Source organism: Neolamprologus multifasciatus, chromosome 15 (assembly GCF_963576455.1).
Source record: "Neolamprologus multifasciatus chromosome 15, fNeoMul1.2, whole genome shotgun sequence".
Classification (NCBI taxonomy): domain Eukaryota; kingdom Metazoa; phylum Chordata; class Actinopteri; order Cichliformes; family Cichlidae; genus Neolamprologus; species Neolamprologus multifasciatus.
The window spans coordinates 15,050,766-15,194,944 of NC_140453.1; the positions used below are offsets into that span (position 1 = coordinate 15,050,766).

The 144,179-nt window shown below is 41.1% G+C and overlaps 1 protein-coding gene across 12 annotated transcripts; it reads right to left on the reverse strand.

The window, feature by feature from the left end:
• Window positions 1-211: 211 nt before the first annotated feature.
• On the reverse strand, window positions 212-110,005 carry gphnb (gephyrin b). Of its 12 annotated transcripts, none has more exons than XM_085132075.1 (25): window positions 109,866-110,005; window positions 76,107-76,185; window positions 63,098-63,155; window positions 62,861-62,953; window positions 55,719-55,813; window positions 54,991-55,057; window positions 43,416-43,688; window positions 42,017-42,151; window positions 24,772-24,813; window positions 22,919-22,993; window positions 18,589-18,645; window positions 15,487-15,529; window positions 14,416-14,553; window positions 11,712-11,804; window positions 8,794-8,849; window positions 8,138-8,257; window positions 6,666-6,724; window positions 6,197-6,350; window positions 4,478-4,599; window positions 4,213-4,300; window positions 3,944-4,017; window positions 3,741-3,808; window positions 3,510-3,613; window positions 2,019-2,115; window positions 212-1,524 (listed from the first exon to the last, which is right to left on the reverse strand). In XM_085132075.1, exons 1-25 carry the CDS (start codon window positions 109,927-109,929, stop codon window positions 1,391-1,393), a joined length of 2,388 nt encoding a protein of 795 aa, XP_084988201.1. In that variant the 5' UTR covers window positions 109,930-110,005; the 3' UTR covers window positions 212-1,390. The 12 variants fall into 12 exon arrangements, with proteins under 12 accessions (XP_084988201.1, XP_084988199.1, XP_084988190.1 ...); XM_085132073.1 differs by having other exon boundaries at window positions 3,744-3,808; window positions 109,866-110,002; XM_085132064.1 differs by lacking the exon at window positions 109,866-110,005 and adding an exon at window positions 83,092-90,964.
• Window positions 110,006-144,179: the final 34,174 nt, after the last annotated feature.

A 144,179-nucleotide genomic window follows, 5' to 3' on the forward strand; every position in this document is an offset into this window, starting at 1 on the left:
ACGAACCACCACTTTTTAATCTTTAAACAGAAATTGTGATTTAGTCAAATCCACATTTAATAACTGTATTCACTGAGTCCCTCTTGTTATGATCAGTGATTGTTAAGGCGGGTAAACTCTTGATTCATTCATACACTCCTCTAACCTTCACGCTACTTTTAGCCCCAATGAAGAACTTCACTGCTTTTTCATTAGATATATTTTATTTAAAAAAAAAAAAAAGGAAACCCAACAAGAACTTGTTTTTTTTTTTTTTACATAATGATCAAGGATTTTTATTATCGTAGTCTCTTTCATCAGTTTCATTTCATTACAGAAAATGTTATAGTACAGCGTTGTTCAATGTCTCCTCATTGCTTAATAATTTCCTTAGGAGTGCTGGTCACATATATCTGTACAATATGATTCTTATTTTTTTCTGTACATTTTTTGTGAAGTTGGTTAAAAAGGCTGTCAGCACTTAAAGAAGCTGTTTCTTTTCTTTCATTTTTTTTTCTTAAATAGTTGATCAAATAAAAGATTATTTTTCCCAGGTTCAGCTCGCCCGTGGTGGGGTTTGGGACGGAGTTTACACCCGGTCACCATGAATATAAGGAAGCTTTAGGGTCCTGGGCCGACTGGGGTGTGCCCCCCCCCTCCCCACCCTCCCCGACACCGCCTCTTCCTTGCCCAGGCATTTGGCACTGCGCACATAAACAAGACTCACAAGATAAACAACAAGCAAAGCTCTTTGTGAAGCCATTATGATGCATACTAATGAGAGAAAAACAGAAGTGTCACCTTGATGGGCACTCCAAAGAGGAAGTGGCCTTTATGTGCCCCCCCTCTTCCTCTTAGCTGAGCACCGTGGGGAATCTGGAGCCTTCCTCGGTGTTTTCTTTATTTTCATAAAACAGAGTATTTTTTTTCCCACTAAAGATGAGAAAATAATAATTTTCTTTTTTAAATTTTTTTTGTCCTGGCAGGCACCTACAGCTGTCTATTAAAATGCTACTGCTATAGATAAGGTCTAGCATTGAACACACAAAGCAATTGCAATGAAAGGAACAAAGTTGCCTTAATATAATAATGATAATAATAAGAATAATGATAATAATAATAAGAATAATCATAATAATATATTACAGAATAAATCTCTTTTTATAATTAGATTTTTTTCATTAAAAGTTATATTTTCTTTGTTTGAAATACTATAATCTTTTTAAATTAGTTTTTTCATATGTATCTAGGTTGTGATCAAGATGGTGACTATACCTCAACGTTATCCAAATCAATAAAAACTAGCTGTGCCGTTGCATATTACAGAATAGTCAATGATATGTGGACATGCACCGTGAACCACCCATTCCCTCGCTATGTGACGCCGTTTCTCCATCCCTCCATTATGACATCATAGCCGGCCGATGACCATGACGTCGACCACCTCGCCCTTGTGCAGCTCCACGTATTGCTCTGTTTTCGGAGGTAGCATCAGGAGCCCGTTAGCACTGCGCATGCTCATCAGTCTGCTGTTCACCTGGTTCCCTGCATCAGAAAAGATGACGGGGGAAAAAAAATTGTTGTTAAAAAGAGCAGTTTTTATTTTTTCCACTGTCAAACTGGCTAGTATTCAAAAACTACAGGAACCATGTATTTGAAGTAGTTTCACCTGCATTAAATCAAAGAAACCCTGAGGCAAGCCTAGTATGGAATCATGTCTACTTCTGCTCCGTGTTCCATATACAGATTTTGAACACTGATAAGTCTCTTTATTATTTCCACTTTGACGAATACCAAATGGCCAAAATGATCACATGTTTACATGACTGGGAATCGAAATGCTGATCTTCAAACTCGTCTAAGAAACTGCTGCCAGTCTTGTCAGTCCTGATAATTTAAGGTGCTCTTAAATGATTGCACTTATGTTTAAAAAAACAACACAATTTTTGTAAATCATGATAAAACTAACCACACCTATGAGTGTTATTTTATCATTGTGCTCAAATGTTATTTTTCCCCCACAGATGCCGGTTTTGTACCTGTGCTCTGTGCCCACGGCAGAGGCTCCTGGTGATGCCATGTCAAAATGCAGCGGTGGTATTCAGGGCGAGGGTCCAGCTTCACATCACAAGACAACTAGAGTGAAGAAACACACAACATAAATTCTAATGCTGCATCACCCTTTTTTAATCACCACTGTGCTTGAAGTATGAAATTGAAGAGGATACACCCAATGTAGTGGAGAAAAAAATGCAACATTTGCTTTCAGACAATTTCTTGGAATCCATCTGTCTCTCATGTTACTGTTACCTGGAACCACAAAGACAAAAGTCACAACAGGAGTCTTGCTTGAGTTCAGATGTTCACGTACACTGATTACGAAATGCTAAAGATGCTGATGAAAGCCACAATTTAAAACATGCATGACTTTATTTCCGACTTTCCTGTGCCCTCTGGTCTGGACAAGCTTTTGGACTGAGTCACACTTCATGTTTATTTAGCATGTCTTTGAATTTCCAACCAAGTCCCAGAAGTTGAATAATAAACAATCTTCCTCGCTCTTAAATGCCACACAATAGATGGCCTAGCTATACCAAGTGAATTCCAACAGGGCTATAATTTAAAGCCTAGCAGAAGTGAAAAAACCAGGCTCGTCCAAATATGGCCTCTTCTAAAAAACAGAGTGCAGTCATCTTCAGAGCCACAGCCATCTTTTAAATACAGTCTATAGGCTAAACACACACATGTACACACACAAATCTTCTAATGGCAAAAATCGAGATCTGAACTGTCACAAAACTTAAGCAAGTTGGGTAAAATTCTGCCAAACACATTTAAAACAGGGCAAATACATTAGTTCAAAGATTATCTAAGTTTGCTGGCAAAAGGAAACCTTTTCTCAGAGTATTATCTGACCTGTGTCTGATGCCATCTGCTCTGGGAAATTGTCTGGATACATCTGGCGAAGGCCATCATTTGCACCCCTAAGTGGCAGTAATGTGTTCAAGTTGATTTCTAACTGCTTTATAACAGCAAATGATGTAACACTGCACCCTGAATAGCACCCATAATGGCAGGGGACCAGATTGCTCACTCCATGATGGTAGTTGGGGACATAGGCTGTGTGTGCTCACTGAGTATTATCGTGATATGATTTTCTCACTCTACAGTTATGAATATTCATGACCGGGGAGCAGGCCTTCAGGTCAGTGTGGGCCGTGATTGGTTCCTCTGCCAAATCAGAGCAAAACACTGTGGTCATAAATATGTATCAAGCAGATGATGAAAATTATATCAAATCATGGCTGCAACGGGCTGCAATAATACACCCTGTTTTTTTACGTATAAACATAACTGTAAATGTCCCCATATATTATATATTCTCTCTGTTGCAGCTGATTGCATCGACACTCTTAAAGCCTATTTGTTACAACAGCGACTTTGAATCATCCCTCACAGGAGCAAAGGACACTTTTTGCACTTGGGAACGCGATGAAGTCAGGATGTCCCAGTTGCCCTGTGTGTCCTACCCTCGCTTTGATGATGGTGGGCCTGGGGTCCAAAATACCCTGCATCTTTCTCAAGGCAGGGATGACAAAAAGATTACAGGTGACAACAGCAGACACGGGATTTCCTAGGACAGACGGGGGGACAGAGAGAGGAGGGCGAGGAGAGAAAGCAAGGGGGGGGGGGGGAAATATGTGAGTAACATCTCTGCGCAAACAGCGGAGTGAATCACTCTTTCTCTCAACTTCACACACTACCTGGGAGGGCAAAGATTAGTTTGCGAGCACCGTCTATGTCCAACGTGGCAAATGTTGTTGGGAGACTGGAAAAAAAGACAAAAACAAACATAATTTCTAAATTCTTCCCCCGGCTGTCATTTTACACCACATGACTCCTTCTGCATGTCATTTGTATGTATTGTTTGTGAAGCACTTTTGAAGCGGATTCTTTTTCTTACCCTGGTTTCATGAACACACGACCAAAATGGATCTGAGCATGAAGATCGATATCCAGCACCTGCTTAAGGTAGTCCTAAAAATGATGTTAGAAAGAAAGAAAATTAAAATCCTTAAGAATACTCAACAGACATGAAGAATAAGTACTCCAAAAAATGTGTTTCATAAAATAATGAACTCAAACGAACTGTGAAGCTCAGCTGTCTGGCTATCAGCTACCACATGGTGTCAGTACAACACAACTCTACCACTGGACTTTCTGCCACTGTACCTTCTCTCCCATAGACACTCCTCCTGAGGTGATGATGACATCAGCACGGCTGATGCCTTCATTCAGAGCGTTGAGAAGGTCATCGGGGCTGCAGGGCACAGACAAACATATACATACAAATGTCAACCCCCCCGCGACACCCAGGACAGAGAAATCACAGAAAATGAGAAAACTGGCCTATCTTTGGATAAGTACACAGGGCTTATTAAAAGGAAAAAAGCATAGCTAAAGGGAACTGTGGCAGAGGCAAGATCTGACGGCATACTTGTCTCCCACGATGCCCAGATTGATAGTGGGGTAGCCATGTTCCTGAATTGTGGCCAACAGGGTGGAGCGATTGCTGTCCCTGATCTTTCCAGGATGGAGGTCATCTTCTGGGTTCAGAAGCTATCGCCCAAACAAATCACATGTTAGAAACTCCTATTTGATGGCAGTCTTTTATTATTAGTTGTGAAAATCATTAAATAAATCGTTCTGCAACTTTTTGATTTGCAGTGAGGTCTGGTAAGTAAAGAAATAATTATTCTGCTGGAAGATGAGACAATATTATAATCTTTATGCAAACTTTTTCTTTTTGTACCCAGTCATGTAGTTACTATATTTAACATGCTCTCTGTACTGAATAAATCTGCTTTGGTTCTATTACCCTTGAGTTAAAAATGCTGCATAAAATAATACTTTAAAACTGAGAAAAAAAAACACTTTCTGAAGTTTCAAATTAGCAACACCCATCTGTTGTTCGTACGAAAGTTAGTGTCATCTAAACCAATGCGCTTTAAAGATGTCAGCTTGGCCTCTGGGAACTTGTGAGGTGCTCTTGTCACCATTTTGTCACATTTTAAGACTAAACAGTAGAACATGACTGACACATTTAAAAGTCTGAAATACACAATGTTGCAACAGACAGATTTCCTTAACATTTACTGTGTGTAATTATATAAGAGTCTTTACAAAAATAATATGAAAATGCTTTTTAAAAATAAACATTTTAATTGCACAATTATTTTTACGATCCGCCTGACTCTTCTTCTTGTATTACAAACTCACCTGTCACCATGTTGTCAACCTGGTCTTTCATCATATTCATTACTTTTTAAATGCTCATTTATCGGCTGTTATCAATGCAGACACTAATATATCAGAAAAAGCTAATATCAGCCAATATCTTAGAGTCATTGCTTTTCCATTGCCCCTCTTCTTTTCTTAGTCCTTCCCATGAGATGAGCACAGGCATATGCATGTGGTTCATGCAGTCTTTCAGCTTCATGTTCTAAAAGCGCTACGCTTAACTGACGGTCCCACCACATCTTACTTCCATGTGGGACCATGACACTCTTTATAGCACATCACCTGATCAGGTTGGAAAAGAGCTACAATTAGCCAAAGTCTGCCGTCATGGATTCGGTTTTGTAATATCTGAAACTGGAACGCTGAAGAGGTACAGAAGTCTAGTTGTATTTTAAAATCTTTGAATCACAACATGCTAAAAGGATATCATGGATTATTTGTTTTGTCCACTGCCACCAAAATAAGTGCTCATGAATAAAATGTAGCTGCATCTAATCCTCTACTTCATAAGATGGCAGATGAGTGAAATATGCTAACAAACAGGTGATAAAGTTTAAATATGGGTCTGCACGGCCCTGAAAATGGAGAGCTATGCATATTTATGCACCCCATGAAATTTAAACTGCGCATTAGTCACACAGAAAATGCACAAATCGGACTCTACTGTTTAAACGAAACCACCTGGTCACAGATAAACACGTTCTTCACAACTGAAAGCACATGTGAAACAGCTGACTGCACATTCACTTCTAAATGATGTTCTGTTGTCGCCAGCCAAAGCAAACAATGGTGATTGTGCATAAATATGAACGAGGTGTGTTGTTAGGAAAAAAAGGCATACTGTTGTACCTTTCGCAGCCAAGTCGAGAGGCATAATTCAGATTTTCAGAGTAAATAAGATTTACTTAACCTTTACCTCATTTCCTGTGGACATGACGGCCACCACAGGGAATTTCTGGACCTCCACCTCTGTAACTCCAACAGTGGCCAGGAGGCCTATTTCAGATGGGCCCATATGGGTGCCCTTCGCCAGCACGCACTCGCCACGCTTGATGTCATGACCGATAGGCCTGTGAAGAGATGAGCACTAAACATTTGAAGCCTGCAAGAAAAAGGGTACTGCTACATTCACCATAGATGTTCTGGTAAAGACATGAAATGTGTTCTAAGCATCTGTTTTCTTCAGTCTTCATCATTATTATAATGTTAAATAAAGAACAATAATAATCAAAAACATGCAGACAGACAGAATTATAATAAAGGCAGTAGTAGTGGTGCACTATACCTTGCATTAATTTTTTTCAAGTTAACTCCCAACAGTGTCTTCCAGCCTTACAGTATTTATTAAGTATAATACATAACAAACATCTCAGTCATGGACTAACCTGATGTCCTGCCCTGGGCGAGCTTGTACTAGGATTCGTACCTCCAGCTCCTCCGTCCCCTACCGGAAAAACATTTATCACATCAGGCTGGGTCAGTGACAGATAAGAAAATGATGCTTTCAGTATTCTGTCCATTTCTAGGATAAAAGACACTATATTGCCAAAAGTAGTCACTTGTTTCCCTTCACACACATATGAACTTCAGTGGCATCCCATTCCTAATCCATAAGGTTATAATATAATATTACGCTGATCCACTGTTTGCAGCTATGAGAAGTTTGAATTCTTCTGGGAGGGCTTTTCATAGGTTTGTTTATGGGAATTTTTGACCATTCCTCCTGGATGCACATTTGTGAGGTCAGACAATGTTAGATGAGAAGGCCTGGCTCACAGTCTCCGCTCTAATTGATCCCAAAGGTGGTCTGTTGGGTTGAGGTCATGACTCTGTGCTGGCCAGTAAAGTTCTTCCACACCAAATTTGTTTACTGTCTTTATGAACTGCTTTGCAGTCATGTTGAAACAGGAAGGGGCTATCCCCAAACTGCTATCCCCCAAATTTGAGAGCTTGAAATTGTCCATGACTGGAGCCCATCCCAGATGTCACAGGGTGACGGGCACATAGTGGACATGTCACCAGTCTCTTGCAGCTCCAACACATAGACAATTAACCTAGCATTCATGTATTTGGAATTTGGGAAGCAGTTGCAGTACACAGAGAGAATCCCAACCGATCACTGCCTGAACCAGACTGCCTGAGCACGGTTCTCCTGGAGCTTTCTTCCTGTTAAAATTGAGTTTTTCCTTCCGACTGTCGCCAAGTGCTTGGTCATGGGGGTCAGCTGATCGTTAGGGTTTTCTTGTCTCTACCTTACAACATAAAGCGATTTGAGGTTACTGCTGTTGTAATTTGGCACTATATGAATAAAACTGAACTGAATTAAATGAAACCTTTCACAGGTTTGGGTTAAAGACAACCTTATAGGATGGTTATAATAAACATAGCTGAAGTTTTTAATAAAGATACTGGCATGTTAAAAAGGAAGTGAGACAAAAGCTTGGGCTTGAGAGCGCCATGGATGTTTGGCTTCTAATGTTTTTCTTCTCTTTACCAAGCTTGGGATGGATTTCCTTTTATGGCCAGGTGTGCCCTTAGCTGTGTCTGTGGTGTGGAATTGGTGCTTACATGTAGTGGGCATTGCTTGCAATAGCCAGGTGAGGGGCAACCAATTAAAAGAAAGCAGGCCTCAGGCCTTAAAGAGACATGCGCTTAACAATCTTGTTCAGACAGTAGATGAACCCAGACACTGCATCAAAGGCCAGTATATAATAATAATAATTACTTTTTAAAACTATGAATCATGGAAAACTGAGTAGTTTTAGATTCAAAATATGAAGCTGGAAATGAGCATACTAAGGCCTTTTAGCGTTCGGATTCTGACTGTCCTTCATTTAGCATGAAACTTCACACTCACGTCTTCTGATTCGCGGAGGAGCTCGGTATCTTCCACCTGGACTACAGCGTCTGCCCCACAGGGTATAGGGGCACCCGTCGTCACCCTCATCACTTGGCCAGGCATCACTGTCTGGGTGGGCTGTGCAAACACAGAAAGGTAAACATAAGTCAAAGATACTGGAAAGGACAAACAATATCATGTCAAATTTCAAACACTGGGTTAACATTTAACCCATAGGTGTTATGGAATAAATGATGGACTGTTTGTGACTGAAGTAATTTATACAATAAAACAGAAAACTGACTTTATGTACATCATAATTGCAATTTTAAGAGCGTATAAAGGCAAACAGGAAACAGATGCTCGAATGTGTGGTGATGCTGTTTGAGAGGAGATGTGAGGGGTTGTCGAAAATCTGTCAGGCTTACTTTTGTCTCAGTGATCTCATGTGTTTACACTTTGACTTTCTGGCCATGCTTTGGTGCGAAGGGCTTTTCATCACCTGCTAAGGGAACACACTGATGTGCAATTACAGGCTGGTCAAGGCATAAGGTGAAGGGCAAAAGTGAAGTACTTTATTTTCATATTCAGCTTGTGTGGGTGTTTGTGTGAGACCGACTGTGTGAGTGAGGGTGTCTTTGTGTGCTTGCACAGGTGTCAGCGTGGACACAAACCTGCTCTCCAGCTTGGGACTCTCCAATGATGAAGCGGTCGCCTGGGCCGTCAGCCGCTAGAATAAAAGAAAGATTGAAATGTATTACGCACGAGTGCAGGTGAAAACCTGTGGGTGTGTGGGAGTGTGTATTGAGCTGAGTCATTTCTTTTGGTGAAATACAGTGGGAAATGATAAAAACAAGATCTGGGGGAAAAAGTTTATTAAACATCTCCAAAATAGACACAAACAGTACTACCAGGGCAAGCAGATTTTTACAGATTTAATCAAAAATCAGTCTGATAGCCTTTGCACAGCCCAACCCTTATTGTTACTGCAGCCAAGTACTGTAACCGACCAGAGCAAACGCAAAAATTGAGAAATCAAGAATCATTTTTAGCATCCCTCTTTATCAATTAACAAACACACAGAAAGAGGAACGAAAGTCATCACAAGATGCTCTTTGAACACGGATATAGTGCATCCTTTGACATTAAAAATGTCCTTGCCGGGTGAATCTGCCATTCTCTTTAGTGCAGAAAGTTTAAAAAATCCCATTGATGTCAAAAATCTGTTTTGACATGAAGAGGTTTTTCACATTTTTGGGAAAAACCTGAGAGCCATGATGGAAATATAAGTTTCTATGGGTTTTTATGGAGCATCTCTCCTCATCTAACTCTGCTTCATACCAATGCAGTTCTTAGTATTAACATCTACTGCATTTTTACCTGTTCTACCTGTTTTACCTGTACACTACACACGTAGCATAACCCAGGACTTCCTTTTTGGATGTTAACCAAGGCTAATTTGTCAGCTTCTTGGTGCTTTTTATTACTTCCAGTGACAATAAAAGAAAGAAGCTACACTTTGGTAAAAGGAAAAATTCAAGCTCTAGACAACAGACTCCTTTCAGACCCATATTTTAAGCACTATAATTTCTAAAAAAACACACGTATCCTTTAGCAGGCAACAGGCCCTTAGGACAGATGCAGAAAATCCTGAGAGATCTGTGGTATTCTTCTCCTCCTACTCATTCAGTAGGAACCAACAGCAGATGTTATGTACAGAAGGTTTTGAGCTGCCTGAAGTCAGCGAGTTGTCACCCTGTTCTTCAGGTTAACAGAGCCCTCAGTGCTTTACAGGACTCCCTTCATTTAAAATACTGACAGAAAATCTCAACCAACGTCTTCTGAATCTCACCTAGAAAAACACTAGAAAGGAGTTCTAACAGCTATAAGGATGAAACTCTGAGAGTCGGATGTCTGAACAAAGGTAAATCCTCCACCATTTGAGAATTATCTCTTGCCACCTGGCAGCTGTGGAGGACAGCCTCGTTTATGTACAATGATTGAAAGGATCACCGTTCTATCACATCGACAGAAAAACCCTTTACATTGTTCCACAAGCAGTTTTTATCTGCTCTGGTGTCCTGCAGTGATCTCACTGGGACAGAAACAGTTAGTCCTTCTGCGGCATCACTGCTCTGTTACATAGCAGTGACTTTACGAATAAGATGACATGACAGGCACGTACAGCTGCGTCAATGTGAGGTAGAATTCAAAAAGTAACCTTGATTAGTTTTCTTATTTCATAATTGTCTTTTCAACTGTCAGATTTCACTATTAAAACTTTGTCTCCGTTATACCTTATAAATATGCTGGGAACAGTTGAAAAAATTCTGCAGCAGTGCCTAACGGGAATCAATCACAATCTGCCATGTGAGGAAGGACGTGTGACTGCACAGTATTTCCTCAAAAATAATGTGCAATCTATTTACACTATTTAATTGTATCAAAAGGTTGCACACCTTTTCAGGTTTGTACTTGCTTCAGTTTCAGTCCATCAACTTTTTAATAGTGCTGTCAGCGTTAATCTCGTTAAAATGACCTTTTAAATCTCCGTTAGCAAGTTAGCACGGATCACCCTGTGCGTGGGGCTGCACGGTGTCAATGCATTAGCGCGGTTAGCTCGTTAACACGTTAGCTTCAGTCTCAGTCCATCAACTTTTTAATAGTGCTGTCAACGTTAATCTCGTTAAAAGCGCGTTAACGCCATAACCGCATTAACGAGCTAACCGCGCTAACACGTTGACGCTGTGCAGCTCCACGCATGGGGTGATCCGCGCTAACGGAGATTTGCCACATGCAGTTATGGCGTTAACGTCATTTTAACGAGATTAACGCTGACAGCACTACTTTTAAGTATATGCACTGCTTTTGAAGTGATCCACTTCTTTATGTTACTTTTGTTTAACTAGATCGGCAAAGCATAATCAGTACAGTTTTGAATTTTTCTTTAGTTTTAATTTTTAAATGAATATTTTATTTCCATGTAGTTTCAGTTAGTCAGTAATTAGTAGTAATTTTCAATAATTTTTGATATTTTTTATATATAATAAAAATTATAATGAGGCACGAACGTGTATATAAATTTAATAATAAAAAAAAAACTACAGACATTTCCTGAATATTTAGGATTTTCTTTTAGGTAAGGTTTGTAACGGTATTGTTTCAGTTAGTGTTTATGTTTTCTTGTGACTTTATAAAATGTAATTTTATAAATGGTTTCCATTTAATAATTACATATAACCATGCAAAGTTTGCACTTACGAACATCTGGTTAAGCAGGCCTACTGTCTCATTGCCCTCATGGTAATAACAAGAGGTAAAAAAGGACCCGTAAACAACTAAAAATAAACATAAATGTGTTTGATTTTTAGGTAAGATGTGTCATTTGAACACAACAAGGGCTATATATCATAAATAACAGTATAATCTTTGCAGCATTTACACTTATGTACATTTTTGATAAACTGAGGCTAAGATCCAAAGTACTAAATACTGAAAGGATGTCAGATGGATGGGCAACAAAATGTGGCAAAGACAAGAATGAGAGGATATTATTCAATTTGCATCACCTGCCGTAATTGATGTTACCTACCTCTCACAGCATAACCGTCCTTGACAGAAGCAGGGAAGGGTGGCAGGTTGTCTTTGGCGTAAACGTCCTGAGCCAGGACTCGACCCATCCCATCTGTAGAAGAAGAGGAAGAACATGAGTGTGGAGTGGAAAGGCTGGTTGAAGATCGGTGGAAGGAGAGAGCAAAGGTTAGAGAGAGAAAGAGAGATAGAGGCATAGAGGGTGAAACAGTGCATCTGATGAAGATACAGAGAAATGTTTGAGCTGGAGGTGTGTATATGTGTGTGTGTGTGTGTGCATGTTTTAAAGAGAGCCTTAGTGTGACACCACGCATCAGCATCTCTCTGCATGACTCACCACCTGACCTGCACACACGGACATGTACTTGCACACTGCGCTATTTTACTTCAGTTTACCGATTTGCACACCGCAAGTGGGGACTTGCAAATGTTCATGTGCACATTTCTTTAGCATTCCCAACAGCCAGACAACTTAAAAATGTCAGGGAGGAAAAACAGAGCCTCTTCACTGAGACAATGGCTCAGAGAAAGTAAAGGAAGGACAGAAAGACATAGAAGTCAGAAGGGAGAGTGGGTGGAGGGAGAAAAAAAATCCAAAATACCTTAAGCTGCTGTGTGCCTATATATAGCTGAGCCTTCATGCTGTGATTATGTGGGTGTTAATATGAAGATCTAAGCTTTGATATCAACGAGTTTAAGGGGAAAAAATATGCATGTGCATACAGACACCCACACACATGCAGATGACAGGAATACTGAGCTGCTGTACATAATGCATCTCCATCATGGATAAAGGCACATATGCTCGTGTCCAAATCCTCCCATCTTTTCTCTATATTAACAGTATTTAAATTGGTGTATTTTTACACGCAAGCTGGAACTGAAAAGCTTGTTAAAACCATGTGCTGACGCTGAGCTGTGACTAATAATAGAACAGAGGTGATGTCTTGTTGCAGCAGAAAAGTGCAACCTCCAGATAGTTAGGGCTTCATAATTCACATGCAGATAAATATTTCTGTCTAATTCCGGGCGTGAAAGAGAGTAAGCATTTCAAACTATTCCTTTAAAGTGTTTTAGACTGTTTAGAATTAAATATTAAACTGTCAAGAACTTCATATTTAAGTACTGAATCACAGCAAATGTCTCTACGATACAATAAGAAAGATAAACAGGGATCTAGTATTAATTTATACTATTCCTCCAGTAATAGCTTACGTAGAAATATATAGTAACCAATTCTAACAATAAAATCAGCGCCAGATACCTCTAATTCAATACTCACTATATGCAAAAAATGCAGAATACACATCCATTAGCAAACACGCACACACTGTTCTAAATCCAGCAGGGGAGCTGCTCCAGCTGTTGACTGTCTAAATATTTCATCTCTCAAATACCCCCATTCTCTCTTCCTTATCCAACTGTCCGCCTCCCAGCTGTGCTGTTGCAAATCCTGCAATCCAGTCCCCTCTTCCATAACATGAAACATCACTTTACACCTGGAAAACGAAAGCGCTCCTGCTACCATCATTGATCTAGAAGTCATGTGCGCTGCAGGCCATTATTGCCGCCAGTCTTTGCTATGGTTTCTACAGATGAATTAAAGACCCTCCAGCCCTCAGCTTGACTCTGTGTCATCCTCCGCTGGCACTTAAGCCACTCTGCCAGAAGGATGACAAGACCCTCAGGTGCTAAACCTACTTGCCTTGCAAGTTTGTACCTTAGAATCTGGATGTCTGATTAGACTTGTAAGCACACAATGCAAAAATACTGCTACAGTTAACTCATACAGCGACATGAACACACAAGCACTAATGTGTACATACAAATGTCATGACAGACACTGAGAATTATATAAACAGGAATTAGTTTTGTAACTGCATTAAAAATTGTTACTATTTTGACCACTTGGGGGCAGCGGAAATGAGCTGTAAATACTCCTGGCATACTATCAACTTTGAAAATTACTGGCTTTAGCTATTTGCTACACAAAAGTTATATATAGACCCATATAGCCATGAAGCAAAAGCTAGCTTCAGCCTCAATTTGTCTCTTGATGTGTTGTGATCTCAATTTCAAATGCCTCAAGTAACAAAAACATTAGTTTCACTCTTGTTTTGACATAATATTGGGGCCACAATTCTGATCATTTTTGCTTTTGTAGAAATCAGTTCAGTTTAGCTGAAATGTACTCTGATGGAAACACAGTAGCGCTCTTATGGCTAAGGAATAAAGCTACAATCACGTGCATGTCACTGTCGGTTACAGAGAAATAAAAGAAGCTCTAAACGAAACTCCCACCTGGTACATGTTAATAAATGAATAAGCAAACAAATGCATCAGGTGAGGAAAAAATTGGATCCATTGTCTGTATAAAGTGTCTCACAAGCTGTGGGAAGTCAAACAACACATGCAAGTCATTTGTTTGTTATGCATTTGACCTTGTAGCAAAGACAATCTGAGTCTGTGTGACTGACAGCATGGCCTGCGTACAGGAACTGCTGATTAAGTGAGGTGTCTGGTTGTGAACAGGTGGTGTTTAAATGCTGTCATGTGTACTTAGCAATCAGAAAGGAGTACCACCAACATCCCAGCATCTATATGAGCTGGAGATGCAAAAAAAGGAAAGACTTACAAACTAGGAGCTTTTCTGTAGCAGCATGGCTACAGGCTTTAAAGGGTAACCACCTATCTCTCCTCCTCACCTCTGTAGTTGATGATCTCAGTGCCCAGGACTGCAGTCATCTCTAGCACAGTGATGAAGGCCTTGTCCATGGAGGTTAGGGGGAAGGGGGACATACGGTGCCTCCGGGCCACCTTGGTGATGTCCACAGCACTGTGACCTGAGACGATGTGAAACATACAGATGTAGTCATAAAATCCACAAAATCAGGTTTAATTCTCCATGTTAAATTTGAACAATTAAAAAAAAAAAACGAAGAGAAAAAGTATTTATTTTTATTTAGACACTTTGAAAGAGGAAGACTGGAAGATAAGGAAGGAGAAGAGTGAGAACTCTACTGGGATTCACTCCCAAGGCAGCAGGCATCTACGTGGCTCTAAAAGCAGGGAACTGAACAACTCAACTGTCTCCTGAGACAAAAAATGTTAAAATCTCAAACCGAACCTCGCACTCTGGGTTTGCAGCTGTTAAGTCCAGAGTCTACATGACATACAGTTAAAATGCACAAATTATCATTATAAAAAAAAAGGATATATCATCTAATATGTCTTCACACCATGGTAAGAAAACTGGATTAAGACGACTTATTTTTGCTGCATGTAGGCATATATGTGCTATTTGAATGCCATGAGGAGGGACTGGCAAAAAACAGTCCTGTTTGTTTGTTCCTGTGAAACGCAGCTGGATGACAGAGGTGCTCGATAGCAGCCATGTTGGTCTAATAATACCTCTCTAATAATTCCAAAGGTAAAAGGAACAAAGCAAGGTGTAACTAATGTGTAATCTGCTCTCTCTTTCTTTCTCTCTTTATCGCTCTCTGCCTCGCTCTCCCTCTGCCTCACAGCGAAGAATAGACGCCGTGCTTTGATTTCCCTTGACCCAATTTCTCTCCTTTAAACATACACTTACGCTTCCACAGCATATTCTGATGCTTAACATGAGGCTTAACAACCTCTGGCAAAACATCACAAACACACAGGGACATGCAAATGCAACACAGAAGCCACACACACACACACACTTAAAATCTATCTGAGTGTTAGAGGGCACACTCTGTGACGTGCAGATGTGAAACGTGAAAGTTGGTGCTTACTTGATCTTAGGATATTTTCTTTGCTGCTGCATCGTGACTGGACCTGGGGATGGAGAGGGTGATTGGGAACAAAAGACAAGAAAGGGCAAAAGGAAAGAGAGAGAGAGAGAGAGCAGAGGTGGTGGTAATTTGAGATAAACCAAGCTGCTCTTTTCACATGCTTGAAATGACAAGCTGTTTATACAACAGTCAGAAGCACTGGCAAGAGCTTGCGTCACACTACACTGTGCACTTTGTCCTGCTGCTGGGAGATGGTTACATCTCCCCCATGACCATTATGATCACTTACGGTACACTACATCATCATATCACAGGTGGTTGTCACACTGATAAATGCACTGACATGTCACACTATAATTAAAGCACTTTAAAGAATATACGGACAAAGGCAGCAACATACAGAGTGACAATATTGTATCACAAGATGTTTTAACTGTGCTACAGTGTAACACCAAATGTAGTGGAAATGTAGTGCTGAGTTACGATAGTGGCTGTTCAGATGTGGCGCAAGAGGGTTCAGATTTCTCTGGAAATTGCTGATGCTGCGTTTGAACGCTACCCGTGATCTACGGCAAGGTGGGGAGGAGAGCAGAGCGGGTTAAAACTGGGCTGAGTTTCCCAAAAACAACCTGAGGCTGGAGCTCAGGTGCTGTCCATGGTTGAGAGAAGGGACGTGGCGCTTGTAATTTTCCTATAAAACTCTTAACTTCCTTATGTATAATCAGTGTTGCCAAAACGAGCAATAATTGCATTTCCATTTCCCATTGACTTCTGTCTTCCTGCTTGAGTGGCCACTCTGGATTTTTGGAGTTGTTAAACATGTTGAAAAAGGCTATTGCTGTGCCCCTGTTCTATACAACATAGTAAATGCGCACAGTATGGGTGAGAAATTTAAATTACCGTTTCAATCAAAGTTTGTTATACAGACTTTATATAAAAGATAAAAAGAAGATGATGTTGTATTTAATAATAATGTAACGTGAAAGTCTGTAAACTCTGTAAACTCTGTAATTGTCCAGTGGACTTCAGGATAATCAGACTTTTCTTTCCAACTACAGGAGCTGCCCCATTATTTCTATTATCTGTTCATTTCAAAGATCTTTTATTTAGAGTCTATGGTTGGTTATTGTTTTTGTGCTATAGGAAATCAACCTGTTGGAAATTATTTGGATGGCAACATCAGTACTGAACCCAAAGTAAAACAAAAAATGATTTCTGTTTCTCAAATACAATTTTAGGACAATTCTCAAGTTTTACTTCCAATCGTCAGTAAAAATGTCTCCTAAAGGGCTTAAGAAAGCTTTGGCGACCTCCAGGAAGAGCTGATGGAGGATGGAGACAGTGACCAGGAGAGGGAAGTCTGGGCATCTCTGTCTAGACTGTTGCCCCCTGCCACCTGGATCAGGAGAAGTGGTAGAAAATCGTAGAAGACGGTCAATTGTCAATACTTCCTGCCTTCTTTTGTGCAAGACAGTAACGTTTTAGAAAATTGTCATGTTTGCTGACATTTTGAGTTAAAACAATGAAACTTCTCAACTGTAAACACATTACATGCCAAAAGGAAGGTAGTGTGTGTCTGGAACACAGTTTTGTTCCCAATTTTAAGCACCTTTATTCTGCTTTACATTTAGTAATTCAGTCCAAGACTAGCTGCTAGTGAAAGAAAAGAGATGTGATGCCAAGCAGCACCGATCCATGGACATGCTACTGCTCTAGCCTCCTGTCTCTTTTAGCTGTATTTCTGGAAATCAAGCAACGCTTTGATGCTTTTATGTTAAAATGTTGTAGCGCACCTTTAAAAAGGAAGATGCTGGCTTGCAGTAATAAGCATGCTTTTGGGAAACTCAGCCTTAGGGAACAATAAATAAGGGAAGAAGAATCACAGGAGGCACTTTGTTAAGCTAGTTTGGCACATAATCAGAAAGTAATTATTCTTTAGACACATACACAAATAGAGGTCCGGTTGGATACACTGGAGTGAAAGTATGGGATTTGTGCCAATGTTGTCCACTTCTTTGGTTTTGGCTCTCCCTTTGTCTTCTCGCCTGCTCGTTAGTCTGGCTGTCTTTCAACCTTAATATTCAGATTTGTCGACTGACATAGCTGATTGTACTCTGGCAGTCATTATCTGTCTGCGCTAACATGTCTTTCAATCCCTCTGGGCTCTGAAAGTCCTCTGAAACTCAGCAACTTCTATGACCCGTGGTTATCATAAAAGTTGGGTGTGGGCAGTGTGCTGTGTATGGAGAACCAAAACACCCACGGTGAAGGTGAAAGTCTCTCTACTCACCCACCCACCCCTCTCTTTCTCCTCCCCTCCCTCAATGCCTAATACTGTGACACCACTGGGCACCAAACAGCCAAGGTGAGAAGGTGGTAAATGGGAGGTGAGGCAAAGGTGGATGGGATGGTGGAGAAGGAGGGATGGACAGGCAGAGAGATAGAGGAGACAGGTAGACAGATAGACAGGGAGGGTGGGGGTGGAAGGATGAGGATCAGCGTGACGTGGTCCCACAGCCCAGAAAGAAACAAACAAAAACAGGAAGCACAGACTAGACAGACTTCACTAAACTACAGAGCCGAGACATAGCAGAAAAGAGGGAAAAGAGGAAGAAAAGAACGAAAACAATAAAGACCATTAGAGCGGCCTGATGGCATCTACTTAACAGACATCCAGCACACCAGACATAGCTACTGAAAGCAGAGCATGTTAACCGGAGAGACAGAAACAGAGAAAGATGAGCAGATGGAAGAAGAGTGAGAGAAACAAAGAGAAAGTGAACAATAAGAGACAGGGAAGTGTGCGTGGGAGACTGAGAAAAGAGGAACCCTAACAGACCGGACAGAGAAAACAGCTAGACAAAGAGTGATGTAGAGTGAGCGACAGATTGAGTACAAGAAACAGACCAGTGGCAACAGAGAGAGAAAGAGAGGGAGTGAGAGCTAGAGAGATAGCTAGGCAAGCGAGTAGGGGGGTGGGGTGGGGTGGGGAGGTACAAAGAGCAGGGCATTTGTTTTGCGCGCTCCTCGGAGGAGGGTGGGGGGGGGGGGAGAGAAGGGGAAGAGGGGAAAGAGGAGAGGGGGCGGGGGCGGGATAGTTACTCGAGAGCTGAAGGTCCTCCTGCGATCATCTTTAAGCCCCTCCAACCTACACTGGAGCTAGTGGAGATAAAGCATCGAATCACAGGCATCAGTGCATCTGTCCCAGCAACCAGAACACCACAGACAGACAGACAAGACACACAGACGGACGGACGGACAAACGGACAGACAGGCATCCACTACAACAAGCAACCCTAGCAGGAGCTGGGGGGGAGAGGAGCAGAAAGGAGAGAAAGAAGGAAAAAGAGCTAAAGAGAAAGGTGGCATAAAGCAGGGCCATAAAGAATGAACACCTAGTAGCTTTTTGGCTTTCTGAAGACTTTAGCTGAGGTTCATGTTGTGATTTTGCTGATCCGGAAATAATGGATGCACTCTATAATGATCAGAAGTTATAATAGCAATGCTTTAAAAATGTTCAGTTACAAAAAATGATAACAGAGCAGATTTTTTTCTTTTTCACTGGGACAGCTTGACTTACTACACTGTATCGTAAACCTCTGATGCAGTGCTGGAGCAGAGCCAGTTCTGCCTTTCAATCTAGTCCCAGTCCCGATGTCAACAGTTCCTGCATGCTGCCGTGGGAATTTCTTGGATAAGTAGCCCTCATGTGTTCCTACTTTGTGTCCAGCAAATTTAATGTAGCCATTGAAGCCATGTCCACCAAGGTTTTTACAATTAACTAACACTAAAATAAAAGCTAAAATTAGATGAGAAAAAACATTTTAGTTAACTAACTTTTGAAAAACAAATTAAACTAAATGAAAGAAAATTGAGTTAAAAAAAAAAAACTTTAGTTAATTTTTTAACTAAAAATGTAGTAGAGATATACTTAGTTGTAGTGTTTATTAGACTGGTAAAAATATTTTATTACAACTTGCCTGATAAGTCTCAAAATACATGTATAATGGGTCTACAATTCTATGACACACTATGGATCAACTGCTTTACAAAAGTTATGTGTTTCTGTAGTAATACACATACTAATTGTCATCAATTTTCCCTCTGACATGTGCCCTCCATACAATAATAATTAAACTGACTAAAACTAACACTGAAACTAATAAAAAACTAAACTAAAACTAAACATTTTCAAACAAAATAACTGAAAAGAAAATTCACTCTGTAGACTAAGGGAAACTAAACTGAAAAAAGAAGACAAAAAAAGTCAAAATGAAACAAAAATAAAAACAAATTAGCAAATACAACTGTATAATAAATTGCTATAATAAGGCTATTGCTTTGAGGGCGACTGACATATTTTATTTAATGTAGAAAAAACCCTTTCTTAAAAAAAAAAACCTGAACATGTGTGGACGTAGCCTTAGATTATAACCTTACAACGGCACAGTTTAGGCGGACAGAACTTGTGAATAAAACACCAGTTTCCCCTTCAGCTTTTTAACCCCCATACTGCCATGTTGGTAAGCTGTATACCCATAATGACATTTATAAACAATTTTCAGCAGATGCAAATGCTAACGAAGTTTTAGTTTAGGCTGGCAGCAGATAGGTCACCATGCAGATGGACTACCTAATATTTTGAGGACTAGCAGTAACACAACAACTGTAATTGAGTTTGCTGAGTTGCTAACCCTTTCAACACTGCCATTAGTGCTTAAGAGTCTAATTTCTGGATTTAAAATGCCTCATCATATTTACAATTTTACCACTTTCTCTTAGTTGGTACAAGCTTTTTTCAGCAGATGCCATGATGGCACCAGCTCATGCTAGCAAATTTGTGCTGAAGCTCGAAAGCCCTTATATTTCTTTTATATAACACTATATATAAGAGAGAGAGCAAGCGAGAGAGTGATAGAGACAAGGATAGAAACAGAAAGAAACAGAGAGAGGCAGGCATGAAAAAACAAAAAAAGGACAAAGGTGGGGATTAAGGGGGCTAATTACAGCTACAGCAAGGCACAGATCAAACTTGCAGACATTGAAAAGCACATATGAAAACTAGCGACTGACAGCTAGGGCATTTTTTGTACAAGGTGTGCCATTCCAAGAACACTAGGACTAGGACATCTAAAATAAAATAAAATTTAAAAAAGCATAACAATTACATCAAAATCTTACTGTCTAACTGGTCTCCTTAAACACACAGATAAACCACAAAGATCAAGTTTTCTTCTTCTACCTAACCCAATTTCACACTCTGTCCTATAGTAATGGATCATTAGTCTGTCTTGCAGCAATATACGGTCACCATTAGCTAGCACATAGCGGAAAAACCTCAATGCAATGTGGAGTGATGACACTAATGCTGACACAGGTTGAAAACAAAACCTCAGTATGGCAAAAAAATAGCTCAGAAGAAAAGATCATACCATCAGAGAGCCATGGGGAAAGACAGTTTGCATATGGAGATGAACACGGGAAAAAAGCTACAGGGGGATGTGTTAGAGGCGAGGAGGATACATGGAGAATGAGTACAAAGGCAGACTGGGATGTTTTGGACGTTTAGAGGAAAGGCATAAAAGCAGACTGTCAAACATTCTCGCACTCATTTCTAATCTACCCTTCGCTGCAATCCCCTGTTACTGGTGAGAGACCGACCAAGTGAGAAAAGAGAATGGGCTTGTATGAGGGATGCAAATTTTAACAGGCACACATCATACACGCAAGAACAACAGTTTCAAAACTCCCTGGATAAGCAAAAATAAAGGAAATAAAAGCAGGCAGTTTTCACATTCATGTGTGAGTGTTTGCAACGAAGCATTAGGCATGCTGCAGGGAATGCAGACACACACGCAAATGGAAAAACCACCGGCTTTCGTGCCAGAAACACTAAGCGCTCTAAACGGCAACCTTGCCGTCACCGCGGAAACAGCCTGACAACGGGTTGTCATGGAGATCTGCCCGGAAGATCAATGGGCTGGGGAGCAGGTGACGGTTCTGTGTACGGACACAGAATAGTGAGCACAGCCAGGTCAGCGAGACACATGGCCCGGCATCTGTGAGCCGCCCGGGGAAAAATCGATGGGGCCAATAACTAGCTGGCTAAGGAGATGTTCCAGGAAATGATGGGATGCAACTGCCGCGGTGCTGAGCTCAGCACAAAAACAAAGGAGCTGTCAGACAAATTATGCAAAAAGGGGAAGATTAATACATCCTCTGCAAGGAGGAGAAGGCTGTGACAGGGCATGGAGGCTTGCTGTAAACTGGCTTCAACCGCCTCACCCCTTGTGACGGAGTGAGAGAGGGATGGAGCAGAGGACAAAATGCCAGGATGATAGAGACAGAGTAGTAGAGGGCAGGGGGAAATGCTACTGTGGCAATCCAGAGCGATGGCTTCAACCTCCTGGAGAGTGCACTCATGGCTTCCCGTGGGGAGGTCAGTTACTGTTCAGTGATCCCTCTGTGAATCCAGCAGCACACTGGCATATCCATATCAGGCACAAACACACGAATACGTTGCGTCCTGTGCAGAAACCAGGCACTGACACACACATCAAACCTGACAAATGACCAGATGGGGGGATGAATGGAAGAGAATGAGTGCTGGTGGAGTTCTTGAGATTGAGGCATGGAGAAGAAATGTTGCAAACTATTGAAGATGGTGGTACACAGGACAACTTATAGACTAAAATCAGATGGAAATCAGTGTCCAAATACATCTGACTTTTGAAAACACTTCATTTTGTCTTTTTGCCCATGTGCATCACCACTGTACTTCTAAATCTGAACCTAGCTCTGCATGGGTCAGGCAACAGACACCTCTGCTGTAGAAATATGCAACATGTGGACGCGTCCTATGTGTGTTTGAGTTCATTAAACAAGATCCCTTTTACACCTGCTATACATGATTTGATTTGTGTCCACACAGGTCATGCAGAGAATATAGACTGGCCTTTGCATTTGCAGCTGGTAATATTAAGCCCTCTACTTATTTGCAAGTAATTTGCAAGTAATCTACTTTATATGCAATTCAGTTTGGAGCAAACCGGCAGACTTAAACACTTAAAAGTTTGTTTGTTAAGTTTTAGGCTGACCAATTGAGATGGCAGGAACAGTCTCACCCTGCAGTTATCTCTTGCATTTAGATATATTTCATTTCTCCGTCTCTCAACTTAATATAAGCAGTTAGACACTGTCTATTACTAAAGTAGTGCCAAGTTCTCACCTGCTCCAGTGCTGCAGGTACATGCTATAGCAAAGTGAAGCCCAGTGCAATCTAAAATACAGCGTGCGCCTCTCTGTCCCTCCATCAGCCTCCCTGTCTGTGTACGTGAATGCTTGTGCATGTCACTAGTGTGGTTAGGTGCTCAGTGGGATGCCAGTGGCCTGCATGCCGGTAGAGAAGTTGCTAGAAGGTTAGCGGGTTTACCTGGTCCAAGGTAGAGTACCTTGACTTGAGCGTGATGACCTCATCCAGGTGAGCCCTGAATTCTCTCCGTGAGGCCTGGGGGAAGCCACAGGATAGTCACTCACCTTCATAACATACACACGCATGCGTATACACACACACACACACACGTACAGACGACAGGCATACACTCCCACTCGGACTGTTACAACACATCAGTTAGTAGTGTTTTAAACACAGCTGCACACATAGTCTGCTAATTTAGCATACTAATGCAACAAATACGCACACACACACGCACACACACACACCAGAAATAAGCCATTGAATGACATACATTCGGCAGTCAGACCAATTTAAATAAATAAAATAAAGTGGCAAACAAGTCACTGGAAAACTGCCAAAAAACACAACATAAGGAATGACGGATGAGAAACAAAATCAGTTCAGTGGATCTGACAACAGTTCCAGGTGAGCTCTGCTAGCATAAATACATTTTTGAACTAACGTGAATGTTAAAGAAGTGAACCCAAGTGAGTGCTTGACCCTTGGCCCTACTCAACGCCTCGCTCGGTGTCTTTGTTTAAGCTTAAGCTTTATTAATTTAATTAGTTATTTTTATTCCTTAACTCATTTAGTTACAAATAAATATTAGAAAACATGCCTCTAAGTGCGTAATTATTTAAATTTTATACCCTGAGACCATAAGTTCTATTAAAATCAATAAAATAAAAAGACATATATATCTTATTTTTTAAGCTGAGATTAAGATGGCCACCAAAAATATGAAATTACATATAAATACAACTTTAAATGATAGGGAAAGTACCTGAGTAGGCCTGTGCTGGGAGCATTGCAAACATTTCTAAATTACCTCAAATATACTGCACATTGGGCATTTCTGTACTGCAGTACCTTGTTACTTATATGCATCCCATTCCAGTACATGACAAGATCAGCCTAGGTCTAAAGCAAGATTAAGACTAATGGCATACATAGCACACTAAATAGGCAACAATTACTTTTGAGTTAATGTCCGATTTTGCATTTCAAAATAAAACTAAAGATAAAAAGTTACCTCTAATGCATTAGTGCTGAAAAAGAAATTGAAATGTAAATTAGCTCGCTAGATAATTTATTTTTAATCACGTATTCAAAATCTGTAGTTTCATTACTGTGCAATTACAGTTAATCAATGGGCTTCAAAATCACAGTGGACAGCGCCAGCACCATTTGACCCCCTGCACAGAGGTCATGTCTTTATCACTCACTGATCAGAGTCACTTAGGGCCATGACCAGTGTGCCAAGCACAGCAAAGCTGCAAAGCTTATATTTACCGGGCCTTTTCTCTTTTACGAGCTGATGAATGTGTGTCAGCGAGGCGCTTTAAAAAGAACTGAAGTGTATACACAGAGGGAGAGAAACATACTTTGCTTGTGCAACCAGTATCACTTTCATTCAAATACATAATTCAAGCAACTTTCAACTTCACTTGTGAGGTTGAAACGCGTTTGAGTAATATGCCAAGTGATGGACGTTTGTTTATTCTGGAGGCTGTGTGTGCATGGAAACCAGGCAAAGGGTTAGATACAGTATGTGTATGAGAATCAGACAACATTTCACTACAAGACTCAAATACGCACAAAAACACAGGGAGAAAAACAAAGGATTGTGGGTTGTGTGTCAAAAAACACAGAGAGACAGCAGGAGTGTAGCAGGCAAGTCAGCATACACACAAGGGAAAGGAAAGGAGGTTTAGGCAGGAAGCAGTCATGCCAGGCAGGAAATTAGAGGTGCTGTTGGAGAGGGAAGGAGTAGGAACTGATGCCACCATGATGACCGTAACGATGCTTTAGAACACATGCAGGAGTACCTCAGCAATGCTTAGGGTGGATGAACAGGAGGGGAGCCGCGCCTGGTGCCGCGAGAGAGAGGAGGGGAGAAGAGAAGAGGTTTAACAGAGCCAAAGCCGGGTTGAGCGGGGCACAGAGGCACACAGAGACTGGCGGGTGGAGCGGACAGCGCCCTCTGTCTTTCAGGAGGACATCTGCATGACAGCTCTCTGTGTGACTGTCTCAGGTAGGCCATGGCAGCCAAGGGCATGAAGGACAAGACAGGACAGGTCAGGACAGCAGGTAGGAGTTACATGGGGATTCATTCCCCATCAGAACAATAGGAGAACAGGTTTCACAGGAACAAAAAAATAAATAAATCACACATTAATGTAACATTTTCTTAGCCTCTCAATGCATTTTCCAGAATTGTCATGTTTTTAAAATTGACCAGAGAGAATCCACATGTATCCACAAAGCTCTCGCTACTTTCTGCTAAGCCCTTTCCAGAAATCTGAATGACCAACCTATTTCCATTCCCACGGTGGCAGATCCATCCATGCATATCTGTGAAACACCAAGTTCCACTTGCACCACAGATAAACACAGGGTGTCCTTCAGCATTGGGGCATGTTATAAGAATACCCAGGCAGGTTTCTCACTCCCAGTCTGTCAAATTAAGTCTAACTGAAAAATTTTAAAATCATTACTGATACAGATATTTGAAAATCCAATATATCTTCTTTTTAGACACACAAAACATAAACAGATTTCCCCAATCCTTCCTAAGAGAATATGACAATGCTATTTAAAAATATTGTTTTGCTGTCGCAGCATGTCGGTGATTACTCATTTATAGGGCTTTGGAGCGTGATGTCACAGGAGGGGGCGTGGCTGCCGAGGCGCCATTTTAGCAGGCCAAACAAAGGGCTAAAGGAGCGAAAGCACACGGATAGCATCAGCAATGGTTTGCACTTGCTGTGTTGTCGGTTGTAATGTTAGACTACTACCTGACTTTACTGCTTTCCACATGGACTTTGCAAAGTGCCCTCTGGTGGACAGACTATGCAACATAACCATTAACAATTCAGTTAAAGAGTGTTTCTACCATCTCCATTGTTCTTTTACATTTCTCATCAACTGGCTATTATAAATGCTGATAATGATTTCCTGTTTTTCACCAAGCAGAGGGTGAAAGCAATAGTAAAAAAGCACATGTGAAGAAAATGAATTAGCGACTGAAAAAATAAATAAATTGCAAAACTCAAAGATTTAAAACAGGACAGAAACTGTGGTCTCCTGGTTGAAAGGCTTTGAACCCCAACACCACTCCTAACATGGCCACACTAATGCCAGAGGACACCTTTCGCATGTCTCTGCAACACCAGGGATGAAAATGTGTTTAAAAAAATGGTTGCAAAACTAGATTATCCCATCATTTTGTATGTCACCATCCTAGACCAGGGCACTTTGTGTAAAAGCAAATATCAGTGTGATATAGGGCATGCATAACACACTCATTTGCTGTTGACTATACACTACTCGAACACAAAGTTTTACGTCACATGTAGTAGAAGAACTGAATTCACCAGAGGTGCCATTTGAACTGAAAAAGAATGCAAACCTGACCACAACACAGTAAAAATGTCAGTTCTACAGTCAAGACAGATGTCAGTCATGGATCCAACATGCCTCCAACTGCAGTTTCACATCACATGTGACATACTGTTAAAAGGACTCCGTAAGCCAAAAGCACACGGGGAATAAATGAGGCAGTGTAATTTATTTCTACCATCCCCGGGTATCACCTGTTACTGCTCCACTGGGGTCACCCATGATTGGTGTATTTTTATTCAAGCTGTGGTACAACATTTTAATAACAATCCCTTCGCCAAAAGGCACATGAAATTTTTTATTAACTCCCCTAATGAAGCTAGAAGGAGGTTATGTCTCAGCCTATTTTAGGGTGATATTTCAGGACGGTGCTCATAGATTATCCAGTTTATCTTACTTTAGAGACACTGAATCATTAGATTCATCAGATTTCAGAGATCAGATTAATTTGATTTATTAAACTGATCATGTGCTAGTCGGAAAGCCAATCCCTGTGTCTATGACAACTGCTCTACAGCCTTTCATTCATGTGCTAGTTTGCCAAAACATCCCAAACAAAAACTGCACATAAACGCAGCCATCTGGGTTGGCTGTTTGTTTCTGGTCGAAGAGCCTTCCAGCTATGACATATCACTGGGAAACCCATTTAGAAGTATTACATGTAGTCCCCAAATAATGCCTAACATGAAAGCAAAGCTCAGTATGAATTATCAGCAAAGTCATTAGACAGTTCCTGACTTTTCCTCATGAATCAGTAACATTTCAGATTATATAATAAATAGCCTTTGTAAAGCAGCACTGTGAAGGAGATGAGCATCTCATCCTTCCTAATTGAAATGCTCTACATTCACAGCAGTTGCCCTCATGTGGCTCACAGCTCAGATAATGGACACTGGCAGGAAACCATAGGAGGTTACAAATTGAAACTCAGAAGTAAACTACACAAGGTTTTCCTAAATACTGTAGCGGTGAGGTAGGGCTCAATTCACTAACATAGACTGAATACATCGATTCTCTTTTTTCCAACCCAGAATTTTAGTCTATCATCTTCTATTTATAAATAGAAGATGATGCATATTCATCTATGTATATGATAGTAGTTGTGTAGACTGTTAGATGAGGGCTGTTGTTTGAGTTTATTGTGGTGATGGAGGGTTGGTCTCAAGAATATGACAGTGTTTTGTAATGAAACTGAGTTACATAATCATCCCCAAGATGTGAGAAAGTTCCCTGTTAAAGTACAGCAATACAATGCTAGCAGACAGATCTCCAAACATCAGAATGTTATTTTGCAATTAAACTCTTGTGATCTACAATTTGTTTCTATGAAAAATATTAAGGGGTTTTATAAAATAAAGACTTTCCAGTATAATACTGTCAGGTTGTCATTAGACTGTTATTTTAGGTTCTTTCCATCTAAAATCATCGAAGGCTTTCTGCTCGACCATCTCTGATTTGCTTCAAAATTTTATGGTATCCATCCATCGACCAATAATGATTTCTACTAAATTTTATCTTCATACATCAAATACATTTTAAGATATATTTTTTTCAGCTTTCATGCTTTATCACACAAATCTGAGGCACAAATCTCACATCTATTAAAGATAAAAGTCTAAACTTTTGACTTGCCTTTCTCGCCATAAAATTGAATCATATTGCCAAAAACAGCTAGTGACAATTTCTGAATATTATATAGGTTTATTGCACTACAATAAAAAAACATATACTCTACTTTATTACATGATTGTTAGGTTAACGTCAAAATATACTAACAGACATTAAAAACGCAACAATGTAGCATTTTCATATAGTTTACTTCTCTTGCAGCATTTGTTCCAGGCAGCATGCCGATCTCTTGATTGATCCTTACTCGTATTGTGTCAATCACACCATGTGGACACAACAAATCGGCTATATAAGACTACTCTCATGAAATGAGCTACCAACTCCTTTTTCTTTACTCTTTTTTTTTTTTTAACTTGTCAGTTGTTTTGCTATATTTATTTGTATTTACAACACAATTTGCAGTGGTAAAATATCTAGAAAAGTATTTGATACATAATATATTACATATATTTACAGCCACAGCATGTATCGGTTTATTTGGAAATCTTTAATAGTGAAACGCAAACGAATTTCTTCAGAAACCATCATACACAGCACTTTAAATAAAGCCATCAATGGGCAGCTAGTTCACAAATTTCTGTGTTGCTATTCAGATTTGAAGACAAGCATTTAAAATCATTTATGTGAAAATGGGGTTAATAAATGTCCCACTGCGCTTCATATTACACACAGTGATATTCGCTGGGGTTAGTGGTTCCCTCATCTCTGCAACAGAGGTAAATGTGAAGCTAGCATGACTAGTATTAATAGACAAACAAGGTGAAAGACAATGTTAACATCAAATATTTCAAACATATTAATAGGGACAGTAATAATATTCATGCATCAGAATGCCACCCAATCAGTGCTGTTTCATGTTCATATATTTTAACTGATACATTGGCACTGCAATGCACTGAGTACCTCTTAACCTCATAACTGTGTTTGTAGTGTTGGTGCCTTTTGGATCCTTTTTGGACCTTTGGATTTTGCATCATTTTAATGCAATTATCTAAAAGTAATGCGGCCATCCAAACATTCTGTGCTCAATTTCTAAGAGTGTGAATGTATTATTTAATTTAGGTCTAGTGGATGCACCTTGCTAATCTGTTTACCCCATAACTCACAGCTCAAGCAGAAGTCTAGAAACTAATGGGTGACAACATCATGCTGGATACTTTTTTTTAATAGATGCAGTCTATAATTTACTTACAGTTCAAAGTATGAAAGTAAAAGAAGAAGGAAGAGAAAATGTAACACACTTAGAGTTTCTGGGATTAGATTACACACATACGTGAGCTGAATTATAGATTTAGTTTGGCTGAAGTAAACATTTTTTGAATGATATCACCAGCTGATTGTGCAGGTTTATGATGAGCTGCTTTCTTTACTTGTCAAATTAAACTTTCCTGCTGTCACTGCTTTAAAGTAATTTCAAGTTTTTTTGCTTACAGTTTCAAAACAGAGTTACTAAAGAAAAACAAAAAAACAAGCTCTGCTCTCCAACAGCTCCCTCAAGAATAACTAATATTGGCTAAGAGTCCACACTGGAAAAGCCAAACAACTAGTAGCGAGGCTGACCCGGAGCATGTGCTGTGTGCATCTTCATCTTGCCCCGGTCATTCATCACAGCGCTCCTATGGCCATGTCTACATATGTTAGAAATTAATGAGCTACTGAATGAATTTTCAGAGAGCGTGGCATTAGCACAGCTGATTTGACAGGCCTGTGTTATATCGCTTACCAGTCTTCCCCGCTTCACATTCCCAGCCCACATGGTGATGGAGCACGCTCAGTACAGCTGGTCAGACAACTCATCCACTCTTCTTAATGCCTTTCCTGTCTGTCTTTCTGTCTTCTCTTCCTGCTCTTGTTCTGTCCCGCTGTTCACTGCACTTGTACGCTTTCTATTCTCCCTCGACTGCCCTAAAGGCAAACGCTCTGAGTCAGTGGGCGTGAGTAACTCGAGACAAATATAATATCACACACGGTGCACGCAAACTTCACACATGCAGATGCGTGTCTGCGCGGCATGTGTGTAGAAGACATAATATTTTATATGGATGATGCTGACATATAAAATATACGCTCCTGAATATCTAATAATCTCGATAACAAAAGTGGAAAATCCACCGTGTGTGCACATGCTCTTTCCACACATGAACAAGCACATTCGACTTATTTTGATTTAAAGCCTACAGCAGTTTGACCCAAATGGTCAATGGGTTCCTGGAGCCAAATAAAGGCAGGGAGGGCCAACTGTGTGTACATTAATCAGAGACAAAAGAGCACTTTCCTCTTGGCCATAGCTACTTTCATCTGGTCTTTTCAACACTCACACTTATTACAATACATTCTGTTCCCTTTAAGCTTTCTCAGCCATCCTTCTGTACCTGACATTTTGCAGCACAGTCACGCCTCACAGCTAAATAACATCAGTCTACCTTTTTCATCCAGTTACTGAAGGCTGTTGTGTCTCTCCTGAACACTCTGACATGCATGTTTCTGCTTTCCTTAAGGCTACATAAAGACTGGATTAAGCAGGTTTATAAAAGGGAGAAAGAGTAGACAAAGAGTCTAAGGGTCTCATTTCTCAAAAGCAAAAAACTGTCAGTATGATGTGAATATTTTAGTGTCTCCAAAGTGAACCAGCTTTTTTCACGTATTTTCTAAAAAATAAATAAATAAAATCTGAAAATCCAGTGCAGCAGTCAGTTTTGTTTTGTCTGGTTTCAATACACAGACACTTCTAAAACAGTCTTGTAAAGGACTCATTTGAAAAGGAAACAGGGATGACAGATTCTGTCACTTAAAAAAATGAATATTTCAATATTTCAAGAAATGTGGTTTCTTTGCTTCAGCAATATACAACTATCATTTCTTTATGGTAACAACAGCCCTTTACGTTTGGCCCCAACCCTTTGGTGACCAAACGACTATTAGACAACCTAAAAATACACCAACAAGCTTCCCACAAGCCTCTTTAAAATGTAACATGCTGCGGCTTTGCTATAAATTACATAAACAACATAACACAGGCTCATTAGTAATAATTAGAAGTGCTGAAAGGTGAACTATCTCATTGCTTTCCGTCTTAAAGCTAAGCTAATCAGCTACTAATCTGCAGCTTTGTATTTATAATGCAGACACAAGAGTGGTATCAATTTAAAACATATCTATAAGCAAGAAAGCCAAAAAGCTTAAAATGTCCAACTTAACAAAATGCAATTTTCTGGATTCATTTTTTGTCCTAATGTAAGCTGTGTGCGGTTTTCTTTTGGTCCTCTCTTAGTCCAAACAAGCACAAAGAGGCAGAGCTCTATTTTATCCACAGGTTCTCACAGGCTGTACAAAGCATAGCCTCCATAATAGCCATTATTTTTGCCGTACCTGACATTTAGCTATTAGTGCCGTCATTCTCCACAGTTACATCAGTATCTTGCTGCTTCTCCTTGTCAACTGTTTAAAGCCATCATGGATTTCTGAAGGCGCTGCTTCCACACTTCTTCATCCATATTGCCCTCATTTCCATTTACAGTAGTGCTCCAGCTAAGCTGCTCTGTTATTGCCTGGAAGGAAGCACATGATAACTCCAGGGACAAGGAATAACAGTAAAGGCATCGGCATCATGGGGTTTCTGATTCCTGTTCTGCATAAATTGTAAGGTGCTTTGGATAAAAGCAGCAGCTGAGGGAGGGAGGGAAATGTGGATGGAGTGTCATCTACTTCTTAAGTGACTGACTGACTGCTGGAGTGCAGAGCCCTATGAGATATTGTGTCGCTTACTCATACTCATCATCCTTTCTTTGTCTTTTTATGTAACTGCCACCGTCCAACACGACAGTAACACCACCACCAAAACACAAGGCACATAAGTCCCTTACTCTTTATCCACATTCTGCAGCCCACCGCTAGTTTAAGCTAGTCAACAGTATCCTACATTACTCACCCTCCTACCTCCTAACTAATCCATGGCCTGACACTGTACCTCCTTCAGGCTTCAGCTTCCTCATCAACAGCAGCACACATGCACAAATAACATTTGCAAAACACAACGCTGCACATGCAATATATCCACCCCCCATGCCCACTCAGCTAATAATACAAAATCCTTCACTTATTAAACATGGACACAAGCGACCTCCGCACACACAACCCTCCACACTCAAAACCTGTAAACACTCTCAGATATGCAGGAGGAAAGACATTACTTACCATCTTCTGCCTGGAGTCGAAACAGAATGAGCTCCCCAGCACATGCACACACGAACACACACTTTTACACACTCACTAACTGTGAGAGGGTGAGTGAGGAAGGGTGAGCAAGAGAGTGAGAGAGAGAGACAGAAAATGCGATAAGAAGGGAAGGCAGAAGCAGGAAGGATGCAGAAGACAGAGAGAGTGGTGAGGAAATGCAACAGCCAGAGAGACAATGAGGAGGAGGAGAGTGAGGAGGAGGGCATATAGCTGCACATACAGTGATGTGTGCTGTCCTAAATTGTACATGCATGACTGAGGACTGTGTGTGTGTGTTTATGTGTGCGGGAGTGTGTATTTCCCATGAGCCTTTCTGTTGAGGGAAAGTGACAGATGTGACTTTCTCCTCTTCGCGATCATCTTTCTTTTTTGCATCTTTCAACTTTATTCTGCCTCCTTTTGTCACAATCACACTGATTTGAGATGAGTGAACCGGGGGAGGGGAGAATACTGAGGCTAATATGAGGTGAGCTACCGGACTTCTGGGATGGACAGATGAATAAAGACTGACAAAAAGACACAGGCCAAAATAGCTGAACTGTCCTTACTGTTCACTCTGTATGCATTTTAATTTCCTTCCATCACCCTTTCGCCACCTCCTACTCTCTCCCAGTCCCCTGTCCTCTCGAAGTTATTAGCTATCTATCCCTTTCACGCCCTCCCACTCTTTTCTTCTCTCCTTCTCTCTCCTTTCGCCTTTCTTACTTTCTCGCTCACTCCATCATAAATCCTCCACACCTCCAACAGGCCAGAAGACGAGGAGTCACATTTATGAGCCTTACTGCAATGGAGGAGGACAATAACACATATCTAGCACTATTGCCGCTTTGCCGAAGACACACACACACACCAGCAGACACACAAGCGGTCACTACTGTCAGGTTAAATCAAACATAAAACTTTCAGCAGAACACAAAGGCATATAAAAAATCCTATCTATCACTTGTGCAGGGGAATAAACCTTAAAAGAACGACAGTACGAGCTGTAAAGAAGCGCCGGAACGTCACACTGCGCCTTCGCTCCAACAGTAAAGTATCTCGTAACACTCTCGCCCACTGCAGCATACAGTAAATGGTCAAATGTAGTAGAGTAAAAGAAAAGAGCATTAAAGCAATCAATACATTTTACCTGTACTATGTGTCCTTTTATCAATTAAGTTTGATTAGGATCTTCATAACATTGTACTGTACTTTACCATCTCCTTCGGAAAATCTGTCCTGGTTTGACATGCTGCACATGCATTAACCACTTCCATAAAAGAGTCGAGGCTGCACGCAGGGCAGCACCACAGGCCACACTGAATATGGGATTTGTGAATGGCAGTTTTTAATACCATCTCTAATCTATGTGGCACCGTTATTGATCCTAACTCTTCACTTAAAGGTCACAGGTCACCAAACTGCATGCTCAGCATATTATCCTCATCTGAAACAAAACTACAGCCATACGCATTTAACTGGCTTTAACTGAATTTTTAACTTTTTTACTTCACTTTTACTTTCAGCTTTAATCACATTCTGTTCTAAGTTGTGATACATTAAAATGAACTGAGGCCATTTTCAGTTATGCTTTTTCTTTCTTACTTTCTTTGACATTACACTTTTAATGAATCCTGTAACTGCGTGAACTGGATAAAGGCGCTAATGACCAAATGGCAACATCTGGGAACTAAAAAATGAAGCCGAGGCAGAAATGCGAAAAACTGCAGTGCAACTCGAAGGAGACTCCCATTGTAACGTCAACAAACACAGATTTTCACTTTTTAAAAATGCTCAGTTTTGCAGCACAGAAAATGAAGCACACTTACAGCCTGGTACAGACGTTTTCATACTGTAGGATTCTCTGCACTCATGTAGAATACTAAGCATTGCTTTACTGCTTCAATATGTTATTAAGGTGTTAAGCAGAAGCCAGAAGCTGCTAATAAAATGCAATTGAAGTCAATGTCAGACTGTGCAACGCTCAGAAAAATGCAAAAAACAACCCCAAACAAACAATCCAAGGCTACATATCAGACTCTACAGGCCTTGGTTAGCTTGTTAAATGTTAAAGTCTATGACGGCACAATTAGAAAAAGACTGAACAACTACGGCTTGCTTGCAAGGGTTTTTGGGAGAAAGATGCTTCTCTCAAAAAAACAAGCAAATAAACAACCCCCCCCCCCCCCTCCCAAAAAAAACCCCCACCAACAACAACAGCAATGAAAAAAACGTGCCAGCACAGCTTAGTTTTGCAGAATTGCATTTGAACAAACCACGAGACTATCCAGCACATTAGCGGACGGATGGCAGTTTGGGCTCATTTTCCAGCCAGATGAACTGGGCACCTTGCACTTATTGAGTCGACCATGAACCCCTCTGTATACCAACATATTCTACAGTCAATATGAGGCCATCTGTTCAACAGCTAAAACCTGGGTGAAAATGGCAGCACCAGCACATCAACAGCAGAATGGCTGAAAAAGTACAGAATGAAGTTTTTGCAACGACCCACTCAAAGTCCAGACCCTAAACCAACTGAAATGAGGACTTTAACAGAGCTGTGCATAAGCTAATACGCACAAACCTGAATGAACTAAAGCAAGGTTGTAAAGAAGAGTGGGCCAAGATTATGTGAGAGACTGATAAAGTCACATAGAAAACAATTACTTCAAGTTATTGCTGCTAAAGGTCTAAAACCAGGCACACACACACCTGGCTTCATCTTCACAGTACCAAACTGAGTGTAGATGACACACAGAGAAACACCTGCATACCCACACTGTACCACAAACTCTTACCTTTGGACAGTAAAGAGTCATATCTCCTGTTCAGGGTTAGAGAAGGAGAAATCTGCCATACAAGCTTATAGATCATTGATCTGTCACGCATAGAGCCAGCTGAGCTGACACTATAATGGGGCATTCGCATACAGCCAGGGCATAAATCATTCATGTCCTGCTGACAGATCACTTCAGTTTGTCAGTGATCCTCTGTCACTACGTATTTGCAATTGATGATGCTGTGATCTGAGTACAGACTAGGCCCAGGCCAAACTGCATGTGCATTCTTTTTTTCGTGCTCATGTTACACATCACGTTAACATGCGCATTTTGACATCTGTCAAACTCTTGCAAGGGACAGATTATTAAGACTGTTGAAAGCCAAGCTACCCAAAAATAGAACAAAATCAAAGTAGTTACACTAAAAGAAAAAAGGTGTGGAAAATTCAGATGAGTGCAACAAACAAACAGCTGATGATTAAGTCAGAAAAATAAGAAATGTGTCATTTTAAATTTTTAATCAAACATGAATTTATAAATATTAGACTCATTCCAACCCAAATCAGCTAATTTTTTGAACATTTTCTGCTCGATCATCAAATATATATATATATATATTTTTTAAATGGCACGTCAACCCACTTTCAGGCTTCTTTTTTCCCCCACACTGAAATCTGCTGCAATGTTTGAACATGCATATCTCAAAAACTCTTAAATATGAAAGGCTGAAATTTTTGCTGGTCTTTCTTAGCTTCAAAATTAATCAGAATCTGTAATTTAGAACAGATACATAAGAAAAGTCTGAATATTGGCTAGTTAAAATATGAAAAAACAAACAAACCAAAAAACATCCAGCACTCCTGCAAAGTTCCCTATTACAGTACACACTAACACAGCAAAAGACAACTAGTGACTGAATGATATATAGTTGGACTTCTCATAAAATCTCATACTGTAAAATAAAGCACGTCGAATACTTTTTAACATGAAATTTTTAGGACATAAAAATGAAAAAAAAAAAAAAAAAAAAACCCACTTTCATTTAAATTTTGTGCTGTATTAAGCTAATATGACGAGTTGTGTTGTACCACAAAAACAAAAATATTGATAGATGGTATAATCTGAATATAACACTGTTCTAGATGGTACTATAATGACAGCTATGGACAGATCAGAGATAATGGAGCGGAAACGGTGTAAAAATCAAATGACCCAGGTCTTGAAAATGAATATTACGCACATATTTAACTATATTATTTTCTGAGCTATAGTTAGAGTCCATACTTTTACTCTATTTTGACAGACAATCTGAGAATTTTATTTTTGTTGTAAAACTTGTCATATTTGCTCAATACAACAAGAAAGTTGAATGAAAATGTAATTTCTTTTGTTTTTGTGATCATGAAAATTATTTAATATATGAAGCTGAAATTTCACACCAATCATTATATATGTATAAACTTTGCACCATAAAGCTTTTATGCAAATCGGAGAAGGTTGAGCAGAAGGCTCGTGTTGGTTTGAATGACCCATTATTTCTTTCATAAATTTGCCTCTCTGAACCTTCGATGAAGATGTTTTCCCATTTTCCACGATCAATTGGCAAACTAACAGTTAACTGGTAATTAAATTTACTGTCATTAAATTGATTGCATTCATGTGTACATTAATATTCCCTGTTGGTCTGCAGCAGTGAGCTGAATGTCAAATATCCACGGTGAAGGTTACCGAAGTGGTTTCGGATGCAAAGTGACTCATGTCCTACATTGCAGAGGAGGACGTGATTTCCATAAGCCCTGGCTTTGGCTCCAAAGCCATACATCAAACCACTAATAAAAAAAAAATGCTATAGGACCAGGGTGGAATGAGGCAGTGTCCTCTAGGTGCTTAGCCAGCACCTGTGCAAAGGCACCATCTGAAAGTGAGAGCATTGAATATTTTAATCAAAATAAATGCCCAAATCTGACAAGCTGATGGGATGTTTGGAACAGTATACAATATATTGACGGTAAATAATATTGGCTCTGGAAAATGCGTGACGATCAAGGCGAAAGCTCTGATGGAAAGGGGAGTGTAGATGTACAGTAAGGGATGCAGCCACTCTAAGGTAGGAGTATTATTTTAAAAAGGAGGTGAGACTTTAATTCAATACTAAAATATTAAATTCCATAAGCATAAAGAGCAAGTCCAAAAGAGCTACTGGCAATAGCGCCAAAAAAGACTGGAGTGATTATAAAAGTCTTTTACCAACAAGAAAACAACTTCACAATGTAAATGAAATATTACGTTCTTGTTTTTGGTGCTGAGTTTTGAACAATCAACTCAATCTACCAATAGATAATCAATAAATGAGAGTGAGTAAGAGCAGCCACGAAGTAAATACTCATTAACCACTTCTTACTTTCCTTACTGGGGAATTTTAGCGCTTTTATTGGACAACTGATGAATCAGTGAGAGGAGTATTATACTGGATAATCAAGGTTACATTAGATATTGCTTCAGATATTGCTTCCAGTCAATATTGGCAGCAAATGTGATGCTACCCAGAAATCAAACAGAAATGATTTCAGACACTTTGAGTTCGGCCAAATGTTCATGCAGAAATGAAACCTGCTGTGACTGTTGCATAAAACACAGAGAATCTACTTACATATCAACTTGCTACAGCAACAGCTCCAGGGATTTTAAGAGACTATGTCTTTACAAAAACCAAAATAACAGCAAGAAAAAATCCTCCCAAACTTTATACAAATTAGCATAAAAAGCCTAACTAACCAACCACTTAAGTGAGAATAAGAACAGGAGACACAACCCCAGAAAACACTGGCAAAACACACACACACACACACACACACACACACACACACACACACACACACACTGTCAGCCATCCTCTGAATCAAAGCCCTATCTCCCATATGGTTCATTAATCCAAACTCACCGTTACGTAACTGTACTAAATGCTCACAAGAGTGGAAGGGTACAACTACTCTCCGTACATCTTGTGCATGTGCATGTGGCATCTTTCTGTGTGTGCGCAAGTAAGAAACCGTATGATAGAGACAGAAATCTGGTTACATGAATGGTTTGTAAAGTTGCTCCTGGGCTGTATGCTGTGTGGGGCGTGTGAGAGCAACACAGACACCTTCTGTCTGGAGGATGTGAGTCAAAATTTATTACATGCAGTGTTTGTGTGCATTCCAAGTTGCCGTGCTGCAGCAGACACACAGGTCTGACCATCAGTTCGTTCCACACGCTGCACTTACGCACAGACTTTATACTTAGCAGCAAATCCTTGCGTGCAGGATCCAAACTCACACACATGGTGTTGATGTGCACATTTAAAAGTGACTTCATTATTGCAAACACATTTGCTGTCCCCTTAAAAACAAATAAGACTGCATGCATAGTGTCATAACTTGACAAATGTGACCTGAACTTAAAGTGCTAACACACCACCTCTGTGTGGATTTATGCATGTTTCTATTTGGCAAAGTGGCCCTTTTGCTTCTGTTTCGTTCTGTGAGCTGAGGTGTCGGATTGGCATGTGCAGAAAAAGCAGCAGCAGCTCAGGCAGTGACAAGATTAAGACCTACTTCATACCTTTTCTTCTCAAAGCAACCACACAGCCTTGCCAACAAGACCTAGCTAACAAACTAACACAGCCCACAGTGGCACATGAAATGCATCAGTGAACAGAGCCATTCTGGCTGTGGCTCTAGGGACAGTGTGTACATACTGTCAGCAGCCGCTTGCAATGTGGGAATTTCAAAGAACATATGGCAGCTTGTCGCTGGGTAAAAGCTCATGTCAGAATCTAAACAAGCTAAAAGCTGTACCTAGAAAAGCCATTAACTGCCTGTTATCTGCCATTCACAAAAAGACACATTCCCAGGCATGCACAGTACACACAGACCCTGAGTAATATGGCTGGAATGTGATCATGACAAGCTGGCGATAACTCAAATGGGGTCATTCGCAAAGAAAAGTGGAGACACACGTGTGCTTGGGTGTTGCGGGAAAGGAATGGGGTGAGGGCTACCTCGATGCATTAGTGGAGCCAACAGCAGCATTAAAGCTCCCCACTATCCAATTATTTACAGCTCCACACTCTGTGGCTCAGTCGAGGTCAAAAACACCTTGGCTGTCTAAATGTGATCAGCAGGATAGGCTGCGATCCCTACAAGGTGTGGACCAAAGCAAGAGGAAATCTGGAGAGGAACAAAACGCAGCAAAAATGAGTAAAGCGTGGATTACACCTATAGACTGTGCATAAGTGATAAGCGTATCTGAAGCGTATCTGAAAAGAAAAGAAAATTACCCTCCTTCTCATCTGATTTAATACAGTGAAAAACAATTTCCCTAATGGACTTACGGCTTCAATCATTGTTTTTCAGTTTTATTCATAACAGCATAATACTCATTTTGTAAGTTATGGGCCCTTTTAGGTTAAAAAAGAATGATAAAGCAGATGATAAAGCAATGATAAAACATTAGGAATTTTTCTAGGGTCAGCGAAAGAAAGAGGGGAATCAGAAACTGTATTTCTAAGTTTAGTGCTAGTGTGTTCATATTTACACACAAAATAATAAAACCCAGAGACAAGGAAGTGTGTTTCACCAAAGAACTGATATTCACATACCATCTTCTCAAAGTTATTAACCTCAGACCTACAGTGTCTTGCTCAGTGGCCTCTTGGGAGGATGAATATTTTCAAGATTCATTTTCACCAAATAAATTTAACAGAATCCTTACTCACTACACCATGTCATGACTAACTTCTCACCGCCTCACATCTTACTGCTTATTTATACTTGCAAATATCTTTAAATATCTACATATCTAACAAGCCTGTTAGAAATTACTTACAATGATTTATTGCCTGTCTGACCTTTCACCACTCCATGTACACCCAAACACAGCACAGCAGAAAGAGAGAGCACTGTTCATGGCTGCTTCCTCAGTTGCATGACCCATCTATGCTCCTGCCCTCCCTCCTTTGCTAACATCCCATCCCTCTATTCCCATGGCAACCCCACTCATCTATTCCCATGGCACCTGCCTGCTGTCCGGGAGACACACGGAGACGCGACACTGACAGATGAGGTGAGAGAGAGAGAATAGAGAGACAGAAAGAGAGACTTGACACCATTTGGCATTTTAAAAACCTGCAGGAGAGATCAGTTAAAACAGTCTTTTCACAAAGAATTGTGCAAATGTTCAGTTAAATAGCCACAACGAGACAATGCCAGGGGAAAAAAAAAAGGGAATACATATAGACGACATGTTCAAGTATCCCATTAAAGCAAGACCAGAGCAAGTGCATAAAACTGCAGTGAAACCTGCTAAATAATACTGTTAGCATCCAAGCATAAAAAACCACAACCTGCTGTCTCCATAAACACACTCACACATAAACATATAAAACACATAGAAGCAAACAAAACATACAGAGAAACACGGACACTTATGATGCTGTGACACTGAAACCGGTCATTGAAGTGTGTGTGTGCTGTTTACACAACATAATCATTTTACACAACATCACATTTACTAATAATCAGATTTTAATTGTGGAAGATGCAAAAAATAAAGATTTTAAGAAAACATATTTCTCTCTATATTAAAAAGAAATAATATGATGAACTCTTGGTTTTGTCCAGTATTCCTATTCCTGTACAAGTCTATAAGCATTAAATGTTTGAGTCAGGGCATGACAAATACAACTCAGCTGTGGGAGACGAACAGTAGGGCTGAGCAGAAGGGGAAAATGGGCTAGGGGCGGCCTTTGTTTGTTTGTGTGAGCATGCATATGTGTTGCTGGAAGTGCATGTCCTTGTACTTCTCTCCCGGTGAGAACCAAGTACACAATCTGATTTGGGGCTTGGGTTGAATTACATTTACAATTAGTATTTACAATCAGATTTAGAGGTGCTTTAGGAACTGAACCAACCATAAAGCATTAGAGTTTTCTCTTGACCTTGACAAAAACACTCAAGATCTACTTACCAGCTTTTTCAAGAGTTCAGTCAATGTCTGCAGCTTGCTGACATTCAAGCTCAGTAGCTGTCACTACTGTATTCATACCAGTTTTAATATCTGTATGTCATTTTGGCTTAAACGTTAAGAATAAATTAGACAATTTGCAGAAAACCTGAATATAAAAAAGTGGAAGTACTTAACCAAAGAAACCTTGAAAAGTGCTTTGAACAATGTAGGAACTATCGAAAACGTTCTTTCCAAGCGAGTTTCCCCTCTACATGCACATATTGTGAATCAAATTGTACACAATTTTTCTTCTTCTTGTGTATTTCTGTCTATGTTCACTGGCTGCTACTAACGTTCAAAAAAATCATGGACTGTATATCAAAGATGGATGCAGCTACTGTGATGTCACTAAGTGGTCCTTTGAGGAACCCTCAAGATGCATTTTAAACCCAGATATGTAGAACGAAGAACAGACCAGATTTATTTAGCTGCTGTGCAACCTTATTCAAATTCCCACAGAGTCACGTGTTGCCAGACCACAGCTAGTCACAGCAGAATCCAGCAGGCCCTGTTTTATTTCCCACAGTAAGATACCTCACTCGGTTCTCAGAGAGTTATGTTGGTTACCAAACGTTACCAACAGAATTAACGTGTGCTAGAAAGCATTTGATCTTTTAAACAGAGCTGGGGTGACTGTTAAATAAGTTAATTAAGCTATAGGTTGTAAAGATAGCGGCATTTTCCATGAAAAGCAATCCTGTTTCATATAACAGCTTTATAAACAGCTACTGAGCTTATCTAGTGAAAATTCTATCTGAATGATAACTCCATGAGCAACAAGAGTTAAAGCTCAGCTTTGGTAAAGTTCCTCCAAGTTTGCTTAGGATTACCTGTATTGTTCGCTCGCTTGCTTTAAGTCTGTTTTTTTCTAGATGTGTTCTCTTCACAACTGAGCTGCAAACCTTATACGGCTGATGGTTAACGTAGCATTTTAGATTCCCTGCTAGTGTAATTACATGCCGATGTGTGCCACTGGGTGTACTGTATGCTTACTTACTTTGGGTGTGGGACAAGAAGCAGTAGAGAGGCGGGAGGTGGCCTGGGCACGGGGTGACTCTGAGGGCGTGGTGCTGAGAGAGGCCGCGTCCCTGGGCAACACCTGCACACCCCGCGAGATAATGGAATCTGGGATCTGAGATCACATACACCCAAACACAAATGCACATGCATATAAACACCACGTACGCACATACACACACATACCATGAACCCATAGCACAAATCCTGACATTGAAAATTCAAAAAGCTGCGCATGAATAATTCCTACAAACCTATATACATATAACATGACCGTGAGGACAAAGTCTTTCAACATTTTTAATAAAATGCTAGAGAAAAATAGGACCTTTTAAAAAGAACATTGATTGTGGCTGTTTGGTGGAGTCTTACCAAGATCAATCTATGACTGGACAATGAGATGAGATGTTAGACTGAGAATGGAGTCATTAAGCAGGGTCCAGGCTGCAGACTGGAGGAGTATGGAGACGTACTTGATGTTACATGTGAATGCACAGAGTATACGCAAACCCACATACACAAACACAAAGGCAGACAGTCACAACACCATGATATGTTAAAGTTATCTAAGGAGCTTCTTTACGTTGTACGTCTCATCCAAGAAGCTTCTTCAGTTCTGTGACTAAATGGTGGAGAGTCCAATTTTTAAGCACTAGTCTGAGTTGTCCCGGGTCGTTGACCCAGTATTGATCATGCACCTCATCGAGGTGTGAAAAAGGGTGTGGGTCATCATCAGCAGAGGTTTTGGGTGAAACCATTGTGAGACCGTGCCTCATCCAATCGTGTGACTTATTGAGATCAACTGACACAAGATGTGAGTGGGCGTTAGGGTGTCTGGGAAGGGACAGTTGGTGTTGTAATGCTGATGTTAATGCCACAGGAGGTTTAAAGATCTTTAGAAAGATCCATTCTTTCTCAAAGGCTTGTAAAAACATAGCTAGATGCTTTATTTTACACACCTGTGGCAAGGGGACTGAAAACATGTGAATTCAATGATGATGCAATATGGCCCAGTATTGTCCATATAGAGTGTCTGCAAAAACTAAATATCATGGCACTATCTTATCTGCCTGGATGAGCAGCAATTGTGCATAACTGTTTTCTATTTGAACTCTCAACTTCAAAGAAAGATCAGAAAAATATACTTTGCAATTGCTATTTACATAATTTTTACAATTACATCTCACTGGCACAAGCTTTGTTATATATTTAGTTCTTATATTCAACAATTTACTGGTGCTGAAAATACTAGTTTAACATTATCTTCTATGAATGACGTGAACATGTAATGACGATGAAATGGATGAAATCATATCTGAGAAAAATGTCATTTTTATGGAACAACCAACCCTCCCCTCTACTCTTCTCTGTCCTGGTACCTTGGCGGCAATGGATGCGGCGGTTATGTGGGAGGAGGAGCTGTCCTCGGTGGACGCCACACCGCTGTCCTTCTTTTCCTCATCTTCCTCCTCACATTGCACGCCTTTATCCTCTGTCTGGCGGCGTGGCGAACTGTTTGGAGGTGGCGAGAGGGGCGGTGGTGGTGAAGGCAAGTCCTCCAGCTCGTCTGCTGCCTCCTTTACCTTCACCACTGCGTCCCGAAGAAGGTCGATGGCGTGCGGCAGCGCTGGAAGGATGAACTGGAAGCATTCCTGGAACAGATTAAGCACAGTTGTCCTAATGAGGGTTTAAATCATGGCACAATCTCATCTAATAGCTGCCAGCATGAAGAAAGTGAAGGTTGGTTGAACACATTTGAGTGTTATGACCTGAACCTGAAGGACCTTTTCTGTCGATGAAAGAACAGATTTACAGTTGACCTCTTTCACACATATCTGTATCAGTTTTTCAAAGCGATGTTGTTTTTTCCCAATAATTAGATTAAGTTTTCTCTTCCTGTAATTTTAAATCAACATTGAAGTAGTGCTAGTTAAAAGCAATTTCCAGGTCATACAGGACTGCCAATATTCTCAAAATTACAGTGTGAACATGATGTTCTTAGGCTTGGAGGCTTTTAATGTAGAAAATACATGATAAAAATGTTAAAGATTAACTTAAATATTAACAGTGTTGGGGAGTAACGAAATACATGTAGCGGTAATACGTATTTAAAATACAAAATATGAGTAACTGTATTCCGTTACTGTTACCTTGTTGAAATAAATGTATTACACTGCGGTCTTTTCCTGTTTCATATTCCCTCTCTAATTTTGGTAATTCCACGCATTGTTGGAAACCCAAACAAAACATGCAAATAAAGGCTCTGACAGGAAATCTGAGCATGCAATGCAAACTCAATGCAACTGTTTGCCAGCAACCAAGCTGCTCTCAGTGTCAAAAGACTGCAACCTAAAGAAACATCTGGAAGTAAGTTCTTTTCTAAAAACTAATGTTAGCTTACTAAAACGTCCTTGTTTTGGTTGTGGTAGGTACCTGGGTTATGTGCCACTTCAGTATCTTCGATGTACTATTGCTGTGTGATTTACTAATATTACTGAAGGCTGCATTACAACCTGCTAGCTGTAAATAATCATGTGCAGTTCTGAAAGAAGACAGAAAGAAAACATAATACTGATAAAGACATAGTTTTCTATACGAGATCACTGCAAAAAGCGCAGCCTTACCTAATGTCCACCCTACTGTTACTCATTTTATATTAAGATTTAAAGATCTAGTTGGTATTGCTTTCAGAACTGCACATAATTATTTGCAACTAGCAGTCTGCGGTCTATGAACTAACCTCAGCTAACGCCAGCTAACAACGTTAGCTAGGTGGCGAATAGCCTTCAGTCATAGTAATAAATTACACAGCAATAGTACATTCATGTAGTTGTAAAACGTATGACAATATGTAAAGTAACCCAAAGTATTCAGAATATGTTACTCACATTAAGTAACTTAACAGAATACGTTACAAACTACATTTTGGGCCATGTATTCTGTAATCTGAATATTACAATATTGTTTAAAAGTCTCAAGCCATCCTACATTTCTTTAGTTTTTGCTTCAAGGTGCCATACATACAAAGTGGTCTTGAGAAATAGTTCTCCAAACTTGCTGAAGGCCTCCCAATTTTTCTCTGAACATTAGTTGCTTTTTCACTCATTTCAGTCGAGTCCATGACCATTTCTTTGTGCTTTTTTTTGTTTCTTAAGCCGTTTAACACTGGCCTATGATTTATACAGGCATAAAACAACCATCTAACTCAAGAGAAGACCCAGCAATGAACCAACTTAGCCATAACCTTTTTCAAATTGTATATTTAGCCAATTATTACTGAATATATCACAGTCGGACACCAACAAGGTGATTCCCAAATAACTTTTAGTCAAAAATTGGCCCTGTTCTGTCCTTTAAAATTTGAAGAAACTGGAATCTGCATCTTAAAGCCACGGTCTTAAGAACTACGAAAAATATCCAAGAAGTGCCTGACCCAGGACCTGAGAGATGCATCTGGCCCTTCAGTTGATCCATCTACTGTTCCCTGAAGCTTCATCACAAATGGCCTCAATGGAAGCTGTCAGCCATTCTTAAGGAAGGGAAACATGGAAAAAAGGCTGAGTTATGCCAAATTACACAAGAACTGACTGAATATTAGGGGCAACAGGTCTTATGCAGTAAATAATCTAAATTTGAAAATTTAATCCATCATGTAAAAATATCTGTATAGTATTTGAATAGCAAAATCTTCATTTTCAGCATGACAATGATCCCAAACACACTGCCAACGCAGTAAAAGCATACCTGGATAAAAAAAAGACGCAATGGAGCACTATTAGTCATCGACTGGCCTCACTGGAGCCCAAACCTCAACATTATTGAAGCAGTGTCAGATCATCTTGACAGAGAAAAAAACAAAAGGTAGCCGACATCCATAAAAAAAAAAAAAAGCTTTGAATGTCCTTTAAGAAGCCTGGAAAACTAATCCTGAAGACTAATTAAAGAAATTAGAAGAACGCTTGCATAAGAGAGTTCAATATGGTCAAACCAAATATTGACTTTCAAACTCACTACAATTATACAAACTCACTTTTTGCCTGTTTGTCCATGTATGTTCATGTATCCTTTTAATAATTTCCTGCCCATAGTTCCCATTTTCCCAACAGTAAATAAATAATTGAGTGATGATTCAAGGCTTTCACTCAGTACTGAGAGTAAAAGTTTATTTAGGTAAAAGGTGGGAGCAACGTATTATCATAGTTATGACAGTCAAACATACAGGAAGTGATGCATTGACATTCCCGCAGACAGAAGGCTCCTGGAGAAAACATGCCTTAAACATGTGAGGAAAGCATTTCCGTAATATACAGTTTGTGAGATTTTAGGGTGCAAACTACTGACCATATGACACACAGAGGTGCGACCTGTTTGAGGCACAAAGATTTCATTTGAGCAAATCACAGTTCCTCTCCCTGGCTACACGTCTATTGGCTTTTGCTCTGGTACTTCCTCTTTGCATCCATCCCAGTTTCCTTCTCCAATGTCTCCATGTATGTGTGTGTCGATGTGCCTGTGGGCTCGTCGGCTAAACGCTCCATTCTCTTCACTCCCAAGACAAGAGCTAATCTGTGAAATTATTTAGCTTCCTGTGCATTTCAAGCATGGAGGAGATACATTATTAATCGCCCCCACACTTTACACTGCCCGTAAATGGGCTTTCGGGGCAACTCTTCCACTCCACTGTCTGTTTTAATGTGTACATATCGGAATACGCACTAAATCTGACAATGCTAACCTCAGCTTGACTAAATTCAAATTTCATAAATCCAAACTGCAATTCATGCATTACTGAGACAGCATTCTCAGCACCAATGTGCATAAACATCAAAAAAGCCAGGCAGGAGGACTCAAAACAGTAGATGAAAGCCAGCCTGTCCTGTTGCGTAGCCGCAAGCTAACCTTTACACCCTACATCCCCATCTCTCTCGCGCATTTTCTTCCAAAACCCCTCAGCAAAATGAAGGCTGTTTATGCCTCTCGCTGCTGAGGTTGAAGCCTACATCTGAGCATGTCTGGAGGATGCAGAGAGAAGGGCTGGGTGGGCTTGAGATGTACAGAGGATGGACTCCACTAAAGAATGAGTGAGGATTGTGTCAAGAGCCTGGATATATTCATCCTTTACAGTTTTGCACATTTAATACGCGCTGGGAATTTTTTCTTTCTTTTTTTGTTTAGCTACATTAGGAGTGTTTTTTTCTGCTCTTATTCTCTGTTTTGTCCTGGAGGAGAGTAACTGTCAAGAACACTAAAGAGCAGAATCCCTACCAACAGATCAGAAACACGAGCAGGAGAGAGAAAGAGGCATGGAGGAAGAGGGGAAGGCATTGCTGTTCTGAGAAAGGGTGAGAAAGGATGACAGGAAGATAGAAGGAGAGAGAAAAGTAGTGAGTGAGATGAGAGTGGATGAGATCTCAAGAGATAAAGAGTTTTGGGGTAGAGGAGAGAGAGAGAGAGATTCAGAGAGATCTTAAAGATCTCGTGGACTATTATCTTGATGTTATCTTCGTTATCGGTAAGTGCCAGCACTGAATTAAATTAAACAGAAATAAATACGTAAATGAGATGTAATGAACAGAGGCTAAAAGGGCAACAGGACAGAACCTAAACACAACTGTGGTCAAAGTTCTCCAAAGCAGTAGAAAAAATGTACTCTAACTTTTGATTCACGTCCTGAAAATAGGCTGAAAATCTCACTCCATGTGTATCTTGTAATTTTATTCTTTTAGTTTGGAAACTTGCGGGCACTTTTTTGCTACCGCTTCTCTTTCACAAAACCTAAAAGGAAAGCTGTCCATAGCCTCACACATGCAAACAAACCAAATAGCCTATTTTTTTTCTGCTTTAACACTGAGTTGGACTTGCAGACTTTGAATTATGTAAAATTATGTTTACTTAACAAGAAATGGATGCTTGAACAGCTTGCCTTGCAAAAGTCTTAATTTTCCCAAATCTTTTTGAAAAAACCTCTTCAGAAATTAGACAATTAAGCCCCTGTAAGTAAATATTATAATGCCTATAAATGATTAATATTTATTATAAAACTTGGTGATGGTGGCCAGGAAGAACCCCGTTTTTATAAAGGAAGAACCGTTCAGAAGACAGGACTGAATGGAGAGCCATCTATCAAGTCTGGTTGATGAATGAAAGAAAGAAAAGTGAAAAAAGAAGTGCATGGATAGTCAAAGACAAAACATAAACTATGGGAGCCAGTGGTGGCTTGCAAATGCATAATGGTAGAAACTTGTGGAGGTGAGAAAAAAATAATCTTAATGTATAATGTATGAGCAGCCTGAGCCTATAGTAACATAAGTAAGGGACGATACAGGGCCACCTAATACAGCTCCATCTCTAAAATCTGTTAAAAAATTAAAGTTTGAAGCATAATCTAAAAAGTAGAGAGATTATCTGCCTCTTGAACCACAACTGGGAGCTGTTTCCACAGGTGAGGGGGCTGATAGCTGAAAGTTCAACATCCATGCAACATTTTTCACTTCTCTTTCGCTTTATCACTCAACCAGACTTGATACATAGTGCCCCATCTGGTCTGCTCTGCTGAAGGGTCTTCCTTTTAAAAGGAAATTCTTCTTTCCCACCATAGCTAAGTAATTACATTGTTCAACAATGTAATTACTTCTGTACAGTACAGTGGATACACCCAGTCTGTGAAAAATAAAGCTTTTGCATATTTTCCATGCATTAATTTATAACCAGCAAATGTAGAGGTTTTGGCAGTTTGGTTGTCTGGATCATTCAGGTGTGTGTTAATATAATGCCACAATCTTCCCAGAAGTGGAAGATAGTGGTAGCAAAATTACTCCAAAAACAGACTGTGTAATGCTAAGAGATTGCAAAAAACACAAAGCCTACATCTCAGACTCTAAAGCCTCAGCTAGCATGTTAAATGCTAATGGAGAAAATCTCTACAAAGAACATGCAGCATGGCTTAGATTTGTAAAGTCGCATCTGGACACACCACAAGATTTGAACAAAGTCAAATCTTGTGCACAACTCAAACAATTTCCTTTGGACAGATTAGAAAAAGTAGAAATGTTTGGCACCACATTTGGTAAAATCCAAACACAACATATCAGCACAAACACCACATTCTGTCAATCATGGTGGTTGGGTGGTGATGATTTGGGCTTGTTTTGCAGCTACAGGACTAGGACACCTTGCAGATATTAAGTCGACCACAAAGCATCTTCTAGACCAAATATTCTTGAGTCAAATGTGAGGCCTCAGCTAGAAAGACTATTCTATCATGGACTGTGCTCATGACTGTACACGCATAGATAAAACAAAAAGGAATTCAAATGATTAGTTGTCAGAAATGAGAGGTGAAAATGTTAAACAGTGTATGGCTACAATAAGAAGGTGTAAATCCATGTATAGCTAAATTAATTTGCATCAGCTCTGCGGGTTTTGCTTTCAGTAAGAAACTGAAACAAAATTCGTCCACTGGACAAAAATGTCATTGCACTGTGCAGAAATGCCTTTCTCACTATGGTTTGAAACATTGTTACCAACAATATTATTAGCATATATTTTAATGATGAAGTCAGCATGAAATGAAAGAAATAAAATTGTTCACTTTCCAACTGTAGTGTAACTTTTGCTAAGTTATTCTTTTATGTAGCACTTAAGTAGCACAGTTTGAGAATACATAACATGTCTCCACACTCCAACACAAAGGGAAATTTGGGGGAAGAGAGCAACAGCAACCTGCAGTTATATGGTAATAATCAGTTTCCTATCAATTACAGTTTGAATCTAACATATAAAGCTTCTATTAGGCTAGATGTGAGAAGAAAAACACTGTTGCCTAAATTATGATGCCTAAGCAAAATGGTAATACTGCACCCAGAAGGAAGCATAACAAGGTTGTCACAAGAGTCCAAAAGTAGGATGCTACTGAGCAGCATCATGGAAGATACCGATTTCCAAGCTTCACGTCAATAACTGCCCGTTTGCTGCTTCTGTTTTTTTATGTCTTGTGATTATTGAAACATAAAAAAAAGTGCCACCGGCAAATCACTGGAGCACCCTTTCATGTCATTTTCATATCAAAAGTATTTCTACTTTAGTCAGAATGTATTTATAAAAAGCAGTTACAGAACACAGTCCACAGAAGACTACCAGCTTACTGGCTCTGAGGGTAAAACCATGTTCTCATCACCATTATTTCAAAGTCTCTTTACAGTGGAGACAGAATTAAAGCATCAACAACACATATTAATAATTCACTGTACAAAAAAAAAAAAGAAAGCTCTAAAGTATTTAGCTGAAAACTTGATATGTAAATGCTGTAAATGGACATGCTTTGGATTATATCTGCAGTATAAATGAGGCCAAAGAGACTAAATGAGGAGCTAAAAGGTATGCAGCTGACAGTCGGACACAAGGGGCTTCGTCCGGCTGGCTCAGCTGGACATCCCTGTTATCTTTTATCTGTAATAAAAGCCCGCAATGGGCTTCCTGTACCATTAACTTTAACTGAAGTTTGTTGAGGGAGACACTAATATGGCAGCAGATGGGGAGAGGTGGTGTAATTGATTGAAAGAAATACTAAAATCGATCAGGAGACGCGGGCGTGTAACGAGACAGAGATAGATGTGCAGGTGAGCAAGGAGGAGAGGGTGAAGAAGGTCGAGAAGGAGACAGCAGTAGGTGAAAACACATTCATGTACAGTGATGGGAATAACGGCATTCTAAGTAACGGCGTTACTTTTTTCAGTAACAAGTAATCTAACTAATTACTATTCCTATCGTTACAACACCGTTACAGTTATTCACAAGAAAATGCGGTCCGTTACTATTTTTCAACAAACAGGTTGAAGCTGTGTTCAGCTTACCGCATCTTATATCAGTTGCACGGAAGTAGCTGTAAGTAATCTGGGCGCTACAGCTTTAAGCCGCTGCGCGCGCTCCCGCAGACAGTAATCACGATCACTGTCTAGCACAACACCTGGAGCTAAGGGGGCAAAACAATCGCATGAGTGCTGCTGTTTGACTGAAGAATAATGAAGTAGTCGTGGTAAGCTAATCACATGACCACTTAAAGACAAAACAACAAGGTGATAGATACCAGTTTTTAAATTGTGTTGATAGGCCATGTAAAACCAGAGTCATGATACACAATATATACGCGGCGTTTTTTCCTCAATAGCTTAGTCGGGTTTACTAAGGACAGTGCTAGCAATTACTCTCTGCTTATGAGAGAGAGAAAAAACAAACAAACAGGGGAAGTTTTAGGAGTGACGGCGAGAGAGAGAGAGAGAGAGAGAGACAGCAGAAAAAGAGAGAGAGAGCGAGTTTTGAGATGTGAGAGAATTGTGACGTTTAGCGTGTTTGGAGTGTGTAGTTAATGTGTTGTCTTGTGTAGTTAGTGTGTAGCGTTGTGGATAGTTTTGTGTTGTGTGTCAGAACAATGAGGTGACTGCTGTCTCCAGGTAGAAACAGGAGCAGTGATACACCTGCTGTTGTCAGACCTACAGGTATCAGGCTGTGATGTTCTCCCATAGGGCAGGGATAGCTCAGTAGGTAGAGAAGATGGGGGTTCGATTCCCCTGAACAGCTACCCTGAAGTACACCGCTCCCCAGGCGCCCGATGGCTGCCCACTGCTTCACTGAGTGAATGGGTTAAATGCAGAGAGGAATTTCCCCACGGGGATCAATAAAAAAAGTACACTTTATAGTGGACACAAATTATGTTTTTGTAGTGGCACAAATAATTTGTGTGGCATCTTATTCAATGCAGAACAGCTGATTTTTCTGTAAATAGTTTGAAATGGTTATTTTAAAAAGGGTAAAAGGTAAATGGATGCAAATAACTTTGTTTGCAAAACTTGTGCATATGATTTTAAAATTGACAATTTATATTTATATTTAAGGTTATGAAATATGATTCTTTAAACATGTTTGTGATTTTAGATCAGTTGTGTTAATACAGTTTGTCAAAATGAAAACATAACTGTAAATTCAGACACATAAGGTTGTGCCGAAAAGAACGATACCAAACAAGGCAAAGTAAATAGTTTTTAAAGGTGAACTGTGGAGGGAAAATCAAAAGTAGTTAAAAATGGCTAATTATATCGTACAGTTTTGAGGTAAAGAGAGAGGAAGCAAGTTGCGCCGTGTCGCCATGGCTTGTTTCTTTACTGCTCATACTGTTGTTGTCGTGTTTCCCCTGCTTTTTATCTGTTCACCAAGTCTCCTGCATCCTTTTCTGTCCTTTGTAAGGTCTAAAAATCAGACTTTTCTAGAAATTTTTTTCCGTGTGGAGCCATGCTAATGCAACCCGCAGAACTAAAGTTCAGACAGTTCTGGTATACAAAGGACATTTTCATGTTCATGCAAATAGACCTACTAGTAATCACAGGTGTATTTGATTATCTTTCAGTGATCACAGGTTTTCTGACTTTTGTATCAGTGATTGCAGTTGTATTTACTACTGGTTTAATGAGTTTCTGAGTTCTAATGAGTTTGGAGCCTGTCGTTGCTTAGAAGCTCTTTGTAAAGATTCTGCTTATCAACTTAGAAGTAATGCAATCAGTGTAATGGCTCATTTACACTAAGTTAAAAGTAGAACAGTAACATCCTTGTGACATCCAGGAGATGAGTATGCAATATCCTCAAGCTCTGGGTGACCACTTCAATCACAAGGCACTTGCACAGGTTGCCTAGTCGGAGTGTCTGATCACCGTCATTAAGTGAATTTGATCACAAAGAGGTATCTAATGCTGGACCAAAAGCCTTCTAGTGATTGATTCGTTCGGTAGCAGATTGCTGCGGTTACCAGTAGTTTGCACAGACGATGCCAGCTATACATGAAGTCTCACCCACTACTCACAGAGATAAAATTTATAGAGTCCCCAATTTGCAATTTTCACTCATTTGACATTTAAGTAAGGTTGTCCAGAGATGTGCTAACCTTTATATTAAAGCAAATCAAAACATAGAAACATTAAAACATCAATGTGGGCTTACCATGACAACACAAACACCAAAGTCCACCTGCAGATCAGTCTGCACAGAAGTAATCAATCATTCAAACCGAGCAGACAGAGGCACACAACTACACCATGCAACAACAAATCCATATACAAATGGTGCACCTGGTGTTTACACGCACAGGGGTAATGAGTAAACGCAACAGTGTGCAGAATCCAACATAAGATGAGCTTTAGGTGTTACAACATTAAGCTAATGCTGTTCAGGCAAACAGGTCATAGCAAACTAGCTACAACAGTAAATAACCAGAAGCACTACCATGAACTCTGCTCGTTTCAAAAGAGGTATTTTGCACAGAAAGGTCAGCCTAAAATTTGAAACAAACACAGTTGGATACAGTAACTGTTCAAGAATAATTCACTAAGCTCCAAATTTCTAACTCTACATGGACTAACTAAAATATTTTACAATATGTTTTCTTGGTTGGCAGTAAGCAAACATGTCATATGCAAAGAGGTCTAATGATCTGGAGCAACTAGGTTTTACAGGTCAGATAAAAATTTTTTTAAATTAAATATTAGCCTACAAATGCTACAGTTCCAACAGTGTGGAAAAAAAGATTTAGCAGGGCATTAGGATCACGCATAAAAACATATTCACGCATTTTCAGCATCACAAAAAGAATGCATGCAAATTCCAGTGACAGTGATGTATTACAGTTTGTGCTGCGGCGACTTTGCAGGAGTGCTTCATTCTGCGGTGTCGGTAAGATAAGACTTAAAAGTTTGGATGTATGAAAGACGTGTTCAGCAGAGAATCTGTATAGCACAGAAGCATAGCGTAAATGAAAGCTTGCAGCCCATTTTTAAGTAAAAATAAACACAACCTGCTCCAAACCAGGGTGTGTATATATATATATATATATATATATATATATATATATATGAAAATACGTGAAAAAGTGAAAAAGCCTCCTTCCTGTTTTTATTTCCTGATTTGCCAAAAATCATTTTGATGATCCCCAAGACTTTTGGGAAAATATTCTTGTTGAACTTTGTGGAAGGTTTGAGTCCCATTACATCTGGAGTAAAACTAACACAGCATTTGATAGAAAGAACATCATACCAGCAATCAAACATGGTGGTGGAAGTGGGGCTACTTCGCTGCTGGACAACCTGGACGATTTTCCATATTTAATGCAATCGTAAATTCTGCTCTCTACTAGAAAAGGAGAATGTCTGGCAAGCTCAAGAGCACTTGGGCAGTAGGACAACAGTCCAAAAAATACCAGCATAGGGCTTAAAAGGCTAAAAAAAACAATACAAAACAAAACAAAAAAATCCCTAGTTACAATTTCGGACTTTCGGACTCTGATTGAGTTCCTTTGGCATGACCTTAAACAGACCATTCATACTGGCCTGACAGAATGACAGACAGAGAGACAGGTGTGCGCGCACGCACGCACGCACGCACGCACGCACGCACGCACGCACGCACACACACACAAACACACACACACAGACACACACACACCGAAATCAGCTCTCACATATAATAATTCAATTGTCAAGTATCACCTGTGGGCTCTTCTATTGTTTCCTAGTCCTTATTGTGATTTTTACTTTTGTAATTCAGCTCTCTTTGTCTGCTAGACTATATGTGTGCCAGCAAACTGTCAGCTTCCCTGCCCGCCTGTGATTCTCCTCTCAAGTTTGCATACCCTGCTTGGTTGCCTTCAATAGCTAGAGACCACCGACTACTTGGACCCCTCAACTCGGCATCCCCTTTTGTGTCTAAACCTTTTAAATGTGTTTCTGCGTCTGCCAGCACTGGCTTTAAAAACTGTAACGGTCTCACTCTAGGAAGCTTTCACACAGATTGCGATGTACAGTATATATTTGAACCACATAAATATGAATGTTCCTCTCTTACTTCAGGTGAGTCTGTTTTTTTTGTTTGTCTGTTTTTTACATCCATGTAATGGATGCTTGCGGTGTCTCCTACCTGGGAACCTTTCTTGCTTCCTGGTAAGTTAATAATAAGTGTCTTCCCTCGGATACCACACACAGGTCTGTAAACAGACAGAGAAAGTTTTAATGAATACAGCGGAACAAAGTGCTGTGAGAAATACGCTCAATTATAGTGACAAATGTGGGTGCCGCTCTTCTTTCACTGTAAAACCCAAATCTCCTTAAATCAAGTGATAAAAATAAAAGAAGTGTTATGGTCTTCTTAACCATGAGGAAAGAGGGTCTACTAAAAAAAACCTGCCTAATTACCTGCCTTGAACACTTCTAAATACAGTAATTTTATTGTCAGATTCACAGGACATTTTAACATTAGCTGAGCTGCAGTTTAACCTGAGCTTGGAATCACTTTGAAGGGAAAACTTTCCCCATGTTAGGGTGATAAAAGAATTAAATAATGAAATGAAAATAAAAAGTGTTTTGTCGTAACATATTCACTGACATTCCTAAATGTTTCCTCTGACATAAGTCCTAGAACATAGACACTAATAATGAAAAAGACTAAAACTAACACTGAAACTAAAGATTTTCAAACAATAAAACCGAAACAAAAAATAGAAATCCACTCGTAATCGAACTTCACTGGAAACTTAACTAAACTTAATTGAAAACAAAAATCAAAATGAAATAAAAATTACTTGCAGTGTTATAATAACTCTGGTGTGTGTGATTCTGCTGTGCTGTCTGTACTAAAATGCGTCTGACCTGGAAAGCATGCCTAGTGGTGTGACGTTGAGAGATCCCATCAGCATTGCCAGAGACATCCCTGGAGCCTCGCGCTCTATCACCTCCTTAGTGGCCTGGAGAGACAGGAGGAGAGTTGTTAGTGTGATCATTGTCCAGCCAACCATGCGAGCCATGCCATGTCAACTAAAAACATTGCTGCTGTACCTTCTCTGAGCAAACTGGAGCAATATTCATTAGGGGAAACACTGAAATTATATTATACGCTGTAAAGATCTGATTGCGGTAAACACCTGCATGCTTGAAAGTGTTTAGCTGCTACTGACTCTAATCAGTGGCATAGCATAGCATGACAGAGCTGCACACGAGAAGGCAAACATCCAATCCAGTCTTATCAGACTTAAATAGCCTTTCACCTCCTAACCAATATAAGAGCACAGCGGACAATTGCCAAATGAATTTACAGTGTGCATACTCTAATCTGGCAGCACCTTTGTCTAAACCCAGCTCTTAGCAGAAGCCTCTGAAGTGTTGATGCGAGAAATTGCAAATATAACTAAACAAATCAATAACAACATAAACCAACTGTATTCCCATGATGTCAGCCAAAGGGCCAGGTGCATCTCTCATGTCCTGCGTCAGGTCTTTGCTGGATTTCTTCCCATTTCTTAAGATCATTACTTTCAGATACTGTTCATCTGTTGTAGTTGTTTATTAGGCGTGCCATCCTTTCTTTGCTTCTGAACTCATCCAGTTTCCTCAAAAACTTTAACAGCTGCTTGGGAATCAACTTGTTGGTGTGAAAATACTATTTTATGCTTATCAAACTGTGTAAAGTTTTTTTTGTTTTTGCAGATTTAATCAAACAAACGGAACAAATGATGTTTTGACAGGCTGCAAGTAACAGGGTGCCTAAAGACACATTATCTGGTATGTGTGGGCACAACATGGCTTCATCTCTTGAGTTGTGCTTTTTTTTTTTACACTTAACTGATTGATAGGTGAGTGTTAAGTGGCATAAAACAATTGGACAGTGGTCAGGTACCAATGTTCAAAAAAAGCCAAGAGAACTTTTACTCAAGACCACTTAAAAAGTCTGCAAAATATCAAGAAATGATTGGTGGTTCAATACTTTTGTACAGACTTTTGCTGCCTAAGCAAAAACTACTATAGGAAAAAAATAATATATATAAAAAATGAATAGTATCTCGTTGTTGCCCATAATATGCAAGTCAGACAGATTAAAGGCTATATGGTGGAAACAGCTCTTTATTAAAATATTTGATTTTAATTTTTTAGTACACAGATATGTTTATGGGATCAAAGTTGATGCAGCACATTCCTGACAGATAGATGGCAAAAAAAATGCCTGGTCCTCCAGCTGTGTGTGTAGGGGCCTTGAGTTGAGTGACACTTCAAACGCACCATTAGCGAGGGAGAGGGGAGAGGAAGAACTTCAAAGGAGAGGAGCCACTGATGAGCATCTCAGGCTTGGACTCAGGAGAGGAGAGGGAAGGGAGGGAGGGAAGGGAGAGAGATGAGGAGAAGGGAAAGAGTGTGGGAGGGAACTGAGGAAGAGTGAATGAGAAACAAGAGGGAAGGATGGAGACAGTGAGGGGTTAAGCTCGACTCATACTTCATCGAATACATCACGCAGAATCAAGAAGGCGGAGATGTATGCCTGATGTTCCACTCCACAAATATTTTTGTGGCAAGCTTTTGATGAACTCTGCCAGATTTTACACGTTTTTCTTCACTTATAGACAAAATAATATGTGATTTTGTTGTTTTTTAATGGATATGTATTTGACAGTATTTTGACAGTATGAGATGACAGTATATGATGGCAAGTGCAGGTTGAAGAACTCACAATGTATACACTGAACAAAAGAAAGCTATAAATCCGGATAAATACCGACCCGTACGTAAGGTTTCTTTATTCCATGGACAATGCGTAATTGGTCCTCAAATCCGAGTACTGGGGTAGCCTTTGACAAGATACTAAACGCCAAGTTGTCCTTGATGCATCCATCAATGTGCATGTATGTATACAAAGAATAAATGGCTGTATGAGTGAATGGGTGAATCTTACTCCTAGTAACACAGGTGGTCAATAAGACTAGAGAAATGCAAACTAATAGGAAGCCTGTTTGTCTTTGGTGATCATATAAAATGAAGGGGAATGAAGCTACAGAAGGCAGTTTTAAGCTTTTTGAGCTGCGAGTACATAAAAATCCAAGAAGCACTCCGAGAGTATAAACCTCCACCCAGGCAGCTAACTCTCCAGGCAGTATTTACTTTTACGGGAACAGCATTGTATTTTGTATGCATTTGTTTTCTTCTTCTTTTTAACTGTACTTTAAGATGTTTGTAGTGAAGTAAAAACAAGTGCAAAGTGCAGGTTTTTATTATTTGTGCTGTTGAAACCCATTTTAATATACCTGACAGAAGTTGTGCATTTATGTGGATGCAGTAAATCTGTAGCATTCATTTCATTGTTTTTGTTGTTTTATTTTTTGTTTAAAAAAAAGCATATTAAGGAACATTGATCATGTTTTTAAACTGTTATGTATTTAAACAGTTGTAAATTTTTACTGTAGTGCACATAACATATATAACATATCACATAATGGGATATTTTATAATCCCTATATATTACTACCTTTACACCTATATGTTGTCAACACAAAGTATTGCAGTAAGATAGTTTAAAATTGGTCTATATAGCATTATTATTGCTTAAGATATTCAGATCAACAATATTAATCTTGTAGGAGGGGTTAAAGGTCAAATGTGACATGACATTTTAAATCCTCATGCAGTACTTTCTATATATTGACAATACACACCACATTTTTAAGAACAATAGTTTAAAGTTTTCAATAAATCATTAAGTTGACCCTGAACATCCTGATGGGTTAGGGTTAGGCAAATTTGAATAGATTGTGTCAACTGGGGTCATGTCAACAAAGTTTTATTAGAATTTGTTCTAAACTTTTCGGGCTATCACGTTTTCAGAAAGAATGACACATGAAAACTCTACCAAAAACATATCCTGCTTGGCAGAGGTAACAAAGCCAGTAAAAAGACATAAAAACACCATAAAAGGTAGAAAAAAGCAGAGTGAAGCAGAGAAAAGCAGATGCTTGGTAATGTATGGTTTTCATAAAGAAAAAGGACTTGTCGGATAGCAGCACATCTACAAGACAGAGTACTAGCAATGAAATATACAGTAACTCAGTTACACTTCTGCTGTTCACGTCCTTAAAAAGCAAGTAAGACTCACACACCATCTTCTCCATAATGCAAACAAACATTGTCAATAAAACAATTAATGCCTAGTCAGTTCAGGTTTGACTTTACAGTCATTCAGCATTAACTGTCTTGATGGATAGATGCATGGATTGACCAAGAATATATTATATATATTACTCTAGTGATTTGGCAGCTAATGCTGATAAATGTAGATGAAGAACAAGCTGATCAGATGAGGATTTATTAGCATTCAGAGAGCTGAGACAGGGATTATTATAGTCAGTAATGGATGCGATGTAAAATTCAGTAACATGTAGTGTTTAAGAATAAATTAACACTTACAGCTAAGATGAGATTCACACTTACACATCTTTTTAAGCATTTGAAAGCAGGTACAGGGTAAGGAAATTACTTCTGTTATAACTAAAAGCAAGTCAGAGCAGTTACATGTGTCATGTACAGCCTTCAAACATAGAGACAAACAGAAAGATATGACTGTTTCCAGCATGCAGGGTTGAATCAGATAGCGAGTATTATCAGTGACTACAGCGTGTATGCGTATTTCCTTTTCCAGGAAGGTTGCTGCTGTCTCCCGTGATTGATGAGGACCAATGATACTGCTGAGAACCACAGATTGCTTGTCTGCCTTTGTGTTGGTGAGTGTGATACTGAGAGGTTTGCTGACTGCATGCAAAGACAAAAGACTTTGTGCACAGCCTTCACACTAGGCTCTATTTACACGTGCATGAATATGGATTCCAATAAAATATAACACTAAAAACTTACTTCATGTTGGCTGAAATCAAGCTATATGTTTTTGATACAGTAACGACAACTACTCATAAATAATTAAAAATATATATATATATGGCTGTAGCAAAAACTACAACAAACCCTTTTCTGACTGTGCACTGACAACATACACTCAACCACAACTTTGTACACTTGTTCCCCAAGCTTGTTAACGCTAGAGCAATCAGCCAATCACAGGGCAGCAACTCATTTGAGAATGTAGACATGGTCAAATTGAGCATGAGAATGGGGAAGAAGGGTGATTTAAGTGACTTGTCACATAGTTGTTGGTGCCAGATGGGCTGGTCTAAGTATTTACAAAACTGCTGATCTAACTGGGAGCTTCTCACACAACCATTTCTAGGGGTTACAGAGAATCGTCTGAAAAAGAGAAAATGTCCAGTGAGCAACAGTTCTCTGGGAGAAAAATCACTTGGTGCAAAAGTCAGAGGACAACAGCTAGACTCAGGTGGCAGCTGAACGGTCACCCAAGAGGGTCATTTCCTGTTTGTTGTTCCCTCTGCTCTTTCTCTTTCCTGTGTGCTCCGCTGTCTAGGCTACAATATTCAAAAATAAACCCCAAGAAAAAGACAAAGAGAATGGCTTGACTTTTTAAAGTTCAAAGAAAGGCAACAGTAACTCAAATAAACACTCGTTATGAAGAAGAGCATCTGTGAAAGCACAATGTGTACTGCAGAAGACCATACAGCCAAGAACGGGAAACTGAGGCTACAATTAAAACACAGGCTCACCAAAATTGGACAACAGAAGACTGTAAAAACATTGTCTGGTCTGATGAGTCTTAATATCTGCTGTGACATTTGAATGGTAGGCTCGGAACTTGACGTAAACAACATGAAAGCATGGCGCCATCCTGCCTTGTATCAACAGTTCACACTGTTAGTCGTAGGGGACATTATTTTGTCATACTTTGGGATCCCTACTACACACTAAGCATGGTTTAACCATCACAATATACTCAAGTATTACTGTTGACCATGACCTTTCCTTTATAATCATAGTGTACCCATCTCCTATGTTGCAACGGGATGTGCAACCAACAAATGTGCAGAAACTGTGTGATGCTGTCATGTCAACAAGGACCAAAATCGGTGAGGAATGTTTCCATCAACTTGTTGAATCTGTGCATAAAGAATTTTGGAGATTATGTATCAGAATTTAAGGAGCAGGACCACGCCTCCAAACACGCTCCCTCTGGTTCTCATCTATATCGGTTCCCCCAGTTCTGTTCACTCTCGTTTAAATGCCCCACCTTCCCCCCCTCTTTTCAATTCGTTAACTTCTTCACTTCTATTTAGTACATGGGGATCTGCCAGGCCTGGGAGCCGCCGCCAGTCCCCTTCGAGGCTTTCCCCAAACCGCAGCTCAAGTCATGTCCAAGCCATTCACCTTTACCACTAAAACGCTGTCAAACCTAAAAAGAGGACATGGGCCCAGCTAATGAAAAAGCAGTTATGGAGACAATCGGGGGTCCAAACAGCTATAAGCAACCTGTATCTAATGAAGTGTCTAGTGAGCGCAGTTGCTTCTGTAACTGCTAAATAAAGTTGTTCAGGCTAATTTCAAACAGAGAATTTCCCCCATTACTGATTTCATGGATTTAAAAGAAGTAAACAAAAACTGTGTATTTTGCATTTTGATGGAGGCAAGTATCATGGTGTAAAGTTATGAGCTAAAATCCAAGTTTTACTGTTGATTTGTGTAATAATACTCTTCAAATACAAGAACTGTGAACACAATGTCATACTTTGTGAATAATCTGATCTAAATTAACTAAATTAACTGATTCTGGACACAAAAATGAAATCTTAATTGTGTTTAGGGAACTTGGGAATTTGGGAACTGCTATGGCCTCATGTTGTCACATAAGCAGAAAAAAAACCTCCCCGTGCAGCCATAATGCCACATGCCACCCATTATCTCTGAGTTATCAACAGCACAGCACATTTATTTATTCAGTTTTTCAAAGGGAGTCAAGAAGAATCTTACCTCTTATTTCCCATTTGACTCTGGGGCTAATTACACTGTGTGTTTATCAGTGCTGCAACACCCGTATGTGATCTGTATAAAAATGCTGCAGTTCTCTGAATATAGCACGTGCAGCAAAAAGAAACACCTGCCTTTTAAATCCGCTACCCTCTAAAGCTCCGTTACGTGTCAATATGCTGCAATCATTCTTGTGTTTTAGTAGTATGACCTTATTTGCCTTATACGACCTCTTAGAGAAAACAGTGCCCATATTTCAACTCAAGCTGTCCCCGCTCATTCTTATGTAACATGTTTCTAGCTGTATTTCAGCTCAACCCTAAACCTAATTTTACAGTTATGAAATACTGCAAGCAATAAAATGTGATTTGTGAAGCATTTTCATGAGTTAGCACACGTGTCATTGCTCTAAAACCAAGACCAAATTCCCAATGCAAAAAACATTCTGGTGTGCCTTTGCCCTCTTCTGCACCTGCACCACTGACCCCCTCATTGCATTACTGAGAGAAGCGATACAAAAACAAAGGGCAGCAACTCAGTTCCTGAATGTAAACACAGACAGAAGCATGGATTATTAAATCAAGAGGATAACCATTCATCTTCTTCCGCTTTCTATCCAATTCAGGGCTGCCGAGGGACTAAAGCTTATCCCAGCTGCCTGCCATAAAGCAAAAGGCAGGGTACACCCTGGACAGGTCGCCAATCTATTGCAGGACTAACACAAAGAGACAGACAATCATTCGTGCTCACATTCACCCGTAAGCACAATTTAGAATTACAGGTTAATCTAACTTCATGCACGTGTTTGGACTACAAGAAGAAGCCACAGTACCCAGAGAGAACCGACATAAACATGGGGAGAACTTCTTATTCATACAGCCTGTGAACGCAGTAAATAATAACACTGAGAAACAGCTTCAGTAAGATGCATGCATAGTGAAGTGCTTAGCCATGATCTTGTGCCATGACACCCATACTAGCTACTCCAAAGTCAGCATTAAGAGTTTAAAGCACCTGAATACTATAGTGCAGTACGTCATTATGTATTACGCGTAAATTCATTGCATGACTCGAATGACACGTGTTCATAAAAAAATGTGTATATTAACCTCTGGTGTGACGTCTCTGGGGGCGAAGCCGGTGCCTCCGGTGGTGAGAATGAGGTTGAGTTCCTTTTCGTCGCACCAGTCCACCAGTGTCTCCTGATAGAAAGAACACACATGCGAGTACAAATTACTGCTCACCGTGGTATCGACCTATCCAGATAAACAGCAAAGTAAAACAAACAAACAAACAAAAAACACATATCCTGTAATAAAGGTATACATTAAATAGATGGCAGTTACCTTAATTTCATCAATTTCATCAGGTACTATCTTGTAGGCCGCGATCATACCACCCAACCTGTAAAAGGTAGAAATAATGATTTGATCACAAAGCAGTAATCCATGTTCACCTCTCACCAGAGTGAGGTAAAAAAAAAATCTATGCACTCAGTATATACCATAAGTCTGTATTACGATATTCTTGGCTTCAAGGTCCAAAAAGGGAAGCCATTGGGAAACTGCCTGGCCAGCAGGAAGCAAATTCTCTGTTCACTGAAAAAAGTCCAGTGGTATAGGAGTCCATGTGGAAATCACCCTACTTCTCATTTGATTTATTGACACAGAAAAACATTTTCCTAATGAGTTTCTGGTCTTAATCACTAATTCAGTTTTTTTTTAATACTTCCTGATGTTCACTTTGTAAATTTCAGTCCCATTTAGATTACTGAAGAAAATTTCTACCTTGCGATCAAAGAAAGTGAAGAAAGTAAGTGTGCATCATATTCACTGCATTCTTTGTGACGCCTGGTTTATAATCAACAAGAAACTTCACAAAGGAAATCTGCAAACTCAAGCGGATGTTGTCCATCATTTACATACACAAGCCTTTGCAAAACAGCAGGCTAAAGCTATTATACAATATTACACTAATATTATACAATCTCTTATGTATTTCCCAAAGCAGTAAAGCAGAAAGTATTGGTTGAAAAAAGCAGAAATGAAAATGTGGCATATTTTTAGATAGGTTCATCCTCTGTCCTTCAGCTACCACTGGCCTTTAGAATAAGGCCTACACCATTATTACACATTCAAAAAAAAACACAACACAGCTGTGGACACACTGATGGAGAAAATACAGAAGAGAAGACAGAGACTCTCAGGATGTATTTTAAATGTGGGCAAAGTGAAGGAGATGAAAACAGTCTACGAGACTGAAAACAGAGGCAGGAAGGAGCGAGAGACACAGCTTTACAGCACCAAAAATGTCCAGAGAGAGAATGCCCTTGAACATCCCTTCCTGAAAGGATATTCCACAGGATGACCCAGTGAGGAAGGAGCTCTGTCAAGGACAGGGCTGTGCTTCAGTTTAAGAGCGAGCCACAGTGACCTCCTGTGGTTAGTTTCAGTACCGCACTAGGAAAAAAACCCAAAACAAGGCAAGAAAAAAACAACCCCAGGCTCAAGGTGAAGGCTCTACACAGACACCCCCTTATGTAATACTTTTACATAAGTATTACATACATAAAAACCAGCACTATTTTGGGAGACTTCTGCATGATGTCTCCCCTCCGCATCAGACACTTAAACGCTATGATACCCTCCCTTAGACAAACACCCATTAACTCTGAACATTAAAACTCTTTTTCTGCCTTTCAGATACTTTTATCCACATGGGAACCCTAACTCTTCGCACACGGAGTTACAAATTGTGTGCCCTGGAAATATAATTTGCTGAATCCATTGGCTCTGCTTCGTTTTCAAGCTGTGCGATGGAGCAGCAGTGAGACGAGCCACCGCTAGACAACACCGAAATACTGCAGCAACCATGCATGAAGATGAAGCACGAGGTTCAGAGGGAAGCTGCTTCTGACAAAAGATGCAGAGAAGTCGGGAAGAATCGTTTAAGAATGACTTTTGCATGTAACACTGCACATTTAGGGCCACTTAGCATCCACTAACTTGCGCATTCATGCACAGACACACAACCGCACAACTTCCCTGCTGACATTCCTGTGATGGCACGACTGATTTACTTCTCTTGATGTGTTCGGAAGGGGTGGGGGTTTTGGCATCTCTGTATGTATCTGCGCGTGCATGTGAGCGCGCGCGTGTGTATACGTGTTCATGCGCACGCACTTGCCTGTTGATGTGTCTGTGCATGCGTGTGCATGCGTCTGTGTTACACCTCGGGAGAGTAAAGGAGCTGTCAGGACAAATCACCTCTCTCGCTCTCCTGGGGTTTTTATGCCTCTCTGTTTCAGCCCAAATGAAAATATGCTCAACACAAATAGCTAGGGTTCCTTCCCACCGTTTCCTAGGCAACCCCTCCTGTCTGAAGCCTCCAGTTGCTGTGTTGTTCAATGTGAGAGAGTGCGTGAGAGTTTGTGTGTGCCGGTGCATGCATGCGTGCATGTATGTTTTGTTTTTTGTAACTATCGGGGACACCAGTTGTCTGCAAAAGCAACAATATGTTGTGTTGACTAGATGGTTTTTTTTTTGAGCATTTGTCTGTAGGTGCATGTTCATGAAAAACAGACAAATTAAAGGAAATACCTCAACTTTATCAATTCGGTGCTTCTGTTATGCTGTGAGGGGGATTTTTGTGACGACTCGCCCCCTTCAAAGGAAAGGTCACTGCAAATCTGTCCTTCTGAGTAAAAACTTTTACTTTATTTTATTATCAGAGCCTTTATTTATTCAAGTCTAACTGAGGTTAAATGTTTCTTTTTCAAGAATGACCCGGCCAAGGGGGCAGCAGGCAGTCATATAACGGGTGAGGTCTCTTTAATGCCCCTGATTAATAGAACAAGAGGTGTCACTGTCACAATGGTTTAATGAGGGGGACAGTAATGTGACTCACATGCTATAAGGCCAGATCTCAACCCCACTGAAAACACCAAATGAGGGACAAATGGTGTTCATGCCTCCACTAGAATTGCAGAGATGCACTCTATTGTGTGTTCTGAAACTGTTCATCAACATGGATGTGTGTAGATGCCTTTTATTTATAATAGGAAGAATGGATAGCTGGATATTGCTTACATTATAATAATATGTACTAACTGTATGCTATCAGTATACAGTATACCTATCAGAGAGAAAGCAAAAACCTTAAGAGAGACCAAATGAACCACAACCTGGTTCTTTGAAAATACTACAGCTGCCTCCTATTAGATACACTCACGAGTATCAATTTCATAATCCTACGTCGCCTTGTTCTCGAGTTATCACATTCATAAGATTATCTAAAACACTTGACATCTGACCTTGACCTTGTGGTTGATATCACTGAAATTCCAACTTGTCTGAAACTTTTTGCAGATGCACCTGTGGTATCAATTTCACAATCCCAGGCGACTTCCTCCTCGAGTTATCGTATTCACAAGATTTTCAGAAAAACTCTGACTTTGATCAAGGTGACTGAGATTTTTTAGCAGATGCACCTGTGGCATCAATTTGAAATTCCTACGTTGCTTCGTTCTCCAGTTTTTGCATTCAGAAGCTTGGATGTCCACACAGAGTGCATGACCACCCTGGTGGGGTGACGACAATACTTCATTGGCCTTTTACGGGATACAGAAAGAACACACTGGCCAGCTTAACAATACCAAAAGATCTGAAAGAACATGGATGAGTAAAGTGGATGATTGACATTTCTCTCCTGACTTTCTAAAAACCCCCTCACAACATCCGACCAAGTTAATAACTGTCTTGAGGAGGAAGGTGTATCATAATGTGATAAGAAAAAGCAAAAAGTTCACAAAAATCTTTGCTAATGGAAATACAGCATTTAAAACAATGCGCAAACCACTGATTGCACTTAACAAAACGAGATTAGACTGTGCAGGGAAACATCAAAAAGAGCTTGCACTGTTCTGGAAAACTTTCTTTTGCCAGATGAAACCAAGATGAACTTATAACTTTAGAATTACAGAGAAGAAGAGAAACTGCTCATGAGCTGAAGCATACCACATTATCTGTCATACAAGGTGGAAGCAATGTTATAGAATGAGTATGTGTAGCTGCCAGTGGACCCGGCCCACTAGTCTTTATTGATGATGTGACTGCTGATAGGAGCAGCAGGACAAATTCTTGCACAGAGCTTTACCTTCTGCTCAGATTCAGCCTAATGCTGCAACACTTATCAAAAAGCACTTTACACTGCAAATGGATAATGACCCAAAACAAACTGCAACCCAAGGGTTTTTAAGTGGGGATATTCTTCAGTGTCCAAGTCAGTCATCTGATGTCAACCCAATAATAGCTTTTCGGTTATTAAATACAAAACTGAACACAGAAGGGCCCACAAATAAGAAACAACTGAAGGTGTCTGCAGAGGCAGAGCATCTAATAGGAGGAACCTCAGCATTTGGCGATGTTTGTGGGGTCTATACTTCATCCAGTCAAAAACTGGAAAGAATTTTCATCCAAGTATTAAAAAACATTTTTATATTTAAAATTATGTTCATTTTTCCGATGCAATTTGAGCCACAGAAAATGTGGTTCCAGGTATAAACATGTCTGTAACTATACAACAGTTAATGCAAGACTTCAGTTAAATGCCTTGAATTAAAGCTGAAAGTCTCCACTTCAATCACATCTTGACTGTTTGATTTAAAATCTCCTGTGGTGGTGCGCAGAGGCAAAATCACAAAAAACTGCAATTGTCTAAATATTTATGGATCTAACTAAATGTTTAAATGAAAAAGAGATCTGCAGTAAAGGCCTGGCGAAGCATTATGTGATGCCTGAGTTGAAGCTGCAAGTGCATGTTTTCAAATCTATTGCAGTGGCATATAGAGACAAAATTTCCAGACCTACCTGTGTATATTTTTGTGCATGTTTGCACACAAATATGTGTATACTATTTAAACATAGACATAGAACACAGATGTGCACCACTAACTTGAATGATACTTTGTGTGTGGGGCAAACGGGGCATCATCTTCTTAGTTAGCCACCTACCACCTACCTGTGAGAAAAAAAGTAAGAAATATGGCCGCACACATGCCTAGGGGCAACCAAAGTTTAAATAAACCAAAATATTTCAAAAGGATGAAATTGAGGAGGTGCTCCTTATCTCTGATGACTACTGACGTTTTTCTTCTTTTTCTTGTTAAATGAAAATGGAAACACCAGGAGTGTACACAAGTTTTTACTGATGGCTGGTACAAAACAAAACAAAGAAACCCTGCAATTCAGCAAGATCCGATGACATGAACACCGTGTGAACCTAGGTAGTTGAATTTACTTTGATTGCTATCATCACCCTACCACTGCCCACCTATTTCCACAAATGCAAAACAGTGGTTTGTTCATGCACATAACGCTACTTACAGTATGTGAACATGCAAAATACACATACATATTTGTGCACATGGAAGTATCATGCATCTAGGATGTAAAATGGTTATTTATACATATGAGAGTATATGAATAAATTGTTAGTTTCAGCATGACTGGCTTCTTCTTTGCAGATAGAGTGCTTGGCTGTATTTTAGGTGGGTGTGCTCTGAATTGAGAGAAGCCTATTAGAGGGGAAAGGGCTTGCAACATTTTAATCTCCAAAACCCATCTATGTCTCTTTCTACTGCAGGGGTTTATGGCATATAAAGCTCTTCCTCAAACTGCAGGATGGAGGTAGTCGGCCTGGTAAAAAAACAAAAAAAAAAAGCTTTTTGTTTGAGGTGTGGACAAATCCTGATGCGGGTGGAGGAAGGAGCAGGAGGAAGAGTGGGGTAAGCAGAGAGAGACCGGGGGGTGTGAGGGGAGAGCATGGCAGTAGTTTTGGCCTGAAAGCCTGGACGCATCGGCCAAATCTGTCTATGAATAAAAGACGAGCACAGAGAAGAGGATAAAGAGGGGAAGACAGAATAAGCAAGAGTGAAAAGAGCAAGAAAAAAAAAGAGGAAAGAAGAGGGCTAGACCGTCAGGGGCACACTTAACAAGAGAGAGGAAAAGCAAATGTGTGTGTATGCATGTGAGCCAGCTGCAAATCTCAGTGGTTGTGGGACACTTCCAAGATGAGACCCATCTGCCAGGGTGATTTCATTAATAATACAAGCTCTTTGTACAGGGCACTCAATCTCACTCACTCCTTTTCTTGCTCTCTTACACACTCACACTCCACCCAGGGAGGAGACGAGAGACTTGGACATCTCCACACTCCTGGTAGTAGCATGGAGCTGAGCCCATTAGAGCTAAGTTGTTGGTTCATCCATATGTAGGAAAGCTCTCAAGAGGTCACCTCTCAACATGTTCGCTGATAGAGGGAACGATGAAGGGATGGAGGGGGAGGAGTGGACTAACCAACCTCTTCAAGGTCCTACTGTGATGAGAGCTCTGAGTGCCCAGCATGGCGTTCCACACCCATGACTCCACTCATGGCCAGTAAACAACATGCAAAGAGCCACAGAAACAGCACACCGAGTCAGGTTTCAATGACGTTAGACGTTTGCAACCTTGACTGTAACCTAAACTGTAGCTACTACATGAGCCTTAACTGAAGCATACCCTAATGTTAAAACATGTCTTTTCCTTAAAATATAACTATTTAAAAAAGGATATTGACAAGTCCCTACAATGAGACTGTGTATAACGATTTAGATGACATAAAGACTTGGATGGCCACTAACTTTCTGCTTCTTAACTCAGATAAAACTGAGGTCATTGTACTCGGCGCTGAAAAGCTTAGAAATATGGTATCTAACCAGATTCTTACTCTGGATGGCATTACCTTGGCCTCCAGTAACACTGTGAGGAACCTTGGAGTCATTTTTGACCAAGATATGTCCTTCAACGCACATATTAAACAAATATGTAAGACTGCGTTCTTCCATTTGCGCAACATCTCTAAAATTAGAAATATCCTGTCTCAGAGTGACGCTGAAAAACTAGTTCATGCATTTATTACTTCCAGGCTGGACTGCTGCAATTCATTATTATCAGGATGTCCAAAAAACTCACTGAAAAGCCTTCAGTTAATCCAAAATGCTGCAGCAAGAGTACTGACAGGGACTAGAAAGAGAGAGCATATTTCTCCTGTTTTGGCTTCCCTTCATTGGCTTCCTGTTAAATCCAGAATTGAATTCAAAATCCTGCTCCTCACATACAAGGTCTTAAATAATCAGGCCCCATCTTATCTTAATGACCTTGTAGTACCATATCACCCTATTAGAGCACTTCGCTCTCGCTCTGCAGGCCTACTTGTTGTTCCTAGAGTATTTAAAAGTAGAATGGGAGGGAGAGCCTTCAGTTTTCAGGCCCCTCTTCTGTGGAACCAGCTTCCAGTTTGGATTCGGGAGACAGACACTATCTCTACTTTTAAGATTAGGCTTAAAACTTTCCTTTTGCTAAAGCATATAGTTAGGGCTGGACCAGGTGACCCTGAATCCTCCCTTAGTTATGCTGCAATAGATGTAGGCTGCCGGGGGGATTCCCATGATGCATTGAGTTTTTCCTTTCCAGTCACCTTTCTCACTCACTATGTGTTAACAGACCTCTCTGTATTGAATCGTATCTGTTATTAATCTCTGTCTCTCTTCCACAGCATGTCTTTTATCCTGTCTTCCTTCTCTCACCCCAACCGGTCGCAGCAGATGGCCGCCCCTCCCTGAGCCTGGTTCTGCCGGAGGTTTCTTCCTGTTAAAAGGGAGTTTTTCCTTCCCACTGTCGCCAAAGTGCTTGCTCATAGGGGGTCATATGATTGTTGGGCTTTTCTCTGTATCTATGAAGCGCCTTGAGGCGACATTTGTTGTGATTTGGCGCTATATAAATAAAATTGAATTGAATTGAATAGATCATTAAAATAATGCAGCCTTATTGACACACAGCTGAGGGCACTGTGGTGATAAGGTTGTCTGTTTTGACCTGCCCAGACCTTCAGAAAGGTGCAGCTTTTTTTTACATTTCAAGTATTCAAGTTGGTCTTCAATGTCTGACTTCAATAGCAAACATGGTGGAAATACTGATGTTATTTCCTCCAGTCAAAACTGGTCACGATATGATGGCAAAATATGCAAAGCAGACCGTTAAAATGTATGCAAAGCAATAAAGAAAGTAAATGCGGTTTTTTTTGCACTTGTTTTTTTTTTTTTTCTAAAGTACAACAGTGCTTTATTGTCAGCTAATTTGATAATGGTTACGAACAGACACCCACACATTATTCACTCCACATGCATATCCTTCTTTATCAGATTTATGATTTTACAGAACTTAATGCAATCCTGTGGAAAACTAAGCTGGGAATTTAGAGGGTGAGAAGCAGCCAGGTGACGATAATTCAATTAACTGATGATCAGCAAGAATGAACATCTTTATAAAGCAGAAGTTTTGGCAGTTTGCTGGTGTGGAGCATTTAGATGTGTTTACACAACGCCACAACAGCCCAGGACTGGATATCCCCTACATCTCAGACCCTATAAGCCTCATTTAAATAAGAAAGTTATTTCTTACTCTCTTGAAAAAAACCCATCCCAGCACTGGTTAGGGGTGCACAACTGCATCTGAACAAATGATAAGACTTCTTGAACAAATCCATTTTATTAAATTAAGTATAACAAAATACTGCTGCGAGTACATGTCATACAACAGCAGGCAGTGTTGTACTGCAGAGATTTACTAAATCTACGCAGGAGGCACAGCAGTAATTCAATTGAAATGTAAGCACAGATACAACAAAATGTGCATTAATTAAAAATAATTATAAAAAAAATTAAAAAGGAAGAAAATCTATGTTGTGATTGTGTAATAGCATTTAACTGTCTGTGAACCACTGATGAGCTCAACAGATGAAGCAACCAAAACACTTCTGTGGTAACCTCTGGTTCCTTTCCTGAAAGTCACACATGCCAACCCACCGGTTCAAAGTCAACACCACCCATTTTTAGAAAAAAAAAAAGTACCTTTTTATGGTGGCAGTAACCATTAGCACAGGTGCAGATTTATCCAGGTAATCCATAAAATCCATAAAAACATTCAGGATGCAGTGGAGGTATATTTAAATTCTTACTGATGTGCACAATTACTTTGTATGTATTTGAGAGTTACACAGAGAACTACATACTGCATGCAGGTAGTATGTATGGATACATATAAATTCACTTCTTGCTTATATTGTGATACAACAGTGTCAAAATTCCAACTGCTACATAATACTACTGCTTGCAGAAGTAGCAGCGTTCATGGTTGTAGGAGTAGTGTTAACAACAGTACTGACAATATTAACTGTAGTAGTAGCAAGGAGAGGTTTACACTATTATGTGACTGCTGTATAAATATATATTCATAAATTATATATTAAAATGTAGAAAGAGTAAGAAAAAAAGGTAAAAGTAAAGTAAACATGTTGATATTTAACAAAAGTGTCAAGTCAGGTCAAAACCAGGAATCTTCCATTTAAATGGTCAGCATTTTAATCCGAAATAACAACAAGTTTGGCCTTCGACTGTTTATTGGTGCTGGATCTCTAGCAGCACAGATTTACAATTGCGTCTTTGTCCCACGACCGTCTCCTGACTATAAAATTAGGCCTACTATCATGCATCTGATTGGCTATTCTTAGCCATAATCATTTATAAAATTGATAAGGGTTGTTACAACATGAGTCACTGGAAGGCAGAGACACAGAAAGACACGAGATCAACTGTTATAAAGGGAGGCATACATACACATACCTTCATACCTTTAACATAAATGCTAAATCTACAATGACCCATGAAGCAAATGTCATAGATGTAACATTTTCTTGGCAACAGATGATAATATGCAATGTTAACTGCAGTAACCAATTAACATAAGCCAGAAGAAGCCTAAGTTGCCATGTATCTATTAGGTTATATAGCTTTGCAATCAAAGGAGCTTGCAAAGAAAAGCGTCTGGACTTCTTTAAGTTACTTGAAGACGTTTCACCTCTCATCCGAGAGGCTTCTTCAGTTCTAAGGTCAAATGGTGGAGAGTCCCAGATATAAACCTGGTGGGAGTGTCCCCCCACAGAGGGACAAAAGGACCCCCTGATGATCCTCTAATCGCCTGAGCCAAGGTGTGGAACTGGGTGTGGGTCCCAATCAGCCAGAGTTTCGGGTGAGTTCATTGTGAAACCTGGCCCCACCTTATCATGCGAATTCCTGAGGTCAGATGGCCCAGGGTGTGAGTGGGCGTTAAGGCGTCTGGGAATAGCTTTGCAATCATTATATCTGGAATTCATGTTCATAAATTGGCATGCTGCAGCTTTATTAAAGGTAGAGCGATGAAGGGCTAAAGAGCATTAACACTTGTAAGTTACAAAAAAGAACAAAAAGCAAAAAAGAGGAAAATGCATGACAAAAAATAAAAATAAACAAAACAATAACAAAGAAAAATACCCATCAGTGTGGGCTTTCAATCAAAGTGTTATTTTGAATTAAAGTATCATCAGAGATTTTCACAAAAAGTGGATCGATAAAAAAATATTTCAGTCAGGACTGCTATAGCGTCCTGACCACATCTGTCCTCCATAAATTACAAACCAATATAGATCGACAGCTAGATAGAGGGATCTCAGTGTCCTTACAGAAAGGATATATACAGAAAGCAGCAACTCCATCCCCTAAACCTTAAGTCAGACAAAGCATGATAGGTTGAAGTGCAGTCTGCAGATGTACAGCAGCTGTGTTCAGGGAAAAAAAAGTGCCAGTAAAATACATAGAAAGCTATCACCTGAACCTTAAGCTGATATTACACTGCACTGAGATCAGCTGATTGCCTGGGATTGTAGCTGGGCCCGACTAACACTATGCTAAATTACTCACATAAAAACTTGCTGACACTTTGGTGTGGACGCGTACAAAAAGACACATACAAAGAGCCGCTTGTTCGCACATCCACCTCATCCTCATCTGTGTGTCCCTGACTCGAGGTATCGTTTATTTGTCCCCCTCTGTTACTTGCCACACATCATTTTTCTCTCACCCTGACACACACCTCTGGATACCCCTGAATGTCAAACTGGGCAGACTGATTGATTGCATGTGCCAATGTGTATTTGCGTGCCTGAAAGACACTGTGATTACAGTTTATGTTATGTGTCCTGCTGTGCTGCAATACTCTCTCCCTCGCTGGCTCCCCTCCACTCTTTCTGTTTTCATCTCTGTCTATGTGCCTTTGTCATGGCAGCAGTGGCACATTGAGGGCACGGCGTTCTGGGTGGTCAACCTGATGGAGCTGCTGACTTGTGGTGCGGTGTGGATTAACATGGCATGGAGACTCTTAAGCCAGGGGAGGTCAATCATCACCACGACCCAACAGACCAGAGAGAACAGATGCCAATGCTGATATTGCCTTCCAAGTTCCAGTTTTATGCTTAACAGCAGCTGGTTTACCACTAGTCATCTCTGTCAGTTAACTGGTATAAAACACACTCGTCTCAAGTGCTCTTTAGTGGCATGAGAGTCCCTCAAGTCAGTGGGAGCCCAGCATGGAGACAAACATCAAATACGTGTAGCCAACAGCCTCACAATGAACTGGCTATAACAAAATTATTGGCCACAACAGAACCTTTTATCAGCTGTCAACAGCCAATTGCATTTTCTCATATCCCAGTTCACAACAAGCGAGCCAAGAGTTCTCTGTAAGTCTTTTACATCCCTCATATTAAAATAGATCCACCTATTATATTCAAATATCAACAGGGTTGCCCGTCTTTAACTCTTACCCTCATGAAGATGACGTCTGACAACCTGCTGAGTACCCTTAACGGCAAGTCTTGACTCTAAATACATCAATAAAGATGTGGTTTGATGACCATTAAAACAGATTATGTTTTTTTCCCCCAGTTAACTGTATAGGAAGAGATTGCCTTCATTAACTTCTGATGTACATCGAGTGATTTTGTTCTGGAAGCAGGGCTGGAGTATGATAAAAACCGCTCAGGTCAGAAAAGAGATACAGGATTACCCCTAGTAGGCGTCCAAGGGCTAAAGAGTTAATGCAAATAAATGCAATTCCATCAATACCAGAAGGAAACTGAAGGATCTCTTAACACTGTTGTTGCTTTGCTTGACCCGTCAACTCTAAAATATCTTTCGAAAATATGTATATTGTAAGGCACGCAGCCACACACACGCACATGCACGCACACATGGTTTAAAGCATGCATGCACTGATAGATACACAAACAAAATGAAACAAGCAACTTAAAATTTCTACTCCTGCTGCACAACACTGTACAAACAAGCATGTCATGAATCCCTAATCACTTTCTGGCACCCTGTCGAGCGTGACGCACATGACATGGCATAGGGCTGCTCACACTCCCTCTTTGTGTCACACAGAGTTGACACATGAATTACACATCAGGCTCAAAATAAACATACCGTAAAGGACATGACAAGCACGGATCAGTCCAGGGTCCCACAACAGGGGGTGGTGGGGCCTCGTGACACTCCAGTGATATTGAATAGTGTGAGACAGTGACAAGGGAGCAGGGTAGCTCCAGCAGGTCTACGGTCACATGAGAAATTGCTCAGATGTCTAGAGAAGCGTGTCTGAGGCTGGTGTTGGGGGTCACACTTTTTAGTGTTGTATTCACAGGATGAGATGGCACTTCTATGTGTGATATTTCTCAAATCACTAAATGGAAGAAATACAAGACAATAGTGTGCTTGAAATTTTACGGCTTTCCCTGACTGGCTCGCGCAGAATTCTGACCTCAACCATTTTGAATCCTACCTTTAGGATGAACTTAAACTGTGAGCCCGGCCTGACCTCACTAATCCTCTTGTGACAGAATGGTCAAAAATGCCCACAGCCAAGATCCAAAATCTTGTGGAAAGACTTAGCGTGGTGTAGTGTGAAATAAAAGCACATTAGTGGTCATATCAAGGCGTACCACATAAACGACACGACCCTCACTTTATTTAAGAAATAAATGATCCAAATGAGCATGGTGGAACTGGGACACTTTTAACAACTGTTGATTTCCCCTTCTTCAACTCCTTTTGAGTAAATAATGACTTCTTGCAGCTACCAGGATTCATCCTTATAGATAAGAGAACTGCAAGCGCTTTTGTTGTTGCCATGCATGCTGGGAAATTCTCTTCATGAGGGGCAACACTGATGTTGAGCTGAAGAGATATTTTTAGCTTCTTAGTTACACTCCTGCACTAAAAGAAGGCGGCTTACACTCAAAGACGCACACATGCAGGAGACTGTGCATCACATTTGTGTGTGGTAGATTTAAAACAACTTTGATCTGTGTGTGTGTGTGTGTTTGTGTGTGTGTCTGTGTGTGTGTGTGTGTGTGTTCATTTGTCTAGAAAAGGGCAGTACTCACAGGGAGGGATCGTGGACGAGATCTTTGAGGTTGACCCCACTGCGGTCCTCTGCTAGGTTTCGAAAACAGCTGTCACTCACTGGATAGGCAGCGATAGAAAGAAGAAAAAATGCGGTTAGCTCCAAGTTCTAATGTTATATTACATGCATAGTCCAGGAAAAAGATTTTTCTTTGCCATAAATGCAAGTAATTACAAGGGAAAAGCAAAAAAAAAAACCCTCAAGAATTTACGTTTATAAACCTTTTTATTCTTGTGTCTGCCTCCTAATGCAGTATGCAAGAAAAATTACTTTTTTTTACTCCTCTAATTTTCCAAACTGTGCCTACCTGTGAATCCACAGTGGGAAACTGAACTGATTACCAGATGAAGGAAAATAGTGAAATAAACCAAAACGATTCTCCTTGTGAACAGATGAAAAACACCAGAGGAGGAAAATCCAGGAAACATCCCTCCACACGCACCTTTAAATGGATCTCTGCTATTTTTGTTTTCATTCTTACATTTCACACCTATGCCTTGGCAAACAGAGAATCTCCAGCACACAGGTTTCGTCCTGTCAAAATGGGGACAACAGGATGCTGTTATTTGTTGCAGCCACACTTGTCAGCTGCGACCGTTATAAGGCAGGTGTTTCTGTATATCAGAATCATGTCTGGTGTAACTGCTATATTGTCACCTGAACCCCGTCTTCCAACCCAAGCCATAGTGCAAATTAAAAAAACGGTCAGGGTGTGAGAAAAATACATAGTGACACCCTTCCAAACCCTTCATCGTGCAGGCTTTTTGATATCGGTGAGCCTATGGAAAGCCACACCTTCACGCAAACCCCCCTCGACTGCAGAGCAGGTGTGAGCCACATGAGTCATCGCGGTGATGATAGACAGATAGAGTGATGGATAGAGTAAGACGGGAGGAAGATGAATATGTGGAGAAAGAAAAATGAGTAACAAAGCAAAAGGAGACAGAAAGAGACATTTCAAGATAATGGAGAGAGGGATAAGGTGTTTTGTAATCCGATGGGTCAAACATGAGCAGACACGCACTCGCATCTCAAAATAGATCCAAAACGAGTCAATGGAGGGGGTGATGGCGGTGGATTTAAGCCAAAAAACTTGATGCACTAGTCGTAGCCAACACTGGAAATGTCATGATGTTACTCCAATGTAAGTGCCATGATCCATGAACAAGAGCGGGTGGGGAGGGGGGGTGGGGGCGGAGGGATAGGGTAAGGACATGGGTGAAGCAAGAATGGTGCAAAAAATGGAATTGAGATGGCAAAGGGGAGGAATTCAAATGAAGAGAACGCAACAAAGCTGTATAAAGAAGATGGGAAAGTATGGCGTGATCTGAGTGCAGGCAATAAAAGATTGAGTTGGGGAAGAGAAAATGGGAAGATGTAGAAGATGAAAAAAAAATTTAAAGAGGGGGAAGGGCAATGGTGAAAAAAGCTGTGCCGATGGGGCAGCGCTGTGGAGGTAAACAGAGGGAGCAGGACGTTGCTCTGGGCTCTGGCAAATAAATAGGAAAGTGCTGACATTTGCACACTGAGCCTACTCAGAAAGAGAGAAAGAAAGGCAGAAGCAAGAGAGACAGAAAGATTGTCAGAGAGGGGTGGTGGCGAAGCAAAAGAAAAAGTCTCAGGGAGGAGAGAAAAGGGGATGATAGCACATGGAATACACACCACCTTGGCTTTACAGGGGGACTGCTGCATAAGTGCAAGGATGTGTATGTGTGTATCAGGTTGAGCGTATGTATGTGTATAAGGACGAAACTTCGTTCAAGACTGCAGTATTCCTTACAAACACACTCTTGCACACGCGCACACACAGAGCCCTCCTCAGTCTTTCTCTCCCAGCTACCCCTTGATCTAAAAATAGCCGTTCCACTCTCCTACAAGAGGCAGCAACCATTCTGAACCAATCAACACGGTCTGTCAAAGGCATCGGCATCCACCACCCCTTAGTGTGTATGTGCGTGCGTCCATGTGCGGCGTGCATGCATTTGTGCAACAAGGGGAACTCCTGACTGAGGGTAATAAAACTGCCCCTCCCTTCTGCACCGGTTAGAAATGGTGGGAAAGTGATCCCTCCTAGAAAACAATAGCTCGGAAAACAAAAAGAAAGCAAGAAGGAGAGAAAGGGGACCAAAACGAGGAGGGGAAAGGAGTGCGGGTGAGAGAGGGACAGGGAGATCTGGCTGCAGTTGAAACAGGCTTCAAAGGAATATTAATGTGATCCTGTGCAAGAGCTGAAGACAGGGGAAGAGAAGGGGGAAGAGGGAGGGTAGATGGGGAAGAGAGAGAGAGAGAAGGGAAGGGGAAAAAGGGGCGTGAGAATTTATGACATCGATATCTCCCATCCGTGTAGCTCCACCCATGCACCTTTCTCCAGGTGAATCTGCAGCTCAAGCCTTCACTGCCCGCCTGCATTCTACTCACACCTGATGCGGTGTAGTAGCCACCAGGGATTTAATCATCAGAGCAAACACATGCGGAGTTTTACTTCCAACTCTACAAGCACGACGATGATACCTGATCAGTGAGCAGCTGAGGAAGTGCAACTCTGTTCCCGGTGACAGTAAAGACGCAATGCAGTGACCTCTGTCCCACCCCAGAGGGTGCTATACCCCATGCTGCATACTGTACATACGGCAACCTAAAGGTCAATGCTTCTACATGGCTGGACATCCAGCAGGAGACAGACGGCTAAACCCCAGACAGACTTCTATTTGACGGCTATTTTGTGGTCAGGCTCATATCTTATGAGAAAAGTTTCAGTTCTGAGCAAATGCATTTAGTTTTTATATTGGACATCAATGATAACAAGTGCAACCAAATATTTCCCTTGAACTGTCCTCTTCTTTTCAATGTTATTTATATTGAGTCTAGGGATAAATGTTCAGTTTTTTACATTGTTTTTCTACATTTGTCTGGGTCATATTATATTAAGAAAGGAGAACCACTAAGTACTATTTACAAAGTTGAACCAATGTTATAGTGCATTGCTATTGAATTGTTTCAATGATTAAAAAATAAATAGTGAAAAACAAGTATTTTGAGTACTGATTTAACGTCCCTAAAAGTATTGCATGTATCCATAGAGGTATCTCCGTTATCCTGATCAATTTTCTATTTAATCTCTTTTTTTCTGGGGTGTCTGCCGGTATTGACTCTTATCATCTTATATTTGCCTGTGAATGTGTGTGAGTGCACAAGCTCGGATGTCCCCAGGCTAAAGTAGTGGGAGGGGAACAGGAGGCCTGTGCTTCAGAAGCATTACGCAGGGCAGCACCACTCACGCATGAGATCTAGATCACACCCTAACGCAAACACAGGCTCATGCACATTCTTAAAGGGTAAACTGCTAGTACACGGGAGAGCACAGGAGAGCACATCAAGAGTACAAAGAAAAGAGAACTGATCAGGAAGTGGAAAAAAATGTCATCATAGGACAAAAGTTTGATGCTATGTATCTTTGACCTTGGAATAATGGAGACAATGCCAATAAAACCTGTGGACGAATGCCCAGTACAGTATAGATATCTTGCCTACACATCAATCTAGAAAACCAGAGGCAATCATTGGCTGACTGAGGTGTGTGTGGCCATCAAACATCTGGGCTGAGACTCCCTTTCTGTGATGGATTGTACTTGGATGCAGAGTCTATTTTTAAAAAAAAGCAAATAAAAAGTTAAAGAATTAAATAAGAGCTAGTGCTTTTGAGATGTAATTGATAAGTCTTTTTTTCTTCTTTTGCTTTTCCTATTGACTGTTTGCTTTCTTGCAACTAATGTCTTCTCTACCGTGACCAGTCTTTAGTACTAAGACTACAACATGGACTACAAGAGAAAATGGAAACTTTTTAGTTTTTTAGAAAGCACCCTATCTCATTTCCAAGAGGCTTCCCTTCTAGACATTACATGACAGAGCTGTGTTAAGGATCCTGCAAGAAACCTTGCTGACTGTTCTTGTTCTTGTTCTTATATTTCAGAGGGTTAGAAACTTTCAGCTGGACTAAGACTGTGGGGTCGAAATAATATACATTGCTTATTTGTTAAGGAGTGACAAAAACTATGTCATTTACAAAAATGCTCATTTTTGTTTATGTTAATAATAAGTTATGCCTCAGTAAAAGGTGTCTTTTCATTGCCATCTGCTGTATTTTGTTACTTTAAAGTTGAGAGTGGTGACGATTATGGTAAACATCTGTGCGCACATTAATATAACTGAAAATAAAATCACATCAAAACTGCAAATCTTGATCTTCGATTTGAGCAAGTCCCACACACACACAAAACAAAACATGACAAGATTTGTCACATCAGTGAAGTTATTCCAGACAATCTAAGTACTGCTGCTGTGCAAAAAGTTATTTAACTGTAAAACTATGACTGCATGTTACAAATCACCTATCTGAGGTGGAGAAAAGTGCAGACTGCGACGTACCATTAGACCTTCTTCTCGAGTTATTGTGTTCACGAGATTTTCAGAAAACTTGACCTCTGACCTTGAGGTTGAGGTCACTGAGTTTCGAACTCGTCAGAGATGTGGTATCAGTTTGAACCTCCTACGTTGCCTCCTTCTTGAGTTACCGCATTCATAACATTAGGTGTCCACTCCGCCTGCCCGCCATTTGCCATTCTTGATGATGTCACAAGATGATGCAAAGGACTTATGTAAAAGCAAACATGCAAAACAACAGACAAAACATCTGAATTGTTGTTTTCAAGTTGTGAGTAGGATCTCCAAATATTGCACTGCATTAATTAGTTATAGTCTATTCTTTGATTAGTATAAACCTGAAGTGATAAGAGGCTGTAGCTCAGGTGATCGAGTGGATCATCTACCAATCAGAAGGTCGATGGACTGATCCCTGACTGAGTGAATGTTACTAAGCACTAACAAAGCATAGATAAAAGTTAAGAAGGGGAATGAGTAGTAAAAAAGTGCTTTATGTGTTAAATAGCACTATATAAGTATCAGTCCATAACAGACTTAGAATTAGTTTATTTTGGTTTATAACTCGGACTCAGCTGCAGCCTCAAAAATAAAATTATGCTATTAGTGATGGTGAAACACAATGAAGTCAGCAAACAGACCAGGTTAGGTGTCTCTGTGATATAGGTAACGCTAGCATGCAACTAGGCAGGAAGCGTCTGTAAAAGAGTAAGTTGCTTGACTAGCTAGCTGTCTGTGTGTCAGTCTGTTAGCCGCTAGCAGAGACTGCTGCTTCATAAACCGCTAGCCTGTTCCACTTAATCATTTCCAGGACATAAAACAGTCAACTCTCATCATCTCCCTGGGATTCCACACTAATGGGGTTTTGTCTTATAACAGGTCCTTGCACACCCATCACATAGCTTACACACACAGTGTGCCGGTGTATAGATGTGTTTAGATGCCTATTAAATGTTGCACTCTACTTTCAAGGTGTAAGAACACACCTATACACTGACACGCACAACCTTGGAGGCTCTTATATGGATCAGCAACTGGGCTCAGCTAGACTACAAATCAGTGCAGAGCAGAATGGATAAAGTTTGCTTCCAGTCCCATTGTGACACTTCAGCCATGAGTAAGACTATATACCCTGCTGCTTTGAAAGAAGGACACAGAAATCCAGCTGGCTATAAGTTGCTCATTACATCTGTACATGTGAAAAAAATCTGCAAATTCACCAGTGCTGGGATAGTAGGGTATCGTCTCATTTTCTCAGCAGCCCACTTGGCACCTCTATTGTTTCTTCTTCTTTATCTGCTAACAGCAGTGCAAGTGGCCCTCCAGCCCCGGAGAAGCTGTTCTGGGGGGTCAAACACTGGATTGGGCTGACATCTACCGGTGGGAGGGACAACACCTCTGCACACCAATAAGCCTCTACCAAAGTGATATCACTACCTCTTGTCATCTATTTTACTGGCTTGTTCTCCATCAAATGGAAACACTGGGCCCCAGGCCTTGGATTAAATGGGCTTAATGATGAATAGAGGTTTGGATCCGCCTCCAGATTGTAACGGGGTGGGGTAGACATCTGACTAGGGGGCTTTCAGTACTACAACCCCTTTCTTAGCCAGGAGAGGAGTGGAGTAATGGTGCACAAATACCAGCATCTTCATTCCATGGCAGGGTAAATTTCCAAATTAATAAAAGCTTCACGGTGCTGGGTAAAATATAGTAACAGCAATAACGGCAGATAACCTAATCTAATATAAGACCACTGTATCTTAGCAACCTTGTTAATTCTGTGAGGAGCAGTGGGGTAAGCAGCAGAAGCACAGCATCCATCATCAAAGACACACCCAGCAGTAACACACACACGCACACACACCAATTACTCAAACTCCCAAATCCACGACATCATGCAGATGCACATGCTATCTTGCCATTACCTGCTATCTCAATCACACGTGCTAAAGATCAAGGCATACACATGTGCAAGAGTATGCGTATAGTCACATGTACACGGAACCTCAGGCTTACTGTAAGCAGTCGGGAGAATGGAGGGGGTGTGGAGCGGAACAATGGGATCCTAATCGTCGGGCTGCATTTCAAAGCCTCTCCCCTCTACAACACTCTTTCTAGATAAGATTTGAAAATGCTATTTATATCCATGGGGAAAGGAGCCAACCAGCAGCTTGATTTTCATTTATTTGAAGTCAGATCTAAATTGGGGTGGAGTTACATAATGCAACTAGTGCGACACTCCACCTGCTACTACTGAGCCAGCCGCTGAAGAAAACTACAGAGGGAAACAACTCAAAAAGGCACTGGGCCCACGCTAGTACTGTGGCTAATAATTAATCCATTGGCTTAATAACCACTGCTTACTATAACCAAAGGAGCCTGGCTCATCCGTGTGGGCAGAGCAATGGGCCGATTTGCATCTCGAATCCAAACCTACTACAAAGTGGCCCGGCCAAAATCCGGCAGCCGTGTCGCGCCAAGGACAAAACAACACAGCACAGCATGGCCCAGTCCCCCCTACGCACCAGATGTGCAGAGAAAGAAGGACGGAGAGAGGAAGACAGTTCTGTTCTTCACAGCTGTGTCCCAGGCATGCAGGGAGGGACCATTCCCAGCCCGGCTCATGCAACTCTCCCCCTGCCTGCCTCCCTGGAGATGAGGCAGCTCCATCCCAGCCTGAGTAAAAAAAAAAAAAAGGAGGAGGAGAGGTGGTAGGATGGACATGTGGAGTTGAGGGAGGGTAAATTGGAGCCCAACCCTGAGAGGATTAACAGAGCAATTCACACTGGATAAAAAAGAAGGTGAACACAGAAAAGAAGACAGATGGGAGCAGCAGTGGGAGTACTCTGAAAACAAAGAGGGAGGACAGAAAAAGGAAGAAGGAGGAAAGGGAGTTGTACGGTAAAAGGGGAAGAAGGGGAAAAGACTGGTAATGGGAGTGTGTGAGAAGAGAGATGCAGAGGAATAAATAAAACACATGCAGATGAATAGGACATATAAAGGTACAAGAAAAGAAGAAGGAAAATGGAGGAAGAGAACTCCGAGTGCTCCCAGACTACGTGCTACGCCTGACTATCTATAGTTTCAGTCTCTATGTTCTCTTTAACCTCACAATTTATTCCGTTCGTCTGCCTAAATAGGCAAAGACTGTGGGGAATATTCGTAACTTGAAAGCCAAGAGTCAGAGTCAGTATATAATTGTTCTTTGAACATGACAGAATGACATTTGATCACGAGACTCAACATCAACACTTAAATCTTTTTTCTAATTTTTCCTTATCAAATTGTCAAAAAGATTTGGGGGAGTGTTTAAAAAAAACCCTGGCATCTGCCTAATCAAGGAAAAGAAAACTACTGCATTGGCTCCATTTTTCCTGTGCTCAGGAATTGTTTATTGATAGCTTTTTCATGAACAGCTTAAGCTGGAAGGATGAGGTAATAACTGTTGGGTGGGTTCTTTGTTTAGTGTTATGGACAGCATGTAGATTTCCAAGTGTTTTGCATATTTGTCACACCTACATGTTTCAGATCATCAAACTAATTTTAACATTGGACAAAGATAACCCGCGTAAATATAAAATGCAGTTTTTAAATGGTGATTTCATTCATCAAGGAAGAAAGGTTATCAAGACCAACCTAAATCATAATTTAAATGTGATTAACCACACTTTTTGAAAAGCTGAGTTACGTTTCACTAAACACACTCTTGACCTGATTATTGGCAGACCTGTTGAATCAAGAAACCACTTATGTAAAACCTATCTGAAGTGAAGCAGGCTAAAAGATCTCAAAAAGCAACACATCATGCCACGATCTAATGAAACACCTGAGAAACATAGTCACTGACATCTATTGCTCTGGAAAGGGTTACAAAGACATTTCTAAGGCTTTGGGACTTCAATGAACCACGGTGAGAGCCATTATACACAAATGGAGAAAATTTGGAACAGTGGCGAACCGTCCCAGGAGTGAACGGCCGACCAAAATTACTCGAAGAAGAAGACAACGACTACTCATCCAGAAGTCACAAAAGAACCCAGAACAATATTAAAGAACCGCACATGTCTCATTTAAGGTCAGAGTTCATGATTCAACAATAAGAAAATGACTAAATGGCATCCATGTTAGAGTTCAAAGAGAAAACCACTGCTGACCAAAAAGAACACAAAGTTTTGTCTCACATTTGCCAAAAAACATCTTGATGATCCCCAAGACATCTGGGAAAATAATCTGTGGATTGACGAAAAGAAAAGCGAAACTTTTTGGAAAGTATAAGTATCCACTGCGTCTGCCGGTAAAACTAACACAGCATTTCGGAGAAGGAACACCATAGAAACAGTAAAATATGGTAGGGGTAGCGTGAGGTCTGGGATTATTTTTTCTACCTCAGAACCTGGAAGATTTGCTGTGATAAAAGGAACCAACCGGTTGTATACCAAAACAATCCAGAAGGAGGATGTCCGGTCATCTGTTTGTGACTTCAAGCTGAAGTGCACTTGGGTTGTGCAGCAGGACAATGATTCAAAGCATACCAGCTAGTCTACCTCTGAATGGCTCAAGAAAAACAAAATGAAGACTTTGGAGTGACCTAGTCAAAGTCCTGGCCTGTATCTGATTGAGATGCTGGATGACTTTTTTTAAAAAAAGGTGAGTAGTTTATGGTCGAAGTAAATGTTCTTTGTAGACAAGTTTTCAGGTCCATGGTTTTTTAGTTTGGGTGTTAGTGAACGGTGAGCTCTCTATTTGTGAATTGTATCAGCTCCTTTGCAAACTCCTTAACATCTTTTTCCTCACTCCCCTCAGGCACACAATATATTCTCAAATTATTGCCTCTCAGTCTATTCTGCAGGTCTTCACATGTAGCTGTTAGGTTCATATCTAGGCGCAGCAGATATCTTATTGCTCTCTCTTTTCCCATTCTCTTCTGCGGCATATGATATTCCACCTCTGTAGTTCTTTTTCTATTTTTACATTTCAGCTTTTAGATTCGCCATAAATGCTTCTGGCTTTGTAAGCCATAGTCTGGTCTGGTTGTGTTAGTGTTGTTTTAGTATACTTGATTATGTGTGTTAGCACTTGCCGTGTCATTGCCAGGTTGATTTGGTTTCATTCCTTTACTTCATGTTTAAGTGTTTACTTGAGCCTCTGCCTCTAGAGGCTGGTGCCATTGTAAAAATGCTTTATATAGCTGAGATTTCAGAGATTTGTTAGGATATTAAATATTCAAATGGACCAAGCTCTGCTTTTAAAGCCGGATTTACTAAACGGGGCAAAACAAGACTTGTGAGGGCAATCCCCAAATGGGTTAGTTTTGCGGTGATCTACAAAGGTTTTGCTGTTTTATGCATATGCATATTTTATATTTTATGCATATTTTATGCCCAATCTGCCAGCTGCAGGTAATTACTAACAGGACAGACTTGTTCACTGTAATCAGAAAAGCATTTAAATATAGGTCACACGTACACGTTAAAAGTAGGTCTATGTGGCAGTCTGCCTGACAGAGTCATTATAATGGAAACAAGCTTCATTAATTGACAGGTTCCAATGTAGAACTGTAAACTGCAACAATATTTTGACACAGCGTTATGCAGCATTCATGTATTAAGACAACTTACAACACTTGAAGGGATAAAATGAACCAGAAATGTTTGATTGACAAACGTTTATTTCTATACTTTGCAACTGGTGGACAGTACCAGCACAATTTATCTATGCTATCTATCAATGTTAATTAAAAAGATAAACAAATAAATAAACAGATTAACAGATTTCATGGTGAGTCTTGTGCATGTTTGTCCATCTGTGATCTATCCCTCACCTGCTGTCAAAGTGCATGCAGCTGAATTTGTGTAGATCTACGACTAAAAGCAGCCATATTCGATCATAGCTACGAAATCATAGTGAAAACTGTTTGCACTGTCTGTGGTTCAGTTTACGTTTACAAGTTGAATTAATATTTCACTGTTTAAGTGTAATAAAACTTTATTAAGGGAAAAATGTGTTTAGTTTATTAACGGACCAAAAACAAAAAGCACCTTCAAACTATCAAACCATCCAAAACATCAAAATGAAAAAATAAACCGCTTTTTAAGACTTCCTGTGCCTGATATCAAACCGGGGCCTGAGTATATTCAGGATAGGGTCCAAAGACAACATCGTCCTCGCTCTGTTCTCTCTGTTTTTCAGGCATTTAGCTTTGAACCTCATGAAATTCCTGCCACAGTATTCTGAAAAGGACCCAACACCAAAAATGAAAGAGTTGGAAGGATTTTGTTGTTGCTGGTATAAGCTGACTCCCTTTGGGTGAAGGTTCAAGGTCACCTCTGAATTCACTAAACAAATTTTGAATTAGGTGGCTATATAATCTATACTGTTTTTTTTAATCCAAGAGGCTTAGTTGCAAAAACGCAACATCCCGGCCTCTTACACACAATCTTCTCGGTGTCTTTGTAGATACTGACAGCACTTTGGTTTACGCCCAAAAACCTTAGTAAATCTGGCTCCTACCTTTATCAATGCGTTTTTAGTAGTTTCAGTGTTAGAGGGCAAATGTCAGAGGCAAGATTTAGGAAGATTTAGGAAAATCAGCACTGGTATTACAATAAAACACAGAATTTGTTGAAATAAAATTGACTCTCATCCAGTCTTAAAAATTACCGCCTTCAAAGGCTCATCAGGCAAGTTTTCTAATAAAAAGTTACCATACTAATAAATACTAAAACTAAGGATATTTCCTCTCTCCTTTTGATTTGATTTTAGTTATTTTTTTAAAGTTCACAAAATCATTTCAGTTACTTTTACTGTTTGTGAAAAGTTTTCATTTGTATTTTAGTAAACTATAATTTTTTTCACATCTAGTTTTAGTGATTAGTTAGTTACCTACGCTAACTTCTGTGGCGCACTGATTTGAACTGATGACTCTGGGGAAGAGCAGCCAATTTGAGGAACGGAACCAAAAACAGTGAAACCTTTGAGAGTGCACTGCAAAAGGAAACCTAGATTCTTTCCAGCATAAGAAGCCTATGTGAAAATGACTGAGCTTCTCACTTTATTTAATACCAGAGCAAACATCTTAATGGGTTTATGGTGTCAATTGCTAGCTTGAAGTCTTCTTTAATGCATTGTGATGTTCATTATGCACATTTTGGTCCCATTTAGAGAAAAACAGGTGATTAAAAAGGAGAGTATGCATTAGAGTGTGGCAACATTGTCATTTACAGTGTTCCCTGCTTCTTATCCATATTCATACTTTGCTTGTGTGCATTCATCTCCAAATGCCCAAATAAACACTTCAATTGATACAAAACCCATCCAAAAACAGTGTCCACGTTAATGCAGTTTATGGTTACTCTACAACACTACCTACAATCAATACCGAATGACAAAAGTACCAGCATTCAAAGCAGGTGGTGTGAGGCAGTGCATTGCAAACTACCCACCATCAGAGTTGCCACAGTCATCCAAATGTTAGTCCCACCACAGGTGAGCTCCTTGCAGTCACTCTGCATCACACTTACCTGAACTTCTCTTTATGATCCAAATATTACTAAAAACCTGCAGCCACCTGCAGCCTGCAGTTCTCCACAAAGGCCTCAGGTACTAATGTTTTATTAACATAGCCATAAATATTGAAAAGACACTTACTAATGAAGCTGCGTAGAAAAGTTCCAGAGACAATTTACAGAAGCAAGGAGTATGGGGGCCTTGATTATGTCACCCTTCTTTCTCTTTCGTTGTCCTTCACCTTATTTCCCACACCATGGCTGGAATGCCCCTGCAGCTCACCCCCCCCCCCCCCACACACACACACTTACCCCTCAGCAGCCTCCATCTTCTTCCCCCATCTATGTTTTGTTCAATGAAATCAATGGATTGGAGGGGCTTGACAATCTGCCACACCCCTTGCAAATATTAATCATAAACCACAGGCTCTGAGTATAATGAGGCTTGTTTCTAATGACAACAGGCGTGATGAATGTGTCTGTGGCTTGGCGTTGCATTACAATATAGCCAGTCAGGAGTGCGTGCGCGTGTGTGCATGTAGTAAGAAGGTTGGGCGAGAGTGTGGCTGTTGGGGGATGAGGTATCACAGCTTTTCCCCCATGAAGCATGACATTTCGATGGCAGAGGGCCCACGGCAAGCCAGCTCTCAGTGGCATTTCCAACAGCTGTTTATGCACACATACACACAAGCTAAATGTTCACTGGGCATTTTATAAACACGAGTACTAGTATGTAGAAGACACGAGAGCAAGCATTCACACATTCATTTTACTATAGGCCTATTACTATATGCCATTTGAAGTATAGGTGTGGGCAAAAAAGAAATCAGTAATTTTCACATTGAATGTACACAAGTCACAGGGGTTCAAGCAGGGAAACACACTATCTATAGTAGCTGACAAGAAATTAAAAAATAAAGTATGTATACAGTGAATTCTATTTTGCCACCAATGCTATTTCGCAATGTGGGTAATTTGGGTTTTTGTCTACCTAGTATGACACACGCCCACATCCACTAAATGTAATTTTCTCAGTCTCTCACTGCAGAAGAACGTTTTTGAGGTTCTGATTCCAAATTTTTTTAACTTCCTTGTGAAAAATGATTAGATTTAGTTTTTAATGTTCGCAAGTAAGAAAGGCTGGCTCCAGTTTTTTTTTTCTTACAATTTTCAGCTTAACAGCATTAAAAAGCAAGTTTACAGCTTGGTACACACATGGTTGTTTTCTATGGATGAGTTTTCCCTTCATGTCATCTACACCATGGGTGATTTTTTGTTTTTCATAATGCATCCATTTGGATACTGTAAAGTTAGCGGACATAGCTTGCTCCATTGCTCCAAAAGCTGCCAAACAGAACAAATAATATGACTTGCTGTGCAATACAGGCTGTCGAAAAAAAAGGCTGCGCTACAGTTTTGGTGAATGACACTATTAGTTTTTTATTAGTTTGTTAGTTACTACACTAACAGGCAGATGTGTGTGTTGGTGTGTTTAACTCATACACTGGAAGGTGTTTACTAACCAAGCTTACTTCCACAACCAGGCGACGCAGCATTGCATCCTCTGCAGAGATGGGCAGTAACGCTTTACAAGTAACGCGTTACTGTAATCCGATTACTTTTTTAAAGTAATGAGTAAAGTAAGGGATTACTATTGCAAAAAAGGTAATTAGATTACTGTTACTTTCCCGTAAGCACGCTGCGTTACTGCATTACTAAAACTGTGATTCTTTGTGAGTGTCTCATGACAATGATGTAAGTGAGTGCAACCTTTGTGGCAACAGCTGTGTGCAGATCAACAATGGATAATATAACGAGTGCAGCAGAGAGTATGACGTGCAGCGTTTAAAGCGTGGAAGTACTGACCTTACTTTGAGTTTGTTTCCGTAAAAAGTGACAAAAGCATTAGCCTCCGCTGTTCACTGCGTGGGAAGAAAACTTATTTTTACAGCGAAAAAACCCCTAAACTTCCGAGCAAGCACTGACAGTACACTGCCACTGGAATGTCAAACTCCCAAATCCTTCCACTGACCGCTACGACACACCTGCACCAGGGTAATCCTCCGCCTGCCCCACTCCTGCTATACAGGTGAAAATAGAGCAACAGGACCGCTGAGTCTTTGATTTTATTTATTTTCTGCTGTGTTTTACGTGCATTTATTTGAAAGAGTGAGTGTAAACACAAAAAACTATTTTATTTTATGTGCTGGAATGTGCAGAAAATAGGTTTAAATGTTAAACAAATTTCTTCCAGTCAGAGAATGTTGCATATAGTTTAATGTTTGCTTCATGCGTAAAGTTAAAAGATTACAACTAATAAAACTAGTTTCAAAAAGAGGCTTTTTCATTTGATTACATTTTATATGATGGGTTATGCAAAAAAAATAGAATTGGGCTGAAAGATCTATCGCTTTATTACGGTTGTTATATTCATCTTTTATATACAGTTTACAGATGTAACTTAATTTATAAATAAGCTCAGTGCTGAAAAACTCTTACCTTTTTATTTCCTAATAATGTGTAATACCACTTTGTGGCTACCACTTGGGATAGCAATAAACAGCATGACCTGTTGACTAAATTTATTTGACATTGGGGAGACCCCAATATTAATATTGATGTGATATGCATAACAGTTTAATTTAAGAGACTTCACCTGCATTTGATGTGCAGGAGCATATCCAAAGGAATAGTCACATCTCAGATGGTAGGCTATTGTGAAAATAACATTTATTATCCAGGTTTTGCTCAGAATTAACAAAATTATGTGCCGATTTCAAATTTAAACTGGCTATCAGCACAAAAGTCCTTGTGTGCTACCAAAAAACTTTAAATATAGGAAAATTAGATCAAAAGTATTTTCTGTTGTGTGTGTGTGTGTGTGTGTGTGTGTGTGTGTGTGTGTGTGTGTGTGTGTGTGTGTGTGTGTGTGCAATTTCTGTGAACCAACTCGCTGGCTGATTTACAGAATTCAGAAAACAACATATTTAAAAGATAATGGATATTGTCATTTTGAGGATTACAAAATGCAAACAAATACCGAGCTGTGTGCGTTATATCTATGACTGCTCCATTAATCGGCCAGGTACCGTTCTCTTGTTAGAAGCCAAAATGAGTTTGAGAGCAGCTCTATTGATTTCAATAGAAGTGCTTACACTGGCATCGGTATAGCTGTACATTTTTGATATCTCCTTTAGAAGCCACCCCTCTGCCTCCAATTCCCTTCTCTCTATCTCTTTCTCTCTCCTCCACTTTCTTCCACCCCCACCTCCTCCTTTATCCTTCCAAGATGCTCATGCAAGGCTGCAGCAGTACAACCACAGATTTACGCATCCCAGTTTGAACATGGAACAACAACATGGAAAAAAACCCCACTCACCTCACTTATTAAACGTCAATTAAAATGAGTAAAGATCGAAGGGTGGAGAGCGGTTAGCCTCTGAAATGTATAGCTATTGGCTAAGATAAGCAATGGGGCTCTTAATCTGTTGGCGTTCAGGGTTTGTAGTGGTACATATGTGCTGAGGCCTAATAAGATCAGGTATCGATTGGTCTTCATAGAGGAGGAAGCTCAATGCTCTCCCTGCTCCTCTGCGATATGTCTCACTAATATGAAGGAAGGTAGAGAAGCTCAAAGGCAGAGGGTGGAACAGACCAACGGTTATGGTGACTGCAATAAGGGTTACAGGTCAAGGTTATACTGACAGAAAGCCACTGAGAATCAATGTCTCATTTCTGATCAGAGCAAATGGTCACATTCATGCTGAGAGGGGAATCATTTGATTGGCAGGACAAATGCACAACCACAACTCCAATCCTGATTGGGACAAACAAGTCCCAAGAGGTGCAGCTGTCAAGACGATTTCTGGGGCAAAAGAGTCGTCCATATTGTAAGTGACACATTGTTCACTAAGTGGAAAGTTAATCTAAACTGCATCTCCACAGGGTTCCCATGTGGCAAAGATGGCAGCTTCATCATCGCCTGGTCTACCAGCTGCCCTCCCCATGACCAGTCTCCGCTCTCTGTCCACAAATCCCATTTCATGCCAGCCTTGCTTCTAAAAAGGCAAAACAAAAGCCTGATCAGCACAGCTGCGGCTTTAGGACATTGTGCCAACAATCATCGTGAAATCGGTGGAACAGAGCAAAGTAAAACTCTGCAGCGACCAAAAGTACTGAGTGCTGCATTCTGCAGCATTAAACAATATGGACTTCTTAGGTGTGGAAACTTGTGGCTACTACTTCCTAAAAGTAAACAATGACACCTGCATTATTTAGCTTGTAGGTGTTGAAAGAAAGTGAAAAGAAGCATGAATCAGAAACTGATGCTGTTCTAATGCACCCATCCACTGACAGATCCATGCATCAACCTTCTACGTATTATTCAGTTCAGTGTTGTGGAGTAGCACTGTAAGCAAAGGCATCCAGTGTTTCCCAGAGTCTCCTCGTGGTTGGACATGCCAAACACTGGAAGCACCTCAACAAGCCCAAATTACACTTTCCACATCCACATAGGCCTGAAGAGGAACAAGCAAAGTGTTTTGCAAATCCCTCAAGTGCGTAAACGATTAGTCGAATAAGCAATTCAATTGAACGGAAATTAATCAGCAACTAAATTTGCTAAGCTTTTGCTGGCTCCAGCTTCTCAATTCTAAATTGTGGCTTTCATTCTGTGACTTATTTACATAAAAATGAATATCTCTGGGCTATGGACTGTTGGTTGAATAAAACAAACTGAAAACTGTTATGGGATTTTTGCTGTTATGTGATCTTTTAAAGACCAAACAGTGCATTGATTAAATGTAGACATTATCAGCTGAGTATGGCTAAGGGTCATTAGTTGCAGGCCTACATCTATCAGTGCATTAAATCGGACTACATGCAGTATAAGCGCTCAAAAATGCAGTGCAGCATTGCTACAAAGAATTAAAGATCTTTCACAGGATATGCAAAAAGTGATATATTCAGAAATGGCGTCATTGTTGAGAAAATGTACCTAAAGTTGCAAACTCACAGTGGAAATAAAGTCCTGTGGATGAAAGTTACAATGAACACATTCCACACGTTGCCAGTGCTTGTTGATGTGTTTGTTAATGTGTGAGTGGGTGGTAATACATGGGTGTATCAGTATGAATGTGTGCAAATGATTTGACTCCCCTTATTTCCCAGGATGCAGAGTTTTACATGCACACACACACACACACACACACACAAACACACACACACACACACACACACACACACACACACACACAGACAGAGGAGTGCCCCGGGCCCAGCTGTACTAATGAAGAAGCCTGTAAGCAGCTACCTTCATTACATTCAATCCTCTGGACAGTGTCAGCAATTACATTGCAGCTTCCCACTGTCAGAGCTCACACATGTATGTACACACACACACACACACACACACACACACACACACACACACACACACACACACACACACACACACTACAGCTGGATACTTCTTCTCCAGACTGATTGAGGTTGATGCAGGGAGGAGTTCCTGTTCCTCTTCTTCTTTAGTAGTGGGTGTTTGGCTCAGGCTTGGCTCTTTAAAACCCAAACCTCTCAATGCAAACTTAGATCTACCACCACATCAGCATACCCCCTGTGACGACTCACTCTACCAGCCTCTCTGTATGGTGGAGCAGAAGGGAAGCCTGGAGGCAAAGGGGGAAGCGTCCTAATAGAGTGCTCCACTTGCCATATTTTACACATCTCATCACTTATCCCACTGAGACACATACATCTACATGTCACTGTGGGGGCAACTGAAGAGGGAAGATCCTTAAGGATCAGAGAGTTTTGGGGACTGGTCTGATTGTGTGTATAATTCTGTGTTTAAATAAAATCCATTCCTCCATCTATTTGTGTGTGGGGGATGGAGCCTATCAAATCAATCAATCCCACTCTTGCTGATGAATATATCCATATGAATGTGATGATATGTAAATAAATGACGGTAGATGGTAATCACCCATTCATCGTTCTACCCCCTGGATTTGCAGCTACTGAATTTTTTCAATGCTGCTTAATTACCTTATTACATTCCTAGTATTATTAGTCCTTTTGGTGCCCACAGGCACTGGCCACAAACAACAATATCCTCAGTTTATATCCACAGGATGACCTTTTTTCCAGGCTGTTAACAAACCTCTTCATAAAGGTCATACATTATAATTGATTTAAAAATACTATTTTGCAAATAATCATAAAGTCCACCACTTTGACAAAAAGACTAAGGTAATCTCTTCGCAACTAACTGTAAAAAAATATTCAGTTAACTTTGATATATGACAAAGAACAGCATTAAATCTTCATACTCAAGGAGCAGGATCCAATAAGTGCTGCTTCACTTGCTGTTAGTGGTATAATTGTTATGAATGGTGCATTTGGGGTACCTCCATGTTGTTGTTTTGGAGCCACAGGTGACAATTGACAATACCAGAAGGTGGAGTGCCAAGTTATCAGCTATATAGTATAATATGAGCTGCATCCATAAACTGTATGGGTGCACTGCACAGACACATAGGCCTGCTAATTAGTGCTAAGAAGAATTGAAATTAGCTGGGATAGCTGAAAGCTATGACGGAAAAGGCTATCATCCATCCATTTTCTTCCTCTTATCCAGTTCATGGATCAGTTCATGTTGGGGCTTGAGCCAATCACAGCTGTCACAGAGCAAGAGACAGGGTACAGCCCGGACAGGCTGCTACTCTGATACAAGGCTAGATTGCAAGATACACAACGATTCAGTTCTAAGGACTAGTTAACCCAAAATGCACATCTTTACATGCATTTTGAATGGGAGGAAGCCAAGGTCCCTGAAGGTAACTTACACAGGCACATGGAGAACATATTAATTTCAAACAGAAAGGCCCCATCCAGCGAGTTGATTTGAACCTTCTTGCTGTCAGGCAACCCACTACACCACTGCATGTTTAGCAAATTATATGTGGACATGGGTCTCAGAAAATCTATACTTGATTCAGGTGTTTTAGTCAATTACAGACCCATTTCCAACCTTCTCAAAAAAATTGTTGAAAATCAAATATGTGATCCTTAGCAGAGGAATAGTTTAACAATAACAAGAAATCCAGCCAGGATTTACAGCACAGAAAATAAGTTACACTAGTGACTTACTAGTTTACTAGCTTGACTTTTAGACTGACTGGTTAGTCATGGAGTCTCCCAAGGCTCTGTTCTAGGTCCCATACTTCACATTACACCTGGTTGTTTCGAGCCATATTTTTTAAAAACACTGCATACATTTCCATTTGAATGCAGATGCCACTCAGTGATATTTATCTGTGAAATGAGGTTACACAAATCCTTTAAATAAACTATCACCATGTCTTAAAGAACTATAAGGGCTAGATGGCATGTAATTCTCTACTGTGATATGCATACAAAATTATTGCATTTGCACATATAATTCTCAAAATCAAGTTTGTCTTGCCAGATAGTTACTCTAGAAGACATTTTCTGGCCTCCAGTGTTATTTAACACATTAAATTGACCCCCTATGTTTTGGTTTCATTTATCCTCTCTGCAGCTAAAGTACATATAGATTAAACTTAAACAAAAGAAGCTTGTGTATTTTTTTTTAAATGTCCCCAAATGGCTGAAGACTGCTGCAACATGTAGATGTGCTTATGCAAATCTCAGTAGCAACAGTGCAGCACCACACTGAAATTACTGAATGTCTGTTTTTCTATTGCATTAGGCAGAATTTCAAGGTAAGCCACAAGTATTGATGATTATTTATCTCTCTAAATCTGCTTCCAATGTAAGAAAAGACAAAACAAGTAAAAATAGGAGGGCTAATGTAACAAAACTGAAGAAACTGAGTGAGAAACTCCCTGACTCACATCTTTAAATGTCCAGTGTCACGTGCCAAAACTGAAAAATCACCAGTCATACCTGTTGTAAGACCATAAATGATGCAAAAGGGCAACAAAGCCGTCAAGCCTTGTCAATCAAATTGGCTTTTGTGTTCATGTGCTGAGCTTTTATGGCTATGATGTGTGTGAGTGTGAGGGCGCGTGGGTGTCTATTAACATTTGATTCCTAGGTGCCATGATCTGAAAGGATTTTGTGGTAGAAACGGAAAAGGCATGACACTGAATAATGGAGGAGGAGAATAGGAGAACACCTTGACCACACACACACACTGGGACGAGGCCGGCCATCAAACACACCTTGTTAGGGGAAGCTGGCCTCCTCCATTATTCACAAGCACATGCTCCCCTCATACTGCTTTGCCGGGGAAGATGGAGTGAGCCGAATGTAGACAGACAGCAAAGGAAAAAAAATGATAAAGGTGGACATAGAAAGAGAGGTGAGGAGACAGGGACAAATATAGTAGGTGAGAAAAAGGGGGAACGGTCTGGGATAAAATGTGTTATAAGAGTTGAAAACGGAGGGTGAATGTGTTATATTTATCTCTGAAATCCTCAGACTTTCTCCAAACTCAATGTCAGTCATCATTGATTCAGAATCGATTTGTGAAACTGACGCAAACATACATGTGCAAGCAAGACAGTGACTTAAATTATCGCAGTCAATTATGAATGCAATTGCAGTATTGTCTCCATAGCGACACCAAACACTGCAGGGGAAAACCTTCATAATGGGGACCACCAAACATGATGGTTAGTGAGAATACATTTTCAAAAGAAGAAAAAGAAACAAAACAATAACAACAAACCCCCCCCCCCCCTCCCCTAGTGTGGCACCTTTGCATTTGTTGTTTCTAAAATAGAAGCAATTCAGATGACGGAGGTTCCCAGAAGCATGTGTCACACACATCAATCAGCACGTCTCACCTCGACATGGCTGGTCTCGTGGCCTCGGGAAGGACGGAGTAATGGTGGGAGGGAAGAGGTCTGAAGAAGTGACGAGCCAATGGATAAGCTGGCAGTAAGTCAAGAAGCAGTGGAAGGGCCATTGCCAAGGGTGACAGCCAGAAGTCACACAGCACCACAGCACTTCCCAGAGGTCCTTTTCCTCCTTCTTGACTCTTGTTTTTGTTCTTATGAATGGCTGATGTTGCATGCTGCTGACTGATGCTTTCTAACCTCAAGTTTATTCTTTTATTTGCATGTCTGAATGAACATTAAAGGGTTTGTGGTTTTCAATCGTGCACACCTTTTGGGAGAAAAATATTACCGTTTTGAAAAATTATTTATTCACTTGTCATAACTTCACTTTGACTTACTCTGTTTTGCCTCCTGTGTTTCATTCCTCATCCCTCTTCAAACTGCACCCCACTCTCCTGCTCTGTTTGGCAAACAATAACAAAATGTCGAAATACTGGAAACCTGAGTGATGTTGACATAAATGAAGTTCCCCGTCTCTTCTTGCAGGGAAGCAAATTTAATAGCTGCTGCACTACATAGAAGATCTGAGAAGCCCCCCTCTCAGCGCATTACTCCTGTCACTGATGGTGGTCTGGGGGTGGGTGGGGGGTGGGGGGGTGGGGGGGGCATTTTGTTACATGGCTCATGCAGCATGTCTTGCATTTTGCCATTAAAGTTATTTAGCTGATAAGTATATTGGAAAATTTTAGAAATGAAATATTTGCATGAAAAGGGGAACAACTGATGCTCGGAGTATTATGAAAGTAGGGGCACACATTTGAAGACCTACTGTATTATGCTTTTCCTTTTGTTCTGTTATATATACATATTTTACAAATGTGGGTGATCATATTGATTAAGGCCAAAGTTTCAAATAATGAGGTTAAACAATACACCAACAGGGCATAACATTATGACCACATGCCTAATATTGTGTTCCCCTCCCCCTTTTACCGCCAAAACAGCATTGACCCATTGAGCCATGGACTCCACTAGACCCCTGAAGGTGTGCTGTGGTATCAGTCACCAAGATGTTAGCAACGGATCTTTAAGTCCTCTAAGATGTGAAGTGGGACCTTTATGGCTAGGACTTGTTTGTCCAGCACGTCCCACAGATGCTTGATTGGATTGCGAGCGAGGAAATTTGGAGGCCAAATCAATACCTCAAACTCATTGTTGTGCTGCTGAAACTATTCTTGAACCAATTTTTACTTTGTAGCAGGCCGCATTATCCTGCTGAAAAAGGCCACAGCCGTCACATATTACCGTCTGCAGCAATTCTTAGGTAGGTGGTACATATGAAGGCGCGTGGTTATAGCTCAGTAAGTAGAGCAGGTCATCTGCTAATTGGAAGGTTGGTGGTTCAATCCTCAGCTGCTACAGTTTGCCTGACCTAAGAGTATCTCCTAGAAGTCTTTCACTCCTTTTATTGTTGCTGCACAACGGAAGTGGCTAACACTTATGCAGTAGCTGTGAGATTCGTCTACACTTCCCCTGTTTTGCGTACACTGCAGGTATTGCCAATTTGGGAAAATAATTGCGAGAGGAGATAACATATCTTCATTTTCCTGAAGCCTTCATTACTTGCTGTGTTAAGTAGACACATATCTTTGGCCAAACGGAATGTGATCACATTTCAGTAATTCCAGTGCATCTTTATGAGATTGACAGATACGCAAACATACTGTGCAGGCTCGCTTTCATGGATGTCTGACTTGGACAAAATGCTTTCCTGGGTCTTCATATATTCATTATACTAGAGTTCAGGGAGTTGCAGTGTACACATAACTCTACAGCACTCGGCCCATGATTTGCTCTTGGTTAACATCAATTGTCTTAAATCAAAAGTATTTCCAAAAAGTGGATGATGATCAGCTTCTAGGGACAAGTCTTTGCACTCTGCTTTGCTAGACATTTAATTTTTGTTTCCACAGTCTGTTATCTGTTGTATAGCTTACTCTTAATGTAGTCTTACTCATCCAGACTAGGAAACACTTTTGCTTTGCATTTTACGGTTGGCGCATGCATTTTCCTATACGTCAGTCATATTCACTTATCTGTGCAAAGCCAAAATTTTCATCAAGATTAAAATTCAATTAATTGTGCAGCCCTAACTTATACCTTTCCATGCCCCAAATTCTAACGCTGCTTCTGCACTAAAAATTTGCACTCTCCAAGCCAAAATCAAGACTATTTAATTGGTGCCATTTATATATTGTCTCTGATCTTGGTTGGAGTGTGCCTTTGAATGAATTTGTCTGCCATGACATGACATAAAAAAAGGCAGATAATGATGCAGTTTCTGCTGACATTACCTACGATCAATAAAAAAAAATCCAGGAAATTATCCTCCGGTCTTATCTCCAGAATTAACATGCATTGAGCCCCAGAAAATCTGATAATTAAACCAATATGGTAACAATAGATTCAAGTATTATAACAGACGTATTGATTTGTGTGTGCATCCAACCAGAAAACACCAGCAGTGTATATCAAGCAGGTAGTGGGCAGCTCAGACAGTAACAGACACCAAATGTAAGCAAGGTGTTTACTGTGAGGATATCAGCATAATTGATGTGTCCAGCAGCCGGCATTTTGAGGGACAAATCTGATTTCATCATGATTATGTCAGACATATTTCAAATCTGTACAACACATCTAAATTATATCCAGGTTCTAGCTACTGTATGTTTAGTGTCAGTGGGGGAGGACGCTCTCTGTCTGAAGATCGCATCTACTAGATTGCATTAGGAAAAAGAGGTGAGCTGCTATTTATATTAAAGAAACAGAATATTTACGTCCAGATGAACAGAATCAACTTTTGGAGAATATTTATGGATCTGTTGGGCCAACTGAAATGTTGTATTGCATTGAAGCAGACACCAGGTGAGACAATCCAGAAACCAAAGCATTTGTTTCAAGAAAATGAGGCCCTACCTATAGACTGTTAGCATTGTTACCCTAGCCCCTGCTCTCAACAAGGAGCTCCCTGTCTCATCAGCACCCAGTCAGTCTGCAACAAATCTTAGATACAGGCGATCTGACCTTGTCCTCAGAGTAAAACATGGTGGAAGTATATGTTTCAGACGCCTGTTAGATCAGGAATGATAAAGTCGCATGGTGGCATCTCAGCACATGGAGGCCACTGATGCTTTTCCCCTTCGTTCTTTTTCCATCATCGTTTATCTTTTGCTTCCTCCAGCCCTAATTAACAGCTCAAGCCAAGACAGAGGATCCAGCATTAAGAGTAACTCATCAGTTAAAACCACCACTCTATCTTTTATCTCCATCTCTATCTCCATCACTCAGCAGCTTCTCTCCTCGCACAGGTCATCGCAGAAGACGGACCTGAGCAAAGGAGGGGGGCACCCCTTGCTGTCTGTAGACAGCCCAGAAGTGTCCTTCATCTCAAAACTTTAGCGTTCTTGGAAACATATAAACATATAATACATATAATAAACAATTATTTAACAATAACTTTACTTCTGATAATTTTAAAGGGCAAGGGATATATCTCCTGATGGTAAATGGATTATTTATTTTGCTGTTGTTTTTGTTGTTTTGTTGTTGTTTTTTTACAACAATTAACCCTATCTGTTCTCTTTCTCCAAAGGTCAAATTACATTGTTGTCAAAGTGCAAAACTTCTCTTGGAAAAGAAGACAGAAAAAGTAGAGTAATTGCAGTACTTACTCTGTACTTTGATCCAAGCCATTTCAGGTGAAATAGGTGAAAATTTTTGTAGTGAGAACAAAAACCAATAGATCTTAAATTACATAAATGCAGTAGAGACTCTTACACTGCACTGAAGTAAAACAAATGGTAAAACACTTCTTCAAAACGTTAATATCAAGGCATTGGTGGGAATAAAACTGGGCTCGATTCCTCCATTCTCATTTCTGATTTCCCTGCCTTTGACCCTGAGAAGCAACACCATATCATGATGGTGCCACCACATTTTTCTGGAAAAGTCTGCACTAAATAGGTGATGAGGAATGCCTGTCAAGAGTGGCTTTCCTCTAAATACTCCTTCATAAAATTGATGGAGTGCTCCTGAGATGGTTGGATTTTAGGCCAGGTGCTTCTCTTACCTCTGCAGAGGACATCAATCCTGGAACTCAGTGGCCATGAGCTTTGTGGTGGCCTCCCAGAGAAAAGACACCGGCCTGAGCAAACGAGTTCAGTCTCGGTTGTGCTCAGTTACTCAGTTTAGCTGGACAGCTGCAGTCCCAGTGGTCCCAAACTTCTTCCTATTGAGGCCACTGAGTGAGCACTCAGACGTTTCGAAGTGGATTTTAGACTTTTGCTCACTGCTACATATTTCATAGACACTCAAAGAGTTCCTTTGAATTCATGGCTTGTTTTTGTCCTGGTGTACAGTATAAATTGTGGGACCTTATAGAAAGGGGGTGTGCCTTTACAAATTACATTTAATTAATTATGTTTGCCACAGCTGAGCTCCAATCAAGGTCTAGAGTCATCTCAAGGGCAATCAGTTTTCAGTTTATTTTTTGTCACTGGGGCAAAAGGTTTGAATTGTTTTTAATTGGTTTAAACGAAATGTGAATACTTACTAAAGCAACTGTATGCAAATGTCTATCATATTGATAATAATAACATAATAATTTCAGTCAAGAGATCTGGTAATAGCTCATGACCGTATGATGCCTTTTTAGAAATTTGTAGCTAAGAACTAATTGTAATAAATTTGATCAGGTACACCTGTTCAACTGTTCTTTTATGGAAATATCTAATCAGCCAATCAGGTGGAAGCAGCTCATTGATTTAGGCATGTAGACATGGTCAAGACAACCTGCTGAAGTTCAAACTGAACATCAGACCGGAGTAGAAGGGTGATTTAAGTGACTTTGAATGTGGCATCATCAGAAATAGCTGATCTGTTGGGATTTTCCCACACAACACTCTTCGAGGTTTACCAAACACCTTCTGGAAAGGAGAAAATATCTAGTGAGCGACAGCTCTCAGGGTTGATCCTCGAGTCAGAGGAGAATGGCTTCAAGTTGGTAGGAAGGCAAACACTTGCTGGAACCAAGAGATGAAGATGGGTATCTCTGAATGTGCAACACACTGAACTTTGAAGCAGATGGGCTACAGCAGCAGCAGACCACACTGGGTTGGTCAGCTAAGAACAGGAACCTAAATCACGAGGCTATGATTCACAAAACTGGACAACAGAAGACTGGAGAAATGTTGCGTTGTCTCAATCTCTGTAGCCATATTCAGATGTTAGAGTCAGAATTTGGTGTAAAGAACATGAAAGCATGGCGCCATTCGACCTTGTCACAACAATTCAAATTGGTGGTGGTGGCATAATGCCGTTGTTTCTGATCACGTCCCTTTCACATCCCCACACTGTGATCACCATCTTCATGATGTCTCCTTCCAGCAGGATAATACATCATGTCACAAAGCTCAAAAAATCTCTATGAGTTCTATGCACTCAAATGGCTCCCACAGTCGGCAGAGCACCTTTGGGATGTGGTGGAACAGGAGAGTGACATCATGCATGTGTTGGCAAGAAAACATCACACAGATTCCATAGAGATATCATGTCAGTCAGGATAGTCTTTCCTGTTTATCATCAATCATTTCAAGTTAAGTGCTTCGACTAAAAAGCTCCATTCATCTATTTTCTTAACTGCCTAGGGTCACAGGTGGTGGGATAATACCTATGCCAACCTACACTGCGCAAGAGGAGAGGTACACCATGTACAGGTAGCCAGACTATCACAAAGCTAACAATTCCAAATCCTTCATTCTAAAAATACCAAGCACAAATGTCCTTTTCTTGTCTAAACTGCTTATCGCGTGAAATGAATGACAGACTGTAGCACTGCTTCATGCCTAGAGGGAGTGGGAACCAACCAACTCTCCTACACCTACGCGTTTAGTCTGGGAATGGCTTTCCAGGCAGCTCCGACGGAGCTCTTCTCTGGAGAGTTGACAAGAGCCTACATAAGCGGAGAAGACCCCGCCAATACAGTCTGCCTCTTGTTCTAACTCGCAATTCCAACTGAAGACTATTTAGAGTAAGGGAGAATCATTTCCATGGGCTATGAAAGCAGAGACAGAGAAAGAGAGAAAGCCAGAGAGAGTGAGGGGTGTGTGCAATGGAGAGGGGAGGACAGGAGAGTAGAGGGGAGTCACCCCCCTCCCGGCCCAGCACACCCTGCAATCCCCACTACTAGATGCTGAAAATAATTCCTTTGCAGTGAAGACTTAATTCTCATTCTGTGTTCGTGTCCCTGATCCCGTATTGTCTATTCTAGTCATGTGGTCTGCCTGCCTTACTGCTGTCCGCTGTGACAGCTGTGTGTGTATGTGTATTTGATGCAGAGAGAGAGCGAGTGAGAGAGAGAGAGAGAGAGAGAGAGAGAGAGAGAGAGAGAGAGAGAGAACGAGTGAGAAAAGGGTCAGTCTGTGTATTACCTACTGCTACAGTATGAGCTGCACCCATACAAAAGACAAATCCTTGTCTGACCACATGCAAATAAAGGGCTCAGATAGATGTAGAGTCCACAGAGGAACCATTAAGGTGCATGCTTGCGTTTTAACAACGGCACCACTTTGCCTTCTATGCCTATGGGATTGTAACATGATGAACATTTCCAGTTTGACAGCCTGCTGGAAGCCTACGCATCAGTGATGATGCGGGCAACAACCACCAAAGTCTAAATAAATACAAAGAAATCCCTCAGATTTGGCTCAGAGATGATCTAAAAATACTGGAATCAGATGAGAAATAAGCAGCAGGAACAAGTATATGCTCATTTTTTTTCCCCGATTTAGCGCTTCTGTTCCAAGTGTATCCCTCTCAGACTAGCATATTGTTGAACAGATGCCCACATATCATTGCAAGGGATCACTCCAGTAACAGCTCAGAGATGATTCGACCGTACGCAGACACAAAGAGTGGGGTCAAAACAGGAAAAAGGAGGAATAAAATCATGCTAGTGGGTAGACACACGCCTGGGGCTCACTGATTCCCATTCAAACCACGTATCTTTATATCACCAGAGAACCGAGTGTTAACATTTATTTTGTGTTTTTGTTATCCTGTCATGATGTCAGCTTTGTCAGGATATTACGTTTGCCTGTCTAAGCGTCAGCGAAGTGGAAAATGGGAAGGAATAATAATAATCTTGTGATGCTAATGGGATCAATGACAGGCTGGTGGTCACGAGGGAGTTAGCAATGACTTTTTTGAGCTTGCTTTGTAGTGTAGTTGTGCATTTTTTGCCATTGCCTATGGATAACTGGCCAAATGAAGAAAACACGACACTACAACAGCTACAATGAGTTTGAGAACATCTTTCAGATTGAAAGATTGTACTGCTGTTAACTGTACAGACAACCAGAAAAGTGTGTAAACAGTTATTTGCTTCTTTCAGTACACAGTGCTGTCATTAAAAAGCAAAGAGTTTAACGGAAAAGGATGCAAATTTCGAATTAAATCGGTCTTATATCACATTTTTTTCATATAAAAATAGGCTAAACTACATATTCCATATCACTTATCCATCCAGTACCGCCACGCACTGTCATTTTACATCCTTCCTTAGTGACAATTGGTGTCCATTGTGGATAGGTTGCCAGTCAAACACAGATCACACACCTTTACACCTACAGGCAGATTAGGTTAACCTAACCTTCATCTCATCAGACTGTGGGAGGAAGCCTGAGCACCTGCTGAAAATCCACAGGCTTGAGGAGAACATGCACACTCTACAAGAAGCCAAAACCTTTCTTTAAGATTCTATTTCATTTAACATTTGCAGACAATACTGATCAGTCTCCTGGCTCTTGTTTGTTTAACGCTTGAAGGTAATCCCACAATGGCTTCCCACCAGCAAAAAAATGTCCATTTGCTTGTTTGCAACAAAGCAACAGCCCCTGGGGGATGAAAAATAAAACCAACACGTATGTGCCAAAACATTGCAGTTCCTGGAATCGCCACTTGGCTCCAAAACCAAGTCAATCCCCATAGATTCCAATATTAAAATGGCTTTAGAGCATAAAATATGCCTACATGAATAGTTTACAGCCTGGTATAAAAATGGATTTGGTATCTATTGATAAATTCTCCCTTATTTAATGTAAATTTCATTAGGCCGTAAATAAGAAACAGCTTCTGATTGCAGCTGTAGCTGATATCTGTTTGGCGAATGACTGAGCTGAACCTCTCAACCATGTTTGTGGTGTTGTTGCCTTTAGTTCGTTTCTAGTATTTCATTAGTAACTTAGCATTGCTGCCCTTCACCTCCCCTAATTCAGACATGGAACTGGACCTCTAGGCCATACTGGGAGTGCTGCTGCTGCACTTAATGAAAGATGAATTACAGGGCTTGCAGTTAATTGTAAAAACAGACCATGCAGAACATGTGTTCCTTGTTTTGGTTTGCCAACTTGTACATTTTTATTTATATGTTATTTAACACTAATTATCAGGTATCTGTGTGATTCAATCCTACAATTTATGGATGCAGTTTGCCAACCTCCCTGTAGCTTGCCAATTAATGCAGCAATAATAATGACCATATTGTCTAAATGCCGTCACTGTTGGCTCTAAAAAAAAAAAGCCCAAGATGGGAATGGCCACAATGCCAAAAACTGCACTTTGCTTTGTTGAGTCATAAATAGACACTAAGAGGAAATTGCTCCATTATTTGGCACACACCCGTGTTGTTTGGTGACACCCGATAGCATTTTGGTCAAGGTACGCTGGCAAGCTGCTCCACCTCTTGCTGACTTGACTCCTGTTACTCTTGAGAGCCTCTTTAGCACCTAAGTTGTTAAGGTGAGTTTGGGATAAACTCCAGAGATTAAATTATGTGGAAAAGCTGATTAAATAGTTATTATCCCATCTGCAGCCAGACAAGTACACACACAAGAAGGTACACTTACATCTCCGCAATCCCGTGAGCCTGCACACTTGCACACGAGCAAAATACATTAAGGCCGAAGGGAACTAATGCAAGATTTTTGTGGTTGAAAATTTTGAGGCACTGTTCAATAAGCAGGGGAAATACATATATGTTCAAAAAATAATTATTTTACTCTCCTATTTTTTTTTTTTTTTTTTGTTGCTCTGTCTCATTTCTAGGACAGCATGTTGGGTCTTTAACTCAGTAATAAAATGCAGACTTCATATGATTAAAAAAAAAAAGACCACCATCCTTTCCAAATGAATGCTTCATTCATTCATTCTGATGAGATTCACAGAATTAGTTCTATTTAAGAGAGGAATGGAGAGCGTGATCTAAATGTGGTTGTTTTGGCAAGCTTGCCTGCTGTCAGTTCATGTCTTTCTGATAGACATGTAAGTTTGGAGAGATGCCCACATGTCCCTGAGCCTAAATATGTGTGGGGTGGGGAGGTGGAAACAAGACCGAGAAAGGGGTGGAAGGAGATCGGAGAGGGAAAAACATGTGCTGACTGTCGCACAGTGGAGCTTTGCTGCTCTCTCTCTCTCTCTTTCTCACGCAGTCTCTCTCTTACACACTCTCTCAGTGTGCGTGATCATGGGAGGTATGCATACAGTGGCTATATTTGGGGCTGGGGGGATTTGGAAGCTGTGTTTCCCAGCCAGAGCTTGGTATTACTACACAAAGATGAAGAGCAAAGCGGAGTCACATGCAAATGCACATACTGTGCGTGCAAAGGACACACACATACACACACAATTCAGACAAAAACTGGAGTGCAAATTATCATGTAGTTAGTATTAGCGAACCTGGACCTCACGAGGCAAGATGTCATAGAATAGTCAAAATCTTTGCCATATTTTTATACAAAGTACATTTTGTAAATGCATAATATACATCATGCCAAGTCAGACCACTAATTTAGCAAGAAATATATGACATGTGAGTGTTTGAATGGAGTACGCAAATGCATATGCAACAAACAAGTACACACTCACAGGAGGTGAGTGTGTAGATGAGTGCTCAGACCCTGAGGCAGGCCCAGGGTGGGAGGCATAGGACAATTAAAATTCACGGTAAAGTGGAAGAAACACAGACAGTTCGAAAGTAGCCACTGAGCAATCATGCATAAAAATACACAACCACACAAGCACTTACATACAGGTAGACGCAAAAAAATAATACAAGCATGCACAAAGGTTGAGCTCAGCGTGAGAAGCTTTCATCCACTCCTAACAAAGCTCATATTTTCAATGTGATATCTTTGACAAGTGACAGCATGTTCACCCCAATTATCCAGTTTTTTACCTCCCTCTCCTCACAAATAAACCCCACCTCTTCTTCAAACATTCAACAAAATACATACATTATCTCTCCCCCTCTCTCTCTCTCTCTCTTTCTCTCTAATACACACACACACACACTTGGAGATTCCAGCTCACCTCTCCTGCACGGTGTCCAGGGTCTAAACAGAGATGTCCCCTGGGCTCTGTCACCTGTCTAAAGAGATGTGGGGCTAAGTGATGGAGGAGGGTGAGCCAAGGTCTCATCTGCTCCCTGGTGATTGAATGCAGGAGTGGACGGGTGACCTTTGACCCTGGCAGAAAAGGAGATTGAGCAACGCTCAAGACTCCATTAGCATTCTGCTCACACACACGGCCCATACCATAGCAGACTCGGAATGAACACTGTCGATGTAGAAGACTGAGGCTTAGCAACAAGGTTCTGAGTTGTAAGAGAGATTCAGTCAACCTGAATGCTTTGCTTCTTTCTGGCATCACAGCAGGGGAGGTTTTTTTTGCTGTCAAAATACATCATCTCTCAGTAAATTCCCCAAAAGGAGAAAAAACCCCCACCCAAAACAAAACACGCAGAGGTTATTGTAGTAATCCTAGCATGATTAGAGTCTTAAAAGACCAGGGGTCAGGTACAACATGGGAACTTAATGCCATTGTGCACCATTTCCTGCAGGATTTTCCCCTCACGCCTTTGATGCTTTGTTTCACCTGACAGTGCGAGCCTTCCTTTTCCATATGCACACACAAATACATCAAAAAGACAAATAAGCTGTCGGTTGTGTCTCTGTGCGTCTCAACATCGGCATATGTATGCGGGAATTGTCAACACTGCACAGCAGGATCAAACTGGCAATCTGTCAGTTTGCTGGGGATACAGTTGGGGATTTAAGTGACTGATGACACACAGAGAAATTAACCGCCTCTAATGTGGCGTGGGCCTTAATGTCAGTTTAAAAAAATGAAAAAGGGATGAGTATCCTTTGACCTCCTGTTGGTGATGAACATAAGCCACCTAACAGGCACCAACATAATCAGAATCCACAAGAAAAGCTTACTTCCAATTTTAATGCCAAATCCTCATCAGCTGATGACTATTTCTCTTTGGAACTCCCCATCATACAGCCCAAAAACGATGATGTAGATAAGAAGAGAAATCAAAGTGGCTTGGGATGCGTTTATCCTCCGCTACATTCCCGGCTGTATCTACCTCATGCAGTATTTACTGTGGTAGGGTCAGTACCGCACTGATTTGTGAGTGACGCTTGGATTTCAGCACCACGGACAGCGCGTTGCCTCTTTCCTCCAGCGCTAGGAGAGAAGGAGGGAGAGGAGGAGGAGGGATGGAGATGGAGACGAGTGGCTGTGGTGGTGGTGTTGTTGTTGGTGATGGAGGGGGTTTCCCTGGCAGATTTCAGCAGAGGGTCTACACAGTCATTCCTCCATCGCTGCAAGCCGCCTACTACCTCCTCCGTACTGGATTTCCATACGGAGGAATACCGTATGTGTGTGAGAGAGATCACGGCTTTTCATGAAATATTGATCGATCCAGCCTCATGGACACGGAGAGGAAGAGAGAGGGAAAGGGAGGGGGTGAGGGGGAAGGTTGGAGGGGGTGGAGGGGGGTATTCCTTTGCACAGCCTTTATCATGCTCCCACTACCAGCACCGATATCGTCTCCATCCCTCCCTCCCTCGCTCCATATCACTAAAAAAAGCAAATCTGTTTCATTTACTTTCCGATCATGACCACAACTGCTGATTTTCGCCTCGCCTTATGCTTTACCGATTCGAAACATGACAAAGCAGCAGTCTAACACACACACACGCGCGCGCGCGCGTGACAGATATGGGTAAAATGAAGGCCGGCGGCAACCAGATCCAACACCATCCGCCGTCTCATAGCCTCACATCGCATCTAAACGCAGAACGTTTCCAGTGTTGGTAAGCGAGAGACGCGCCGTCATCGCTCTGCGTTCAGAGGAATGTCGGGATTCACCGGTGTGTTCAACCCTACCAAACCGAGCCAGAGCTGTTATCATACAGCCCAAACTTCTCGGTCGGCAATGTCATTCACAAAATAACCCCCAGTGAGCCGTCTAACACTCATTTCACTGAATTTCTCACATCAGCCACTGCTCTAAATAGGCCAAAGATGCGCTCATCATCATCACCACCACATCCACCTTCAGCAACTGTCGTGAGCAGCACTTAAAAAAAATGCTGTGGTCAGTTGGGTGCCCGTAATGCAACATAGAGGCTGAGCATCTTCAGTATCGACACAACACACGGTCAGCTGTAATTCTCAGCTTTGACAAGCAGATAGGGGCATGAATTATTCAATGCACAAACTGAGCGCTTCTTCTTCTTCAGCATCAGCAGCAGCAGGGAAAACGGCTCGACAAGAAATCTACACACGCCAATGCAGAGCCCACATTTACCACATTAGCACCGGTTGTCATGCATACCGGTAAGAGAGGAGAGAGGGGGAAAAAACCCCAAGACCCGGCTTTAAATCAGCGTCGCCTTCAAGAGGCTGAAAAAAAAATCAGCGAGAGACTGAGAGCCGCCGCCGCCGCCAAGCAAAGCCAGCCGACACGTATGAAGAACCGGGCCGACAGCCGGCGGAAATGAATTCACAGAAACATGAGCGAAAGATGAAACGGGCGATGGACATTTATGCGTTTACCTGTCAAGACTCCGACCCGGATTTGGTGGTCGTGGTTCGTTAAAATCATCCCGTCTGACGCCATGTTCAGCAGCGCTGTCGCCCGCACCGAGAACTCACGGCAGGGCCCAGAGCCGATCGCATCGAACTTAGTCGGGAGAGGGAGGGGAGGAGGAGGAAGAGGAGGAGGAGGAAGCACTGGAGGAGGGTTGGGATATAGCAAAAAAAAAAAAAAAAAAAAATAGACGAGAGGAGTAGAACGCCGAGCGATTATCGGGACACCTACAGATAAGCGGGCAGGATGCGGGGGCCGTTTAAACCGCACACATCACTCTGCTGGCCGCCAGCCACGGTTGTAGTGTGGATCCTAGATTATTTCTTATGGAGACCATTATTTTCTGAGAAGGCTTTTAGGGAGACTGATTAACAGTAGTTACGTCTGCAGACGTCACTCAGTTTATATGTCATGCATCCTTCGGAGCTAGGAAGGCTTCATGGACCCTAAAACGTGATTAATAACAGCATCCCTTCTACGATCTGAAAACCCAATTAAGCCCCTTCCTCCGTCCAGCTCTTCCTTTTTTAAGATGCCACCTGCTTTATTAGATTAAAGGGGGGCCCTCAAACAGCAAGGTCAACACTCTAGAGATGTTGCGGCTGTGTCTCAATGCAAAGGCTTAAGAGAAGATCACAGTCTGACCTGTAAAAATGCAACTACATCCCCGGGCAAAAAAGCACCGCTGCTATTTATAGACTGGCCTCATGCTTCCATGGTGTATAATTTCTCTTGTTTATTCTCATTGGGGGGTGGGGGGTGGGGGGGTTGAGAATCTATCATAATTCATCAGCACAGGTATATGAGCACACTAAAGGGGGAAGAAATGAGACAGCTCCTCTAGATTTTTTATCAGTGTTGCCATATTCCTGTCCAATGACCAAACCAAGTGCATGGCACGATTTCCACTCTTTTCTTACTCATCTGTTACACAGCGAAGCATCAGGGGTGCTCTGACAAGGACATGAAACAAGACATTCAAGGGCTTATTGAATGCCTTGCTGATCTTCCCTGGAAGTTTGATGTCCTGTTGTGCACTGTTGCCCTGCACTATACATACCTCAGCTGGATACCAGCTAACGTGTCTGAGCTAAATGCTCCCTGTCCTGTTTTTCTCTCTCTTCAAATTCACATTTATTAAGGCCATGGAATACATGCCACGCATCTTCATGTACTTTTTCTTTAAAAAAACAAGAAAACAAAACAAAACAAAACAAAAAACTATGCACACAGTCAAAAACCTTACATATACAATATACAAATAAAACTGGTGCAATCATTTTATTATTACTGACAGACAAATTCCCAACTATTTACCCCAAAATGCAAAGCACTGGAAATAGTCTTCTTTGAAATGAATACATCAAAGAGGTGGTACGATTTACAGAAGAGTGATGAGAACCTGAATGAAGCGAGGGCCTGGAGAAGGCCACACCCAAGATTCACAGACAAAACAACGTTGAAAAACATGTTCAATTTGATTCAATTCAATGAAATTTTATTTATATATCGCCACATCACAACAGCAGTTACCTCTAGGTCCTTTATATTATAAGGTAAAGTGCGATAATACAGATGTCTGATATTCTTCCCTCCAGCACAGCATCACAAAAGCTCACACATCTGTCAGCTTGTCAATGAGAGACCAGTGTTAAATACTTACCAATTGTTAATAGTGAGGATTAGCATGCCCAGATGAACTGTGCATATGTGCACATACAATGCAAACAGACGGTGCCTCTTTCTTTCTCTTGCTCTCTCACACACACATACACAAATATTCACAGACACACTCTGTGGTCCAGAGCTGGCAAGCTTTCCTGGAAGGCTGGAATTCCCTAGTTGGCATAGAGAGGGGAACTGAGAAAAAAAGATAGTAGAGGAGAGATGTACAGAGGAGGTGAGGGAGGGAGTCATCAGGCTGAAGACATTGGGGTCCCCATCTGGTGTGTAGAGGACTGTGTTTATGTAGTGTGCGAATAAGTATGCTTGTGCACAAGTGCGTGTTATAATGATGGTGTAATTACCTCACTGTCGGTCGAGCTGCTCGCTGTTCATGGCTAGGTGACGGGGAGGCAAGGGCCATCGCTCTCCCCTTTTGCCTCACCATCCATCACAATAAAAAGCGGAGCCTCGGTAGACAGAGAGAGCCGTAAACATATGCATCCTCATCTTTGTGGTGAGCGCAGGGAATCCCCTTGTTTTCCCAAGATAGAAAGAAGGGAAAGGGATGCAGCCAGAGGACAGCCGCTTGTTCTGGGTGTTTGTGTTTTACAGCATTAGAGGCACTTAAACTCTGTCTTTAGGCTGCTGGGGACTCTGGCAGGGGAATCTCCCACAAAACTACGGAAAGCAAATTTAGCTGTTGTAAATGCAAACACAGCATAAAGAGGATAACCTACTCAACCTCAGAGACAAACAAGGACATATTTCTGCATAAATGCCCTTTGTTATTTTGATTTCATAATTTCCCCAAAGTCTTTGGACTGGTGAAATGGCTGGAAAAAGTAACAGATACTTCCAATGCCATAAAACATGCAGGATGTTGTCACCAAAGAGCCGTAAAGCTTTACTTCCACTCCAATGATCCCAAGCCTGCCCCCATTCCTACAAAGAAAACAGCAGGCTGAAGTTGTTACATGCACGATAAAGCGTGCAGCTGCAAGTTTTACAGGGTTCCACAAAGTTAAACACCACTTTATGGCGATGTACCTCATCATTTAATATAGGTCAAATATTTCATTTAAAACCAAATGTGTGTTTGATTAGTCAAAGTTCAGTCTTTCTTTTTTTTTTTTTCTTTTAAGAAAGACTTCATGGATTTATGTCACTTGCATTTTTTGGAGCAGGCAGTTTGACTCTAACTCCCTGCACCAATCATATGTCGTCTTGGAAATGTTCCCCTGCTCACGGTGGGATGCTGTTCCTTAATTAAAATAAGAGGTGGAAAAAAGCAAACAAGAAAAGGGAAACTTACCTTCAGGCTTTTTTAGCATTATTCCCTGATGCCTTCTGCAGAATACCTGACTAAATGTGGCCTGAGCTGAAAAGGGGGAAAACAGCGAGGAAGGGAAAAAAACCCCCAAAAACAATTATCCATCTGCGAATGAGCAGCAGACATTTAATTGAGGACTGCTGGGGACAAAACCCTTGTTTAGAGACAGTAATTAGGCAACAACATGGCAAGGAGGTTGGGACGAGTAAGAGGCAGGGTGGTGTACACCTCTGGTCTGCTCCAGTGAAGGGAGAGAAATTAAGGGAGGAGTGGAAAATGGGAAGAACAAGAGAGAAAACATGAGAATGAGAGAGATAGATTGGGAGAGAAAGAGAGAGTGAGCATGTGTTTGTGTGTGTGTGTGTTAGGCATCATTCTGATGAGTGCAGGATCTCTGCCTACTCTCACCACCATTACAGCAGCACAGAACATTGCTCCAGGGCTTTGGATTCAAACCCATTACATCTGATACTGGATTTCACTCTGCACAGAATTAATGCAATGTGGACTCGCCTCCTCTAAAGCTGGCCGGTGTCGCATAGCATCGCTGTGCAAAGAACTGCACCACAAGGAAAAAGAGGACAGGGGAGGAGAGTGAGGGCCTGAAAGTCTGAGAGGGACACTGGAAAGGGAGGCTCGCTGCAGCCGAAGGAGCCTTGTTCATATTTCAGTTTTTATTGCATCTAGGAAAAGGGACGGCTGACTCTAATAACTCACACAGTATATGGTACTGTGAACACATGAAGGGGGCCTATGTATATGTTGAACAGAGGCCCTGTGGTCCATTTGCATAATTAACAGACTGGCATTTGAAAAGCAGAATGTCAGCACAAACAACCTTGGACACCAAACTACCCTGGGTCATTTTTTTTCAGCTGTATAATTGGCTCCTAATGCAAAGGAGTTAAGCGTAGAGATTTTCTGCCCTTAAAGCAGAATACTAATAAAAAAACACCCAAACAAAACCCAAAACGCTTGTTAATGGGTTCACCTTGTGATAATCAGTCAGCTTGGACTTTTGGAAGTTTAAGAAAGGACCTCTGCTACATGACGGAGTTAATAAATAAATAATATACCATGTATCTAGAAATCCCGTTTTGTATGCAGAATCCATTCTCAAATTTAACTGAAGCCACTTGGCGGTTTTAAATACAACCATAAAATGTGTTATTCTGTGAAGTATCTCTGGCTAGCCCGGCCTTCATTTTGTCTTAGCTACACCGTGTGGAAGGGAAGGTAAGACATCCATCCATCTGTATTCGTAGTGACATGCCTGCACTCAAAAAAAAACAAAACAGTTGTTGGATAAACACAAGCTATTTCCACGTGATTTAACCAAGTACAATAACCCATTTCTGACCATGTCAAACCAACACATTTGGTATTTGGTGGTTTGATGTAATCACATTACGCTGGATCAACTTAATATACTTACATTGCCTTGAAGTGATTTATTTAAATATGTAGAGTAAAATTTCTTTTAATTCATTCTACACAAGTTAAAAACTTCAGGAAAAAGCAAAGAAATCTTATTGTTTAAACAACTACTTTGTTAATCAAGGCAGTTACTGCTAGTCTTGCTTAATGAACCAATATGCAGGTTGATGATTTCATAGAGACAAACAACCATTTGCACTTACATTCATGGGTAATTTAGAATAATCAATTAAACTAACTCTAATTACACACTGCAAACCAGCCAGATTGTGGATTTGAACCCAGGCCCTTCTTGCTGTGAGGCAACAGCACAACCCATCACGCCACAAAGCTGTCAATCCAGACTTAACAAAACTAGGAAAGCTATGATTACAAGGCTTGATGCAGAATTTTCTGTACGTTTTTGTCCTTGACAGGCTAAACCACAATAAATAGCGATAGCATACACGTGGTGTGGGTGTAGCTGTCCGCTTCTTAAAACTCCAGTGATTTTCCTGCAGTTTGACATCTAATGTGATCTTGTGAATTTCGTGAGTCCAGGCAACTAACCACTCTTACTAGATTGTATCATGTCATCTCAACAAGAACAAATTAAGTTGCTGAATTTCATGCAGATGCTACATGATTTAATTATGTTCACCATAGAAACATGAACGTTTGAATCTTGTACATGTAACAATCACCCAATTTAATTTTTTGGAGTGTGATGTAATGTTTGTGTAAGCGACCATACTCTTTGTGGCCAAAAACCTGGCTTTCCAAATCACATCCTGGACACATTTGGTTTGACAGTAACTAGCAGTCTCAAGCAAATTGGGAGTATATAGGACTTTATGTAAAGCAGAATCTCAGATGATACACAACCACTCCGTTTCATTTGGATTGTGCATTAGGGCAACAATTTTCATTTTCTTTATTTTTAATTGACTAATAGAAGGAAGTTCAAATAGATTTTGCCTTTATGGATATTATTTTATTTTATGCCACAGTCACTGAATCATATTTAGGACCATGCAGAACTGTCTGATTTAAAGTTTAATGTTAATTTGTCACATGTATATTTCAATTAATGCATTGCCCTGACAGTTAATCACACCTATAGGTGGTAGATCAGAAACCTCCATGATTCTAACCACAATTACTAAAATCATTGACCGCCTGATTTATATTTGTCAGATCTCTCTTTATTGGTCACGTTGGGCAGTATTACACGGCCTTCAGCCAGCGTAGTATTTTCAGCTTGCTCTGAAAAGTCCTCATCTAATCACAAAATGTAAACAATGTTATGGCCTGTGTATTTAGTAAGTTGGGTGGCAGTGCATGACAGGGACTAATTTATGGTATATGCCCTTGTGAGTATCAAAATCACAAGAATGATTCTAATGGTCTATTCTAATTCTAAGGTCCATATAAAATTGCAGATGCAAAATTAGGGTGTTCAGGACAGGACTTCCAGTGGTGTATCTAAAATGAGTGTTAAAAAGGACACAACCTTGAAAGGGACAGAGGAAAAATTCAATAATGCTGGATCAATGCCAGCTATGTGTACGAAAGTATTCGGCCACCTACACATTACACCTAGAGGAGGTTCTCAGCCATGGAAACCCATGCTATGAAGCTCCCAGTGCGCAATTTTTATTCTAATGTTAATGCCAGAAGAGGTTTGAAATTGCAATTATCAAGCCAGCAGAGTGTTGTTGACTTTTGAAAATGTGAGAGTGAATGGTTGTCTGTTTCTCTGTGGTAGCCCCATGACAGAGGGCAAGTGGTCCAGGGTGTACCCCGCTTCTCACCCTGTGATAGCTGGGATAGGCTCAAGGCTTCCCGCGACCCCGATGGATGAAGGATGATATAATATAATATAATATAATATAATATAATATAATATAATATAATATAATATAATATAATATAATATAATATAATATAATATAATATAATATAATATAATATAATATAATAATATGAAAACACTCGGATGGAGACTCCCAAATTGGGAGAATGGGTCTGTCTGAGATCTCTGTCCAGAAGATTCCAGTCCTAGGAACAGCTGACATACTGCGCAGGACCCCAGGCTTTCAGGAGAGAACCCAAGCTTGAAGGACAAAGACCACCTGCAGGGTGAGTGGGGGATTCTTTTATATGCACATGTAGAAATGTCTGTTTTTTGTCCACTCTGACAAATCAATGGCCTTCTAGTGATTATAATATTTTTTTACTTAGCAAAGATTCATGACATGACTACTCAGTAGAAATGCCTATCTGTTGAAGTTTTGTGTTTGACTTGCTTCATAGGTGTTTCAAAGGGAACCGTTTTACCAGCACCATTTTAATGTCAGCCTGAGAAACATTAAATCATAATCAAATCTGAAATAAAAAGTTAAGAGCCATTTTAAGGGCATTTAGGGTTCATAGGTTCATAGGCGTGCTGTTGATGCTTTTATGTCTTGAGATGCACAGCAATGTTCTGGACACCTGTGGGTGTCTTTTATCATTAAATCTGATGTGCAAGTTGGGAAACATGAACTGAATAATAAAGAAAAGAGAGGGAAAAAAAAATACCCTCTGGTAACCGTTCTTCCAAGCTGTTCCCTGGAAAGAATTGATTTCTGGGATTTGCCAGATGCCATGCAGCCTTTGGGATGTAATCTCACGTCCATACACACCTATTAACCTCTGCTAGCAGAGAACCTGGAATGACTTTCAAGCTTCAGTGGGCCCGGTGCAGGATAATGACTGTGGTGAGTTCAGGTAATGTGGTTAGCGAGCTGTTGGGGCCAAGCTGTCAACTCCGTGACAGAGTTAAACGTGGGTGTTGTGGATCGGGGTGGTTTAGAAACTCAGAGGAGGCCAAAGAGGGAGAGAAGCTGGACCTGACAAGGCCTGGGAGCAGAGTCAATGGCCTGGGATCAGCGGCATAGCTTGACCGGATTGGACATCTTCCTGCAGAGCGCTCTCTCCTCAAGCTCAAGCGTCACACATGAATGTAAAGACTCCTGTACGTGTGTCCACATTTATGCACATGTGGGGGACAAAGATGGAAGCATATGTCACCCCAAACGGATGAAAATTCCTTTCCCCATAATGTAGATATTCCCTAATCTTCCTCTTGCCCCACACCTGTCATCATCTTTTGCCTCTTTCCTCCAAATATCCCCCTCCCTCTCCCTCTTTTCCAAGTCAAGATGCTTCAGGGAAGGAAGAATTCATGGCAGCCAGAGTTACATGACTTATTACTCATCTCGGCCTTTGGTGGACCTCAGAGCCTCATCCATGCCTGCTGGCAGTACTGCAAAGCTGTGAGCCCAGACTCTCCTTGTTCTGCCAGCTAGCTTGTCAATCAACAAGCTAAGCAGCCAATCTGTCAGGTACCAAAGCAACATAGCAGTTAGCCCTTTCCCTGGTCCAGGTACCCCCTCCCCACCTTTCATCCTCCTCCTCAAAGATGACCACCAAAATGGATTCAGCACACTCTCTTCACACAGCTTCTCTCGTCCTGTCTGGCTTGCATGTAGAGTCTTGGCGCTCACCCACGGTGACCCCTGCATGGTCTCCCATTTCACCGCAGGAACCCTGACTCACATCCAAGCCAGTCAAAAAAATGAGGCAGCCATGCAGAAGATGATGCAGAAAGGGAAGGCATGCAAAAAAAAATTTTTTAAAAAAGGAAACAATGAAGAGAGGAAGGTGGAGAATTTGTGTTAGTAAAATAGGTGTAGGTATGAGAATAATGACAGGAGTATAAATATATTTTAATGGGCAGAAAATGACTTATTATTATCATTATTATTATTATTATTGATCCTATATTTAGGGTTAAAACTCAGACTGAGGCCTGGAATCAGTTTAGGAGTAAAAGCGTGGTCACAAACACTAACATTTTGAAGATTGTGCCTTTAGTCCACTTGTTTGTGACACAGCAATTAAAAACATGGCTTTTTGCAGTCTCACATTTGTCAGCTCACAAGTAAAATCTTTACAAATCTGGGTATAATGGGGAAATACAGAGCATCAAACATTTCACACAACATTGAGGAAATGCTACCTTTTTCAATATTTAATCCCAAAAAGGTCAGTTTTCGCAAACAACATAAAACCATAAATATAATCTAGAATTTGAACGAGTATGTGATTTTTTTTTCTGAAGTCCAAATCATTTCAAGCTTGTGATTTAACGACTGAGCTGTTTATGATTTGAGGAGACAGGGAAGAGGAAGCATAATTAGAAGCCTCCTCATCTTTGGCTTTCTAAATCCTGAACCCTCCTCTGTCTGGCCCATTTGCGTTGGTGTGTCGTCACAAGGCCAGGGGATTTAAGCTAAGCCATATCAGCGGCTGAAAAGGACTCTTCTCAGAAAATACACTGGCCTGGATGTGGCAAATATTGCTGTAATGCGTTTGCAGGGGCCAGAGATCAACAATGAGGCCAGCTGAGGAAAAACCAGTGAGCTTTGCCTCTGGTAGAGCGCTCCTCAAGAACCCAGGGCACACATGCATTTTAGCACAGACGTGCTATGCTATATCCTCAACAAGTACATGCTCTATTTAACCTTGAGCCACATTCAAAACAAGAGCAAAGCTGGTTGCTAAGATCCAAAGTGTGGTTATTATAAGCAGCATATTTTAACCTGAATCTATAACATGCACATCCACTTAGTCACCGTGTGAGACCCAGGGGTGGGTTGCGGCACTGCTGCTGATCTGGTCTAGCCTTCCCATGCGATAAAAAAACTCTACAGCACACTCTAAGCATACTTGCATTTAACAGTAATGGGTAGTTTTAATGTCATGCAGATATGAATTTTTCAAATACCGTGGGACCAAACAGACAACCAACTACTATAGTTTAAATGAGTCGCACTACTGGCATCTAGCAGTGATAGAGAAGAGAAACAGAGATGATCCTAATGGTGGAGATTATTTTGATAACAGTTCTCACTCTCTCAAAAAATAAAGAAAGATTAAAAAAATATCTTTATTTAAGATACTAATAAAAACACATACATTTTAGAACTCCACTTTGATCATAGAGGATGAGGAAGCATAAGGAGATGAAGGCCATCTTGAAATCAGTTAATGATGATAGTTAATTATTCTGATTATGAACCAAATGACGAAACTCCTATTCGTAGCCTTCCAAACAAGACAATTACATGAAAAGATGGTCAAATACAGTGGTCTTCATCCTCAAATATATGTTAGGCAAAATGTTCTGCATCAAACAAAGCTATAGAGCTGGTTATGCCCAACTCAATACAGAAAAGGGGACAGTGTATTTTGCGGGGAGAATTGGAAGGAGCTGGATAGAAGGCATTTACGTGGATATACATGGATATTTAGGGGCCCCTCATGCTGGCCCTCATGCTGTCAAAGGAATGAATCAACAGCCAGTCTATGGAAGTTTTAGATATATATATTTTTATTAAACAATCTGTCAGATCATGGTCCAATGGGTAAACACATCATGTTCACTGGTGAGCATAATATGAGGTGGTTCATAAAGACTCTCTGGTGGATTTCTTGGTTTTAGGAAACAAACTGGTCTATAATGCATAGATGTGTTGAAGCTTGAAAAGGCTTTACTGTGTGCAGGCTTCTCGCTACCCACTGTCTGTCAATTTTGGACTAAAAACACATTTAAAAGAAAGACAGAACTAATTGAACATTCAGTAGTAGTCACGGCATCTCCACCATTACAGTTACATGATCCTCTTCTCACACACAACCTGCGGCGTAAACTCTGACCTCTGAATGACACTGTGTTACTTGGATAATGGCGACAGCAATATCTGTGACAATAGAGTTGCTGCTACACTGTGACAAACGGAGGGGATCGTGACAAATATGTTAAGCAGAACGGCTCATTTGGAGTCCCGTACATGTTGAAGATGTCGACCCAGCATGCAAAATGGTACTGAGCGGATCCTGACCTCCCAAGGACACATAGGCCAAAATCCTTGACTTACACCAGGCCGGCAGTCAGACAGGTATTAAATGGGGGCCGGCAGCGACACAGAAAGCTACCCCCCTGGCTAGAACGCCTAATACCCTGCAGTGCAAGCTTTTATCTGGCAGACCTCAGTGGCCCACCTGAGAGCAGAGCCAGTTGGGGAGCAGAGTGTTAAGCTGTTGGCTGTCGCTGTGTCATGTCTGTGTGTTAACAGGAAACCCAGGCTATATTGCTGCTGCTACTGCTTTATCTGAGGGTTTCTGTGAGATGCGTGTTGCAGTTTGATGAGTGTTTCTTGCTGCAGTGCGAGAAAGGGAGAGAGGGAGAGGGAGAAGCAGAGCATCCCTTCACATCAGGGCTTCGCATTTGCTGCTGTTTCCAGCACAGCTGCATACACATTTGCACATGAGCGAAGCACGTGCACATGCAATCACACATTCCAAAATGCAGACATGCATTCATGGGCGCACACACAGTCACACACACACACACACACACATATATGCATGCGGCGCACTCAGTGAGAGAGGGAAGTGCTTCACTGACCCAGCACGGCAAGATAAGGCTGCTCTGCAATTCAGAAATATGCAACCTGCATGTTAACAATCCCTGGAGCGGAGCCTCCCCAGGGCGCTCTGCCTCCTCTCTCAGCCCCCCCACACCCCTTGCTCTCTGTGTACCCATCCTCTCCCTCCATCCACAGACCTCTTCATCCATCCCTCCATCCCTACAGCCACACCTCGCCTCACCTGACTGCAAATACAGAAACAATAGAGAGAGAAAGAAAACTGAGGCTGGATATTCTCAAAGAATGAGAGAGGGGAGAGAGCTGCTGAGAGCATGTGCAGAGTCCCATTGAGCTGCTTAGTGCAGAGTAGGGGCAAGAGGGCTCGGGGAGGCAAAACACAACATATGGAAGACTAATGAGGTTCTATTTGAAGGGCTTCTCAAAGAAAGGTTAGACAAGGCCAAACATAAGGGGATGTGGGAGGACGAATTTAAGGGAAAACTGAGTGATCAAACTGGGCAGGAAGACAAGATGATAGCCAGAGAGTGTGCTGTTGAGTGAGAAGGGGAGCATAAACAGTGAGGAAAAGAGAGAAAGAATGCACAGATCCACTCTCAGCAGTAGAGGGAGATTGTCAGGTTTACGCTCTGGAGATGCTATGGAGAGTGACACGTCCACACGACACAGGCATAACGCACTGGCTTTGATACTAATATCAGTCTTTTTAGTGGGAGGTTGATGAAATTTGCATTTAGATTGAAATGACTTGGGAACGGCCAGGAGACCACAGAGGGCTACAGAAAAGGAAGAGGGAAGCAAGGGGAGAGGTGGGATGTCTTTTTAGTCAGGGCTATGAGATTCTTTCGCTTTTAGTTTTTTCACCCTCCCCTAACAAAACAAACAAACAAACAAACAAATAAACAAACAAACTCTTGCATGCACTTGACAACATGTCCATTCCTCACGTTCTCTGTGTGCCAGCACAGCCTTGCTGAGCCACACATGCCCGGCCCTGTCTGCAAATCTCAATTTTACTTTGTCTTTAAGGACACAGGGGCAGCTCTGCACGCCACCCACATCTCCTCTCCTTCTGTGCTCCTACTACACACGCCTGACATTTGCATTGTCCAGAGGCAGAGGAGCTATGAGGAGGAGGTGGGTAGTGCGCTCAATTTGCGCCTTAATCACATTAAAACGGCCCTGTTCAATTTTCTAAACGATTTAACGAGGGCTGTGCCGGCTGAGACAGATCGTGCACTGTGTCCTAAAACTGAGCCCTGCCCACTTAATGGAAGAGAAAGCAAACACTTTATTTCACCTCATGCTTTATTGGCACTGTATTGTTTATCTAACATAATCATTCCGTAATTCTCCTTTTGCTTGTCGCAGTCACTTAATTTTTGGTCAGCTTCTTCGCGGACATGACAACAAACGTCTAATATTGATATAGAAACTTTAAATTTGAAATAAAATCAGCTATTTTATCACAACTTAGACATGAACACCATGATCAGCATATGCAACAGCAGAATATTGTTGCAGGAATGGAAATTAGACCAATAAGTGATGTTTATTTTCCACAAATATACCTTAATTTCTTATTTAGCTACTAAGTGCTTAGTCAAATAGCTGAATCCTCAGCTGGAGTGACCCCTTTTGCCATGCTTCGGCTGGGAATGGCTTTTCCAGAGAACAAGAGCACCACCTTGTGTTAATATTTCATAAAAAGCACCAGCCTAGGCCTTGACTTGCATTCTGATCACACGTAGCCTTACCCTTTTAGTTGGCAGAGGACAAGCGACTAGACAACTTTCTTACAGTAACAATTACATGAGCTGAATTGTCTGTCAGAACCTCGTTATGTCTCCATAAACCTAAAAAGCTGAGTCGGAACAAAGGCAGCGAAAGTTCTTTGGGCGATAAAAAAAGTGTCTTTCTTGGAAAGTCATTTAATCTGGCGTTGAACCTCTTTTAATATTCTTTAAAGCAAATCTGCCTGTGGGTTTATATCACTTCAGCAGAGCAGTCTTACCAACACAGAGACGGATTGTGCTCTTTTTGAGAATCACTATTAAAATGGTTATGCCGCAGAAAAAGAGTGTCCTGTATGAGGTTGTTGTCCCCAGAAGTAATAAAGACAGAATCCAGATGTTCACACCTGATTGTCAACATGTGGATTCTGATCAAAACCACGACGGTGTGTTTATCAAGCAGTATCCACTGAAAAAGTGATGATGGTGGATTTTCTGCAAACCACCAGCCATTACAGTATGCTAATGCACGCTGGGAAGAAGACGTGAATTAAATGGAAGATGGGATGGCGTTAAGTGTTAATAGCAATTTACAATACCACATCCCCTCTGAGGATTTCTAATCTTCCATTTAAAATAATATAATCCTCTCTGTCAATATAATCCTGCTGATATTATTAAAAACACCCGCGATGACACGCAGATATTAGGCCTACTATTGCGCCTCAGAACCAATAATCTTAATTTACCTGGTGGGAGGGAGTGTGTGTTGATAGAGAGAGCGAGGGAGAGACAGAAAATCAGTGCTCGGGGAGATGATGAGGTAGCGCAAAATACATTTGTGATGAAGAGGTCCCAGGGGGGAAATAGCTCTGAACTACCTGGGTACTTACATTACCTGTTAGGGAATCAAATAGATATAACACACACACACACATGCGAGAAGTATGCTGCTTCCCAACTATCAATTTCAATATGCCTACTGGCGCAGGCGCTGAGTAAAGAGGGGTTCTAGAGGAGGAGAGAAGGGTAAGTTATTCTGCTCATGAACAGAGAGAAGAACTCAGTCCTGATAAAACTTTCCATATTTAGAGTGAGTGAATGCCCAGCCCGCTGAAAAGAGAGTGAGAGTGAGCAAGATATATTATAACCAGAGTAGGACACTACTCAGTGGACTGCCTCAGTCTCATAATTCATTAAAGGCAACGGTGTTTTTTTTTTCTTTCGAAAAATGCGAGAAAGTAGGACGTGATTTAATGTCTTAAGGGAGATTTTAAGCCACTCTTAAAGGCTTAGCCTTCCCCCATCACAACTTAATAATGGGCTGCCATTTGTTCAAAGTCATAGGCTAATGGTCAAATCACCATATGAATACAGCCACCATGGTGTGCGGCTTTAGCTGTGTTACATTTTTATCATCACTCCAGTGTGAGGATCATTGCACGGGTTAATGGGGATCGAGGGCGACTCGCTGTAGAAGTACCGTATGTGGCCAGCAGGTGTCAGCGTAGCCCTCAAACCTGCCCGCGGATGCCCGAGAGGGGGGAGATTAAATCTTGACTGGAGTACGGAGGGGAGCGGCCTGCAGTGGACTGGCCAGCCAGAGCCGCAGTGCATCAAACACAAGATGGGTAAATTGCTATTAATAAGCAAGAGCAAGCTCGGGTGGCCAGTATGACACGGCCTAGTACAGAATTTATGGAACCTCCGACCGGCAAGAATCTTATAAGTCATTAAGTATAACTCATTTTTAACCATCAGAAAGTGTCAGATACTCAGGACATAAATTTGTTCCACACTCTGTGGCATGAGTGAGAATGAAAGCGTGTGTGTGTGTGTGAGTTAAAGAAGCAAAGAGTGCCTTATTTGGGCTTTAAAGCCATAAACCCTCCCTCTCTTCCGCCTCCCATCAGAAGCCACATAAACCAGAGACAGAGTGCACACAGGGCCAAGCAGTAATGGGAGAGTGGTGGTGACACCTAATTTGAGTTTTATCATTCTTGGGTTTTAGATCATTAGGCTCCTGTCTCTCTCAGCAGGTTACTGCACATGCAAACATTTAACTCTTCCTGTGTGGACTTTGTCCGCTGTTGCCAGTGGCTACACACAGAGTGAAGTTCCTCCTTAACCTGATTATGGCAGCAGTGTGGTTAATGATAGAACCCGTGCTCATAAAAGTCACATCAAGGTTATACAGCTTGTGCTAGAACTAAGAAAAGCGCGAAAGGATCATTGGCCATCTCCACTATTAATGTTATATTACTATTTGTCTTATTTTCTTAATGCACGCACTGAAATGCAGGAATAAAGCGAGCGGGCAGAATATGATCACAAATTCACTGCTGGTTAATGTGCAGTTCATATTCTTAATGAACTGCTTAACTATTTGGTCTATAAAAATGTCACAAAATTGTAAAGAATACCTCGCTCAAGGATCCAGCATGATATTTTACAACTCAACAATATTTAACTTACCAAGATACGAGGCACAGAAAAGCAGAATATCTTCACATTTAAAGCCAGAGTTTGACATTTTGTGGAAACAGCCTTAGTTGAAAGAGAAAACGTTGATACTTCTGCCAAATCTGACAGTTAAAATGAAGCTGTTGCCAGAAACCAATTATTTAGTTTAGCATAAAGAGTGAAACAGAGAGGTGACAAAAGGTGACAAAATCTGCACATCAGCTCCTCTAACCTCTCCAATTAAGTCATTACATGTAACACACACAAGAAGGCTAAAGCATAAAAACAACCTTTGTAATCTTACATGGGTTTGTGTGTCAAAGTAGTTATTGGCCTTCACAGTATCCCTGGTAGTTGTTGACTTTTGTTAGATGAGTCCTTGGACATAAATACACTAGATGTTTGCAAGTGAGAGTCACAGCTACAGTACAAATGCTTCCCTAGCTATTAAATTTAGGTTGTGACTCGATTCTGTAAAGCTGTTTGATCTCAACTGGGTTGGACCCTGCACTGCATAAGAACCTATATATAAATATTTATATGTAAATGTCAAAGAAGTGCAGATATAGTCAAAATAGATATATACTTTCAGATCAATATGTAGATGTACAAATAATTTAATCATTAGTTATCTCCATCCATCCATCCATCTTCATCCGCTTTATCCGGGGCCGGGTCGCGGGGGCAGCAGCCTAAGCAAAGAGGCCCAGACCTCCCTCTCCCCAGCCACCTCCTCCAGCTCATCTGGGGGAACACCAAGGCGTTCCCAGGCCAGCCGAGAGATATAATCTCTCCAGCGTGTCCTGGGTCTGCCCCGGGGCCTCCTCCCGGTGGGACATGCCTGGAACACCTCACCCAGGAGGCGCCCAGGGGGCATCCTTGTCAGATGCCCAAACCACCTCAGCTGGCTCCTTTCGATGTGGAGCAGCAGCGGCTCTACTCTGAGCCCCTCCCGGATGGCCGAACTTCTCACCCTATCTCTAAGGGAGATGCCAGCCACCCTTCGGAGGAAGCTCATTTCCGCCGCTTGTATCCGCGATCTCGTCCTTTCGGTCACTACCCACAGCTCGTTGCCATAGGTGAGGGTAGGGACGTAGATCGACCGGTAAATTGAGAGCTTCGCTTTTACACTCAGCTCCCTCTTCACCACGACGGACCGGTGCAGCGTCTGCATTACTGCAGCTGCAGCCCCAATCCGTCTGTCGATCTCCGGCTCCCTTCTCCCATCACTCGCGAACAAGACCCCGAGATACTTGAACTCCTCCACTTGGGGCAGGACCTCATCCCCGACCCGGAGTGGGCACTCCACCCTTTTCCGGCTGAGAACCATGGCCTCAGATTTGGAGGTGCTGATCCTCATTCCCGCTGCTTCACACTCAGCTGCGAACCGCTCCAGTGCGAGCTGGAGGCCCTCACCCGATGAAGCCAACAGAACCACGTCATCCGCAAAAATCAGAGATGAGATCCTGAGGCCACCAAAGCGAAAGCCCTCCGCCACTTGGCTGCGCCTAGAAATCCTGTCCATAAAAATTATGAACAGAACCGGTGACAAAGGGCAGCCCTGGCGGAGCCCATCACCCACCGGGAACAAGTCCGACTTATTGCCGGCAATGCGAACCAAGCTCTTGCAACGGTTGTATAGGGATCGAATGGCCCGTAGCAATGGGCCAGACACCCCATACTCCCGCAACACCTCCCACAGGACACCCCGAGGGACACGGTCGAATGCCTTCTCCAAGTCCACAAAACACATGTAGACTGGTTGGGCAAACTCCCATGCACCCTCAAGTATCCTCGAGAGGATGAAGAGCTGGTCCAGTGTTCCGCGACCAGGACGAAAACCGCATTGTTCCTCCTGCATCAGAGGTTCGACTAGCGGACGAACTCTCCTTTCCAGCACCCTGGCATAGACTTTCCCGGGGAGGCTGAGGAGTGTGATCCCCCTGTAGTTGGAACACACCCTCCGGTCCCCCTTCTTAAAGATGGGGACCACCACCCCGGTCTGCCAATCCACGGGTACTGCCCCTGATCTCCACGCAACATTGCAGAGGCGTGTCAACCAGGACAGCCCTACAACGTCCAGAGCCTTCAGGAACTCGGGGCGGACCTCATCAACACCAGGGGCTCTGCCACCAAGGAGTTGTTTAACTGCCTCAGTGACCTCGCCCCCGGAAATTGGCGGGTCATTCCCCTCATCCCCAGACTCTGCTTCCTCCTCGGAAGACGCGTCAGTGGGATTAAGGAGGTCCTCGAAGTATTCCTTCCACCGCCTGACAATTTTCTCAGTCGACGTCAGCAGCGCTCCGCCAGCACTATACACAGTGCAGGTAGAGCACCGCTTTCCCCTCCTGAGACGCCTGACGGTTTGCCAGAACCTCTTCGAGGCAGTCCGAAAGTCTTTTTCCATGGCCTCTCCGAACTCCTCCCACACCCGAGTTTTTGCTTCAGCCACTGCCCGAGCCGCATTCCGCTTGGCCTGTCGATACCTGTCGGCTGCCTCCGGAGTCCCACAGGCTAACCAAGCCCGATAGGACTCCTTCTTCAGCCTGGTGGCTCCCTTCACCTCTGGTGTCCACCATTTGGTTCGGGGATTACCACCACGGCAGGCACCAACCACCTTGCGGCCGCAGCTCAATGCAGCAGCTTCGGCAATGGAGGCGCTGAACATGGTCCATTCGGACTCAATGTCCCCCGCCTCCCTCGGAATGCTGTTGAAGCTCTGCCGGAGGTGTGCGTTGAAGATCTCGCGGACTGGGGCCTCTGCTAGTCGTTCCCAGCACACCCTCACTACGCGTTTAGGTGCACCAGGTCTGTCCAGCGTCCTCCCCCGCCACCTGATCCAACTCACCACCAGGTGGTGATCAGTTGACAGCTCAGCCCCTCTCTTTACCCGAGTGTCCAGAACATATGGTCGCAGGTCTGGTGATACGATTACAAAATCGATCATCGACCTACGGCCTAGAGCGTCCTGGTGCCACGTGCACTTATGGACACTCTTATGTTCGAACAAGGTGTTCGTTATGGCCAAACTGTGATTAGCACAGAAGTCCAATAACAAAGCACCGCTCGGGTTCAACTAGGGACATTAGTTATCTGCCTCCCCTAATCCCCGCGGTATATGGCTGCACTTCCCTAGGCCTGGTTCTGCTGTAAGTTTCTTCCTGTTAAAAGGGAGTTTTTCTTTCCCACTTTTGCCAGGTGCTTGCAAATAGGGCCATCTGATTGTTGGTGTTTTTCTGTACTATTGTGGGACCTTTACCTTACAATGTAAAGCTTCTTGAGGCGACTACTGTTGTGATTTGGTGCTATATAATTAAAACTGAATTGAATAATGAACCATGAATTTACAAAGTGGTGTCTCAAGCAAAAGAAGACAACAGAAGCATGCCTCAGTATTAGTTTTTCCAATATTCAGTCAACTTTCATTACAATGAAACACTGCTTTAATAATTCAAAGAGTCAGCCCCTTGGCTTCACAACCTTTCTTTGTAGTGAAATGGAAAGCCAAGAAAGATTGCTGTACAACTAGAGATGATTCAGACCTCTGACTCTGATCAAATAGTTTGGACAACCACAGTCATGACATGATCCGCTCTTCATCTCTTGCACCACAAAGCATTCTGATGCAAAATCCAGTGACAAGTAAAAAGAAACGAGGCCCTCCTGTGCAACTGTCACACTTTGCAAAGCTATTCAGTGTGCCCATTTGAACGTTTTAGCGGGCTGGCCTGAAGGCCCTATGTTTGATACACCTGCTGGAAAGCGCACCTTCTGTTGTCATGAAAGATGTTACATATAGTTTGCAAAAACATCTGCGGGTAAAGTAAACGATATTTAGGCAGCTGCGTTTATCATTTTAGTAGAAACTCCCAACACCAGGTGATAAATGCTCATGCAAATAGCTTATAATCACACAATAACCACAATAAGGTCAGCAGCTGGTTCTCTGTGCATACAAACTAGTGGCAAGAAAATGCCACTGTCAAACACTGAGTCACACATCCATGCGTTCACCATGGCAACAAGTTTCTTCTCATCCTGTGGACCAACGTACAGCATTGGGCGTGCATTGTTTTGACTCGTGCACAAGTCTGAGTTGTTTGTGTGCACTCTCGATTATGTGAAGATAAAATCGGTGCTCTCTGTCAGTTCTATGTGTGTTACTGCGAACCATGTCATACATCACTGTGAAAGCTTAGTGTGCACAAAGTGGGAACGAGAGTGGCACTCGGTAAATGAAAACAAGAAAGGTTGAACAGCAGCATGCAAAAATATGGATTCAACCACAAAATGAGCAGTCATTTAGATTTAAACAATGGCTCGCAGGATGTTTTATGGATTAATTTATGAATTTTTTTTGAATAAAAGAAATCATGGGAGGATAAACAAAGACTTTGACGGTTGCTTGTATAATAGGTTGACGGTGGTGAGAAAGGAAAAGGGAAGACACACCAAACACAAACAATATGTGAAGGTAGCGAGACAGAAGGAGGCAGTGAAGGAAAGAGCAATTAGTGAGAGATAAAAAGCATGGCAGCAAGGGTAAGACAACCTCCTATTACTCCAATTAATCCAATTTGAAAAGAGAGAGAGAGAAGAAGAAGAACTTAGCGCACCAGAAAAGCAGATCCATTTCTGCGACAACAGCAAGTGTTTGAGGGTCATGAGTGGGCAGCCGGATCAGGCCTCCTGCCAGACTGAGCAGAAAACAGCATGCTGGCATTTCAGCCGGGCGGAGGGGAGCACGTGCCCCGTCAGTGGGCACATTAACACTAATTCAACATGACTTGTTGATATATTTCCATGGCGGTAATGATGTTAATGACAGTATTTTAATGCCTGTGTGCATGGAAATCTGAGGGAATATTAATGCCTCTGGCCGCTGATCGTGTCGAGGGTGGAGCACATTAATATGTATTGAGCAGGCACGTGCCTATATGTCTATGGATGCGTGTGAAGTGACTAATAACCGCTCCAGTTTCATGTTTATTTCTCTGGTGTTGAATTAAACAAGCCCTTTTTTGTAGTCGAAATAGTCATTTATCTTGCCACCGGTGTGTAAAGTGGACTTGGAGCTTATGCCAGTGACTGCTGATAAAGTCTAAAGTGAGGGAGATAACGGTTTCAGTCTGGGTTCAGCAGAGGTGCATGTGCTGTGCCAGTTGTGAAAATGGGCTCTTTCCCCCCTACTATTTGGCAACTGATCGACATGAAAGTGTTTGTTGTGGCACCCTGCCACCACAAAATCTTTTATTGACCCAATTAATGTGTCGCCTTAGCCACAAGTAGGCGGAGTAAATGTCCTCCACGGACGTAAGATGCATGCCACTAATTAACTCTAAAGCTGTGGCATGTCTGTGGTCTGCCTCAGTGTTCTGCTCTTTGAAAAGTTTATGTCAAAATGGGAAGAATCACGGACCAGCAGTCATGCCTAATCTTACCGTTGGAAAACTAATCACTCATGCACAAGCTCGCTGATAAAATGTGGTTGTTTTCTCTCATGTTTGGGTTTCCCAGCCTCAGACACGAGCGGAGAAGGCAATTTATTTTAGTTTTTGAGCTGCAGCTTCATTAGTGTTATCGGGAACTATTGTCTCAAGATGCCTACGATTACGTTCACGTCCCAACGCGCACAACCAAAATACCATTTTCTCCACTAAACATGCTCCAACTGATCCTACAAATAATCAGTTCTATTTTTGATCAGATTACTCTGTTTTTTTTTTTGTTTTTACCAGTGGCAGTAATGAATTAGACCTGCATGCGATAGCAAGGTGGAACAGATTGCTCTGTAATCTACTGAGTCTTCATCCAGTCCGCTTGACAGCTGTATTGTTTGAAAAATAGCAAGACAGCAGGCTGCTGTGAAATCCCACCCTGTAGGAGCTGTATAAGCTGTTCACCGCCTTAATGGCTGCTCCAGTCTCACTGATGGGAGTGTGGCTCTCACTTCTCTCCCGAACGTCCAAAAATGAGCTGTTTTGTCTTGTTGCTGACAATTGGGGTCATGCTGTTGTTTTGGCACCCCATTATCAAGCCTCCACCTCCAGTAAGCGCTCTTTCATCTGTCAGATATCAAACTACATAAAGGGCTGTAGCGCACTAAGTGTAAAATACAAATCATTTGAAATGTTATTAATAGAGTGACAGTAGATGTGACGTGCCAATTAGTGGTGAAATAAATATTCTTTTTATTAGGGTGATTTTGATAAAAGTTGTCATTGTGATACTTAAAATTGTTACAATTGTTACAATAATGAAATGGGCGGTGTCGAACCACCGCCCATTTCATTATATTTTGCTTTGAGGAGGCAGACTTTCAGATTTTTTATAAGTGATCTGGAACAATAGGTGTCTGTGCTGTTACAGGTTTTCTTTGGACGTTGAGAGCTTTTTCTCTCATTTTCAGTCCAATTCTTGTACCTGAATACTTTTAGAAGAATGCTTTTTTGTTAATTAAGCCAATCAACACTGACCTATAAATCATCCAAGGATAAAATGGCACCTAAAGCAGTGGACAGCAGTGTTGTCTCTACATATAGCAGACAAATTAGCAAAGAATCCGTTTTAAATTGTACCTTTAGATACCTTGTTACTAGCTGCCTGTCACCCAAACACATCATTTGTTCCCATTAAAAAGAAAGAAAGAAAAGAAATCTGTGAAAAATACCAAATCATAACAGTTTTAGGGGTATATATAAAAGAGCCCGGACCTCAACGTTATGGGGTCATAGTGTGGGGTCATCTTGACAAAGAATGTAACAAAAGCCAGTCGTCGTCCAAATTAGAGCTTTTAATGACCTTCAAGAAGCCGGGGTAGCTATTCCTGAAGAGTAGTGAAAGAAATTACAAGAAGGCTTGTCTAAGAGAGTTCAGGCTGTGTTGAAGAATAAAGTTGGTCATATCAGTTGTTAATTTTTAAGCTTGTACAAACTCTGTTTTTTCCTTATATACTGTATTTTCCTGTATATTTGCATGTGTCAGTGATTTGCTGCACCTATTTTACACTTTCCCACTTCAAAGATTGCTTAAATCTGTCATATACTGGCTCCAAGTGGGACACCCTGGTATACCTCTTCAGCTGGCTGGCTGAAACACATGATAAGGTGCCGTTAACACCGCAGCACTGAGCGAAGAAACTCCTAACGAAGGCAAGGGCTAGGCTGAAAGGGCTGCCGGGTCACCTCAACAACTATGTATTCATTTCCAAGGGGGAGGATACCAGCCACTGTTAAGCCTGGAGAAGGATGGACTCCGCCAGGAGTAAGCTGCCCCAGACGCAGCACACGAGTAAGAGAGCAACCAGTAAATACAGACTCAGACAAGGGATCAAGGCCAGAGGTTTTCAGTAAGACAACATCAGTGTTTTCAAAACTGAAACATATTTCCAATGACAAGAGCATCACAGTCAGCTCAGTCAAATGCACTTCCTCTAAGCTACGGAAACATCTGTTCAAGAGAAAAAGCTAAAGGCATTAGAGATGAAACGTTTCCACCACATCCTCTGTATTTTTTTACAAGGACCACATCACTAATGTCAAAGTTCATGGCAGAGCAACACAATGATCAGACCATGCAAAGATCTTTTTTTTCTGCAGTCGTGGAAAAAAAGATACATGTATATGTAAGGAGAATGCAAGGAGGCAGAATGAGAGAAAGATAGAAAAAGAGACGGGAGAGGACAACATCAGTGAGTGGACAGGCCTCACACCATCCGAGAGCATCTGAGGACTGAGAGGCTGGGTGCAATCTTTCAGTGACACACCAGTGGAGATGAATATGGGACAGGTAAAGGTAAAGGTAATGCAATTATACCACACAGTGACAGATGTTGGGTTTGCTGGGGTGAAACTACAGTGTTTCAAAGATGGACAACATAAAGCATATCTTTGTACTTGGGCCCATGCTTTCTTACTATGTTGAGTCATGCAGGCAATAAAACTGTGGATAGCCCAGTGAAAATATTACTTCATTATAGATGTTGGAAGATATCAGACACAAAAGCTGAAACAAAATATCACATTATTGCTGGGGAACCTGGTCGCTCATATTTATCAGTGTGAGTCATTAGTGTGATTGAATTAAATAAGTTGTTAGCATCATTTCTGATTTTGAATATGGTTCAGTTTACGTGAATTATTGAAGCATCTTTCTAAAAAAACTTTAAAAATTCATCCAGTTCTTATCCTAGCTGCCAGGAAAATGCGATGAGGTCATTTCCTTAACTGAGTGAATTGAAGGAAAGAAAGAGTCTTCGGTCACAATCTCTGTTACATGCCATACTGCTGCTCCTATATATATTTCCTCCTGCTTCTTCACCTTTACATCCCTTGACCTCGATGGAAAACCTCATGAGGTCAAGGACAGGAGTTTCATGACAATTGTACTCACCCATCTGAACAGCTCTCTGTGAAGCCCTGCATGTTCTCGTGTCCCTCTTATGTCCCATTGCTCTCCTTGAACGTTTTCAGACGCTGAGCTGAATGATCTCTTGAAAGTCACACGAGAATGGCGAAAAGAGCCATCAACTCGAGGAAGGCAGAAGTTACTGGCAAACACCGATGAGAAGTTGCATGAAGAAGAAGAAGCATGCACAAGTTGGTGATATGCATTTCTTCACAGTGTGCTTCTTAGATGCTTCCTTAACTAATGAATTAAAGTTCGTACAGACTTAAAAAAAAATCCCTCAACTTATTCCAAGGTATATGCTACTCATGTAACCAAACCCCAGCTCTGATTGCTTTCTCAAAAATATTGTATTCACACTGGTACTGCCTTGCCAGGGTGGAGCAGATTTCTCCCCCTTATATTCGGCTTCAGCTGCAGCTGTGGATAAGATTCATTCATTTTCTTCCTTTCTGACAAAATTGATCATGTCTCGTGTTTTTACTTGAGATGCGCCAAAAAACATGGAAATATTGAACGACGGCAGGAAGGCTGACACGACTTTCTGACAGAAGATGGAAAATCTTGAAATGAGCAGATTACTGTTGGAGTAAGCTCATTGAGTTTCTAATGGCTAAGAAATGGCTGTGGACTGAGGTTAAGGTCAGTTAAAGTAAGACACTGGTGGTTAGGGTGAATGTCACATCAACCTATTATGAGTGGTGGAAAGTAAATTTTGCACTTGTGTGTGAGTCCTCACTATGTGTGATTTTACACTGCTCCACTGGACTGTTTCATACTTGATTGCACTATTCATCATTTGTACATAAATGTATTATTAAATTAGCCTTTACACTTTGATTAATTTAAGCTGTGCAGACCCACACATGTGTTTTTCAGGTGATATAAAGCTCTGCTGTAGTTCACATGAGGTCACTATGTAGCTGATTAAGTTGGAGGAGAAATTTAAAAAGCAAGACTTGCACTATTATTCTTAATCTTCAACAAAAGAATAAATTCTGCACACAAAATGCTATGTTTCAAGACTCAGGTACACTCTAAAAGTGATTATTTTGCATCACAATGAGTATTTTCCACATCGTTATTACTGGGCTCTATTAGAGTTTCTTGCATGATTCACAGTTCAAAATTATTCTTACATTTTTTTGATTGGCTGTTCATTCCCTTTTTTCAGGAACCTCTAGGGTGAAAAATGGAGCCAACATATAAGTGTCTAAAACTGCTGTTCCTCTAATAGGCGCATTAAGCTGGCTTAAAAAGCGAGTCAATTCGCATTGAATTTCATGTAAAAATGCACAGTACCAGCCATGAAAATAACATGTTTACAGCTTGGTACCAAACTGGTTTTAGCCTTTATAGCTAATTTCCCCCTTCACTTCCTTTTGGAGCGCTTTTATTTGCATTATCTCATAAATAGTATAGTCCTATGTGATGATCCAGTCAATGATATTCTAGTAATTTATTAGTCCGTTACTTAGAACTAAATCGCAGATATCTGTGTACCAGTGCAGTCTATTGCTTAATTTTTAGGACTGCGTCCGTCTCCGTTTATGGAGTTATTTTCCTATGAACAGCCTACAGAAAGGGGTTTTTAACCAATGCAAATATGCTCCTGTGCAGTCCGATTGCAGGCTGTGCAGGCAAGTGACAGTGGAGTTCACTAGGAATGGGAAAAGTGTTAAAACCCCCCAAAACAAAACATTAAGGACAAAAAATATAATATGAAAAGCACAGACAGCAGCTAGAATGCACACTCAAGCCTACATGGTGATGGGGCCAAAAAGATCATGCTGAAGCTTCAAAGTGACGAGTCCAGAAATCTCCATCTGCCTCCACCTTTTATATACAGTCTATAACTGAGCATTTTCCTCTTGCAATCTGAAAGACCTAAAAACAAACTGCAAACCTGCGAATAAATAAAAACAAAGAAACAAAAACCATTTCTTATACTTGATTGGAAATGGCAAGAAAATCAACTGATGTACAGTGAAGCCCTAATTCAAACAAGAATATGAGAGTAGACATACAGACATGAAGAAAGCAACAAATATTACAGCAGGTTGTCTGTGTTCAGTAAATATTATTGGTGGGTTTAGTCTTTTAGTCTTCAAAGTCACTTTATTAAAACAGTGTCTAAATGTATTCCCGTTAAAAGGTGTATGTGAGGAAAATGAGCTGAAATGCCAGTTGGACTGGGAATCTGCCAGGAAATATAAAAGTGATTGTCGAATAAAATGTTAATAGATTTTAGATTTTAACTGTACTGTATCTTCCTGCACCATTGCTTATAACACCAACAGCTTGCAAAAGCTAGTGGAATTATAAAGAGCAGCGTAGCTATATTTAACACTGTGATTATGGCCTTTGGTTCGAATATCAATAGAAGCATAATATTTTAGCCACATGTTGCTTACAGCTTGTGGCTCAGATATGTAATACTGCCCTTTATAAATGGAACAGCTCCTCTAGCCAAAACTCCAAATTCATACTGGGCTCAAGTTAAGTGGCGTGAACAAACAAACATGTTGGTCTTTGGCTGTTACTGGTACGAAAAAATAAACTGCATCCACGGCTGTCTTGTTTTCTCCTTTTGGACATCCAAAGAAATTGAACTTTCCCTCACAACCAAAAAAGCAACTTCCAACACTTGCAGAGTGGGCGTACTGCTAAGTTTTTCCAAGTTAGAAAAAGCACAATGGAAATTCCCTCTCGCTGACGTCAACCAGACCAGAGAGCAGGAGGAAAAACAGGATTTTGAACCTAGATGGGGTCTGAAAAGTAAAGCCAATGTGGAATTTCTTTAACCCTGCATTCCCTCCAGCTCTTATCCGAGCTGCCAGTTAAATGCAACGAGGTCATTTTACTCAGTCAAGGCTCTTTCTCAACAACTTTGATCAAAAAGAAAGAAAGGCTGTTTAGTCACAATTTCTGTTATATACCATACTGTTGCTTCTATATATTTCCCTGCGACCCATTTACCTCAGTTTGTAACTCCACGTTTTCCAGATAAAGTTTATTGCTAGTTTCAAATTTTATTAAGTGTTTCGTGAAGCATGAAACCCATTTGAGTCAAAAAGGAAAATAAAGGGAGAGACTTTGGGATGCTATCTTATAACTGACAGAGAATGCAGTGTTCCTCCGTTTCTCAATCAAGTCAAACCCTTGTTTGCCAACCGACTTCACTAACAAATGAGTAACATCAATGCAACCATGTCTATCTTTTATATACAGTCTATGTTTGAGAGCAGACTGAAACCTGAACTTTTTGGCTTCGTGTAATATCAGATATTGATTACCTGATGCTGGGTTTCCCTGACTGGGCCCTTGGCCAGTGGTACTAATAATCATATAAAACTGTGCACTTCTCCAGCAGAAAAATACATTAATTTTGGCCGCCAAATCAGAAAAAATTACTGCAATCTAGCGTGTTAAAAGTGTGTTATAACATACAGTAAGACACATAAAAGGACAGAGAACCGTGGAGAAAGAGGCGAGGTTCTGGCCTTCAGATGGCCTAGAAGCAGCCAAAAGAGACATGCTCACAGGAGGAACATGTTAAATAACTGGACTCTACAGTGAAGGACGCAGGCTAATAACATCAGAACCGCCTTTCCCCACAAGGCCTTTTCATTCCAGGTGTGTCAGCCTCTACGCCAGAGCTTGAAGCTCACAATTGCTTTTTGCCAACTGATGCTGCAAAATCCCCAGGCCCTGCTGACACACAATGACAAATGTGTGAACGCTGACTGGGAAACTGGCTGTGATTTCTACAACATTCTCTGAAATAATGGTGGCAGAAGGAGGGGAGAATGCTAGAGAGTGCAAATTACAGCTAAGGCAATGGGCTGGAAAAAGAACAGCCTTGTTGATGACAACACTATGTGCTTTTGTGACAGAGGTCCTCACTTTAGTATCCATCTCTCAACTTATTTCATAAAACACATTGTCAGCTCTCAGGGGAAATGGACCACTGAATGGTACTACACCGTAACAGTTCCTGACTGAGATCTGCTAAGAAATATATGCGGGAGGGGTGGGGGTGGGGAGCAGGGAGCCCTCGTGACAGTCTGATATGACAGTGAATTGGAACTGATGTAAATATTATCTCAAGGTTAACTGCAAGCTGTTTGCTTTACTGTGCAGTGTGCAACTATTGAGCCCTGAAACCCCTCTAATGTTCTCAATGAGAGCTGCTCTTATGCCATATGTTTCAGCACGCACACACAAGCAATTAATTCCTGACAAGTTGCTCTCTGGCATTTCTTACAAAACTAATGGGCCATGAGTGAATTATTGATGAGTGTTGATCAAGGAGAAAGCAGAAAATAGGTTACCTATAAGCTGACATTCAAACACAGTGACATGCGTGAATATTTCATCAAAAGGGGTAAATAGGCATTTCATATGATGATAATATTCCAAAGCTTTCCTTCTAATCGCTAATTTGGAAAATAAAATGAACTCCAGCGTTGCTATAGACTTGTGTTCTTTTCAATTTATGAGACCTCATTTGACTGCGGAGCCCTGCTCAGCAGCAGCCTTATCTCTATTTCCTTTACCTCCTGCATCCCTCACTTTCCCTTTCTCCCAGTTTGCTGTGGGCAGCAGTAGCGTAAGAGTGATGTGAGTGACCTTGGCCCAGTTCTGTAGGCTCCAGAGGAAGGCCATGGCTCACAGCGATTCGTTCCTCCCCACCAATCCCGATTAGCAGGCAGGCAGCAGGCAAAGGATGGGAACTGCGTGGAGTGTCGCAGTGCAGAGAGGGCCATCAAGGAGGTGGAGCTGGATCTCTGGCCCAGAAGAGGTGTGAAGAGGGGAGGAGGAGCGGGCTTGGGACATAGGGACAGCAGCCTGTGGGGTGGAGTGTGTGCCATGAGGAGAGGGTTCTGTAGAACAAGGATAATGGAGGAACAGATCAACAGTGGGTCAAGAAGGGCATAGAGACAAAGCTAAGCTCAGTGAGGAGGAAGATGAGAAGGCATAAAGGCCTGGAAGAAAGCCTGCAGCCTGGGCTGTGCTGCTCAATGCTTTACTGCTCTTCAGAGCCGTCACTGCACACTGGGATGACACATGAACAGATGTGCGCGCACACACACACACACATACACACATGCATAGTTAGGGGACACCTCTTAAACTATATCATGCTAAATCATGATACTGAATCATATTTTCTTTCTTTCATCTTTCACTTTGTTCGCTTCTTTCCACTCTCTAAAGTCCAGAGTATGCACGAAACACTCTAGTTTATTACAAATGTTAAATTTTGACCTTGTAAACTGAAATTATAAACCTCTATGTTGCTGTAGTCAGCGCTACATATTTTTTAAAAGCAAGATATAGAAACATTGGTTACTGGTTAACATGTGAAAAACACTCCTATATGTTTAAAACACTGTGTTACATGCTGCATTTAATAAAAAAAAAATAGTCTTGTGCGATGTGATAAATCTGTTGGGTCTGTACCATGAAAGGTAATTTAATGTGCTAAAACTCTTTTCTAACCACCTAATGGGACCAAAAATAAGGTGAAGACACAATGTAGACGTACTATAAATTTTTAAGTAGCAGGCAAAACCTGCTAGCAGTTAAATATTCACACATCAGTTATATCTCTGACAACCCGATAAAGTCCCACATCCACTTTCCCTTTAGTTCTAATTTGCTCTCCTCCGACTCTTGATTAAAATATCAGGTTTCTCTCTGATAATTAAATAATAGAGTACTTTCGTCTGGGAAAGCTTCCATTGTAATTATAAAGGGACAAATGGTTTCACGGACAGCGTCAGAACTGTTCTTAAGTTTTCCTTATTAGATTTGTTTTAAATATCACACTAAAAGTTACCTTAACCTCCAGGTTTTTCTTTGGAGATTGCAACTAAAGGACTGCATGCCTTAGTCAAGCCTGGAGGCTAACGTTAGGTTGTCCTTCTCAACCTTCTCCACACACCCTCTCTCTGCGCAGCACATGCATACAGCACTAGTGTGATGTGTACACACAAACACTCAGCAGATGGGCTCGTGCAGCGACAGCCACCTTTTCGATGTCCTTGGGTCCCTCATCATATTTACCCCCCCCTTCCCCTTCCTTTAATTCCGCCCTCTGCCCTAACTCCTTCCTCTCAATTCAAAGCCACTTTTTTAGGATGGGGTGGGGGATGGGGTGCTGCACTTGCAAGACACATGAAAAGAAGCACTGGAAGTTTTCGATCTCTCTTCCTTGCCACATGCAGCCCCATCCATTTCACTCTCTCACCTCCCAACTCTCCCTTCCATTATACGCTTCTCTTACATGAGGCCTGGGCAATCGACCCCAGTGATAATCCAGTCTTTCATATTGGCAGATTAATATTGACTCAGAGCCCTGGCGCTGATGCTCGGCCCATCCTCCAGGTGTTGGAGCATGCAGAGTATGAGAGATGGAGCTTAATATACATTCAGCTGGTGCTTCTCACCCCAGAAGAGCTGCATGACAGGGAAGAAGTGATTGTGGTTTGCCAGCTTTACAACTACACGTTAAGAATACAGCCACACAAGGCTTAAATTACGACCTACTCCCTGGCCTACATGTATGAGTTCATGCATGCATATGCAATCTGTCGAACATATTACTGAGGCCATACCAAAAACATACCTAGAATGGCTACTAAAGGATATGCTGCAAGGTTTTTAATGCATTTTATCTGAGCAGGCTGTGTCTGCTTTCCCGTGGAGTAACTGTGATGAACACATACTGAGACAGTCAGTTTCATGGTGATAAATGGAGATTTGATGAGGGCAAATCAATGATTTGATTACATAGAAATCAGGCAGAGACATGAAATCAAACACTCCACAATGCCAGATAAAAACAACTGGAGAATATAATATAAATGAAGAGTAAATGCAGTCCATGGTATGGTGACATCTGAATCTATAGGCATAGATTGATTGGGTAATGCAGAAATGTGGAAAAGAAAAATGGACAATGGTGTTTCTGAAAGGTTAACCTCACGGCAGAGGCTTTTAATTTTCTAACATAACCCACAAGGACACAGGATGGACCTACTCCTTCTAATCGACCAGGAACACAGTAGGATACCTCAGAATATTTGCTCAGTCTGATCCTGCTTTATTGCTTTTGCTAAGCTCGTTAACTCCTTCTAACTATGTGTTTTATAGCCATTGTAGTTCATGGAGGATACAGGGTTGGAATGCATGTATGCATATATGAAGGATGGTTGGAGTGTGTTTAAGTCCTCAGATTTCCAGTGTAGGCTAATCTTTCCTAAAAATAAGCTACTAGCTAATGGAGTGCTATTAACTGTGAATGAAAGCAATGCTAACACAGTGCTTAATGTTTTAAGTTTTGCTGTTTCTTGGCTTTAGTATGCGATCAATGCTGTAACTGAAAAAATGTTAAGTCATTGCTAAAGATGCCAAAGGTTATAAAGTAAAGTAGGAGTTAGTACCACTACAGAATTAGTGTGTATTTTATAAAAATGTACTTAAAATTAGAACTAACATAATATTTAACATAAGTTCACTCAAATGTTTAAAAAACTTGCAGTGTTAGGTGACTAAAAAGGGATAAACTAGTCAAGTTTTGCTCTGTTGTACCTGAAACGTACACCTCATAAATGCTGACTCCAAAGCTCACACTGGACACTAACCCTAAAAGCCACTTTATGTTGTCTTGTCTGTGCTATCTTGTTTCATGCATCCAGGTCGTGGTATTCTTAAGTCCTAAGTCCACCTGTAAAATAGGCTTGAGCTCTCTTTTTAGGCGATTCAACACCCATTCACACCTTGATCCATCTGACCTTAATAACTCATATGACAGTGGGTGGGGCAACGTGGCACAAGGGATTGAGACCTGGGCCGCTATGCTGGTAATGATTCCCTTGGTTCAAACCTAGGATCATGTGACCCTTAACAACTACTGGTCATCCTAGGGACACCATTTCAGACCATTTTCTACACATTTTAGCTCTTCAAAATCACTAGGGGGCAGTGTCACAAGCAAACGGTCTACCAGCCATGGAGAAGAGTGACGTTTTTACATACAAAGAGATGAAGTGAAACTGAATGTTTAAAAAAATGAAAACTGTCCACTGCAGACGTTATCTGTGCTTCTCGCTGCTTTTTGATCTTTGACATTGATGCTTAAAATGATGAACTTGACTGTTGCTCCCTTCCCTCTCCTGATCTACTTTTCAACCAGTCAATGTTCAATCTGCACATGTAGTCATGTGTAGCACTACATGCTGTTGGATCCTTGAAGACTGCACAGGAGCACATTTACATTGGTTGAATTTGTGTATACAAACACAGCACCGTAAAACAAGCAATCCATGATTAGTGCATTAAATAGCTGGGACTCTCCTTCAGTTTTTACATTTAAATTATTATTTTATATATAGTGTTAGATCTCAACAACAGTCGCCTCAAGGTGCTTCATAATGTAAGGTAAACACCTTTCAGTAATACAAACTGAAGGACCCCCCTGGATGAGAGGTTTTCATGAATACAAAAAAAATAAATAAAAATAAATCCAATTGCCTTCATTTCAAGGCAACTGGATTGTACTATTATACTAGCTTTCCGCTATTAAGCTAGTATATTTGCAACTATGCCTTAGATTTTCAGGAGTTGTCTGGGATTGGCTTGCTTTGTTTTATGAACTGTAGGTATAATATTCCATGAAAAAATAAATGTATTAAATAACCTATCAATTTGGATTGTTTGATTCTTGTCCTCTACTTGACCTGCCATCAACAACCTGGTAATAAAATCAGTAAAAAATTAATTAAAATAAATACACTGCTGAGTGTTTTACAACCAGACAGTCACATTTCCAACCCTTGTCCTTGGGATTTATCACATGCAACCTCAAGTTCTCAATAATGTAAATCTGACAGTAATGTGACTGTAAAACACAACCAGAGTTCAGTGTTAATAACCTCCCGGTCATTTATTCCCGTACCACTCAGAATGACAATAAAAACATGACAAATCAAACAGGGACGCTGAGTTGGTGATGTGTGATTATTGTTTTGCAGTTTGAACATACAGTCACAGTTTGAGTTTGAGCTGCAGGAGTGTACGGGCACCGCTTGGGAATTTTACAGAGGATAACGCGCTAGATGAGTGACGTTATGATTGTTCACAGCTGCACTGGGACATTTTTTTTTGTCCAAGACTTCAATTTATTATTTGAAATTGTGACACAGATCTGCAGAGATGACTCACAGCTGAAAGAAAAATAGCTTTCTGCTTTGACAAGAAAGATGTGATCAAAAAAAAAGGAGAGACAGCAAAAAACAGAATGTTTGGTCGTGTTTGAGAAATGGGCTACAACAGTGAGCTAGTCAAGTTGACAGCCAATGGGTGCTGATCCTTGCTGCATTTTGCCACAGTGTGACTTTCATCACATGTACATATCATAAAAATCATAAGACTGAGCCTGTGAAGTCGCATCTGTATTTGGAGTAGTTTTGTATCAAGATTATTTGCGATGTTAATCACAGAGCAACGACAGATAGGAAGGCGTTATCCCCAACTTTAGGACAACTGGACATAAATTTAACATTAACCGTGGATCAGTAGTGCAGTAGTTTACACATTTGCCCAGCAAAAGAAAGCTGTCCAGTTTAATCCCAGGAAGAGACAGAAATGCCCTTGGGGTTGTGTCAGGAAGGGCATCTGGTTTCTCGAAACAAACATGTAGAGACACCTGCTGTGGTGACCCCTTGTGAATAAGGGAGCAGCTGAAAGCAGCTCCAAAGGAAATAATCAGATTAATAAAGACATCATACAGAACGATTTCCCATAAAAGATGCATCTTTACATGTAAGGATCAGTAAGAATAAGTCATATTTTACTTCTGATTGCTAAGCCAAACCCAGAGGTCTTACTGAGGCATGGAAGAAATACTAAAATCTCAGCACGAAATTTTAACTTTGCATGACGCAGCATCAGTCAGGGCTTGTTCTTTCTGAAGTTTCAGGCCTGACAGAGAACATACTTAGTGCAATGATCCATCGTCTGTGTGTATCTAATGAAAAAAATGATTATATGTGGATAGTTGCCCACTTCACTGGCTTGTTAATGAGTATGCATATTTGTTTGCATGTATGTGGGAGTGTGTGTGTGTGGAGGATACATTACAGGGGAGCATGCAGTGTAACCAGCTTGAGGAGGAAGGGTTAATGAGCCAATCACGTTCCATCAGGGAAGCTATCAAGTGCTCAGAGGAGTCCACTGGTCATTCAGCATGTCTGGTTCTCCTTTTTTACTCCTTTCCTAAACTCCCTCTCAAGCTCTGACCATACCTCCCTTCTCTTTCTCTCTTTTGAACAGCTTCCATGCTTCACCCCGTTTTTCACACTCCTGACAGATTAGTGCTAACGAGGATATTAGCCATGGCAGTAAAGACAGTGCCTTTCTCCAATCCATTTGGCCATTCTGGCTGCCGAGGCAAGCACTACCAGAGTTACAAAGAGGAGTAGGTGCATGTGTGTGTGTGTGTGTGTGTTGGGGTGTGTGTGAAGGAGCTGCAAGCTGGCAAAGACAAAGGCAGAAGAGTGCATCAGGGGTCGGACTGGCATCAGTTCACGTTAGAGGTCATGTAATTTCAGCCATCTCACTGGAGGAAAGGAAAAGTCTTTTATCAAAGCGAGCACTCACCTGGCCAAAATACTCAGTATGCTTGCCTACTCCCAAGTTATTTGGTCCTATTTCAATGCACTCTAACTAGCTGTGCAATATTTTCATCCCAATTTTGTTTAT

Bases quoted from the DNA above. Each gene is read 5' to 3' on its own strand.
- gphnb (XM_085132064.1), bottom strand. From the start codon at position 83,545: ATGTGTTTTATTTATTCCTCTGCATCTCTCTTCTCACACACTCCCATT. The intron at 76,186-83,091 runs GTGCGTAGGGGG...CTGCCTATCCAG, and splicing joins CTTCTTTCTCTGCACATCTG to TGAGTGACAGCTGTTTTCGA. The intron at 3,809-3,943 runs GTAAGAAAAAGA...CTTTTTTTCCAG, and splicing joins CGTGTGTTCATGAAACCAGG to TCTCCCAACAACATTTGCCA.